Source organism: Dioscorea cayenensis, chromosome 20, assembly GCF_009730915.1.
Source record: "Dioscorea cayenensis subsp. rotundata cultivar TDr96_F1 chromosome 20, TDr96_F1_v2_PseudoChromosome.rev07_lg8_w22 25.fasta, whole genome shotgun sequence".
NCBI lineage: Eukaryota > Viridiplantae > Streptophyta > Magnoliopsida > Dioscoreales > Dioscoreaceae > Dioscorea > Dioscorea cayenensis.
In genome coordinates, this window is record NC_052490.1 from 8,936,107 (window position 1) to 9,080,285 (window position 144,179).

A 144,179-nucleotide genomic window follows, 5' to 3' on the forward strand; every position below is an offset into this window, starting at 1 on the left:
ATGTCGTGCCAATGCTTTTTGCTCTTGTTTTCCTTAGTTATGGTTGGTGAACAAAAGGGGTGGTCTCTTCAATGTGAGGATCATCCAATGACTCCTCGAAAGGCTCCTTGTGCAAGATTTCCTAAACACATTCATCAACAATCGAATATGTCTTATCGAGAAAATAACAATTATCATCAAAAGTACAAGGATGTTTTATTACATCGGATAAAACAAACATGACTTCCTCATCCCTAACCTTAAGTGTCATTCTACCATTTCTAACATCAATGAAGGTTTGGGAGGTAGCTAGGAATGGCCTACCAACAATGAGCAGCACTTCAACATCCTCATCTACATCCAGAATCACAAAGTCTATTGGTAAAATAAATTTGTCAACCTTAACCAAAACATCTTCTATGATTCCCCTAAAATGTCTAATGGAGCGGTCTACTAATTACAATATCATCCTAGTTGGTTTAATGTCACAAAGTCCAAGCCTCTTAAACATGGTGTAAGACATCACATTAATACTAGCACCTAGATACGCTAGGGGCTTTTTCATTAACCAATTCACCAATGTTACAGGGAATAGTAAAACTCTCTAGATCTTTATGTTTCCTAGGTAGACTATTCTGAAGCAATGCCAAGCTCCCTTTACTCAATGTGACCATTGATACCTCTTCAAACTTTTGCTTATTTGTTAGTAGATCCTTGAGAAACTTTGCATACTTTGGCATTTGAGACAAGGCTTCAATAAATGGTACATTGATTTGGAAATGCTTCAACAAGTTCAAAAATCTCTTGAATTGTTCGTCCATAAGATCATTCCTCAATCTTCATGGGTAAGGAAGGCGGGGGATGTACTCCTTCACCGGTGGTGGTGTTCTCTTCTCAACATTTGGAGTAGTCTTTCTTTCCCTTGCCGAACTTTCATTAACCTCAATTTCTGGGGTCCTTTTCCTTCTCCATTACATTTTCACTACCCATCCCCACTTCTTTAGCATTTTAAAAAGTAATTGCCTTGAAATGCTCCAGGGGATTGGCTTCAGTGTTACTCAAAAAACTTTCTTCAAGTCGTTCAGACAATAATTTGGCAATTTTCCCCACCTGGTTCTCCAAATTCTAAAGAGAAGCCTGCATGTTTCTCATCAATGCTTCTATGCTTTGGAACAAGTTGTTTGACTATTGAAACTTAGTATTTATACTCTAAATAAACTGAGTGAGAACTTCCTCCAATGCGAGTCTCTTGTCATTCTATAGGTGAGGAGGGGATCCTGGCAGGGGCTTATGCGGCTACCCTTGATTTTCCTAAGAGAAATTGGGGTGATTCTACCATCCTAGGTTATATGTGCCATTGCAGGGGTTCTCTTGTTGTCGGAAGGCACTACCAACAAAATCTACTTATTTAGTGAGCAGGTGTGCCACTCTGACAATGGAACAATTTATCAAGACTTGTCCATCCCCACACGTGTCATACGCCATAACGGTAGCTGACTTCTAAGTAGATAAATGATCAAGCTTTTGGCTCAAAGCTTCCACCTGGGCTACTAGTGCTGTAACTTCACTAACTTCAATCATCCCAGCTAGCTTTACTATTGATTTACCTATCAAATTCCATTGATAATTGTTTATGGCTATTTCTTCAATCAACTGTTTGGCTATCTCTGAGGTCTTATTGCCAAGTGATCCTCATGCCACCGAATCAATAAGCTGTTTGGTACTCTGATTGAGACCTTGATGGAAAATCTAAACTTCCATCTATTCAGGAGATTCTGATATGGACATTTCCTTAAAAAGTCTTTAAATCTCTCCCACGCCTCAAATAATGATTCAGTGTCCAACTGTGCATAAGTTGTTATCTCCTGATGCAACTTGGTCATTCTTCTTGGAGGGAAATAATGGGCCTGAATCCAAGTCATGATAGATGCTCTAGGAAGAGCCTGAAGACACTACTTAGCTCTTCCTTTTAGTGAAAATAAGAATAAGCGGAGTCTGATGGCATCATTAGAAATGTTGTTAACCTTAAGCATACCACATACTTCGAGGAATCCCCCAATATGACTGTTCAGATCCTTGTCCGATAATCCATAGAATTGTACTGAATTCTGAACCATCTGTATAAACACAGGCTTAAGCTCAAAGTTGATTGCGATAACTAGTGAGCGCACTATACTTGACTAAGAACCATCAAGAGTGAGATGGGCGTAATCTGAAAGGGTTCTATGCCAGTTCTCTTGATCTGCCATGGTATCCAACTACTCTCCCTCAACTTTCACTGGCAAAGACCCTATTTCATTCAGTAAAGCTATTCTCAATCTGGTTCCAATCACTCTTTCTACACTGCTCTAACTTTATGCCAGTCTTGTTGATTTTCCCTTTGGTGGCATACATTGAAATCAAGCAAAAGAGAAGGGTAATCAAAAAACAATAAAGAAAAACAAAGAAGAAAGAAAAGAAATGGCTAAAGTAACAGACAATCAAGTGTTCCTAATATCACTATCCATCCCCGCAATGGTGCCAAAAACTTGATAGGGACGCAAGTGTACATACCAATCACGTAATAAAGTGTGAATAAGTGCAGAGTGTCGGCCCACAGGGAAGGATGTGAATACTAGTAATGACTCTAAACCCAAAAAATAGCCTATACGATCAAGAGATGCATGTGTGAATAAATGCAAATGAACATAAGAAAATACGGGAAATAATAGGAAAGAATTTAAGGATGAAATCAATATCCGGGTATAGCATCCATTTAGGATTATGAGATACAAGACAATGGTTATCTAAACATGCAATCCTATTTGAAAAGAAAGGTTTCTAGAAATATACAAAACCCTGATTTCTTAGGCGAAGTGTAACTGAATAGGTGCAAAGCTGATACAAACATCCACACAATCGCATTAACACTCTATGAAACCTTACTTTGTACTAATGATATTCTCTTAAGTAGATAACCTCTCCCCAAAGAGAGAGATTACCCCTAATCTGAATACAAAGTAGAAATGCGATTTCTCCTAAAATCTGCTCCACATGATTGCAAAGAGCATGGAAATTATCATCAATTCAATCAGAAGGATTGTGGGAGACAAAGTATCATAGATACCCTAACCAGAGGTATACCCACTATCCTCTCGAATTGAGGTAAGTCTATGCTAGGTGGGAATTTGTTCTCGCCACATAGCAATACCAAGTATGATTGTTAAGGCTTTCGCCTCATTAGCAATCAAGCATTCAATCACACAATTAGACTCAAATAGATATGATTGCAAATAAGAAATCAATTAAGCATCATCGATAAATTTGCAAGCATTTAAGATATAATAATGGAGGAAAACATGAAAGCTATGAAAACCCCTTTTTTCAATCCCTAGGATGAAGAATTGCTGGAGAAGTTTCCACGCACGCCGCCAAGATGAGCTTGATGGCTACAATTAGGGGTGGCAAAAATTCGGGTCCGGACAAAACCGGGTCCAGACAACGACTAATATAAATAGAAAAACTTGTGTCCGGACCCGGCCCGGTTTTAAATCCGGACAAACTTGGTATGTCCAAACCCGGTTTATTTTAAAACCGGGTTGTCCGGATGTCCAAATTTTTCCGAATTCTATAAGTTATTTTTAAGTTCGCTCAAATATTAAATTATACAAAAATAATTTAATTCACATTAAATGTAAAAAAAACATTAATAATCCAAAACTCAACTCAAATTATAGAAAAATCTAGGTCTTAATAGAAAAAACAATAGATGTTTAAAGTTTTTAGAAGAATGGGCTTAAAACAAATGGGCCTAAGGTTGTGGGTTTTTAAAGTTTTAGGGCTTAAAAGGGCCCGGTTGTCCAAATTTCTATGTCCGGACCCGGCCAGGATTTAAATCCAGACAACCAAGCCATGTCCGGACCCGGCCCGCATTTGCAAATCTTATGTCCAAACCCTTTTTATTCCGGGCCGGACAAAACCGGGCCGGCGGGTCCGGACAGATTATTGCCACCCCTAGCTACAATCTTCAATCCCCTTGAATGTAGATATGAATCCCTCTCCAAATTTCTCCTTAGGTGCTGGAGATTTGAGTTTTTACTTCCTCAAACTCACCTCCAAGAATCACCCCCAAAGAATAAAAGGATAGAATTGAGAATACCATAAAAATTCTCATAAGTTCTATTTATCCTGGGCTACTTACTTGCGTAAGGGCTAGGATGTAAGGGAGCTACAGAAGATGGTCGCAAGCCTTACGGTAACACTTACGGCTATATGTCGCATTTGTAAGGTCATCTGTATGTGTTGCGGTCTAACTTATAGGAATAAGCTGCTGGACCGCAAGCTTTTATTGTTCTTCTTCTTACGACCGCCCTTATAGGCGTATGCTGTGATCATAAGATCCTCTGGATGGTCCTTATGATCATCCTTACGGCCGTAAGCCTTGCCCATAAGGTCCTCTAAATTGGGTCTAAATTCCAATATGGTCATAAGCATGCCCGCAAGGTCTTCTGGAATTGACTTACGGCCGTATGGTCGACCCTACGCTGCTAGTAAGCCATCCAGTTTACATTATCCCTATTCTAATGATGATGAGAGAGCTCCAACTTCATCGTTTAAAGTCTAGAATTCTTCTTATGGCTCACTCTCATCTTTAAGCACTGCCCTAAGCCTGTTAGTGCACAACAGACTATATTTAGCATCGAATCCATAATATGGCTCTAATACATGCCAATTGAGTGCATAAATTGATATGAAATATGTAAACATTGTATACTCATCATGGAGAATACACCTACTCCCACAAGGTAGCCAATGAAGATTGGGTGAACAATACTAATACAGGATTTCTACAATATGTTTACATAGTACTGCTCAACATGTTTCAGTGATTTTTTATTTTACGATAAATTTTTTTATAAATTTTGGTAGATAATAAAAGACACAAGTGTAAAACTTGATCCGCATCAATCTAACCTCAAATTAAATCTGCGTGAATAATGTTACACACATTATAGTAATATAGTGATCCTTCTTTCACCTATTTGTAAAAAAAATAAAAAAAAATATATAATCCTTCTTTATTCTTAAGCAATTAAAAAAGTTAAACAACGACATGCATATTTATCTAAAACCCTACACTAAGAAGAAGCATTCAATGAAAGTTAAGACTAGGTCCATGCAACTTTTATTTTTTTATTTGGGAAAAGTGGATAAACCACATATATTAAAACAGAATAACGGAGAACAAGTCTTGTTGTCGAACCACTACAAAAAGAGAACAACCGAAAGAAGAAAAAGTCCATCAGTAGTGGGAAAACAAGAAAAGGTAAAAGACCTTAGGAGGAGAGAGAAGACCCTCCAAGGCATTAGCATCTGCTGCCCTGGTGGTGAGGAACTCCAGGCTTCTTCTAACTTTCTCTTCAGGCTCCTTAAGTCTTGCCTTCTTGGAATCCGTGACTGCATTTAGCCATGAAAGAATCATATGATCAATCTTTAGGATGATAGAAGCAGGCGAGAGTAAGATATAGGAAAACATGCGTGCATTTCTCTCTAGCCAAATATTCCAAGTAATTGCTTTCATAACTAAAATCCAGAATAATCTCATGGATTTTCTTAGACTAGCTAACCATGGGGCCCATAATTCTTTGAGGGAAGCAGGAAAGCCTTTTTTGCCCGAAAAAGTTCCCAAAATAACTCTAGATATGGGCAGCCCATGGACAGGTTAGCAGCAAATGATCAGACGTTTCAATGGCAGTGTAACACATGATACAGGTGGAATTTTGTAAAAAGATTACAAGATTTTTCGCAAGATTTTCAAGAGAATGGATTTTATCTTCCCACGCTAACCAATTAAAAAGATTGATTTTTTTTTTGGGCAAGGCCCTCCGAGAATAATTGGGGTCAGCTGACATCGGAGCCCCCTGTCGATTAGGAAGATATAAAAAGATTTGACTATGAAAACACCATTAGTAGTTAATTTCCATCTATTAAAGCCTTGGATGGAAGAGGTGTGGTTGACGAATACATTCAGCATCTCTCTTATTCCAGGAAGGTTCCCCAATGGGTATTGCTGGCAACACCCACCAGATCTTTAGTTGTGGCCCCAGGAAGTGGCGATGAGAGAAACAACTATGGCCAAATATCAGCCAGGGAACAACCCTCAATCAATTACTTGGATGCACTTTCTAAATGCTTGCACATTGTACAAGATTCCACTCCAGAAGAAAGCTTTCTTTCTGATTGACCTTTGGAAGAGGTTACAAGGTGACTCTCCTTGATAGTAGATGAAGTTGAAAACCTTTTCACCACACCAAGGTTTCCTTGACATAATCTTCCACCACCATTTACCTAATAGAGCATTATTTAAGGAGTTTATGTCTAGGATGCCCCACCCTCCTTGAGCCTTTGGTCTGTAATGTCTTTTCCACTTAACTATTCTAGATCGGGGATGATTCACATCAGCACCAGGCCACAAGAAATATCTTCTAACTCTGTCAATACTTTTAATGACCCATTTAGGTAGTTTAAAAATTGACATCCAGTACGCTGCGTTTGCCGTAAGGACGGAATTTAGCAAAGTAAGTCTACCACCCAGAGACAGGAAATTTGCTTTCCAAGAAGGCAGCTTTTTCCGGATCTTGTTTATCAGAATTTCCCAATCCTGGTTCCTAGGTCTCTTTCCCAAAATCGAAATACCCAAGTAAGTCAAAGGCAAGGAACCAGCAGAGCAATGGACCATTTCTGTCAGGGAGTGGTGCAGTTGATGTCCTACCCGCGAAAAGAACAGACATGTTTTTTGATAATTCACTGTTAGCTCAAATAAGCCCTCAAAAAGATAGAGCAAGATCTTTGATGATCCTTAAATCTTCCTTTTGTCCAGAGGTGAGGATTAGCAGGTCGTCCAAAAATTATAGATGACACATTTTTTCTGCGTGTCGTATGGGTATCCCGTAAAGAATTCCTGACTTTAACGCATTACCGAACATCATGTTGAGAATGTTAGTGACTAAAATGAATAACAATGGGGAGAGTGGGTCCCCCTGTCTGAGGCCACGCCGATAACGTATATAGCCCATTTATAAGGATGTTTGCTTTAGAAGAGAAAAGGATGGCCTTGATCCACCCCACCCATCTATCTCCGAACCCCGTGCTTTCAGCAACTCCAGTAGAAAATCCCAATCCACCATATCAATAGCCTTACAGAAGTCCACTTTTAGGATAAGGCCAGGAGTGCTCTGTTTTTGCATATGAAAGATCAGTTCCTGTGCAGTGACGATATTATTAATGATGCATCTCCCTTTGATGTAAGCGGACTGAGTAGAGTCAACCAGGGCATCAATTTTCTTGCTTAGGTGGTTGGCCAGGAATTTAGAGATGATTTTTAAAGAAGATTTGATTAGACTAATAGGGTGGAAATGTGTTGAATTTTCAGGTGAATGGATTTTAGGTATAAGAGCAATATTTGCCCAATTAATCCTCCCCAAATTAGCTCTCCCCTAATAAAAATCTTCCCACAAGTTGAAAATGTCCTCTTCAACAATTTCCCAAATCTTTTGAAAGAAGAGCAAAGGGAAACTATCTGGCCCAGGGGCTTTGTCGGACCCTAGCTCGAAGATAGCCATTTTAACCTCTTGTTTGGTAAAGGGAGTCTCTAAAACAGAAAGATCATGATGGAACTTTGGTCCTAGGAGACTAGGCCACATGACTTCAAATCGAGACTCCCTCGCAGTACCAAACAGGTTTTTATAAAAAATCTTGAAGCACAGACCTCTCTGCCTTATCAGTGTTTAGCTGTCAATTCTGATACATCAAGCAAGGGATGTAATTTCTATTTTTGCGATCCATGCTTATACAGGTATGCAACTTCTCCTCGTCATATTCATGCTCATACAGTCATAAGGTTCAATCAATTTGTTAGCCTATTTTTTTTCTGAAATTATTGCAGTTATCTGGGTATACATACAACATGATTTAATATATATACACACACACACATTTTACATTTTTCTAGGGTTAGAATGCAAATGACACAAATTAAAATATCTGAGATGTAAAAAGTCACAATAAAAAAAAGTATGTGCTTCATAATTGGTTTTGATAAATTACAAAGTCAAACCAAGTTGGCTTATTGTTGAATTATTATTATATAAAAGTCATTTATTTTCTCATTTTCTCATCATAGAAGTCTTCTATTTCTATCAAGTTTTTAAAATTTAATTTATAACACAAAACAACTTTTTAAACAAGAAAACCTACACCAAAAAAACATTTGTTGTTTTTTTGACTTTTTGCAAAAATTAAAAATATAATCAATTTTTATAATGTAATGTATGATTTCCTAAATTTGCAAAAATTTACTAAACCATTAAGGGTGTTAACTCAGATAAGAAAACTCGTCATTTTATTTAAAAACTGACTAATATAAAAAAATCATCATATATTAATTTTATTAATCTCTCCAATATTCCATTAAAAAAAACTTAAATATAAAAAATCAAACAAAATCATGTTGCAAAAGCATAATTTTTATTCCATGTGACAGTTTTTTTACATAAATAGACGATTTTGCCTCTTCCAAAGAAGAAAAAAAATTAACACCTTGACAGTTTATCCCTTTTTTGCAAATCTAGTTAACCACATATCATGGAATCAGGAAAAAAAAAACCTTTGTTTGTTTTGTTTTTGTTTGCAAAAGTAAAAACCCACAAAGGATTATTTTGTACTTCTTCAAAAAAATATATATATTACAAAACATAAATAATAAAATGAGCTTCCCAAATAATATCCTATAAAACAATCATTCATTATGATTCAATATTGCATCGCTCTGTTAACCATTGGATAGCTCAATAGTATGACACAATAATGTTAAGGGGGAGAGCAAGGGTTCGGACCCTTCCCCCAATAGTTCTATTCATGTACAGTACACTTGTATCCAACACTGTTTATTACTACTATTCACAGGCCTATGTGTGGGCCCCCTATAGGAGAAACAGTTGGTTTACTTCTCCAAGATTGTAGGACAAGGGGATTTTCCTAGGAGATTCGTAAGTTACCTTAACTAGTGCATCTCTGTACTGTCTGTCCCTTTAAAAATCCTTTAAATAAGAGGCATTGTCACCTATTGATAAATATATATTTATATATATATATATATTGCATTGCTCTCCTTCCCATCATCCTTTGCATTTACAATTACATGGCAAGGGAATATATTCAACAACCTTTCCATAGACATTCTATTTCCATTATGTGTGATGCTTCCTGGATTAACAGTTTCTCTCCGTGTGGACTAGGTTTTATAATCATTGCTAATAATAACTACATTATTCTGGTTGGAGCCCTGCCATCAACAGAGGAAAGCAGTCTTCACGCTGAGCTTGCGCCACTAGAGGAAGCTTTGCACCATTGTAGGGATAGGAGTTTGAACCCCAACCACATCTTCTGTGATTGCCAAGAATTGCTGGAGTTTTTTTTTTTTTGTTGTCATGATTCCAACCTAATCTGGAGATTTCATGGAGTTCACAGAGTCAAAAACTTGCTCGGATGTAATTTGGATACAGACTTGGAGTATATCCCCCGCGATCTTAACAGTGTTGCTGATGCGCTTGCCAACTTTGGGAGGATGAACCCGGCAAGGACCCTCTTTCATAAGGGCTTAGACTTGCCTAGGTGGCTTATGGAGCTTGTTGCGGATGCTGGCCTTTCCTTTTAGTTTTTGTTTCTCGTTTCTTGTTTTGCTACTGTGTAGCTCTCCTTGTCAAAGAAAAAAAAAGAAAAAAAAATATTGCACTTGAGTATTATTTATTTATTTATTTTATCAACTTCATTTATATGTCAACCATTGGGTAGCCCAATGGTATGACACCAAAGTGTAAGGGGGAGGTCATGGGTTCAAATCTCTCCCCCAACAGTACTGTTTCCTGTACTGTTTATACACTGTTCACCCGGGATTTTTATACTATTCTCATACTGTACATATATTGTCACTACACCAAAAAAGTGCTTTTGAGGCGGTTTTAACCGCCTCTATAGCTGTAGTGTTTGTTTTTTTCACCCGCCTCTAAACCGCCTCCTATCAAGCCGGCTCTACAATATAGAACCGGTTTATACCAACCGTTGGGGTAAGTTTTATTTATAGAAGTGGTTTTTAATAGCACGTATAGAGGTGGTTTTAACCGCCTCTAAAAATTATAAATGGTAGAGGCGGTTATAACCACTTCCATAGTTAATAGGTTTTCATCCCTCTTAAATAGTTTTAGAGGCGGTTATAATCGCCTCTATAGCTAATATTTTCTTAACTCTTCCAAAAATTTTAGAGGCGGTTATAACCGCCTCTATAACTAATAATTTTTTATTTCTTAACCTTCCCAATAGTTTTAAAAGCGGTTATAACTGTCTCTATAGCTAATATTTTTTTTTCTCTCCTTTATACTTTTACAGGTGGTTATAACCATCTCTATAACTAATAATTTATTATTTCTTAACCCTTCCCAATAGTTTTTAGAAGCGATTATAACGCCTCTATAGCTAATATTTTTCTCCTTAATACTTTTTTTAGAGGTGGTTTTTAACCGCCTCTATAGCTAATAATTTACTACATGTTCAACTTTTTAAAAAGTGGTTATAACCACTTCTAATTTATTCATTAATTGAATTAAATTTTTAATTTATTTTTTACTAATAATAAATAAATCAGTATAACATGTAAATCAAAAAAACATAAATCGACTTATATAGACAAGTAATGAATTCAAGTGCAATGTATTTTTGATTAATAACAAAAATGTAAAGAGTTTTTACACTATTTTTTTACTTTAATTACAAAATATTCTTTGGCTTAATTACACGAAGTGAAAAGCTTCATGTGTCCTCTTCATCTTCAACCCCCTTTATCTTTATCCATGAATTCTCCTGCATAAGTAAACAAATATTATCAAATAAAGAGCTAATGCGTAATTGCAATGGTAAACATTCCAACATGAGTTGATAATTAAGCATAGGCAATGAGCATGGGAGGGCTTCAATATGTTTTTATGAATGAAAACTACTAGCATTTATGTAAACTAGAACTGTTAAAAAAAGAAATTAGAATGTTACCACCATATCTTTGACAGTAGCATCATTTGCTAGAATTGCTGCTTCATCTTGAGGAGTCATATCTAATGAATCGCCATTTGACAATTTGCCGGCCTGTGAGGAAAAGGAAATTTACCATATGCAAAAGTATAATTTAATTTGTATGCAACAAAAGCAAGGTTCAATTCATTACCATTAACTTCAATTATTTAGTTATGATATATGGAGATACTGAAACATTTTGGAATACAAAACTACTAGTCACATGTGATAGTTACCTTCAAGTTGAGTTATTTAATCAGGTTTGGAGTAAAGCAAGTTCGTCTTGTCCAATTCCATATGTATCAAAAACCTGCATTGGCAAAGGTAGAAGGTTTAACCAACGGTGGACTTTCAACTTGGACAATAATCATTCTGCCTAACAATGTAGAAATGTGGATAGATGCGTAATTAAGTTGATGGCATTATTATCAGTTCACAACATGCCTAACAATGTAGCTAAGAGGCATAAAGCCACCCTCTTTTCTTTAATCAACTTGATCTATTTTAAAATGGGTCCAATTAATATAAAGCCCACATCACCCACAACTAGCAGCAAGTCTAAACTACACCCTACTGTGTATGCTACCATAACTATAGTCCCAATGAAGAAAGACTTACAGGTATTAGTATTCTTCCATCATGAAAAGCAACATCAGATGCCAAGTAGATGTCTCCAATACATGCTCCTTTTTCCTATATTATCCATGAATATATTTGTTTGTCCTGTTACAAAAGATGGCTAAAGGGAAAAGATAATCCACAGACAAGAAAGAAGATGCATTATAAGAAAAACCAGGGTCAATATATTCAGGTTGATGGGATATCCTTGTAATTGGACAAAAAATTTAAACATATACTAAAACCACCAACAGTTCTAGCATTAATGATAAGGTCAGGCTTCAAAGCTTAAATAGAAGCATATGTATGTTATAAGAGATGTTGAAACGGTCCCTACACTGTCAACCCCTGAAAGATGGCAGAATTATTTAAAGAGAATGCAAATGGCAATATAGGGAAAACGAATTACATTAATCAAATAGAACTCTACCATAAGATTGATCATGTAATATGAAAATGCCATAAAAAATATATATTATATCATGGGCTAAGAATTTCTTGAAATAAAATTTTGGTCATAACCCTTCCTTACTCTTATTCATTAGAATTTACCAGCTCAAATATATACCCAAGTCATTTCAACACCAGCATAATACACACTCACATGTGATTGGAAGAAATTTAATTTTTGGCATCATGAAATGCATCCATTTTGTATTTGGAGATTTATCTTCAAAACAATCCCCTCTACCAACAAACAAGCCTTAGTTACGACATAGAATAGCTTATTTAGTTCTGATTACTAAAGTATCAAAGCCAATTCACGTTTGGAATGAAATTTATTAGTGAGAGCATTATTATGAACTCAGCGTTTTGAAAGCTAGCTTAAGTTTCGACAAATGAAACACTTACCAATGGCAAGATCCTTCCCTGACCAAATTAGATTTATATGCAAATTTTTATATGTGCCATGAAATCTAATCCATGGGACCCCTTTAGGGAACCTAGAAAAAAAGAAGAAAGATTATACGGGAGAAGCTTTAAGGGAAAATTTCTCAATAACTTATGTTGTGAGACATACACATTCACTCCACTTAGTCATATCGGGCATAAGCGCTATAGAAAGTATCGAAGACTTTTTACATGCATCTAAAAATACAGCATCTTCACAGATTTTAGAAGCTAAAAACTGCAGTTGTGACCTTAAGAAAATGTAGGATTTCCACTAGCTGATATTTCTCAACAACTCTTAAGTTTACTATTCTATCTTTGTTGTCAATTGCTTCCATATATGAATTCCACTCTTTCCATGTGAATTGTTTTTAAAATTGGTTTTTTTGTAGAAGTTAGCAAACAAACAGGTGTTTCTTGGGGAAAAAAACCCTTCCAATAAAGAAAGTTTTTTGAGGGGCCATTATTTTCAACAAAAAGAAGTAATTAAATATAACCTTTTTCATTTTTTTGTTTCCTCTTTATTAAATCTCATCTATTCTTAAAATATAAAATATGTAATTATAAAATATTTGCATTATTTTTAAAGCATTTTTTGAAAAGAAAACACTAAAATCATGGCCTAAGAAAAACAATTTTCCAAAACCTATCTAAATTAGATCTTGGTCAAGATTTAGCAACTAAAGTTGGTGCCATTTGATTGGGTTTCAGTGAATGATAGTCTTTACCCTATTAGTTCATTTATTTCATGTTTTTTCAATTTAATTATTTTTCTTCCTTTATCCTATTAGATCATCTATATTCAATGCTTTCATCCTTTGCCATCTTATGTCATCTTCAATCTATGGACTCTAAAATTATATTCATGTCATTAAATTCTAAGACTATAATATCATCTATTAATTCTTAAAAAGATGTTAAATTCCAACAATAGATAATAGATGTTTTGGATTTAACATTGTGATTCAGCACGACCTGTGACATTGTGGAACTTTAAAGAGCTACTATTTCCATTGCCTTCCAAGCTATTTTATTGAAGGCATGAACTAAAGGCATAGTAAAACTTGAAAGAAAAGAGAGAAAATCACAGCTTACCTTCATTAACTAGTGCAGAAAGAAATGGCTCCTTTGCTTCATGGCTGAGAGATCCTGCACAACTACCACAAAAGTATAACAAAACTACACAACAAGACAAAGCTTAAATGATCATGGAACATGGTATTTATATTCACTATGCATCATTTAACACAAAACATAAGCAACTAAGTCAAAGAAGAGTTAAAGAATCATGTTAATAGCATGTACAACAAAAGCAATGCCAATTGTGAAACAATAATCAGGATTTACAAATTTCTATAACTTGTCTAGTCCCCATCTAAAGCATTAGCTGTTTAATAAGACAAAGATGAACCTTTACATGAAATAGTCAATGATAAAATATAGAATAACATACGAGCAGAACTTACTCTCAATCATTGGATTAGAGAATAGAGGAAAGTCTTCTTCTAATCCTAATACAAAAACCTTTTGATATCTGCAATAATCAAGAATTAGTTCATTCCACAACTGCACTTACTTCTCACGAGTTTCCCTCACTGGCTGCAGAAAAGAATAACATGACCCATACTAAATTAGATTGTGTGTCAAAAACATTTAAGGTAAAGCTAAAACATTATCAATATAAGACAGTACAGAGAATTAGTAAATACTAAGCACAGATCCAAGATGTTACTCCACTGATCTAGCAAGCATTTAGGGAAAAAGGATTGGTTTGGAATTATCTTATAGCTTAACATATGAAAACTAAATAATAGAATTCCAACTGTTTTTGTGAACTGAACAGCACTTTAAAAACTATAGTCCTCTAAACCCACACAGGCAATTCAAGCAAAAAACTAAATTCTATAGCATAATTCATGCGAAGTATCTCTACAATCTCTACCTACACATTGCAATAATATCAACTGATCAATTGAATTTTGTGAACAAAATATAATACTGTAAATATTAAAAAATAAAATAAAATTGCTGATATTCTACATTGCGATTCTTCAATTTTTGAGAATCTAACATTTATACAATCCACTTGTGTTATTAATTAACATATAAAATTATGCAAACATCTTTCAATTAAACAGAAAATACCTTAACATTTCACCACATAAAAAAAGCATTAATTTGTTAACAAGGATTTAACAAACATAATGCTACAAACATCATTGGTGGCCCATTCCATAAAAGCACACATAAAAAACATTACTTGCAAGCATGGTTCAACTGAGACACTTGGAGTAAATATTTAAGTGATTCTTTCAAGTTGTTGCTAGTCACACTTCATGAAAGGCAAATCATGAAAGTCAATATGGTGAAGATAAAAAACCGATCAATATATCAAGAATAATTACAAAGCACCATGGCAATGTATAATATGATCACAAGGGAACTAAGAGCATTATCCCAACTTAAGGGAACAATCTGTCCTTTTGATGATTAAGTATGAAACATCTACCATTCCTTAATAGAATTGAAAGGTTATTCCCAAACTCAATATGAGAGAAAAAAAGCTGGCCCACATCTGGAAAATGACAACCATAGCAGAATTGAAGCCCAAGGAAACAAGATTTAAAAAAAAAAGAATCACTAACATAAACACACATACACAACACACAATTTCTACCAACTCTTGTGTTCAGACAAAATACATCCAGACTATGGTTAAGACTAAGTGGGAGTTGCACATGTAAAGGAAGGATTCCTATTGACCCAACCATGCGCTATTAACCGGTAAGATCAAAGAACAATCAGTATTTCACACACAAAGAAAAGTCACACAATACATAGGAATCCATGCATTTTGGAGCAACAAAAATCTAAGAGCTTCTTATCTGTGAATATTATATATAATTACTAAGAAACATCGCGTGATTCTCAACCAAAAGGGGAAAAAACAGAGGACAAAACAAAGAGAAGCTTATCCGGGTCCTTACTTCTTTCCGCAACACTAGAGAGATTACCAGAAAATAGGCCAATTCCAACGCGCTTCATTCCATCCAAGCAGAGACCATTGATCAGCAACTGCATTTAAAAATCAATACACAAGAAATTTTCATATAGAGCTCAAAAATAGAGGAATAAAAACCTAACAAACCCTAGATTGATAAGAAGAGAAGAAAACTGGCTCTATAGAACAAGAAATCATAAATTAAATACCTCGATTCGGGGAAGCGGATTAGGGCACCGAATGAGGGATCGAATCATTAATATTAGGTTTGAAAGGTTAAAGAAAACCAATTTGAATAGAACTTTCTACACCAATTTGATTGGGGCGAAGATTAGCCACTGGAGAACGACCGGAGGATCTCCGGTGGCGGTGCGGCGAAGATCAGCAACCCACGGCTGGTAGGCGATCGGAGAGGAGATTCAACACTCTAGATTCCAACTGCCGAGAGGCAATCGAAGAGGCGACCGAGAGGTGATCGGAGGGTTTGAGAGAGAGAGAGAGAGATTTTAAGAGAGTGTGAGTGAGGGCTGGAGAAAGAGTGCACGTGAGAGAGTGATTTTTTTTTTTAAAACTGAAGCGTAGAAGGGTTTCGTTAAACCGGCTGTATAGATTATTATAAAAAAAAAATTCACGGTTAACGAGGCGGTTTTTAAAAAACCCCTCAATAAATCCACTGATAAAACTTAAAAATGGTGCAGTGTGTATATCCGGGTTCTAGTGCTGTTTGATACTGTTTATATTCATAAAAAAGGGCGCTTGTCTTCTATTATTCAAAAACTTCATTCATTTTATAATGAATGACTTTTGTCAGTTAAATTATCTCAAATTATCACAAGCATATTATTATTTCAAATACATATAAACATTAAACATTATTAGTTCAAGAAAATTTTATAAGTGTGAGATGTAATTATAATGGAGTTAGATGTCTTATTTAGTTAATGCAATTACATAATTACCTAAAATAATGCTGATAATATATGTGAAAATTAGGTTTATGTTTGCATATATATTCTTGTTCCAATAAATCGTAGAGAAATACATACACATGTAGACTACGGTTATCTTCTGATGAGTCTTTTCTTCCTAATTAGTGGTAAGTGGCTTCTCCGTATATGACAATTTATTTTTTCTAGGTTGTGTGCTGGATATTATTTGTTTTTAAACTTGTTGCAACCCATACAAATGTGTGCTAATTAAAGATACTAATCAATCAGCTTGTATTTTTGTTAGTTCATAAATATTTGGTTTTTATGGACATTGATATGATCAACAGGAGAAGCTATCAGACATGACATGTGATGGCCACAGGCCACCGTTGTTATGCCCATGTCCTGATGAACCATAAATAGTTAGGTGTTAAAACAATATCATGTATACATTTTTATGTATATATCCAAGCAGCACTGGCACAACACTGCATCAAAATAGAATTACATAATCAATCACTAACGAAGTTACAGAATATACAAGAGTAAATATTAAATTTAAACATAACAAACAAGCTTCGAGAGATCCATTCAATTTCATCACATAAGAAAGCAAACACACATATGATGAAAATAAAACCCTAGTCTTGAGATGATGTTTTTATGGAACCACACTGCTAAACTCAAAACTAAGACCAGATCCGTGCAGCTTCTACTTAGTAATAGCATCCAACTCCTCAGCCATCTCCATGCTCAAATAATTAACCCAATCCCCCACTTTTCCCTTCCTGAAAAAAGAAGATGCACGCTGGTGGTTTCTTCTCCTCAAAACTGCCCTTATTATCCTTGTTTACTTCAACCTCTCTTAAATTGTCAAAGCTACAAAGCTTCACAATGTCCTCTACTACTCCATCTCTTTCTTCCTCCATGGAAAAAGGACATCCCATGAATTGAGCCAGTCTTCTCAAATGGCTAACTGGATCCTCCATCATCTCCTCATACCTAAAGAAGAACACCATCTCAGGTGATCTCAAGCTTTCCTTCCAATATCCCAGCACGTGGTCCCAGAAAGGTCCAAAAGCAGATGTTCCTTGGGAGAACATCTGGAATGCCTTACTGAGGTCCAATCCTTGAGTAGTATTCGAGTGTTCAGCAGAGCTACCTATCCACCTGTCAAGGAAGTGGCACATTGGTACAAATGTGTCCATGGGATCACGCCAGAGAAAAACAATTCGGCAGCTGAGAGCACTCTGCGGTAGTAAAGAAAAAGGTATAAATGAGTAGCAAAGATAGTGGGAGATGATAAGACGTTGAAAATAGGGATGGTGCGGTGAGAGAAGAAATGTTCAAGGAAAGGGACACATTGATGGGGAGTGTTGGTGAGAAGAGGGTGGTTGGAGAGGGAGAAACAACAACGGTGTAAGGTGGCAAAGGAGAGAGCTTTTAACCATGTCATGCCTGATTTAGGGCTGGTAATAAGAAGGATGTCAGAGGAACGAGGGTTGAAGTGCGATTGAATAGCCATGCAAGCAGGAACTAACCTGGCAGGCATCCAAAAGGATTGGAAGAGTTGGAGTTTAAATGGAGACCAGTCATGGCTGATGGGAAGTTGGGAGGTGATCTTTTCATAGGAGCTGTAGATTTGTTCATCTCTTTCAATCTCTTGTTGGGTTCTTCGTGAAAGAAAGCACTGTGAGAAAGATTGTGCACAATCTGGTTGGCTTGCCATGAGTGGTACTAACAGCAAGAGAAGGACAGAGAGACACAGAAATGAGATAACTAGAGATGACTAGAGGTGAGGCAATTATAAAAGATGTGTTTAAATGTCTATTTTATATAAGATTCTTAGTATCTCCCTCTTCCCAGTAGTTAGATAAAAAGACAAAAAAAAAATTTAAATAAATATTTCAATATTTAAATGATTTATTTTTTATTAATGATGAGTTTTATTTATAACTTGCAACTTCTGCAAGTCCTACATAGCTTTCATGTCTCTTTCAGTGTCTTTACTTTTTTTTTTCCCATAACCTGCAAGTCCTATATATGGTATTTTTTATAATAATTGTTGGTACTTCTTCATCACACAATAGCACGGTAGCAAATATAATTTAGTTGATGTACTGTCAAACCACTACTATCACGGCATTAACTTGAATTAAATGAAAAATAATCCAAGCAGCCACAGACAAAGTAAAAATAATTAATTCCTCATAAATTAAATTAAACACAATGATATAGACATGCATTAATTTGGTCGGATCTGACTGGGGATCTATGATAATTATTGAACCTCAATATTGGGGATTTTTTAATTTCACCACAGAAAAGTAAAGCAAGCAAAACCCATAGGCTAATTTTTTGGAGTTTAATAATAATGATAATAATAATTACTCCTACTGATATGTATATCAAACCCATCTCTGTTACCAATGGTGGAATCTGAAGGAAATTAAAGGGGATGCGACTCAATGGACTATATACATGTTTTAGACTTCAGCTTAAAAAAAAATTCAGGTTAGTTGAACGACCATCCAATTTTAAAAATAAATAAATAAAAATAGAGCTATACAGATAGTAAAAAAATCAGGGGATCAAATAATAATGTTTTACAAAACTTACGCTAAAAATATAATTCATTTTATACTATATAAACTAATTTGTAAAAAAAAAGAGCTATTTTATTTTAAAATAAATACACTATATAAATTAATTTATAAAATATCAACAAATCAAATAATAAAATTTTCAAATTTTTTTTTTAAAAATATTATTCTTTTAGACCATACATATTAATTTGTTAAAAAACATAAAAAGATAAAAATAAAAACCCATAGAAATGAGGTTCTCCTAGGGGTGGCTGAGTCCCCCTTTGGGTGCACTCTTTATTTAGCCAATAAGACTAGCTGTCTTTGTTGACAACCAGATAATTCAACTTCACTAGATACAAAAACTCACAACTAATTAAAGATATATTAAAATTTGTTAAAAACAACAACTAGTTTTTCATATAGAGGTATCATCTTCTGAGGACGTCCCTAGAATTGAACTCTAGGGATGTCCTCATATCAACCATAAGATTGAGATCTAACGGAGGATGTGTTATTTTGGGAAAAAAAATCTAACTACTAATGTGTAAGGGGAAAAAAGCAAAGGGGATCTAGAATCACTCCCGGTCTACGCCCGATCTCCATCGCCTCCGTCCTTCGCAACAACGCCGGCTACGCCCATGGCCATATCACTTTCCTGTGGCTCCCTCTACGTGGGTGTTCGTTGGGTTTGGAAAAGATGAGCTTCAGTGATACAATTAGGGTTTTCGCCGATGAATCCAAGAAGCAGTGTCAATCGCCATGACCTTTCTCTTCACCTGCGATATCAACTCCTCTGTCCAAATCTTCATATGAGATCATCTCAACGCTCCCCTACTATCCGCCATCTCCACCGCCCTCACTTTTGGCTCCAACTTGACTTCTGCCTTCCTGGTTATGGTTCATAGATCTCACTCATCTCCTTTGTTCCCATTTTGTTCCTTGATTCTCATCGTGATCATTTAGGGTTTGAAATTATTTTTTTAATTAGTTAGGATTTGGTTCTAATTTTGAAGGAATTTATCAGTATAAATTTCTAGGGATTTGGAAAGATTTCACCTGTGGATTTTTTTAGGGATTAATTATCTAATAAATATTATAGGTTGAATTGTGTGTTTATTTGGTTTGTTAGGATTGGAAAGAGAAGAAATGAAATTGACGGAATGAAAAGAAAATGACAAAATATAAACTTTATGAATTAGTTATCCATTTCATTTTCTTGTTTCAAGAAATTATGAGAGAAGAGGCACACATATTCAATTCTTTTCCTGTCTTTAATTTTCTCTTAAAATTGTGGTGGATTTTATGTAAATCCATTGAAAAGCTTGTATTTAATGTATTCTGTGGCATATTTCTTTGGAATGCTTCTTGATAATGAAAGTTCTAACTTGCAGCGGACGAAATGCTCTATGATCAATTTTTGCAATTATAAACCTCTATGGTTTCAAGAAATGCTTATGGTTCTGTGTAGACTCTTTTTTATCTGCAAGCTGAAAGATGGACAGAAGCCCTAAAAAGAATTGCCAAGATGAATTATATTGTATCTGAAACCAATAATGGATGAAGTTTCTATGAGTGGAGATTCACCTGAATGAGTGTTTTGTATGATTAATCCAAAAGAATAAATGTTGTACATATTTCTCAGTAATAACATTATAAGGGTGAATTGCTTGATTAGCAATGAAATTTTAATGTAAGCAAATTTTAAAACCACAATAGCAAGGATGTCGGATGAACCTATTTATTTGTATGAAAAAACATGCTAAGAGGTTGAATATTTCATTGATATAGAACAAAATAATGGAAATAATAATTCTAAAAACGTTAAACAATATATTAGTATATCTACCTAAAGGCCAAATATTGAACATGATAGCTTTTAGCTCTACACTGGAAGAAGTGTAAATTTTAAGTCAAAGAGAGAAAGATTCAGGCTTCTATTGCACTTAACACAAACTATGTAGCCGATGCTAAAAATATTTCACCAAGATTTTGGGGGACGATAATTCAAAAACTTTTAATGAGAAACCTCCTAGTCATGTAAAAATACTAACCAACCCTCTAAGAATATTTTGTCCCAGCTTTAGGCGTTACAAGATAATTAAAAATTATCATGATTAGAAATTTACATACCAACACTATGAACTTTTGAATGGTCAATAAAAGTTTGTATTGTGACAATTCATGACATCAAGGATGAAGAAAATTGGAACAATTCAATTTAGTAATAAGAGGTAACATCTATTCAAAAATAGTTTGAAAGTTGAATCATCTTGAAGAACTTTCATTTGATTAGAATACGGGTAAATAAGATATATTGGTTAGAGTTTATCTACTGTCATCATTCTTAATGCAGCAAAGGCTTGTCAAATAAATCTACACATGACATAACAGAAACTCAAACAAGTCTTCAATCCATATTTAAAAGAAATAGACCTTACGCAATTAAGAGTGGAGAATAATTACATAGAATTAGCATGTACACATCAAGAAATTTACCACCTTAGTACATGTTTAATGGTGTTTACTCAAACAAGAGCCTCAAGCACCTCATGAACATTATGCTTGCCCATAATAGATAAATTAGATAATAGCACAATCTACTCAAACAATACAATCTTCCTGTGTTGTGGAAGAGGAAAAAAAAACAAGACATGAGAAATTAGATATAGAACAAGGGCAATATTGAAGGAGCACGGGATGTGCCTTTGTATTAGACTCATATAGCTTAAATGCGATACATGTACCAATACACCGAGGGATTTGGGTATTTGGTACTGACAACTCCCCTTGCGTACACTCGCAAGTGTACGGGTTTGTCGAAGTAATAAATCCTAGGTGAGTGGGTTATCGTATCCACAAGGAATATTGAATAGAAACACAACGATTGCTACTTAACTAAGTGAAGATGAAACAATAATAGTGTGGATAAAAGTAATGTGAACAAGACTAAAGAAAATAAGAAAGAGAGGCACGATAAAATGAGTGGAAAGACAATCGATAGAAAGTGGGGCACTCGGACATTGCTTCCCCTAGGACTATTGCTTCAAGTGCAAGACCAATTATTATGTCTCCTAACTGATGCTTAACGAGTCGTGCAGATCCTAAAATACACTGTCCCAAACCTAAGGTCAACAGTGACTAACTCTACACTATGCCCCGGAGGAGAAATCGCTTGGTCTCAACACCTTACACTGTGTACAGTTGTAAGAAGCTCTAGGGATTCCAAGTAATAGACCCTATTCCTATATATAGATCTAACCCATTAGTACAGGTGAAAGATCCTTAGTCACAATTAAGCCCCAGATACTAAGGATTACTTCAACGCTTCATTCTGTTGCTCGCGCAACTAAGCCCCAGCGGAGTTCCTCTCTTAGTACTTCACTCTATTATGACCACAAAGAACTCTAGGAACATGGAGATAGGATAAATCACACCGGAGAGGAAAGGGGACGCTCCGCTACCTCTCGACTCATCCTCTCAACTCTCTCTAATCTAGCATTGTCTAACCCTCATGGTGTGTCACTCATCCACAAAGGCTACCAAGATGGACTCTCAACCCTAGTGTCACTCTAAGGGAGAAATCATTCAACAAGAATTCAAGATTGGAACTCAATTAAAGACATTAATTAAGAAAAGCATAATAAAAGGTCAATTAAACAATAACATCCTAGGGTTTAGCTCTCCATAGAGCAAGATACAATCAATAATGAAATCAAAAGTAAAAACATCTAATCCATAAAGAAAACCCCCTCAGTATTCATGCCAATAGTCTTATAGAGTAGCTTCGTCCTCTTCAAAGGTCCCCTTATCAAGGCTAGGCACTCCTCGCCGAATCGGTGTCGACGAAAGCTCCCCCAATAACTATCTTCCAAGAAAAACGTAGTGTCGAAGCCGTAGAACCACTCCAAAAGCCTTGCCAAAGCCCCTCTAAATCCTAGCCGCATGCCTCTCAAAAGTTGGAGAAAAGATGGGGAGAAGGATGAAAGATGGATCCCTAAATCGGTACAAGTCACGACTTTCTAAAGGGCTGGAATCTGGGATCCACACGGGCGTGGGTAATTTCCAGCCATCAATGTGGATTTCTAAAAATTTGATTTTCTACGGGCTGTGAACAGTAACTTCTACAGTAAATCGCTATAGCACTTGCTACAGTGCTTCGCCAGAATACTCCCGAATCTACATTTTTCATCGAGGCAACATAAACAGGCACACGTCTATGCCGTAGATCGCATCGCTTCTTCAATAAAATGCCATATTGGTGAAGATCTTGCTAACATTGCACAAGTCGGAATATGCAAATGTGACTGCCTTTGTGCCCCTCCAAACCATGTAATTGCTTGAGTGCATGGAGATTAGCACACATTCACGTATCTTCAATCACAACTTGTGTCTTCACATTTTTTCACCCCAAGACTTCATCAACAAAGTACAATCGCAATCTACTTTGGCCTCTTTCTTTAATTATTTGGCTCCACAACCCTTCATGCACGAAAGTTCACAATTACACATGTATTAGCACTACAATCTGATAAAAGTAATGCTCATCATAAGAAAAAAGAATACTTCGTATTACTAATATGCAAGCACTAATCGGGTATCCGTCCAACCATTAGGATTAGACCTTTGTATTGAGTATTGATCCTAATTAGAGATTTCTCAACACTCAATGTAATCATAGAAAGATTTGGTCGGAAGAGATTCCGACCTAATACTTGTATGGGATTAGGAGTAATCACTGAGGGATTCGGGATTAACTACTTTAGGAATCTCTTGGTCCGAACTACCATCACAACATATCATCCTAAGTTCAGGACTTAATGATAACCCTAGGGGGATTCATTGTTCAAATCACACCTTCTTGTGTTTGGTTCTTCCTTGAATGCCAATTATGTGTAGTAGTAGTGCGGATTTCATTTTAGTTATTTCTTTCTCTTTTTGTAATTACTATTCATCATTTGAAGTGTTAGGCTAGGAAATAGATGAAAGGGGAGTAATAGTAGCTCCTTGGCCCCTTAGAATATGACCCCCATGTTACGCATAGGGTATTACTTGACGACCCCGTACACTTGCAGGTGTTCATATCAAGTTTTTGGCGCTGTTGCCGAAACACAAGGGATACTAGGAAAACTTGTAGTCTATTGCTCTAGCCATTTTTATTTTATTTTATTTTCTTTCTCTTGTTTTGATTTATTTGACTTTGTTCTTTGTGTTGGTTAAGGTTAACAAATTTATTTTTCCTCTATACTTTGTGATTCTAGATGTAGATGAAGATGCTGAAGTGTCCCTCATTCTTGGTCGGTCATTCCTAGCTACCTCCCAAGCCCTCATTGATGTTAGGAATGGTAGAATAACACTTAGGGTTGGGGATGAGGAAGTCATGTTTTCTTTGTCCGACGCAATGAAGCATCCATCTACTTTTGATGATACATGTTTCTTGATAAAACTAACTCAATTGTTAATGAATGTGTGTAGGAAATTTTACATGAAGAACCTTTTGAGGAGTCATTGGATGACCCTCACATTGAATCAACCACCTCTTTGCTTGCACCAATATCGATTGAGGAAAGCAAGCGAAAGAAGCATTGGTGAGAGGTCACTTCCACCAAGAAAGGTAAGAGCAAACCTTCACCAAAGGAGGTAACCCCCGATATAGTCAACTACATTGGTAAGTTTCCTATTTTCTCTGACCTTGCACTTGGGCATTATTTCAGAGACATTAATTTTGGTCATGAGGAGTGTTTTTACTTTGAGCCTCGATGACATGCACAATTCAAGTATGTAAAGCTTATAACATTAAACAAGCGCTTATTGGGAGGTAATATAAGAAAAAAAATTTCGTATTTTGTTGAGTTTGAGTCTTTAATTGTAGTTTCATAGATTTGTTTGAGTTTGTAATAAATTGCTCGGCTTGTCATGAATTTTCATGTGTTGGTTAGATGATTGTTTTGTTAGACACTCATTTTGTGCCTCCCCGAGTCATCTATATATTTGAGCATAATTGTAGGGAACAGGGGAAGCTTTGCTCAATTTGCAGGACACTTACGGGCTGCTTACAATTGTAAGAAAGGTCATAATCCTCAAACAGAGAGCTTTACAGGCATCTTACGCTCATAAGCCAGCTTGACACATTAATTTGAGTCTGTGTTAAGTAAGTATATGGGTGTCGAAGTAATAAAATACCCAGTGAGTCGGGTAGTCAAATACACAGGGAACAAAAGTATTAGTACTAACCACTTCTCAGTTATCTAGTCGAAATCAAGATTGTGATGAAATGAACTCAATCGCAAGAATATGAATATCGCAAAGCAGCAAAGGAAAAGTAAAATATGGGAAGTCTCAATCAATAAAGATGAGGTACCCACCAAATGCCCCAGGATCTAACATGAAGCGCAATATTTACTAAATGTTTCTAAACCGAGTTAGATGAGTTGAGGTAATCTAAAAACAATCGGTCCCTACTCCTAGGCCACCGATGCTAGTCCGCTATGAGGTCCCGGTGGAGAAATCGCTCAATCTCAATACCTCACATCACTTATGACCACAATAAACTCTAGAGATACCTAAGAGTACAACCGATTCCTAAAGATAGATCTAACCCTACTTCTGTGTGAAAGATCCCTAACCCCCTACAAGGTCCCGGAGGAGAAATCTCTCAATCTCACACCTCACACCAAATATGGTTGCATAAAGCCTACGGAATACGGAGATAGGAAGAACTCATCGGAGGAAAAAGGGGACACTCCACTATCTCATGACTCACCCTCTCAACCCTCTTCAATCTTGGAGTTTTAACCCTAATGGAGACCTCTTTCTCACCAAGGCAACAAATCATGCAATATAAATCAATCACAAGGATCAATATGACATACAAGTAATGAGAAAACAAGATTAAAACTCAAATAAACTCGGATTTAATAGAAAACATAAAGTAAATCAATACAAAGATATGATCCTAGGGTTCATATGCCCAAATACCTACTAGGGTTTAGCCCTCCATGGGGCAAATTACAAAGAAAAAAGTAATGCAATGAAAAGAAATGAAAACCATGGAATAAAACCCCCTTGAATTCGTGATGATGACCTTGATGGGTCGCTCAACGTCTTGAAGGATCCCTCTTCGAAGCTAGGTTGCCGAAGTCTCCCTTGATGCTATGATGGAGAAAGATCTATTAAAGTTGCTGAAGAATGCCCTCCCAAATTTGCCAAAGACCTTCTCTTCAAACCCTTGCCACTTCACCCTTCAAACTCCAGTAATAGGTCTCCAAAGAATAGGGTAAAAGGGTTATTTATAGGAAAAAATCGCATCTGTCACGTGCCTTCACGCGACCATATGAGATTTCACGCACCTGCATAAGTTGCAGAAATTCCCACAGGACCGTGTGGAAATCCACGCGGTCATGTGAACAATGTTTTTGCTACATTATTGCTACAATGATTTGCTACAGTGTTTTGCTATGGTACTCTTCATAAACAAGGCTCACATACTCTTCGTTTGAGGCCACATGGTCAGGCACACATCCACATGGTATGTTATGAGACTTTTCATCATCGAATCATCATCGGGAAGCTCTTGCATTTTTCACACAAATAGGGACATGGGAGTGTGACTACCTTTGTGCCCTTCCAACTCACAAATTGGCTTGAATTATGTTAGAAATTGGCACACACCCCCATGTACATAAGCTCCTCTTATGTCTTGATCCTTATGTTGTACAAAAACTCCCAAAATGTGCCTTTATAACCTATCTTTGCTTCTTTTTCTTCCTTCAAGGCATTCACAACTTATTTACGCAAAGGAACACCAAATAAACTTTATGAGACATAAACTATGGTAAAAATGATGCTTAATGCATGTTAAACATATAGAGAAATGTGTCTACTCAAGCACTTATCACACCCCATGAGGGGAGTCCAGAGAGTCTTACGAGTGCACTTACAGCTCGTAAGTTCTGGTGAGTATAATTTAGAGGTTCCTTACGGGTGTCTTACGCTCGTAAGTGAGACCGTAAGGGTTATCCAAAGAACTTTATAGATATAACTTAAACCCTTATGGCCTGTAACCTCCTTGGGATACAACCTAGGTCCCTTATAGGAGCCTTACACCCATTAGATGGACCGTAAGAGTGAAATAGGGAAACTTACAAACTATAGTATTAAGTCCCTTATGGATGAAACCTAGGTTGTAAAGGACATGTACAATTATAGGGTAGGCCTTACGGTTATAAGCGCTTAGTAATTGTTTATCCAGAGAGGCTTATGCTTGTAAGCTAGCCATAAGCACCTAGGCTTTTATTGACGTTGGTGACCTTTGATCTTCATTCCAATTTTTTTTCACTGGATTGAGGTCACTGGTGCTTTCTTCTCCTCCCATTCTCTTTTCCTCATCTTCCTCTTTGAACAGGTTTGGACAACTTTGAAAGCTCCTCACCAGTTGTTCCTTTTATTCTCATCTTTGTCAGAAAGGTAACCCTCATTTTTCATGATTTTTAAGTCAATCGCCTGAATTGTTACATGAAAATAAATGTATGTTATTTAGCAATGCTTGAATGATAGTTTAGAGTTGATATTTGTAAATTTTGGAGCTCCATTATATGGAGGTCCTTACAACCTGAGCCCATGTGTAAATTATGCAAATATATATACATGCAAGTATGCACTTAACACAATAATTGGTCTCTAATACCGCAAGTGTACCTGTCATCAAGTAATACCTCATGGGTGAGCACGAGTATCGTATTTTCCAAGGAATGATGAGAGACTCCTATTACTTCCTTTTCACTTAATCAATAATCTAATTATTTACGCTCTTTCTTTAGGTTACTTGTACAATACTATTGAACAATACAATTTGAGACATCGTTAAGCACACTTGAAAAGAGTTGGGAGTATGTACTATAGTTATCTTGATTATTAATTATGATAGGCGTTAAGTATCAATCATGTTCTACGATCAAACCGAGGGAATTCAAAGGCCTACTAGCCCCAAATCCCTTAGCGACTAAGTCTAAATCACTAGGAACTTAAGATGCAATCTCTTCCACCCAGCCTTCTATGTTTGCCTTAAGTGTGGGAATCCCACAAGAAGAGACCAATCAAATCCTAAGCCTAAAGGGCAATCAATCCCTAATCCAGAAACCTAACTATGTGTAACCTCTTAGAACATCCATAGATCTATCATGGCATGAGTGTCATCAACATTGGGGCATAACCTCCTCGTCCATATCAATAGTAATAATCAATTAAGAGCATGCAATGTTGACAAAAACTAGGACAATATATATTAATCAATCAAGATTCACAAATAATAATCAAGTGACCTAGACATATAACTCCCCTTGAATTAGGTTCTTATTAATCATAAAAAACAAAACATCAAAGCACAAGAGAGCCACAAGACCAAATAAAGAATAAATAAGTGTTCAATATATTCCTAGACTAACTCCCTCCAATAGTTCTCTGAAGGTTGGGAATTAGAGGATCCCAAGGTTACCCCGATGACGTGTGTCACTCGCACCCCTTTGATGATGGTCCTTGAAGATGCCTATTCGCACGATCTTCTTTGATGATGATAGTTGATGTACTCTTGAGAAATCTACCTAGATTTGTTAGAATATGGAAGAAACCCTGTCTCCCGCAACTTAGATCTCTAGAATTCCAATCGCCCTACCTTATTCAGTAAAAGAGTTTCTCCAATTTCAGAGAAACCTAAGGTTTTTATAGAGTCAGGTTCTGCCACAGCCTCGCCACAAGTGTTGTGATACCCGTGGTGAGTAAGTTATTTTTTTGACTCCAAGTTGCATCCAGCACGATCATCCAAGCGTTATGTCTTAATAACAACTGTGATGCTATTCACAACAGCTATTGTGAGGCCATTATGGCTTCTATGTTGCTATCGATGGGTTTATGCTGCCACAGCTTGATCATGGCACTTGTAAGTGTAGACAACAGCCTTGGTAACTCGTCAACAAGCCTATTAAGAGCCGTGGTAAAGCCTTGATTCGGTAATTTGGTTTATTTTGTTTTAAAACACCGTTTATTTTGCTTCTTTTCCCCTAAAATAGAAATAAAGGCAGTGGTGAACAAAAAATGAAATTTTGTTTTATTTTGTTTCTATATATGTAAAACTCCATGCTAAATGCATTGTAACTGATATAGAAAATATGATTAGTTTAGCACTTATCAAATATCCCCACACTTAAGCATTTTCTTGTCCTTAAGCAAATAAGTTAGATAAAAATAGAATACATGATAAGTGCTTGATCTTAGGCAGCTAAGTATGGATTTTAAGTAGTACAGGGGAACAATCAAACGCCAGGTAGCATGGTTATTCCTCTATAAAGAGTAGTCTACTCTAGGCGAAAGTACTAAGGGCCGGTCCCCTGGTCCACTATTTTATAGTCTAGATCGTGTAAAGAAACTATTTGGGGGTTTTATTCAACCTTACTCTTACAATTTTCATAATTTTTATACATTATTACCCATTTTGTTTTTTCCCATTTTCTCTTATTTTTTCTCTCTTTCTTCTCACAGTCAATAGCTTTCATACTTCCCAAGAGGCATCCCACTCTCTGACACACCCCTTGCGTGTGTGTCCTGCAAGTGCACGGGTTGTCGAAGTAATAAAGTACCTAATGGGTGTGTAGTCGTATCCACATGTAATAATGATCAAAAACACAAGAATTGCTTTTAACTATGATGAAGACGATTCAAAAATGGTGTGAATAATATCAGTGTAAACAGAAATAAAATAAAATAAGAAGGAGATGCAAGAGAATAATAGGAGAGGCAATCGATAAAAAATGGGGCACCCGGACATTGCTCTCCCTAGGACTATTGTTTCAAGTGCAAGACCAATCATTATGTCTCCTAACTGATGCTTAATGAGTGGTAGAAATCCTATAACACACGATCCTAAACCTAAGGTCAAGTGTGACTAACCTTAGACTATGCCCCGGTGGAAAGGAGTACTCTTGACGCCTCACACTGTGTGGGGTTACAAGAAGCTCTAGGGTCTCCAAGTGATAAACCCTATTTCCTAAAATACATCTAACCCTTTGGTCCAGACGAAAGACCCCTAGTCACAATTAAGCCCCAACACTAAGGATTACTACAACAATTCACTCTATTGCTTGTGTAACTAAGCCCCAGCGGAGTTCCTCTCTTAGCACTTCATTCTCTTGTAACTCCAAATAATTCTTGAAACACAGAGATAGGATAAATCACACCGTAATGGAAAGGGGATGTTCCGCTACCTCTCGATTCACCCTCTTAACCTTCTCCAATCTAGCTTTGTTTAACCCTCATGGTGTATCACTCATCCACAAAAATTACCAAGACAGATTCTCAACCCAAGTGTCACTCTAAGAGAAAATCAACTCAATAAGCATTCAAGGTTGGAACTCAATTAAAAATATTAATTAAAAAAACATAATAAAAGGTCAATGAAACAAAATCATGCAAAGGTTTACAAGTCCAAGCACCCACTAGGGGTTTAGCTCTCCATGGAGCAAGATACAATCAATAATGAGATCGAATGTAGATGTATGCAATCCATACGTAAAACCCCCTTGTAGTCTGTATCAAAGGTCTTGTGGAGTAGCCTCGTCTTCTCCAAAGGTTCCCTCGTCAAACCTAGGGCACACCTCGCTGAATCGATGCCGACAAAAGCTCCCCCAATAACTATCTTCCAAAGGAACGCGGTGTTAAAGGCCGTAGAGCCACTCCAAGAACCTTGCCAAAGCCTCTCCAAATGCTTGCCGCGAGTGCCTCCAAAATTGGGGAAAAGATGGAAAAAAGGATTCTTTAAAACGTCTCAAGTCACGGCTTAAATAGGGCTAGAATCGGGCATCCACACGGGCGTGTACAATTTCCACACGCCCATTTGAATCTCCAGAAATTGAATTTCTGCGAGCTATGAATAGTAACTACTACAGTAATTTTGCTGCAGTGATTTGCTACTGTAAACTATTACAGTACCTCGCCAAAATACTTCCGAATCCACACTTATCATCGAGGCCACATGAACGGGCACACATCCATGCAGTAGTTCGGGTTGCATCTTCAATAAAATCACATTGATGAAGATCTTGCTAGCATCACACAAGTCAGGACACATGAGTGTGACTGCCTTTGTGCCCCTCCAATTTATGTATTCGCTTAAGCCCAATGGATGTTGACACACACTCACATGTCTTTGAACACAACTTGTGTCTTTATGGTTGTTCACTCCAAGATTTCATCAACAAAATGCATCCACAATCTACTTTTGGTTCCTTTCTTCTATACTTGTCTCCACAACCCTAAATGCACAAAAGAACACAAATACACATGCATGAGTGATAAAATCTGAGAAAAGTAATGCTCAATATAAGAAAAGAATACTTCTTATTGCTAATATACAAGCACTTATCACTCTCCCACTAGAGCATACACTCTGTATCAAACTTGTTGGGAGTGACTATGCACCGCAAAGAAGGTAGCTCTTTTTGCTATGATGTATTTCAAATTTTAGATACCCCTGTTATAACACATCACTCACTAAATAGACATAAGGTGCAAGGTGTACTCAAGAGGGACACAAGCTAGAGGAAAGATTCACAGAGCAGTCAAACTCTCATGAGGGAATGAAAGAATTGCTAGTCTAACATATCATGTCCCTAGACCAAAGAATTTCCAACAAGCAAGTGCAATGCCTTCAAATATTATTACTAGCATGTATATAAGGTACAAGAACCCAAAAAAAATTCACAAGATATTATAATATAGTATAGTATAGTACAGAATTCTCAGTATAGTGCAAAGAAAAGCAAACATACACTCCCTCCCCGCACTTAAAGATGTACATTTTCCCCAATGTACACATGCATGCACAGGTGTAGTGATATATAATAAGAAAATAAAATAAAAGAGTGCATGGTCACTAGTATTCCCCTGATTTCTTAGTTTGACTGACCAGGGCGATAAAGTGACCCTTGTCCAAGCAATAAATTGTGCGGGCCAAAACAACACCTGATAACCTCTAAACCTGATGAGATACAAATGGAGTAATTAAATATAATGATAAAAAATCAAATAAAACTATGTAAAATGCTATAAAATAAAATCCACTCGGATTAAGAAGTACAGAAGCAGCAGGGCAAGAATCTCTTGCTGTAATAAAATGTACAATGTACTGAAATATAAAAGTACAGAAGTGGTATATGAAAAAAAATAAAAAATGTGGAAGTCGGTAGGAGAAATCTGGCTCCGAATATGATCATTGAAGTACTTGTGGTGTCGGTGAAGCGGGAGGAGATTCCGGAACCAATGGAGCTGTAACAGTGAGTGAAGTAGGCGCCAAAGTGGTCGAGGGGTCTTAACACTGTAGATATGCCAAGATTTGTGGGAGTAGACCCTCGATCCTCACCTGACCCTTCTTGAGATGGGCCAAGTACTCCTCAAGAGGTAGTGGAGCAGATAAAGTCAGTTCGGCAATCGGAGAAGGAGGAGCAGCAGCTTCAATAACAATTAGAGCTGTATCCTAGATTAGGGGAACTATAATAGTAGCGATCTTTGGGAGAGACTCCTCATCATCCGAAGACTCAGAGTCAGACCCGTGGACCACCTAGTACTACACCCCGTGAGGTGTGTCCTGCCGCTCAATCATGCCCATAGCCCGGAGTGTGTGTCTTGCCTGCATAGTGATCGATCAGTCCAAGCCCCCGTGCAAGCCTAGTAATATAAGGACCAAGAAACATGGTCGCCAGGCATGGGTCCTGAGACTAATATATCAACTGCCATGCTAGCGCATAACCGATTCGAATCGACTCCCTAGCTACCATACTCTATAGAAAGTAAAGTTCTCGAAGGTTCACGACCCCATGCGATAGTATGGCATGCAAGTAGTGAAATGCAGGGTGTCCTAGGGCAGACGCCTTCGAGGTCCCACATAAATAGGTCTCATGGCCCCGAAGTGTTTAGGTTCATACTTGATCTGCGCTTAAGTGGACCGGTAGGTTGATATGGAGCTCTGAGTACGATGTTGTGCCGGTGTACTCCTAGGCTAGGCTGATCATCTCCTGATGGCCTAGGCTGATGATGGTTTGGTCAAGCTCAAAAGAGCTCATTACCTCCATCGTGAGGTCCAATAAGCCGGCTCATCGATGCCAAAGAACTAATCCCAGCCCTGTATAGAGATGAGATCCCATACCTCGTCGGTGAGACTTATGTGCTCGAGCATCGGCCAATCTATCTGACGCCCATCAATGACCTCTGATCTACAAGCCTCTTATAGAGGGCTGTTTACACGAGATCCTTGAACCACAAAACTGCTGGCAGAGATGACTCTCCAGTCTTCTTCTTCTTGGCCTCTACCTGTGCATTATCGGAAATTCTCTTTTAACTAATATCTTGCAATTTAGAAAGAATATAAAAAATCAAACAGTAGTATGCGGGAAATATAATGCAAGGGTGGACAACTTGTGCACAACAGGTACATCATAGCTCTTATATAACCATAATGGTCTCCCAACACCCATTACTAAGGCCGTGATAACTCTTTGGACGATTACAACATGTACACAATAGCCTACTGTAGGATTCAGCGGCTCTGCTGTGCACTGTGCAAAGGAAATCATGGGTGCACAACATTCATAGAACATCCATTGTGTATTAGAATTGGGCAATGGCCAGCTAACAACGGGCCACCTTGTTACAAGGTGTTGCCAACATAATATGGGCTGGAAAAATCTCACTGTTGCCTTATAATGGGCGGACAATGCCCATTGTGGCTCACCCCCTTGGTTCAGTATTTAAACACAACATTCATCACAACGGTCATTATTCAAAAAGGAACGGCCATTATGATGCCCAACCATGGTGAAAAACTTTTATACAATGGCTTTTTTTAATTGAAATTCATTTAATACATTTACCAAGTATCATTGAACTATTTTGTACCATTTAAACATCATAAAATCATGACTTAAAAGGTTTGGAAGGGTTCTTACAGAATCAACCAAAAAGAGAAGATTGTTTCGCAGTGAAAATCAACTAGATGTGGTGCTAAATCAAGCATGAACAAGGCCAAAGCTTCTCGAAATCACTAAACGAATATTTGGAAAGGTTCTTCGGTGAAGTGGCAGAGATGAAATTAGGTTTTGAGGGATAAAGGCCAAGAGTCGGCTATCAGCAACCCTATATTACCTTCTAACGGGGTTAACAACTACCAAGAAACAGCCGTTGTTCATCGTTTCAATGACAAGCCCATTATGGGGCCGCTGTCAACGCAGCTAGGGCTCAAAAGTTTCTAAGTGTTGGCAATGGCCATTCTAAGTCTAATTGTCCTCACCATGGCCATATAATAGGCGTGGTGAGGCCCTTCCAAACCTTTAGAAAACCCATAGACTTAGCACGCTTTGTGGAACAACCATGATAGATTACCATGGTCGTGATCATGGGCATTATGTGTGACACTTCCATATATGCATGTAAACCACAAGTGCATGGGTGTCGAAGTAATAATCCCAGATGAGTAGGTATCGTATTCACAGAGAGTAGAGAATAAACACACATAAGTTCTTTCTTAACTAATGTGGAAGATGAATAGTGATAAGTGTAACAAAATATGAAATAACAAAAATAAAAGCAACAAGATAGAGAGCACAAGTAAAGGAGAAGGTAAGGTAATCGATAAAGATGGGGTACCCGGATATTGATCCGCCTAGGACAATCATTTCCAGTGTAAGAACCCTCTATTATACTTCCTAATCGATGCAATAATGAGTCGTGGAAATCCTTAATTACATGATCCCAAATCTAAGGTCAACCATGCCTAACTCTATATATGTATCGGAGGAGAGATTGAATAACCTCTCAACCTCGCACTCGCATAGAATTGGAATGAGCTCTGGGATTCCAAGTGATAAACCCTATTCCTATGTATAGACCTAACCCTTTGGTCCAGGTGGAAGATCCCTAGCCACAATTAATCCCTAGGTGCTAAAATCACTTCAGCGCTTCACTCCGTTACACTCGCAACTAAGCCCCAGCGGAAGGTCATCCCTTAGCCCATTCACTCTACTATGGCCTCAAAGAACTCTTGGAATGTGGAGGTAGAATAGATAACACCGGAGGGGAAAGGGGATGCTCCGCTACCTCTCGACTCACCCTCTCAATCCTCTCTAATCTAGCTTTGTCTAACTCTCATGGTGTGTCACTCACTCACAAGAGTTACCAATAAGAACTCTCAACCCTAGTGTCACTCTAGGGGAGTATTCATACAATCAAGCCTCCAAGATTGGAACTCATAATGAACATCAATTAATTGAAAGCATAATAAAGAGATTCAATGAAACGAATATATCCTAGGGTTCACAAATACCCAAGTACCCACTAGGGGTTTATCTCTCCATGGAGCTAGATACAATCAATGAAATCGAATGTAAAAACAAAGCATCCATAGAAAACCCCCTCGATAGTCGTGGTAATGGTCTTGTGGAGAGTCCTCTACTTGTCGCAAGTGTCCCTTTGTTCGGCCTAGGATACACCTCGTCGGATCGGTGCCTACGAAAGCTCTCCCACTAACCTTCTTCCAAACGGCGCACAATGTCGGAGTCATAGAACCTCTCCAAAGCCCTAGCTAATACCTCTCAAAACCCTAGCCGCCCTCTCTCAAGTTGGGGAAAAGATGGAGAAAAGAATGCTAAAATCGGGGCTGAAATAAGCTTTTAAAGGGCTGAAATCGGTAATCCACTCGCCGATGTGGGCGACACTGTGGATTTTTCACACGGGTTTGTGGAATTTCCACACGCCCCTGTGGATTCTTTATTTTGCTGTTTTCTTGGCCGGCTATAAACAGTGCTACTGCAGTATTTTTGCTACAGTGTTTTCTACAATACCTGCTACAGTACCGGCCTGGAATACTCCTGAATCCATACTTTCATAGAGGTAACACAAACTGGCACATATTTACGCCGTGGATCGTCTTGCTTCTTTAATAACGGACATGTTGGTGGAGATCTTGTTCTATATGCACAAGCCAGAATGCTTGAATGTGACTGCCCTTGTGCCCCTCCAAATAGTTGTGCTAACTCGAGTACGAGGAGGTTGGCACACAGTCCTTCATCTGGAACCCGACCTATGTCTTCGCGTTTGAACCTTAGCAAGATTTCCTCCAAATTAGTGCATTAAGACCCACATTGGCTTCTTTCTCTCAAAATCGGCTTCACAACCCTACCTGCATGAAAGTAATATAAATGCACCCATATTAGCATTAAAACCCGAGAAAAGTAATGCTCAATACAAGGAAAGAACACTTCGCATTCTTATCGCACAGCACTTATCAAACTACCCCACACTTAAGCTTTTGCTTGTCCTCAAGCAAAGATTAAAATATTATCTGCATAGATGAAGGAAACATTAGAAGTTCTTGGCCTTAGGTTCATCAAAGCATACAAAGAGTGCATTCTACAAGTAAGGGAAAATTCAACACTAAATACAAAAAATCAATGCTCTAGCTAAAAACTTGAATAAAAAAGGACAACAAACCCGAAATCATGTAAGTGTGTGCACTCACTCCAAACAACCCAAAGTATATACTCCTCAATGCTCTAAGTGCAAGGAACTTATTTATCTACAAAAAGTAACAAAATATTTCAAAGGTGGTAGTAGCTTCACACATCCTCTAAGGTAGCCCTTTCCAAAGCGGTCGCTAAGGTGGCTTTCACACTTTCGAGGTGGTAGCTCTTTCTACCGGAGTGGTAGCTTTCACTCATCCTATGAGATAGCTCTTTCTCTCATTAGGGCATAACTAGTATCCGACTTATGAGAGTACCTTCATACTTCATAGGTGGTAGCTCTTTCCACCCAACAAACACAAATAAACAATAAAACTATTTTGTTCCTTCTTTTCATTTTTTTAGAATTAACACAAGAAACAACTATAAATAGTCCCTTATACATCAAACATGAGTTTCCAAAAGAGTTCAAACAGTGAGTAGTGCAACGAGTGTCAATCGGGCAAAAATTCCTAGAAATTCAAGCAAAAACTAGAGCATGAAAAACATTCAATGTTAAAAAAAATCTCCTAAACTCAAGAATACAATCAATGCAACTAAGGTGAACCGCCATTGGCTATGTGAGCATGTATATCAATCAAAGCTACTATAAAAGAGATGCGTGCACTATGAAACTCCCCCCCACACTTAAGTTGTACATTGTCCCTAATGTATACATGCAAGCTCATTCATAATGTAAATTAATTAAATTCAGATGTGGGAGAAGCAATCAAAGCAATACTCCCCTGACTCCTAGTGTTGCATTTGATGGAGCTAAGTCCTTGGGAGTGTTGCTTCAACGGGTTGTGAAGCTCACACGGCCAAGTGCCGAAACACCTTCTAAGTATATAAAAGATGAAGCAATGAATACAACTCGAGACAGCAAAATAAAAGATAAACTCAGAAGGGGAGTCATTTCTGAGTGTACAAGTCCAAAATAAAATGCGAAAGTAAAATAAATAAAAAGTAAAGTAAAATATAAAGTCAAGTGTCGATGTTGTGCTCTGGATCTGCTGCTGATGCTGGATAATCAAAAGGTGCCGGCGGGAGTGGTGATGATGATGGTGGTGCCGGAGGAGCCGAGGGGGCCTGAGGAGTCCTCAGTTGCAGGACAAATGATGAGCCGACTTCTCGCTCTAAGGTCTGCTATAATGTGTCAAAACGTGCCATGAACTCCGTATACTGTGCGGCCTGCGCATCCCTAATATCGGCAATCTCTGCTCAGGCCTCTGCTACCTCTGTCCGTATCACCCCCACAGTGCTCTCGAGCCTCTCAAAGTGATCCTGGGCTCGATATAGTGAAAACACGTGCACAGGGGGTGGGTCCTCTGTCACCGGAGGTGCCTCGATCTCCATAGGTGCTGATTGAGGCTCGGGGGCAGGCTGGGAAGCCTTGGCATCATCATCCTCCTCCTCAGTTATCTCTGGGGCTGGTTGAACCAGAGCATAAACCCCCGTCCAAACCCTATGGACCATGCCCATCAATCTCATCGTCTTTAGGCTCAGGGGCGTAGGTATACTCATCTTCTCGGCCTAGCGAATCGTGCCCAAGAGACCCATACCCAGAGCTAATCTCGTAATGTATGGACCTGAGAAGATCGTTCCCAATCTGGCATACTGGCCCTGATGTCAAATGTACTCAGCAACGATGTGCCCTAGATGGATCGGTATGCGCTGCATCATCGAATACAAGTACAGAAGCTACTATCGGCTCAGAACGCCAGTGCTATCACCACGGCCATTCACTGACTTGCTCATGATGGCATGTAGATATCAATATGTAGGTCGGGAAAGACACGTGGCCTTGGACACCCCCGGCTCATACTAGCCTTACCACATAATGCTCTGCAAGCTCTCTGCGGGGTTAAGGCTCTAGGATCATCTATCGGTAACTGAGAATACTCCTCAGTGTCTGTAAATGCCTCCTCATACAAGCCGAGCCGAACTGAAAATTGAGTGATCCTCAGACTATAGTGATGTCCGAGTGCTCTGAACTGAACTACATCGAGGTTGTCGAATCTCGCATGGGACTTGTCCAACTCGAATGATGACAGAACCTCTAGTATAAGCTCCCGGATGGCTGCCTCTCTAATCGACAATAACTGCCTCCAACCACCCACTGAAATGAGATCCTCGACCTCATCAGTGAACTCATCCCCCTGCTACAAATCTCTCAATATACTCGTGTCCAAGAACCGAGTCTGTCCGAACCGAAGTCTCGACAGACGCTCAAAATGAGCCTGATGCTCGGGGATAGTAAATCTCATGCTCTTGGGCTCAGGAGACTACTCTTGCAGTCGCTTATCAGCTTGCTTCTTTGACCTGGGTGCCATAATCTGCAAAATTAAAAAGAAAATCGATCAAACAAGTTAATTAAGCATAGATGCAGAAATCCGCACGGTCATGAAGAATTTCCGCACGCCCGTGTGGATCCACGGGCCATGAACAAACGCTTGGCCACGCCTCAAACTCCACAAATGCACCATTACAACGCTTCTCATTTGTTCTAAATATAAATAACCATTCTAATTGAAGAAGCGAAGCATTATTAACTAGATTCATTGATGAAAATCATGAATTTGCGAAGGAAATCAAAGATAGGGCTTACCGTCGAGTTGAGATGAGAAAGCTTTGAAAACAGCCGGAAAACCAAGCAAAATCCTTCCAAATTTGCGATACGAGGTCGAGAAACAATATAGGAGTGCTCTCAGAAAAATGGAGGATATGAGGGTGAAGTGAAACGATAATCCTTTTAAAAAGGACTCTCGCCTCTTAGCATTCTGTACTTCACATGGGCGTGCGGAAATTACCCACACCCGTGCGTCTCCACAGGAAAGCCTCACAGGGGTAGATGCACGCCCCTATGTGCTCTCGGAAAAACAGTCACTGCCTCTGAATGCAAATGCACAGGGGTGTGGGAAATACCCACGCCCATGTGCCTGACCTTTAGGGGTAGCCACACGCCATTGTGGCATCTCTGGACATCCAAGAAAATTTGCTAAGTGTTCCGCACGCCCGTACGGAATTTCCGCACGAGAGTAGACATTCACAGGCCCAACTCATAGGGGCAAGCGCACACCCATGTGTCTTCTCGGGATGGAGTGAGCTCCTTTGCAGAGATTTGCACGGGCGTGCAGAACTTACCCACGCCCGTGTGATTTTCACAAGGTCACCCATAAGGGCGACTCCACGCCGCTGTGTGCTCTCAGGAAAATCTGTCACTCTCTGCAGGAATTCACACGCCCGTGCAGAAATTACCCACGGGCATGCGAGAATCACATGGTCATTCACAGGGGCGAGTCCACGCCCCTGTGCCTTCTCTGGACGAATGATGCCATCAAGTTGAGAGCCTTCCCATTTTTCTTGAAAGGAAGAGCGAAGCAGTGGCTACACTCATTACCTAGAGCATCAATTACCACATGGGAGGAGATGGTAGAAGCTTTTCTTGGCCTTTATTTCCCTCCCGAAAAATCTACAAAGCAACACGGAATGAGATCTCCTCCTTTTTACAATTAGAATTGGATTCTCTATTTGAGGTGTGGGAAAAGTTCAAGGAGCTGTTGAGAAAGTGCCCGCAACACTGATTCCGGAAGTGGATTATTGTTTAGACCTTTTATAACGGTCTGAATCCGAGTACAAGGCAACTCTTGGATGCGGCAGCAAGAGGTACCTTAGGTAGCAAGAACCCCCGGTGAAGCTTGTCAATTAATTAAAGAAATGGGGTTAAACAGCTACCAATGGAATACTAGGGAAAAGAAAAAGGTGGCCGGTCTACATGAGATAGATGCAGTAACCTCATTGGCAGCTCAAGTAAAATCATTGAGTAAGAAGTTAGATCTCCTAACTTCGAATAGAGTGGTGGCCGTGACTACTTGCACCGGGTGTGGTGGAGGACATGCTCCCTCCGATTGCCTGATCTCTATTGGTGATGCATCTTCGGTTGAGAATGTCGATTTTGTAGGTAATGTTATGAGGAATCAAGGAAACCCATACAGCAACACCTACAATCCGGGTTGGAAGAGTCATCCCAATTTCTCGTGGAGCAACCAAGGTCAACAAAAGGCCATGGGGCCACCAGGTTTCCAACAACAACAGCAAGCCCCAAACATGGAAAACATAGTTTCAGGTTTGGAGACCCGAATGAACGATTTGGAGAAGGCCTTAACTAGGTTTGTGCAATAATCTGATACAAGGTTCCAATCAGTTGAGGCTATACTTCGCAACTACACCGTCTCTTTGCATAATCTTGAAAATTAAGTATGGCAGATTGTGAAGTCCTTATCGAAAAGGCCACAAGGAAACTTGTTGAGTAACACTGAGACCAACCCTAGAGAGCATGTGAAGGCGATCACTTTGAGAAGTGGTCGTAAGGCTGAGGGTAAGCTTCCGAGTGAGAATCCGAATGAACATGCACCTGAGATTATGGAGGTTGAGAAGGGAGCAAACAAAGAGAAGGAGGTGGCGCCCCCACCTTTGAAGCCAAGAATCCCTTATCCCTCTAGATTGAAGAATGACCAAGGGAATGAACAATAAAAGAAATTCCTGAGTTTGTTCAAATAACTCCACATCAATATTTTTTTGTTGAGGCATTGGCCCAAATGCCTAAGTATGCAAAATTCTTGAAATACTTGTTGACCAACAAGACGAAGTTAGAGGAGAGTGCTTCAGTGATTTTAGATGCATCTTGCTCGGTAGTTTTGCAAAAGAACATGCCGAACAAGAAGAAAGACCCAGGAAGCTACATCATTCCGTGTAATATTGGCAATCTATGTGAAGAAATGGCATTGGCGGACTCAGGGGCCAGTATCAACGTCATGCCATACACCTTCTTTCAAAAGTTAGGCTTGGGCGAGCCTAGACCTTCTCGGATGAGTTTGTAATTGGCAGACAGAACGGTGAGACATCCGAGGGGTATCATCGAAGATGTGCTTGTCAAGGTGGACAAATATATATTTCCTGTAGACTTTGTGGTGCTAGACGTCGATGAGGATGCGGATGTACCCTTGATACTTGGGAGGCCATTCTTGTGGACTTCCAAGGCATTGATTGACATGGACGGCGGAGAACTAACTTTGAGAGTTTGAGATGACAAGCTCACATACCGCCTTGCTGAAGCCATGCGGTATTCTCTTGATTTCGATGATACTTTGTATTTTCTAGACACTACTGATGAGATTGTTGATGAATACATGCAGGAAATGTTCAGTCCAGACCCGTATGAGGGTCTATTCGACTAAGAGGAGGATAATGAAGAAGTAATGATGCTTGGTTCGACGGAAGAAGTACCATCTACCCCGGGCATCTTGAAGAAATTGCTCTGAAAGATGAAGAGGGCTAGGAGACGCCAACAGAAACGTTCCAAGGCTGTTAGAGATGTGCGTGAACCGAAGGAGTTAGATGAACCATTGTTAGGTGGTCCCAAGACCGATAATTCATCCTCTACCCTAAAGAGATTTTGCTCGTCGTGCTTCCAAGCCATGGGTAAGAGGGAAATTTTAATCTATGAACCCCCGTGAGATAAGACAAGGTACATAAACCTAAGTGACATTAAACAAGAGCTTCTTGGGAGGCAACCCAAGTGTTTACTGTTTTCATAGTTTAGTAGTTTAGTGTGTGCATGAATAAAGTGTTGAGTGTTGGTGTCTTGATTTTTATATACTTGTGTTGCGATTTTATTATGGGTTTTGAATTGTCATCGTGTGTTTTCACATGGATTTGGCGAAGTTGGGTCGTTTGAGCTATTTCTCATGTTTTTCACTGGTAAAATTTGCATATGAGGGCAGGCTGTAAGTGTGTGCTAACTCGAGTATGAGGAGTTTGGAACACATTCCTGCATTTGGAACCTGACCTATGTCTTCGCGTTTGAACCTTAGCAAGATTTCCTCCAAATTAGTGCATTACGACCCACATTGGCTTCTTTCTCTCATAATCGGCCTCACAACCCTAACTGCATGAAAGTAACATAAATACACCCATATTAGCATTAAAACCCAAGAAAAGTAATGCTCAACACAAGGAAAGAACGCTTCACATTCTTATCGCACAAGCACTTATCAATGTGCCAGTGACAAACTCACTCAAATCCCTTAGAAGAGCATAGCTCTCTACCTGTGCATCACAACGGGTATAATGGGTTAATTACGCCCATTGTGATGCTCGCAATGAATAACAAAGGGTTTTCCCTGTGTAAAATGGCATGAAAACAATTCCATCTGGCAATACTAGATTCCCCAATAATGTTTTGCTCATAAAATCCAAAGGAGATGAGCCAACTTCGCATTGCTAAATTAATTACCACTATTGTTGTTTTTCTAAATAACTAATGAATAAGATCTAAAACTAATACTAAACAAACTAGTGCATAAAATACTACTTGGATTGCCTCCTAAGAAGCACTTGTTTTACATCATAAGGCTAACGTATTTGTTCTTACCTTAAGATGGTTCTGAAATAATCAAAGCAAGAAGAGAAACCTTTTCTTCATTACCTGTTTTCAAAGTAGTAGAGTTTGTTATGTCAATAATGTGTTCCTCTTTTGGTTCTACCTTCCACCATACCTTTTTTGTTGTTGTGGCTCTCACATTACTCCTACTATTATTCTTGTGAAGTCATGGCCTTGTGAGTTATGTCTATCCTTCCATAAGCTGCTCCTCCACATATTTGTGAGGAGGATTTATCATAAACACATCCTGCATAAAATCATACATTGAAAGATTAGGCTCATGTGCAAAATAACATTCATCATCTTGGTCTAGCAAGTGCTTCATGGCACTTGGGAGTTGGTACACCACTTCTTCATCTCCCACTTATAGTGTCATCTTTCCATCTCTCCAATTAATGAGGGCCCCGGATGTATTTAGGAAGGGTCTTCCAAGAATAAGTGGCATCTCTACATCCACATTTATGTCAAGAATCACAAAGTCCACGGGAAAGAAAAGTTTTTTGATGGTCACAAGAATATCCTCCATAATTCCCCATGGTCTTACTGATCTGTCAGCCAACTACAAGGTCATTCTTGTCAGCCTTAACAATCCCAATCTGAGCTTCATATAAATAGTGTATGGCATTACGTTTATGCTAGCTTTGGAAACGGCAAGTGCTTTTTCTTCCACGCCATTATCCAACAAACATGGGATCACTAAACATTCAGGATCTTTCAGCTTTATCGATGTCTTTTTATCTAAAATGGCGAAACAATTCCCATTGAGAGCCACTATGTCAACCTCTTCCAACTTCCTTTTGTTAGTAAGCAAGTCCTTCAAGAATTTGGCAAATTTTGGCATTTGGGACAATGCTTCAACTATGGGGATGTTTATATGGAGTTGCTTGCAGATAGTCATGAATTTCTTAAACTGTGCATCCTCCTTCTTGGCTTTCAGTCTAGAAGGGTAAGGAACTTGGGCTTTATATTCTTGAACTATGGGTCGATCTAGTAATGACTCTTTTGGTTCTTCCTAAACTGCCTCTTCTTCCTTCTCCATGGATTCCTATTAAGTACTAGGGCCTTCTGTGCGGCTCTCCTCTCTATGTCAATAGTTAGACCCTGAGCATTCATGCCTTGATGGTCTTGCCACTACGGAGTGAGATGGCTTTATGTTGCTCTCTTGGGTTTGATTCACTATTGCTTGGGAAGCTTTCTTGTGGTCTTTCTATACTAGCTCTTACCAACTGTCCAACTTGATTCTCCAAGCTCTTTATTGATGCTTGAATGTTTAATAATATTATACCAAACTCGTCCATTCTCACATTGTTACTAGTAATATACTTGCCCAAAACATCTTCTACGGTGATCTTTCTTTTAGACTATGGCTGCTGGGACTGGTATTGGTAGTTTTGTTGCTGAGGGGAACTTTACGACTGATCTTAACTCTAGGAGAAATTTGGAAGGTTCTTCTGACACACCAATTTGTGTGCGTGTGTACCACAAGTACATGGGTGTTGAAGTAATAAAATACCTAGTAAGTTGGGTAGTCGAATCCGCAGGAACGGAAGTATTAGTAGTAACCACTTCTTAATTATCTAGTCAGAATCAAGATTGTGATGAAACGAATTCAATTGCAAGAATATAAATATTGCAAGTAAGTAAAGGAAAAATAAAATAAGGGAAGTCTCAATCAATAAAGATGACGTACCCGGGCAATGCTCTTCGTAGGATCTAACATGAAGCGCAAGATGGGTCGCTTAAAGTCTTGAAGTATCCCTCTCCGAAGCTAGGTTGCCAAAGGCTCCCTTGATGCTATAACGGAGAAAAGATCTATCAAAGTTAGTGAAGAACCACCCCCTCCCCCCTCCTCTCCTCCCCGTCCCCGCCCCCTAAAAAAAAATTCCAAAGACCTCCTCTTCAAACCCTAGCCGCTTCGCCCTTCAAACACTAGCAAAAAGTCTCCAAAGAATAGGGCAAAATGGCTATTTATAGTCATAAACCATGTCTGTCATGTGTCTCCACGTGACCGTATGAGATTTCATAAGCCTGTATGAGCTGCAGAAACATGTCCATGTCAGGTACACACTCTTCTCTTGAGTAAGCCACAACTTGGCAAGTAATAAAGTTAACAATGAAACTTAACCCCCACACAAACACACTTAAATCATACATTTTCTTCAATGTGTGCACAAGAGAAAGTTACAAGGGAATGCAATTAATATTAGGAAGGTTGTGGAATACAATTACTTCCCTGGTTCACAATCATGAAATCATTAAAGCTTGAACTAGACTAGTGTGTCCTTTGTAGTACAATAGCATTTTGGGGATCACTCAAGGCTAAGAATGACCGAGTGAGCACCCCCTTAATAATTGATGATGGTGGGTGTTGCAAATAAATCCTATGAGGTGTAAAGGAAGAACATTAAAGCTCAACAAAGTAAAAAATAACAAAGCAAAAAATGCCATCCACTAAAAGTCTCAACATAAGTACAAAATAGGCAGGGCCAACCCTTACCAATAACGAATATAAAGTCTAAAATGAAAATACAAAAAATAAAAATAAAAATCACCACTCAGCTGTGTCTGAAAGAGCAGAATCAGTTGGAGGCTACAGTGAAGGAAGAGGAATCGGCTTATGGGAGGGGATCTGGAGGAGGGACCAGCCCCAAAAGAATGTCCAAGGTACGGCCAATATCTGCCTCTAGCAATTCCTGGGTCACCATAATGGTCCTCCGGTCCTCCTGCAGCTGTAGAACAGCGGTCCGCAGCTCCTGCATATCTAATCGGCGTCGGGGAGGAGCTGCTCTGCTGGGAAGACCCGCTAGCTTAGTAGCCGATGGAAGGGATGAGTCATTGCCGGGCTCATCGTCCGACTCCTCATCCTCTGCCTCACCCCCCCTCAGGTGGTTGCTCGGTGGGGGTAAGGGTGAGGATCCATCTGGAGCTGTAGTACACTATCATCCCCATAAAACTAAAGGTATCCATCCCCTGGGAAGTAGAGCCACCGACAATCTCTTGACCCTAGAGTCGATCTGCTAGCCCCATCTCTCTGATCAATCGTATGGTGTAGGGCCCAGTGAAGATCGCACCCAAGCGTACATACTGGCCCTAGTGTGCAATAAAGTCTGCCAGCATGTAGTCCAGGTGGATGGGATGACACTAAGTCATACTGAAAAGGAATAACAACTCCTGCAGTCCTACCACTCTAGTGTTGTTTGCTCGACCTGCAAATAAACAAGCAATGACATCATGTATATACCTGTGAGTCGGCTGTGTTAAAAATGAGATCTTGGTAAGGCCTAGATCATAACTCCTCCCTCTGCTCAAGTGCTGCCAGACTCCTTTGGCCGTGATACTAAGAGGGAAGTCAGTGAGCAGCTGCTCATACTATAGAGTACTAGTGAAGTCTGTGTCATAAATCCCATATATTAGAGCAAACTTGGTGTACGAGAGGCTTTGTTGCTCCCTAAAAAGTTGAAATCTGATGGAGCCTCCCCGATAGAAATCAACTAATGTCCGATCCAGCTCAAAGGTGATCAGAACCTCTAATGTAGTGTCTCGGTACACCAACTCCTTGTATGTGAATGCTCGGTGCCAATCACCAATCGGTAGCATCCCCTTACCTCCTCCTCAAGCCCCAGTTGGGCCAAAATGAGCTAATCTACTGTGCGAGATTGGCCAAACCACTTCATCCTCAAGTACCCAAACTACTTTCAGAAATGAGTCTCTGCAAAAGTGGGGACTGAGGGAATCGGGGAAGTCGATGTCTCCTCTATGATGGCTGTAACCAAGGTCGACACATCAGATCTCTTCCTCTTGCCATGCCCTGAAGCTGCTCTGTTTGCCCTAACCATGTGGCACAAGAAAATACAAAGTTTAAAATGCAAGAATACAAAATTTGAGCACAGCAAGAGAACTTACGGCTTGATTACAAGCAGACTTATAGCCCTAAACCTCGAGGAAAGTCACATTTACGGTAACCTTACGACCGTAAGCCATTTGCTCCGGCCGTAAGAACCCTTCATATAAATGGAGCTTAAAAATTTATAAAATTTAATTCTAAACCTATATTTGAGCAACGCTAAAAAATAAACATTCATTCTCATGCATAAAGATCAAACAATCTGCTTAAAAATCATGAAAAATGAAGGTTACCTTTAAGATAAAAAGAAAACAAGAAAACCAGCAGGTAAGAATTTCAAATATTTGTTCAATACCGCTTCAAAACACTCAAAAATAATAAAAAAAAACACCAAGGAAGAGAATGGGAGGAGAGACTAGCTCTGGTGACCGAGAATCCTGTGAAAATCAATTAAGAATGAAGATAAATGTCATTAATGGTGCTTAAACCCTAGGTGCTTATGAGCAGCTTACGAGCGTAAGCCGTAACCGTAAGTCTCACTGAATGAACAGTTACAAGGGCTTACAGCCATGAGGCCTACCCCGCAAGGGTACATCTCCTTTACAACCTAGGTTAAGACCGTAAGAGGCTTAGCACTGTAGTCTATAAGGTTCTCAATCTTGCTCTTATGATCAGACTTTCAGAAACTTAGGCTGAACTCCCCAGAAGGTTAAGGGCCATAAGGGTTTAAGATGTAGCCATAAGGTGCTCTTGATGACCCTTATGACCTCACTTACGGGTGTAAGCAACCTGTAAGGAACCTTTGAACTATGTTCTCCAAGACTTACCCACCATAATTACACTCATAAGGCTTTCTGAAACCCCCCTGTAGGGTGGCTGCTTACAGGTGTAAGACGCCCATAAAGCTTTTTGTATGTGGTTTACAGCTATACTTACGGGCTTAAGTAGCCCAACACATAAAAAATCATGACAAGCCGAGCAATATATTATAAGAACCAAAGAAAATAACAAACTATACTAAAGACTAAAACTCAAACAAAATACAAGAAACCTTCCTTGGGTTGCCTGCGAAGAATCGCTTGTTTAACATCGCGAGCTTGATGCACCTGAAACATACACGTCATGGAGGTTCAAAGTAAAAACACTCCTCATGACCCCAGTCAACATCTCCGTAATAATGCCCAAGTGCAAAATTGGAGAAAATAGGGAACTTACCAATGTAGTGGACTGACTAACTCGGGGGTTACCTCCTTGGGTGAAGGTTTTCTCTTGCCTTTCTTGGGGAAAGTGACCTTGCGTCATTGCTTCTTTCGCGTGCTCTCCTCAATAAAGATAGGTGTAAGAAGCAAGGGGGTCTCTTCAATGTGAGGGACATACAATGACTCCTCGAAAGACTCTTTATCGAATGTCTCCTGCACGCATTCATCCACAAGTGAGTCAGTTCCATCAACGTAATAGCAGGTATCATCAAAAGTAGAGGGATATTTTATTGCATAGAATAAAGCAAAAACCACTTCCTCATCCCCAGTCCTAAGTGTCATTTTACCATTACTAACATCAATCAGATCTTGGGTGGTGGCTAGAAATGGCCTGCCAAGTATGAGGCGCACTTCAACATCTTCTACATCTAGAATTACAAAATCTACTGAGAAAATGAACTTGTCAAACTTAATTAAAACTCTTCTATAATTCCCCTAGGATGTCTAATGGAGCAGTCCGCTAGTTGCAATGTCATCCTATTCGGTTTAAAGTCAAATAGTCCCAATTTCATAAACATGGTGTATGGCATTATATTAATGCTAGCTCCTAAATGTGCTAGGGTTTTTTCATCAACCAAATCACTAATGTTGCAAGAAATAGTAAAACTTCCTAGATCTTTTTGCTTCCTCAGTAGCCGATTTTGAAGCTATACTGAACTCTCTTTGCTTAATATCACCGTCGATGCCTCCTCAAATTTCCGCTTGTTTGTTAATAAATCCTTGAGAAAGTTAGTGTACTTTGGCATTTGTACAAGGCTTCCACAAATGGTACATTGATGTGTAATTGCTTCAATAAGTCCAGAAATCTCTTGAATTGTTCATCCATATGATCATTCCTCATCCTTGATGGATTGGGGAGGTGGGGAACGTACTCTTTCACAGGTGGTTGCATTCTCTTCTCAACACTCAGAGTAAGTATGCTTTCTCATGCCGGATTCTCAATGAACTCAATTTATTGTTCTTTTTCTTCTCCATCATCATCTCACTACCCATCCCCACCTTTTTACCACTCCGAAGAGTGATTTCCTTGAGACGCTCATGGGGATTAGCTTCGGTGTTACTTGGTAGACTTACTTGAGGTTGTTCAGACAATAATTAGCAATTTGACCCACTTAGTTCTCTAAATTCTGAAGAGAAGCCTGTTGGTTTGTCAAGGATGGCTCTATGCCTTGGAACCTATTATCTAACTATTGGAACTTGTTGTCCGTACTCTGAATGAATCAAGTAATCACTTCCTCTAATGAAACTTGATATCCGTACTCTGAATGTCCGTACTATGAATGAATCAAGGAAACACTGGTAAAGGTTTTTGCTTTTGTCCTTGACCTCCCTAAGAGAAATTAGGGTGGTTCCATCATCCAGGGTTATACGTTCTACTGTAGGAATTCCGTTGTTGTCTAGGGCACCACTGACAAAATACACTTGTTCGATGGGTCCATGCACCGCCCTTACAATGGAACAGTTTGAGGGAGCGTGTCCTCCCCCACAAGTATCGAAAACCATGGCCACAACTGATTTTTGAGTAGACAAACTATCAATCATCCTGCTCAATACTTCCAACTAGGCTGCTAATGTTGTAACCTCATTGACTTCAATCATCCCAGTTAGCTTAGCAACTAATTTGCCTCTCGAATTTCAATGATAATTATTCATGGCTATTTCTTAAATTAACTATTTGGCCACTTCTAGGGTGTTACTGCCAAGCAATCCTCCTACTGTAAAATCAATGAGGTATCGGGTACTATGCTTGAGAATATGATGGAAGATTTGAATTTCCATCCATTCAGGGAGGTTATGATGTGGGCATTTCCTCAACAAATCTTTAAACCTGTGCCATGCCTCAAATAATGATTTAGTGTCCAACTCTGCATAGGTTGTAATCTCTTGACGCAACTTGGTCGTTCTTCCTGGAGATAAATAATGGGTCAAGAATACTCTGACAAGCTATTCCTAAGTCATGATAGATGCTCAAGAAAAAGCCTGAAATCATTGTTTAGCTCTTCCTTTTAGTGAAAATGGGAATAAGCGGAGTCTGATGGTGCCATTAGAAATGTTGTTTAATCTTGAGGATGTCATACACTTCAAGGAATCCCCCAATATGACTGTTGGGATCCTCATCCGGTAATCCATGGAACTATGCTACACTTTGTACCATTTGGATAAATGCGGGGTTAAGCTCAAAATTATTTGCTACAACTAGTGGGCGCACTATACTTTATAGAGAACCGTCAAGAGTGCGGTGAGCATAGTCTGAAAGGGTCCTGTGTCTGTTCCCCTGGTCTACTATAGTGTTCAACTGCTCTTCCTCAACACTTACTATCAAAGATCCTGTCTCATTCAATAGAGCAATCCTTAATCTAGTTCTGATCACACTTTCTGCACTACTCTCCCCTTCTACCAGTCTTGGAGATTTACCCTTTGGTGGCATGCAGTGAACTCAAACAAAATGAAAAAGAATCAGAAAACAATCAAATAGAAAAGAATATTAACAAGCTAGAAAATGAAAAGAAATGGCTAAAGTGATGGAAAACAAGAGTTCCTAATATCACTAAACTTTCCTGGACAACGGCATCAAAAACTTAATAGGGACATACATAAGTGTACATGCCGATTGCGTAATAAAGTGTGCTTGAAGTGTAGAGTGTCGATCCAGAAGGAAAAGGTGAATACTAGTAGTAACTCTTACTCCAAAAATTAGACTAATGAAGTATGTAATGTGTGTGAAAACAAAACCATAAGAATACTAAGAAATATGAAAAATCACATAAGAGAATTCAAGGAAGAGAGTGATGTCCGGGCATAACATACTTCTACGGTTATGAAGTACAAGACAATGGTTGTCTAAGCATGCAATCCTATTTGAACCGAAAGATTTCCAAAAGCATACAAAACCTCGATTTCTCAGGCGAATTGTAACTAAATCAGTGTAGAGCTAATACAAGCACCCATACAATCGCATTAACACTCACTCTATCAAACCTTATTGTGGGCTAATGACAATCTCTTAAGTAGACAATCTCCCCCCTAAAGAGAGATCGTCCCTAATCCGAATACAGAGTAGAATTATAATTTCTTCTAAAATCTACTCTACATGATTACAAAGAGAACAGAGATTATCATCAGACCCCTCTGAAGGAGTGTGGGAGACAAAGTCTCCTAAATACCCTAACCAGAGGGTATTCACTATTCTCTCGAATTGCAGTAAGCCTATGCTAAGTGAGAATTTCTTCTCGTCAGTAGTAATACAAGATATAAGAGCTAGGGCTTTCACCTCATTAGCCATCAAGCATCCATTCACAAAATTAGACTCAAATAGATATGATTGCAAAGGATAAATCAACTAAAGCATAAAAGATCCAACATTGAAAGTCACAAAATATAAACCCTAGAGTTTGACTATGCCCAAACATCTACAAATTAGCCCTCTATTAATGGATGGCAAGCATTCAAGATACAAGGGATAAAGATAAACATAGAATCCATGAAAACCCCCCTTATCAATCCCAAGGTGAGCTTGAAGGCTATGATCTCCAATCCTCTTAAATATCGGGCCAAATCCCTCTCCAAATCTTGCATAAGGTGCTAGAAATTCGGCCCTATTTCTTCCTCAATCTCCCGTCCAAGAATTGCAACCAAAGAATAGAGATATAGAATAGATGATGCCCTAAAAATCCTCTTAAGTTCAATTTATACCCGACTGCATACGAGCTGCTTATGGGCATAAGGGAGTTGGGGAAAATAGTTGCAAGCCTTACGGGAAATCTTACGATCATAAGCCTCATCCCTAAGGTCTTCTGAATACCGTCAAACTTACGTTGTAAACACTGGACCGTAAGCTTCTCTGTCTGCTTCTTGTAACTGCCTTTATAGGCATGCACTATGGTTGTAGCTCCTCGGGATGGTCCTTACAGGCATCTTTATGGGCATAAGCTTTGCCTGTAAGGTCCTCTGCATTGACTTTGAACCTTCCTTACAGGTATAAGCATACTTGTAAGGTCTTCTGGACAATACTTATGGCCGTAAGGCGGACTGTAAGCCGTTCGTAAGCTACCTAGTTTGCCTTGTCCTTGTTCTAATGATGCCGAGAGCTCCAGCTTCATCGGTTTTGGTCTAAATTGCTTCTTTTGGATTATCTACCTCACTTTTAAGCACTGCCCTAAGCCTGTTAATGCAAAACACACAATATTTAGCATCGAATTCCACATTATGGTTCTAATGCATGTCAAATGAGTGTACAAATAGTTATAAAATATATGAATAATGTACGCTCATCATGAAGAATGGCTATGATTAGGGTGATGTCCCTTTAGGGTCACTACTCAAACAAACGAAGAATGTCAGAGAACATCCTGAATGAAATCTAACTTTTTCATGCGGTTGTTTTAAACCGGCTCTACAACTAAGATGATTTTATTTTAAATTCACTTATGGAGCTGGTTTTTAAAAACCCCTCTACGAATGTGCCTCTAAAAATAAAAATCGGTGTAGTGTATGTAAACTAATTTGCAAAAAAACAAGAACTATTAAAAAAAAGATTTTCACACTATATCAATTAATTTATAAAATATCAACAAATTAAATAATAAATTTTTTAATATTTTTTTGAAAAAAATATTATTCCTTTAGACTATACATATTGATTTGTATAAAAAATATTTAAAAAATAAAAATAAAACCCGCAGAAGGGTTGTTTAGCCAACAAGACTAGCTGCCTTTGTTGACAACTAGACAACTAAACTTAACTAGATAAAAAACTGACAACTATTAAAATTATATAGAAATTTGTTAAAAATAGTGATTGGCTTCTCATAATGAACAACTACATGTTTATATATATATATATATGTGTGTGTGTGCATGTATAATAAATGCACTATATTCGTAGTTACAAATGCTAGAAAAACAAACTAAAATTAAAATAAATAAAAGAATATTGTATTTCAACATCAGCTACTCTTTAACTCTGCCTACACCCTTATTGGTTGACTACTAAGTCTCTTGCTATAGCTAAGTCAATTTCAGTTGATTGGTAGAAATTAATTTTAAAAATAATTAAGTAATAATAAAAATATAAGAGATAAAACTTGAAACTTGAAGCCACTTGATAATACTGATAAGTGCTTGTGTGTTAAGAATGCGAAGTATTCTTTCCTTACGATGAGAATGACTTTTATCAGGTTTAAGTGCTAATACATGTGTATTTGTGTTCTTTTGCGTATGTAGGGTTGTGAAGCTAAGTATTAAGAAAAAAAACCAAAAGTAGATCGTGAACGCATTATTTGGTGGAATCTTGGAAGCAACAAACGCGAAGACACAAGTGGGGCTCTAAGATATGTGAATGTGTGCCAACCTCCATGTATTGAAACCATTACAATGAGTTGGAGGGTTATGAAGGCAGTCACATTTGGGTATCTCAATTTGTGCAATGATAGCAAGATCTTCACCAATGAATCTGTTTATTGAAGAAGCGATGCGATCTATGGCTGATAAGTGCTTGTGCGATAGGAATGCGAAGCGTTCTTTCCTTATGTTGGGCATTATTTTTCTCGGGTTTTCATGCTAATATGGGTGTATTTATGTTACTTTAATGCAGCTAGGGTTCTGAGACCGATTATGAGAGAAAGAAGCCAATGTGGGTCGTAATGCACTAATTTGGAAAAAATCTAGCTGAGGTTCAAACGCAAAGACATAGGTCGGGTTTCAGATGCAGGAATGTGTGCCAACCTCCTCGTACTCGAGTTAGCATAACTATTTGGAGGGGCACAAGGGCAGTCACATTCAAGCATTCCAACTTATGCATATAAAACAAGATCTCCACCAACATATTCGTTATTAAAGAAGCAAGGCGATCCACGATGTAAATGTGTGCCCGTTTGCGTTACCTCGATAAAAGTATGGATTCAGGAGTATTTCAGGATGGTACTGTAGCAGGGTATTGTAGAAAACACTGTAACAAAAATACTGCAATAGCACTGTTTACCGTCGGCCGAGAAAACAAGAAAATAGAGAATCCACACGAGCGTGTGGAAATTCGACATGCCTGTGTGAAAAATCCATAGGGGCACCCACATGGGCCTGTGGATTCGCGATTCCAGCCCTTTGAAAGCCGATTTTAGCCCCGATTTCAGCATTCTTTCATCCATCTTTTCCCCAACTTGTGAGAGGGTGGCGAATAGGGTTTTGAGAGATATTGGCTAGGGCTTTGGAGAGGTTCTACGGCTCTGACATCGCGCACCATTTGGAAGAAGGTTAGTGGGAGAGCTTTCATTGGTACCGATCCGGCGAGGTGTATCCTAGGCCAAACAAAGGGACCCTTGCGACGAGTAGAGGACTCTCCACAAGACCATCGCCATGACTATCGAGCGGTTTTCTATGGATGTTTTGTTTTTACATTCGATTTCATTGATTGTATCTAGATCCATGGAGAGCTAAACCCCTAGTGGGTACTTGGGTATTTGTAAACCCTAGGATGTATTCGATTCATTGAACCTCTTTATTATGCTTTCAATTAATTAATGTTTATTATGAGGTCCAATCTTGGAGACTTAATTGTATGAATACTCACCTAGAGTGACACTAGGGTTGAGAGTTCTTCTTAGTAACTCTTGTGAGTGAGTGACACACCATGAGAGTTAGACAAAGCTAGATTGGAGAGGGTTAAGAGGGTGAGTCGAGAGGTAACGGAGAGTCCCCTTTCCCCTCTGGTGTGATCTATCCTACCTCCACGTTCCAAGAGTTCTTTGCGCCCATAGTAGAGTGAATGGGCTTAGGGATGACCTTCCACTGGGGCTTAGTTGCAAGTGCAATGGAGTGAAGAGTTGAAGTGATTTTAGCAACTAGGGCTTAATTGTGGCTAGGAATCTACCGCCTGGACCAAAGGGTTAGGTCTATATATAGGAATAGGGTTTCTCACTTGGAATCCTAGAGCTCATTGCAATTCTATGCGAGTGCGAGGTTAAGAGGTTATTCAATCTCTCCTCCGGGACATGTATAGAGTTAGCCATGGTTGACCTTAGATTTAGGATGATGTAATTAGGATTTCCACAACTCATTGTTGCATCAATTAGGAAGTATAATAGAGAGTTCTTGCACTTGAAACGATTGTCCTAGGCGGATCAATATCCGGGTACCCCATCTTTATCGATTGCCTTACCATCTCCTTTACTTGTGCCCTCTATCTTGTTGTTTTTATTTTCGTTATTTCATATTTGTCACACTTATCACTATTCATCTTCCACATTAGTTAAGAAACAACTTAAGTGTCTTTATTCCCTACTCTCTGTGGATATGATATCCACTCATCTGGGATTATTACTTCGACACCCGTGCACTAACGGTTTACACGTATATACGGACGTGTAAAGTTTTTGGCGTCGTTGCCGGGGAATAGGCGTTTAGAGATACTTTGCTCTTTGTTTTCTTAGCTATTCATTCATTCTATTTCATATCTTCTTTTCTATCATCGTTCTGATTTTGTTTTCTCTCTTTTGGTGCAGCACCAAGTTATGACCCGAGGGAAACCTTCGATATTGATTGAAGGAGATCCTGAGCTCAAACTTACACATAGAATAAAAGGGGAGGAACCTGTGCAAGAACAGTCTAATCTAGTTGATTTGGAAGTAGAAGAATATGAAAACATGGCATAACAGAATGAGCAGCAGCGAACATTATCCGATTATGCCAGACCTTCAGTATTGGGGACACAATCGAGCATTGTGCATCCCCAGATTACAGCTCAAAACTTCGAGCTGAAGTCGACATTCATCCACATGTTGCAGCAATCCACACAGTTCAATAGTTTGCCCGATGAGGATCCAGATAGTCATATAGAGAACTTTCTCGAGGTGTGTGATATGCTGAAGATAAACGGGGTGACGGATGATGCCATCAAGCTGAGAGCCTTCCCATTTTCCTTAAAGGGGATAGCGAAGCAGTGGCTACACTCATTACCTAGAGCATCAATTACCACATGGGAGGAGATGGTAGATGCTTTTCTTGGCCATTATTTCCCTCCCGAAAAATCTACAAAGCTTAGGAATGAGATCTCATCCTTTGTACAATTGGATTGGAGTCTCTATTTGAGACATGGGAAAGGTTCAAGGAGCTTCTGAGAAAGTGCCCGCAACACGGATTCCGGGAGTGGATGATTGTTCAGACCTTTTACAACGGTTTGAATCCGAGTACAAGGCAACTCTTGGATGACATGCTCCCTCCGATTGCCCGATCTCTATTGGTGATGCCAGGAAGAAATGGGGTTAAACAGCTACCAATGGAATGCCAGGAAGAAGAAAATGGTGGCCGGCCTCCATGAGATAGATGCAGTAACCTTATTGGCAGCTCAAGTGGAATCATTGAGTAAAAAGTTAGATTTCTTAACTTCGAATAGAGTGGCGGCCGTGACTATTTGCACCGGGTATGGTGGAGGACATGCTCCCTCCGATTGCCCGATCTCTATTGGTGATGCATCTTCGGTTGAAAATATCGATTTTGTGGGTAATGGCATGAGGAATCAGGGAAACCCATTCAGCAACACCTGCAATTCGGGAAGCTTCATCATTCCGTGTAATATTGGCAATCTAGGTGAAGAAATGGCATTGGCGGACTCAGGGGCCAGTATCAACGTCATGCCATACACCTTCTTTCAAAAGCTAGGGTTGGGCGAGCCTAGGCCTACTCGGATGACATCCGAGGGGTGTCATCGAAGATTTGCTGGTCAAGGTGGACAAGTATATATTTCCTGTAGATTTTGTGGTGCTGGACGTCGATGAGGATGCGGATGTACCCTTGATACTTGGAACACGGTTTTTGCGATCTTCCAAAGCCTTGATTGACATGGACGGCGGAGAGCTAACATTGAGAGTCGGAGATGACAAGCTCACATACCGCCTTGTTGAAGCCATGCGGCATTCTCTTGATTTCAATGATACTTTGTATTTTCTAAACTTTACTGATGAGATTGTTGATGAATACATGCAAGAAATGTTCAATCCGGATCCATACGAAGGCTTGTTCGACCAAGAGGGGGACAATAAAGAAGTAATTATGCTTGGTTCGACGGAAGAACTACCATCTACACCGGGGAACTTGAAGAAGGTGCTCCAGAAATTGAAGAGGGCTAGGAGACACCACCAGAAATGCTCCAAGGCTGTTGGGGATGTGCGTGCACTGACCAAACTGGGTGAATCATTGTTAGGCGGTCCCAAGCCTGATAATTCAACCTCTACCTTCAAGAGATTTTGCTCGTCGTGCTTCCAAGCCATGGGCAAGAGGTCAACTTTCATCTATGAACCCCCGTGAGGTAAGACAAGGTACGTCAAGCTAAGTGATGTTAAAAAAAGCTTCTTGGGAGGCAACCCAAGCGTTTACTGTTTTCGTAGTTTAGTAGTTTGGTGTGTGCATGAATAAAGTGTTGAGTGTTGGTGTCTTAACTTTTATATACTTGTGCTGTGATGTTATTGTGGGTTTTGAATTATCATCATGTGTTTTCACGTGGATTTGGCGAAGTTGGGTCGTTTGAGCTATTTCTCATGTTTTTCACTAGTATAATTTGCATATTAGGGCAGGATCCGAGTGTGTAAACATGTTCAGAAATTTTTTGCAGAGCCTGCAGAATTTTCTAAGGCATCCAGAGAAAACGCATGGGCGTGTGGAATTTCCGCATACCCGTGAATTTGCATTGCGAGCTCATCCAGAGAAGGCACAGGGGTGTGGACTCGCCCATGTGAATGACCATGCGATTCTCGCACTCCCGTGGGTAATTTCCGCACGGGTGTGTGAATTCCAGCAGAGATTGGCTGATTATCCCGAAAGTACACAGGGGCGTGGACTCGCCCCTGTGTGCGACCTTATGAAAATCGCACGGGCGTTGGTAAGTTCCGCACGCCCGTGCGAATCTCTGCAGAGAAGCTATCTCCATCCCGAGAATTTATAGGGGCGTGCGCTTCCCCCTGTGAGTTGGGCCTGTGATTGTCCACGCCCGTGCGGAATTTCCACACTAGTGTACAGAACACATAGCAGCTTTTCTCGGATCTCCAGAGCAGCCACAAGGGTGTGCGGCTGCCCCTGTAGGTCGGGCGCACGGGCGTGGGTATTTCTCACATGCCCGTGTATTTATATCCAGAGGCAGTGAGTGTTTTCCCGAGAGCACAGAAGGGCATGCACCTGCCCCTGTGAAGCTTTCCTGCGGAGGTGCACGGGTGTAGGTAATTTCCAAGAGACGCGAGTTTTTTCTTTAAAATCTTTGTGGATTCTCTTCTTCTACATATCCAATCATCCGAAAACCACTCTTGATCAACTTCACGACCCTTCATCGTTGTTTTGGAGGATTTTTCTTCATATTTCATGCTGATTTTTGAAGTATTATCATCTATTTCATCGGTAACCCTTTTTATCCTCTTTTCTTCGCAAATCCTGGGTTTTTATTAGATTGAAGATCTTGAGTTGTGCCAATTTTCATGATATAATGTCTTATGCATGTTTAGGAAGCCCTTAGCGGCGGTTTTAAGTTGAATTTTTGGAGAATTGATGCACAACCGTGTAGTTTTCACACCCCACAGATCCACACGGGCGTGGGTAATTTCCACAGGCTCGTGTGGAATTCTTCAGTATTTTGTTTCTGAGTTTATTTGATCATTTCTTCCTCATTTATCGCAGGAATGGCACCGCACTATAGGAGGCAAGAAGGGAAGCGCCCTAGAGAACCTTCACCCGAGTTGGCACATATTGAGTTCTCGAATCCTGAGCATCGTTCTCGTTTCGAACGGTTATCGAGACTTAGGTTTGGCCAATTCCGGTTCATAGACTTGAGCGTGCAGCCTAGGTCCAGCGGGGTGATGAGTTAGTCAGGGAACTTGACACGCTAACGGCCGTGGGAAGCTAGCAAAGATTATTGTCTATACGGGAGCCAGTTTTCCGACCATTGACACTGGAGGTAATGGCATATTTTGAGTTTGCAGCAGTATGGTAGTTTTGACATCACTGATGGCATACAGTTTAGAGTGTTCTGACGTCAATTTGCCATGAGTGTCACAGAATTTTCGGTCTGTATGGGCTTGTACGATGAGACATACACAGAAATCGAGGAGTATAGTCATTTGCCAACAGATTACCTTGGCACCTTGAGCCCACAACAAGCTTACCAGGCCTTGTGCGAACAACGGCAGCATGAACCGGGAGTATCCAAGGCCACATGTTTGTCTCGGGTGAGCTACAGATATTTATTCACCGTCATTAGCAGATCTGTGGATGGCCGAGGTGATAACATTAGTTCTCTAAGCCGATAGAGTTTAGTTTATCTGTATTCCATAGCTAGGTCCATGCCTATTCATCTAGGGCACGCTGTGGCAGATTACATGCGATACCAGGGAAAGAACTGGAGAGTGGGAGTATTATTTATTGGTCCCTACATTACTAGACTTATTCTGGGGATGGGTCTCGGTGATGATCTTTGGGATACCGATTAGACAGTTATTGCCTCTCCGCTTGGACTCGATACTCTTAGGATGATGGGAGAGGTGCGCAAATATGGGCCTGGAGCTTACATTTTAGCCACTTCCACCACTGAGAGTGCCGAGGGTGGCAGGGATGCAGCGGAGGGTTCCGTACCGATGGTGACCGAGACCGCAGAGCGCGCAATTACCCATTTCCGAGCCCATGAGCATATTGAGAGGCTCGAGAGCACTGTGAGTGCCTTGTGGTCTGAGATCATCGAGATTCGGGCGATACAGACAGCACAGTATACAGATATGATTGGCCATTTTGACTTCCTATGGTAGTTATTAGTGAGCAGATCTCTAATCCCTCCAGCACCACCATCCCTTATTCCGGCACCAGTTGACCCACCATGTACTTCATCACCAGCAGTAGCAGTAGAGCCAGAGGAAGACATCGACACTTGATTTTATTTTCCTCGTCTTTTACTTCCGCATTTTATTTTGGACTTGTATACTCAGAAAGGACTTTCCTTATGAGTTTATTTTCATTTTTTATCTCGAGTTATATTCATTGTCTTATCTTTTATATACTCGAGTTATGTTTGTTTTTATTGAGCTTCACTGAACCCCCTCGTGTATGTGTGTAGATGGTTTTGTCATCATGGGAATTGAGACTTTGTCATGGGCACGACCAAGGTATTTCGGCACTTGGCCGTGTGAGCTTCACAACCCATGGGAACAACACTCCCAAGGACTTAGCTCCATCAAATGCAACACTAGGAGTCAAGGGAGTATTGTTTTGATTGCTTCTCCCACAACTGAATTTAATTTATTTACATTATGAATGAGCTTGCATGTGTACATTGGGGACAATGTACAACTTAAGTGTGTGTGTGTGTGGGGGGGGGAGTTTCATAGTGCACGCATCTCTTTTATAGTAGTTTTGATTGATATACATGCTCACATAGCCAATGGCGGTTCACCTTAGTTGCATTGATTGTATTCTTGAGTTTAGGAGATTTATTTTAACATTGAATGTTTTTCATGCTGTAGTTTTTTGCTTGAATTTCTAGGAATTTTTGCCCAATTGACACTCGTTGCACTATTCACTCTTTGAAATCTTTTGGAAACTCATGTTTGTTGTATAAGGGACTAGTTATAGTTGTTTCTTGTGTTAATTATGAAAAAAAAGGAAAAAAATGAAAAGAAGGAACAAAATAGTTTTATTGTTTATTTGTGCTTGTTGGGTGGAAAGAGCTACCACCTATGAAGTATGAAGCTACTCTCATAAGTCGGATACTAGTTATGCCCTAATGAGAGAAAGAGCTATCTCATAGAATGAGTGAAAGCTACAACTCCGGTAGAAAGAGCTACCACTTCGAAAGTGTGAAAGCCACCTTAGCGGCCGCTTTGGAAAGGGCTACCTTAGAGGATGTGTGAAGCTACTACCATTTTCTGAATTTTTTGTTACTTTTTATAGATAAATAAGTCCCTTGTACTTAGAATAGTGAGGAGTATACTTTGGGTTGTTTTGAGTGAGTTCACACACTTACACGATTTCGGGTTTGTTGTCATTTTGATTCAAGTTTTTAGCTAGAGCATTGATTTTTCGTATTTAGTGTGAAAATTTCCCTTACTTGTAGAATGCCCTCTTTGTATGCTTTGGTGAACCAAAGGCTAAGCACTTCCAATATTTAATTCATCCATACACATAATGTTTTAATTTTTGCTTGAGGACAAGCAAAAGCTTAAGTGTGGGGGAGTTTGATAAGTGCTTGTGCGATAGGAATGCGAAGCATTCTTTCCTTATGTTGAGCATTACTTTTCTCGGGTTTTAACGCTAATATGGTTGTATTTATGTTACTTTTATGCAGGTAGGGTGGTGAGGCTGATTATGAGAGAAAGAAGCCAATGTGGGTCGTAATGCACTAATTTGGAGAAAATCTTACTAACGTTCAAACGCGAAGACATAGGTCTGGTTTCAGATGCAGGAATGTGTGCCAACCTCCTCGTACTCGAGTTAGCACAACTATTTGGAGGGCACAAGGGCAGTCACATTCAACCATTCTGACTTGTGCATATAAAACAAGATCTCCACCAACATATTCGTTATTAAAGAAGCAAGGCGATCCACGACGTAAATGTGTGCCCATTTATGTTACCTCGATGAAAGTATGGATTTGGGAGTATTTCAAGCAGGTACTGTAACAGGGTATTGTAGAAAATACTGTAGCAAAAACCGGTGGGCTATCGCCGAGACTATCGAGGGGTTTTTCTATGGATGCTTTGTTTTTACATTCAATTTCATTGATTGTATCTAGCTCCATGGAGAGCTAAACCCCTAGTGGGTACTTGGGTATTTGTGAACCCTAGGATGTATTCGTTTCATTGAACCTCTTTATTATGCATTCAATTAATTGATATTTATTGTGAGTTCCAATCTTAGAGACTTGATTGTATGAATACTCCCCTAGAGTGACACTAGGGTTGAGAGTTATTTTTGGTAACTCTTGTGAGTGAATAACACACCATGAGAGTTAGACAAAACTAGAATGGAGAGGGTTGAGAAGGTGAGTCGAGAGATAGCGGAGAGTCCCCTTTCCCCTCCGGTGTGATCTATCCTACCTCCACGTTCCAAGAGTTCTTTGCGGCCATAGTAGAGTGAATGGGCTAAGGGATGACCTTCCGCTGGGGCTTAGTTGCGAGTGCAACGGAGTGAAGAGTTGAAGTGATTTTAGCACCTAGGGCTTAATTGTGGCTAGGGATCTCCCGCATGGACCAAAGGGTTAGGTCTATACATAGGAATAGGGTCTCTCACTTTGAATCCTAGAGCTCATTGCAATTCTATGCGAGTGCGAGGTTGAGAGGTTATTCAATCTCCCCTCCGGAACATGTATAGAGTTAGCCATGATTGACCTTAGATTTAGGATCATGTAATTAAGGATTTCCACAACTCATTGTTGCATCAATTAGGAAGTATAATAGAGGGTTCTTGCACTTGAAATGATTGTCCTAGGCGGATTAATATCCGGGTACCCCATCTTTATCGATTGCCTTACCATCTCCTTTACTTGTGCCCTCTATCTTGTTGTTTTTATTTTCATTATTTCATATTTGTCACACTTATCACTATTCATCTTCCACATTAGTTAAGAAAGAACTTAAGTGTCTTTATTCCCTACTCTCTGTGGATATGATATCCACTCATCTGGGATTATTACTTCGACACCCGTGCACTTACGGTTTACACGCATATACGGACGTGTAAAGTTTTTGGCGTCGTTGCCGAGGAATAGGCATTTAGAGATACTTTGCACTTTGTTTTCTTAGCTATTCATTCATTCTATTTCATATCTTCTTTTCTATCATCGTTCTGATTTTGTTTTCTTTCTTTTGAGGCAGCTCCATGTTATGACCCGAGGGAACCCTTCGATATTGATTGAAGGAGATCCCGAGCTCGAACGTACACTTAGAAGAAAAGGGAAGGAACCTGTGCAAGAACAGTCTAATCTAGTTGATTTGGAAGTGGAAGAATCTGAAAAAATGGCAGAACAGAATGAGCAGCAGCGAACATTATCCGATTATGCCAGACCTTCAGTATTGGGGACACAATCGAGCATTTTGCATCTCCAGATTACAGTTCAAAACTTCGAGCTGAAGCTGACATTCATCCACATGTTGCAGCAATGCGCACAATTCAATAGTTTGGCCGATGAGGATCCAGATAGTCATATAGAGAACTTTCTCGAGGTGTGTGATATGCTGAAGATAAACGGGGTGACGGATGATGCCATCAAGCTGAGAGCCTTCCCATTTTCCTTAAAGGGGAGAGCGAAGCAGTGGCTACACTCATTACCTAGAGCATCAATTACCACATGGGAGGAGATGGTAGATGCTTTTCTTGGCCATTATTTCCCTCCCGAAAAATCTGCAAAGCTTAGGAATGAGATCTCATCCTTTGTACAATTGGATTGGAGTCTCTATTTGAGACATGGGAAAGGTTCAAGGAGCTTCTGAGAAAGTGCCCGCAACACGGATTCCGGGAGTGGATGATTGTTCAGACCTTTTACAACGGTTTGAATCCGAGTACAAGGAAACTCTTGGATGAGGCAGTAGGAGGTACCTTAGGTAGCAAGACCCCCGGTGAGCCTCGTCAATTAATTGAAGAAATGGGGTTAAACAGCTACCAATGGAATGCCAGGAAGAAGAAAATGGTGGCCGGCCTCCATGAGATAGATGCAGTAACCTCATTGGCAGCTCAAAGTGGAATCATTGAGTAAAAAGTTAGATCTCTTAACTTTGAATAGAGTGGCGGCTGTGACTATTTGCACCTGGTGTGGTGAAGGACATGCTCCATCCGATTGCCCGATCTCTATTGGTGATGCATCTTCGGTTGAGAATGTCGATTTATGGGTAATGGCATGAGGAATCAGGGAAACCCATACAGCAATACCTACAATCCAGGTTGGAAGAGTCATCCTAATTTCTCGTGGAGCAACCAAGGTCCACAAAAGGCCATGGGGCCACCGGGTTTCCAACAACAACAGCAAGCCCCAAACATAGAAAACAGAGTTTTAGGTTTGGAGACCCGAATGAACGATTTAGAGAAAGTCTTAACTAGGTTTGTGCAATCATCTGATACAAGGTATGACCTAGGCTAGACAAGGGAACCTTTGGAGAAGACTCAACTACTCCACAAAACCATCGACACGAACATCGAGGGGGTTTTTCTATGGATTACTTGTTCTTACATTCGATTTCATTGTTGATTGTAACTAGCTCCATGGAGAGCTAAACCCCCTAGTGGGTACTTGGATTTGTGAACCCTAGGATGCTATTGTTTCTTTAAACCTTTTATTATGCTTTCCTTAATTGATGTTTTAATTGAGTTCCAATCTTGAATGCTTGTTGAATGATTTCTCCCTTAGAGTGACACTAGGGTTGAGAGTATATATTGGTAACCCTTGTGGATGGGTGACACGCCATGAGAGTTAGACAAAGCTAGATTGGAGAGGGTTAAAAGGGTGAGTCGAGAGGTAGCGAAGCGTCCCCTTTCCCCTTCGATTTGATTTACTCTACCTCCACGTTCCAAGAGTTCTTTGGGGTCATAGTAGAGTGAACGGGCTAAGGGATGACCTTCCGCTATGGCTTAGTTGCAAAGGCAACGGAGTGAAGCGTTGAAGTGATTTTAGCACCTACGGCTTAATTGTGACTAGGAACCTTCTGCCTGGACCAAAGGGTTAGGTCTACACATAGGAAAGGGTTTATCGCTTGGAATCCCTAGAGTGTCTTGCAACTGTACACAGTGCGAGGTGTTGAGATTGATCAATTTCTCCACCGGGACTTGGTGTAGAGTTAGTCATGGTTGACCTTAGATTTGGGACCATGTATCTTAGGATCTCCACGACTCATTAATGTATTAGTTAGGAAGCATAATAGTTGGTTTTGCACTTGAAACGATTATCTTAGGCGGAACAGTATCCAAGTACCCCACTTCTATCGATTGCCTTATCTCTCACCTACTTGTGCTTCTTTTTCTTGTTTCTTTTACTCTTGTTTACACCACACCTTATCAACACAATCATTGTTCATCTTCACTTGGTTAAGTAGCAATTTAAGTATTTTTATTCTCTACTCCCTGTGGATACGATACCCCACTCACTTGGGAATTTATTACTCGACAAACCCATGCACTTATGGGTAACACGCAAGTGGCATTGTCAAATACCAATTAGGTCAATGTTGACTTTAAGTTCTCTGGCCCCCAAGCCATTGTCTCCCTTGCTTCCTTCTTTTTATCTATATAGCAACTCAGTGGGCGCTCATTATTGGTGCAACAAAGATCAATTAAGTAGCCATCGGATGTTGTTGTGAGAGCTGGGAATGTGGTGCCAAGGGAGAGTGTTTTTTAACCAACTCATGGGCAACACAAGTGGTTAGAAAAGTCAAAGATTAATTACACCAATCAAGCAACCAATGGGGAAGTGAAAATGTTCCATGTGTTTGGTTGAAAGCGGAAGTGTTAAATCATTAACCATGTCAATGAAAGTGAAAATTTAAAAAATAATGAAAATGAGGTTCTACTCACCACTTAATCATGGGATGAGATTACCTCTTTGTCCTTGTTGGGTTGAACTTATAATTATTTAACATTATAATTTAAAAAAAATTGTTATAAACAATAAAAATAATTAAATAATTAAAAAACAATAAAAGATAACAAATTAAAACAATAAAAGATAAAAAAATAATAAAATAAAAGATAAAAAAAATGATAAAAACGAGAAAAGATAAAAAATTGATAAAAACAATAAAAGATTAAAAATAAATAAATAATAAATAATAAATAATAAACCATATAAAAACAATAAAATATAAATAAATAAATAAAATGGGTGATTTTATCACCCACAGGAAACCACTTGGCGAAAGTGAAACACCGAAGTTCCACTTCGGCCAAAATTTTCCTAAAGTCAAAAAGTGAAGTGGAAGGTTTTGGAAGTGGCCACTTCTGCAGTTTGACCTCCACTTCAGTGAATCAAACAAATGGAAGTGTCACATCAACTCTCACTTCCGTCACTTCGGTCTCCACCCCGGCGAACCAAACATGCTCTAAGGGGGTGTTTGGATGCCAAGAGTGGATTGGGGGAAGAGTGGATTAGGAGTGACATGAGGGATAATGGAGGAGTGAGAATGAAGAATGTGTTTGGTTGGTAAGGTTTGAAGAGTGTAATTTATTGGGAATTAGAAAATAAAGAAAGTGAATATGATAAAATAACAATTATGGCCCTCATCCATATAAATGATATTGTATATATAATAATAAGTTATTTTTAATTATATATATTTTAAAATTATGAGAAATAAATATTTAATTTTAGTATACTATAACTTCAATCTAATTTTTGGGATGACATGTTAATATCATTAATTAGATATTAATTAATGGTGTTAAATATAATGAGTTATTTTTAATTATAATTTTTAAAACATTGAAAAATTTTAACTAATTAATTATAAAAAATAACTATTTAATTTGATAATACTATAATTTTGTTATAAGTATTATATTTAAATATTAATATTATTAATTAGCTAGTTATAAATGGTATTAACTATAATGAGTTATTTTTAATTATAATTGTGTAACACATTAAAAAAATTTAACTAATTAATTATAAAAAATAACTATTTAATTTGATAATACTATAATTTTGTTATAAGTATTATATTTAAATATTAATATTATTAATTAGCTAGTAATTAATTTTATTAACTATAATGAGATATTTTTAATTATATTTGTGTAACACATTCAAAAAAATTTAACTAATTAATTATCAAAATAAATATTTGTAATAACATTGAAAATAATAATATGATAACTTTTTCTTGACATCTCTTTCTTTTCTCTTGCCATATATGGCAATGGAAAAACCATGTTACTGTCAACAAGATACATAAACACACACAATATAACCATGTTTTTTATCATCATGTTAATAACAAGAACATTGTATTGTATATATACCTAACAACATAAGCTTTGATTCTTGCCATATATATATATATATATATGACAACATAAGGTTTGATTTCTTGCCATATATACCTAACAACATAAGTTTTGTTTTCTCATTGCTACATTCAATGATCAACAAACTTTAAAACAAACACATTGTTCTTGCAATACAATTCATAAAAACAAACTTTAAAATAAACACATTGTCCTTGCAATACAATCCATAAAAACAAACTTCAAAACAAACACATTGTCCTTGCAATACAATCCATAAAACAAAATTTAAAACAAACATATTGTTCTTGCAATACAATCCATAAAAACTCCTTAATAGAAGACACTAAATTTTAAAACGAACATTACCCAACCAAAGTAAAACCAATGCATGAGGTCACATATTAGGTGATGTAAATGACAATCTTGACAACAATATATGACAAAAACGAAGCTTCTTGTTGTCTGGTAACCCGAAGAAAATTTTCATTTGGTCATCGTCTTTGGGAAAAACCTACAAGAATGAATATTAAATCTTTAATTTTAAAGAGTTTAAGACAAATCATGGAATAAAAATTGAATTGTTGTTATAAAAAACCTGTAAGATAAACAGCGCCTCATCCTCAGAAAGATCATCAATCTCAAAAAGTACTTGTGGCAACATGTTTTTCATTTTCAGAATTTCAGCAAGAGCATCCTCACGTGCTTTCTCATGGGCTTCACGGGCCTCATCACGAGCTACTTCACGTGCAGCAGCATCGGCTAGTGTCTTAAATCCTGGACCAATAACTTCAACAAAATGGTGCAAATTTTCTGAAATTTTCTCAGATGATTGGTCCAAAACACTTTTCCTCTTCCGACATGCTATTGAGGTACTTGTTTCTAATCCTATGGGTGATGGAGTCGGAATGGGTCCCTATGTATCCATACAAACATCATCACTTCCAAACTAAAAGAAGCCCGTGTCATCATCCAATGTGACATTCTCATGTAAATACTGCTCGGCATCATCACCAATATTGCCTCAAGCGCTTCCTTATTCTCTATCTCTTGCAAAGACTTCAACAAGATCATTGAAGAAAGGAAAAGCTTTTCCATAAAGACCGACTGCCTCCTTATGATTCTACATAGTATGAGCAAATAAAGTTAATAATACAAATACCATATAGCGTAAGATGTTCTAACCAAATAAAATTATTCATACCTTCACATATTCATCATATGCACTTTTTTCACATTCAATAGTGCATATCTCGAAGTTCCAAACAAACCCACTTATTTGCAATATATCGGCTATTGCAATGGTTTTGCTTCTAAATAATTTAATCCGAAACTCTATGTTAGCATAGCCTTTAATCTGCTAGTTGGAATCTTTTCTTTTACCATTCTTTCTAATTGTGCAAGGTACCCATTTCTGAACCCATTTTCCACTTGCCACATTGGATGTGTAGATAGCTCAACTAAAGCATCAGTCAGGGCTTTATCTTCCTTTACAGTCTAATAGTGTTTGCTCTGACTCCTACCCCTGGATTTTGAATCTCCATCCATACTAAACAACAAAGGGAAAAAATAGAAAAAGAAGACAAAATTCTATAAGTGGTTAGTGCATTACAAATCATAGACAAATATCAAAATCATAGACAAATATCAAAATAATTAACAAAGTACTTATTATGTCCATCATGTCATACAATACAATAGCATTACAAATTGTTGGTTCTTCATGTCATACAAAACACTACAACAAAGTAATTAAAAATTTTATTATGCTCAAGTTGAGTGCAAAGCATTAAACATATCCAAGGCCATGTTAAGTCAAAATTGTGTCCATTAATCTGTTCGTTCAACAGTCATAATGCTTTCCATATCATCTAGTGTGCTTTCATCTAGGGTTGTATCACCAACATCATCTTCTGCAGGATCTTCTATCATTTCTTGTCTGATGAAGTTATGTAGCAAATAGCAAGCATTAATGATACGTCGCTGAGTGCCTATATTATAAAAACTTGGGCCAGATAAGATTTTCCAATGACTTTTTAGAAGGCCGAATGTCCTTTCAATTACATTTCTTGCACTAGCATGTTTCATATTGTAATATTCTTGAGGTGTAAGTAGTTGATGCCCATCGGCCCAAGAACTTAAATGGTAGTGTTGCCTCGAAAAGGCGCAAGGAAACGAGGGCAATTTGCATAACCAGCATCTACCAAATAGTAAAAACCTAGAAGATAGAAAAAATTATCTTATTAGCTAATGGTTCACAAGCCATTTAGTAGTAAGTCACGAGATTGTGCAATTATTATTTTTTTTTACCGTCAGGAACCTTATCCATTAGTCTTTGTCACTGCATCCCTAAGAACCCTCCCATCATGTGCCGAACCCTCCCATCCGGACAACACATATATAAATTTCATGTCTTGACTACAGACAGCGAGGACATTTGTAGTAATTTCAGATTTTCTTGATCTATATCATGCTTGATCAATTTTGGGTACATTCACACATATATGTGTCCCATCAAGTGCTCCAAGGAAATTCTACATTAAATAAAAAAATAGCAATCATAGCAATCATCTCTTGGACAATAACATTTTAAGTGCCTCGCAGCCCACTGGATGTAGTTAACAATTGACACAAATTATGAAAACAATGTCGATCCATACGTAACATGTCGATGCATTTAATATCACTTTCAAAAACTAAACGGTGGATGCACTCATGTTGTTTGCGGCGTCTAGTAGATGATGATGAAATCTCATGTTCAATCATTCTTCGTCTATTATTTCGTTGATTTGTTGCACATGTAGTGAGGATGACACTTAGTACATAGAAGTAGCATACGATCATCGCGCAGTATACCCGAAGTTGTTTAATTCTCGCCATATTATGATGCTACTGGTTATGAAAGAAAAAAAGTTATTAATCACTATGGTTATTTAACTAATTAACTAACTAAGTTTAATGTGGACCTAGAGGTTGGTAGCACAAAGAATTAATGAAGTATAAGAACTTAAATTCAAGGACATATATTTATTTTTATAACAAGTGGTATACTGTTGTTGACAGAGATCAATCATTATAAACTTGCTAATAGAGTAAGATGATTAAAAATGGTAAATTATTATATATACATAATATGATGCATCAATGACCAAATGGTAATATATTAGGTATACATAATAGGCAAAAATTAGTGAAAGAAAGCCAAGAAAGAAATATATATATATATATATATATATATAGATATATAATTTGTTAGGCTGTCATATGCCAATATTTCCATTATTTTGGAAGAACTTATAATTCCTGCAATATATAACCATTATGAGAAAGTAATAAATATTGAATTCTTAAATACAACACCATTTTCTAAAGAAGTTGACCATATTAAAATTTTTCCTAAACTCTCAACATGCACTCCTCATTCTATCAATCAATACTAATACCCTCAAACTGTGATGCCATTCATGCCAAACTTCCCAAAAAACAAGTTTTTACAGGAACAATCCAGATACATTCTCAAACAACACTCACTACTCCTTTTGTCTTACACACAAATAAACTCTTATATATAAATATATATAGTGTTTATTATATATGTATATATGTATGTATGTATGCATATCCTTAATTTTAAGGAAGAATAATACAAATATGAGAACATTAGACTCACAAACTTTAATGTAAATAGTATTCTCTTCTACATACACAAGAGCAAGAGAGGTATAAGTTTGAATGATAGAGTTTATTTTATATATATGATATAAAATGGCACTATACCATATACTATACTATTCCATCTGTTTAATTTCCCATTAATAAGGTCTTGCTTATCCTTGTACTCTATTTTGAGAGAGAGAGAGAGAGAGAGAGAGAGAGAGAGAGAGAGAGAGAGGAGGAAAATTAAAGTGGTGGTGGGGGGTGGTGAGATTCTTTAGGAGTGTGTGGTGGCTAATAATAATGTGGAATGAGGCATTGATTTCCATTGATAATTCATGCAGTAATAGACTCACCACCAACTCTTTTTCATCTTTCTTTTCACATCAAAACACTCACATCCAGTAATCCATTTCACTACACTAATCATGAACTAATTCCGTTATACCAAACCCCCCATAAGTATATATATAGAATCAAAACAAACATAATAAAAAATTGTTGTAAAATTTCTCATATGAAAGAACCAAATTAGGCAAGAATCTAATCAAAACCATAGAAAATTAATCCTGCAGCTATGTTTACATATCAAAATCAAATATCATTAGAATCATCTTCAAATCAAGAGCTCAAACAAAAACCAACATATTCCTAAAACAATAGCAAAGTAAATCATGGTAGAGAAGAACATACTTGAAGTAAGAGGTATCAATAAAAATAATTGAAGTCCAAGGTCCCTCAAAACCAGACTGATCTTGATGACACCCCTTCCCTGCAAGATTAAATTCCATAATGAACAATATCCAAGAAAATGAAGCAGATAATAGTGAATGAAAACAAGATGTTGGATCAAAGCTTACAAGTGTATGATGAAGCAGAAGAGGCCGTTGACCTTTCCATTCTCCTCCTCCGATCGAAATTGTGTGGTTTTCAGTGAATGAGAGAAATCGAAGATGGGAGTTCGGCGATGTTTGGAAGTTTGGAGAAGTTCAGGAGTTGGGGAAATTCAAAATCAATTATTTTAACCTAGGGGCATATAGGTCTTTTCCATATCCAGGAGTGGGCAGTCCGCCTAATTGCATGGTGATTGAGACTTACTCACACGGGTGAGTCTCACTCCCTCCACAATCCCCACTCACTCCCATTGATATATACCTAAACAAGGGATTGCATCTAATCCCCCCTCACTCCCACTCCACTCTTAGCATCCAAACACCCCCCTTAGTGGATGAAGCATGAGGCCTGGGCTTGGTCTTCTCCGATGACTATCTTACTATTTTCGCTCTATTTTCGCTCTATTTTCTCTAGATCTACTATGTTCTCAACTCTGTTTACTCAATTGAAGCTTAATACTTTGATTTTGTGAACTCTTTTAATTGATTACTCAATCGAGTTGGAGTAATTAGTGTGGATTGAACCACTGACTAACTGTGAACTGTCCTTTTGGAGTCTTAATTGAAAATTTCATAATATTCTGATAACAGATTTGTAGGATTAGGGCATCCAATTTGAGAATTTTGTTATTTTTTTATATATACTTTTTATTTGATTAGATTAAAACATGAATATCATAGACTTCTCACAGCTATGTGGGGAAGGTTGGAGAGCTTGCATGCTCAGCCACTCACCTCATCACACATGTTTTTCCCCAGTTACAATTACATCCCACCCCCTCACCCAAAATAATTTTCCAAAAAACGGCAAACATAAAATTACTTACTGAAAAGGCTTTTCATACTTTATAAATAACAATTAAAAGTCCGGATCATTACAAAAAGGGTCTCATATTTAATTGTAACAAATATTATAAAAATATACAACTATATTTTTTAATATATTTTTATAACAAAAATATATTTATAATTGAAAACATTATAAAGTATTTAATAAAGTAATTGTTTTTAAATTTTAATTATAAAAAAAAATTAAGCCATAAAATTAAAGAAATATCAAATATTTTAAATTTAATAAATAGTTTATTAAATTAATTAATCATTTTTACCTAAATTAATTTTTATAAGTAATATTAAAATACTTAATATCAATGATAGAAAATAAGGTAATTTCATCACTCCACATACATGGTGATTATATTCCTCTACTTACAGCAAACCAAATAATAAAAAGTAAATACAACATTTTTAATTTCAACGTACAAAACAATATTAATGTTAATTTGAAATATATCATGTTCATTTGCAATGTTATTTCACTTATATTGTAATTTCACTCATCGATAATTAAGCAATCCTTAATAATATTAACCACTTCGTAGTAATATTTTAAAATAATTGTCTAATTAAAATTCAAACTTTTTGGATCTATAACCACGGTTGACCAAAACCTAGTACAACTGAATCTTTAATAGAATTGGAATTAATTTGGATAAGTTAACGACCTCTTGGTCTATTGATATTAGATTCCTTACATAAGGTGTTTATTTGAAACGAGCTCAAAATCAAACCCCAAAAGCCACACAAAGTGAGGACACATGTGTGTTGAGCTATTAATTCCACATTTATGTATCCCTAATTTCCCTTAGATGGGGAGGCGCTTGTATCACATTTGTTAAAAAAATATTATTCGATCTTGATAAAAACTCTCAATTAACCAAGTCTTAACAATTTAATTAACTAAATCTTTATGATTTTTCTGTTGGCCGTACAAATATCTGATAGAATTTTAATGTTTTTAATTTGTTAAAGTTTGATGGGAAGAAAATGAATATTTCGTAAATCACTGAAAGATTGGGTCTTCATTTAATAAATCACGCTCACCAAGAAAAAAAAATTTATTTTTGGTCTACAATTAATTATAAATATATAGAAAAAGAGTAAGTTAACTAACAAAGTATTTTGCCAAAGTAATTATGGTAAATGCAGCATGTGGTATGCATATATTATATACATATAAAAGTTAGATTCTTACAAACAGAATCCAAAATAGTGGAGAGAGGAAACAAGTGATTACGTGCTCATTACTTATTAGATAGAGTCTTAAATAAAACAGGAGGGACATTATATGAGCAAGCCTGCTAGAGGTCTGGCAAGATTAGGATGACAAGTAGTGTTGAGATTAGACCCATATTTGGTAAGGTTATCGTGATTATCTTATTGCTTTCATTCAATAACTTCACTTACACTGCATTGACTTAAATAAAATAAATAATATAATGCAACCAACGACAAAGTTACAATAATTAATACACGAGTAATTAAATTAAACACAATGATAAGCACATGCATTTGATATTTTGATTGAATCTCACTTATGACAATAATATTTGAACATCAACTTGAGCCTTAAGAGGCTCACTTGAGCATTTTCTTATTTCATCCAAGAAAAGAAAAGAAAAGCAAGCCAACTTGAGAAGAAGTTGCTATGGAAGCACAGTGCTAGACTCAAAGCTAAGACCAGATCCGTGCAGCTTCTCCTTGGTAATAGCATCCAACGACTCAGCCATCTCCATGCTCAAATAATTCACCCAATCCCCCACCTTCCCCTTCCTGAAAAAAGAAGATGGTGGTGGTCTCTTATCCTCTAAACTGGCCTTATTATCCTTGTTTACCTTAAGCTCTCTTAAGTTGTCAAAGCTACAAAGCTTCACAATGTCCTCAACTACTCCATTTTTTTCTTCCTCTGTGGAAAAAGGACATCCCATGAACTCAGCCAGTTTTTTCAAATGGCAAACTGGATCCTCCATCATCTCCTCATATCTCAAGAAGAGCACCTTCCCAGGTCTTCTCAAGCTCTCCTTCCAGTAACCCAGCACACGGTCCCAGAAAGGGCCACCAGGAGCCATCCCTTGGGAGAACAGTTGGAATGCCTTGTTGAGATCCAATCCTTCACTCTTGTCTTCAGTACTCAAGCTAATCCTCGACTTCTCAAGGAAGTGCCACAGTGATACAAACGTGTCTTTGGGATCACGGCAGAGATAAACAATGCGGCAGCTGAGAGCACTCCGAGGCAGTAAAGGGAAAGGTAAATGAGCAGCAAAGATGGTGGGAGATGGTAAGACGTTAAGATCAGGGATGGTGCGGTGAGAGAAGAGATATTCCAGAAAAGGGACACATTGATGGGGAGTGTTGCTGAGAAGAGGGTGGTCGGAGAGGGAGAAGGAGTGGCGGTGTAAGGTGGCGAAGGAGAGAGCTTTTAACCATGTGGTGCCTGATTTAGGGCTGGTAACAAGAAGGATATCGGAGGGACGAGGGTTGAAGTGGGATTGGATGGCCATGCATGCAGGAATGAACATGGCAGTTATCCAAAAGGATTGGTAGTGTTGGAGACTATATGGTGGCCATTCATTGAAGATGGGGAGTTGGGAGGTAAGCTTTTCATAGGAGCTGTAGATTTGTTCATCTCTTTCAATGTCTTGTTGACTCCTTGGTGAAAGGAAGCACTGGGAGAAAGGTGGTGCATAATTTGGTGAGCATGCCATGAAGAGATTGAGTTATAGAAGTGGGAGAATGCAGAGTAGAGTAGATAGATAGCGAGAGAAACAAAAGGATTGAGAGTTATAGTGTAGATGGATCTATCATCTATTATGCGATAGTGAACAAGAGGTGGGGAGTTGAGAGAGAGAGAGATACATGATTCACTGATCACCACCCGGTATTGTGGACAATTTATGGGACACCGGATACACGGCAGCACAGCCAAGCCTGTTCTGCATGAACCGTGTGTTGGGGGTAGACTTTGCACTTCTAGAAGGGCAAATATTTTATTTTTAATAAGATCAGTTTTTAAAATGAACGCCAGCACTAATTAGATGGAGGTACAAGTGGTTAACCATTATTGATGAGTACTTATATTGATAAACTACTATTTATCATCTTAACGTTTATGGGAGTGGCTTGCCATTATGCTATATTATTATAAAAATAATGTTTATGAGAGTGACTTGCCATTATGATATATTGTTTGCCATATTATTTATACAAATTTCTATCCTAATTCTTCACGAAATGTTTTAAAAATCCCATCATATTGTTATATCATTGTGTGACCATTTTATACAAATTTTTAGTTAATCAAATTTCAGATTAACAAATTATTTTTTTTTCCGTCTGTCTATAAATACTCTAATTAATAATCCATCTCTTAGATTAAAAAAACAGTTGGTTAATTTCCAAAATCTCATAAAAATTTTATTTTATTTTGTAAAATTACTTTTAATCTTTCGATTAATATCTCTCATTTTCTTTAATCAAATGCACATATTTTCTCCAAAAAAAAAACTTTTCTTTCTTTTTATTTATTTTCCAAATGCATTTACATTTCTTATAATCCCAACTCAAAAGAAATGAAAGTGGAAAAAAAAGGAAATTTTAAATATATATATATATATATATAGTAAATTCTAAAAGGAATATTGGAGTTGGATATTTATATAAGGACAGAAAGAGCATATTGCAAATATAAAAGTATAAGCAAACAAAAAGTATGGTTCGTTCTTAATTTTGACGTTTGGGAATGTGAAAGCAAGAATTATTCTAATGAGTATATTACATTTGCTTATTAGGTTCACATTATGGCATTGATTTAGTATGCTACACTAATTATTTTATTTTATTTTTAAATGGCCTAAAATTTGGAATTATATATATATAATAATAAAACAAACAACTTATTAATTAATTTTGTAAAACTCCATTTTCTAGAATAGCTAATATTTTTTGTGGTCAATGATGATATCACATCCTCATATATTTTAGTAAACTAAAACAAACTAAAAAGGTATACAAGAGAATTTTTATCATTTTAAAACTTGATGGACATTTCTAGTTATTTTAAGAAGATCAATGTATTTTAGTCATTTTGATTATTTAGAAAAATAAAGACATCTTGATCATTTTGGTCTGTTCAAAATGATAAATGTACTTATATCTTTTTTTTCTAAATAAAACTTAAAATTGGAGTATAATAATATTGACAATAATAATAACAATAACAATAATAATAATATTTATTAATATTACTATTATAAAAGAAATATATCCTTTTATTCTTGACTCTCTGGTGTCCCAGTTGGCGGCAAGCTAACTCAAAGCTCCAGAGGCTATCATAACTAGGGGTGTAAATGATACACCTCAACTCGCAAGCTACTCGAGCTCGACTCGGTGAAAACTCGAATTTGGCTTGGTCACAGTCGAGCCGAGCTCGAGTAGTCGAGCGAGCCGAGTTCGAGTATTGTGATACTTGGCTCCAGTGCTCGAGAGCCTAATCGAGCATGTATGTATATATATAATATTAGATTTATTTGATAAAAATCAAGGGGAAAAACTTTCGAGCTCGAGCATAATGTTTATGGTTATTTTCAGTTTTTTTTAGCTTAATCGAGCGAGCTCGAGTAGCTCGATTTGTGTACCGAGTCAAGTTCGAGCTATAAAATAAATACTTGATCGAACTCGAGCCGAGTATCGAGTACCGAATTTTCAGTCGAGCTCTAGCTCGCTATTGCTCGGCTCGAACTTGATCGATTACACCCCTAATCATAACTCCTTCCTGATTTTGCTTAAGAAAGTGGTTTAAAAATAAATATAAAAATAAAAGTCCTCCCTTACGCGCCTCTTTAACTCCATAACACAAACACCTTCAAAACTTCATCTATTTTTCAGCCAAAAAGGCAAACGAAAACATTGAAAGTGTATATATATATATTCCTAAAGATACCCTTCATATCCATGCATATATATTTCTCACCATTCTCAATCTCCATGGCAAGCATACCCACCAGCTTTCTCTCAATGCTTACCTTCACCAAAGACTCAAAAAGACAGTGAAAGAGATGAAGAAATCTACAAGTCTTATGAAAACCTCACCTCCTAACTCCCCATCCTCCACCACTGACCGCCATTTTCCCTTCTCCATTACCAATCCTGTTGGATTCCTAACGTCCTCCTGCCCTTCACTATGGCCATCCCTAAATCAGGCACCACATGGTTAAAAGCTCTGGTCTTTGCCACCTTCCATCGCCACACCTACTCCCTCTCCGATCATTTGAGAAGACTGGTTGCATTCATGGGTTGTCCTTTTTCCACTGAGGAAGAGAGAGATGGAGTGATGGAGGACCTTTTGGGGCTATGTAGCTTTGACAAGTTAAGCAACCTTGAGGTCAATAAAGGTGCTGCGAATATTGATGGGGAAACAAGGCACCAGTGGCTCCTGATTATTATTTCAGGAAGGGCAAGGTTGGTGATTGGGTGAACCACTTGAGCATAGAAATGGCTGAGAAGTTGGATGTTATTACTAAGGAGAAACTCCACGCATCTGGTCTTAGTTTTGACACTAGTAGTGCAGCTTCCATCTGTGCTTCTTCTCAAGTTTAGGGTTTTATCATCAGGTGTGTTACTTTCTTATTGGATGAAATAGCTAAAGATAAGTGGATCTATTGCCTATTGAATTTTTTTATTTTTTATTTTATTTTACGAAAAATTATTTATTAGTTCTTACAACTTTTCAAATATCCTTTCCAGTCTCTTTGACATTTCATTTTCCCAAACAGTCCCTCATTTTTCAATTTATTTATTTTTCAGTCTCTACAACTCATGTAGTCAATTTATTTTATTTAAAAATCTAATTTTTCCACGCTTACAAAATTTACTTTCCGTTTATTAAATATATTTTTTATTTAACATTGTGTGTTTACGTGTAACTAGATAAGTTTTCATTTAATATGTAACATTTTTTGTTTAATATTTGTTTTTTATGTTTAATATCTAGAGTGTAAATTTTTTGGGAGGTAACCAAACTTTGGCGTTGTTTTTTATCGGTATCCTAACTTTGATTTAGATCAAAACGGTTACACATCTATGATTCTCTTTTACCGGTAGGCCACCCAAACAATTTCGGCCCATATGTGCTGACGTGGAGGCCAGTTTTTACACACTCAACCTTTGAAATCCAAGTGTGTTTGCCACGTCTGAATAAATTTCTACGTCAGAACACTGTATTTCCACATCAGCCATAGAGTCAGTCACGTCTCCAACAATGCTTGCCAAGTGTCAATAAAGCCCCTTTCATCTTGAGAAAGAAAGAAGGAGACCGTGCTCATTGTTTGGTTCAAAAACGAGAAAATGGATGAAGAAGAGGTGACGGTGTTGGGCTTTGTCGTAAGAGAGAAAGAGAAGCTTGTGGTCGCCAGCAAGTGGTCACCGGTTGAATGGAAGAAAGCTCGCTAGTGAAGATGGCTGTTAACTGGGAGGTATGGTCCAAAGGAGAAGAAGCCCCAGCTTACCGTAAGTGCCCTTCTTTGAAATCTAAGTCATTCTGCAACTGTTTGGCTGTGTGAAGTTTGAAATGGAAGATGAACTTGAAGGTAGGGTTTGTAGGGTTTGTAGGGTTTTGTAAGGTTTGCATGGTTTTAGTCTTTACTTATCTATTGCATGGATGAGGTTAGAAATCTAGTAGATATTGTATTTTTAATAATTAGTTATAACTTGTATAGATGCAATTGTAGCAGCTTTATTATGAGTAGTGTTTGCAGGGCTTGTACTTTTTTTTCACATGAGTAGTGTTTGCCTATGGGTCTCCATTTAATTTTTAAGTTAATGTGCCATTGATTTCTCTCATCATTCTTATTAAATTAGTAGATATTGCTTAATACCAATCTCCCAATAATGCTACATGACTTAACTAAGTTAAGTGGTTAATTTGGTTGATTTGTAATGTTATTGTGTACTATTTAACTGATTTGAATGATTTGTATAGAGTGTTCTTCGTCATGGAGGACTATATTAAAATATTTAACCTGTTTGAATGCACTTGGTCTTTCTTAAAATATTTTGATTCTGTTTTTTTTACTCATGTGTAGTGTCTGACTCATATGGTCCCCCATTTAATTTGTGAGTTCAAGTGAAACTGATAGCTCCTATCATTCTTATTAAATTAGTGGATGCTTGATTTGCAATGTTATCTGAGATAACTCAGTTAATCAGTTAACTTGCTTGATATGTAATTTTGTTGTGTACTCATTAACTGATTTGGATGGTTTTATTTATTTATTTATTTTATATCATGCCATCCATGTTAATTGGATAACCAAAGTTCAGTAGTAACTTGTTTGTTTGGTTTAAATATTTGCTTCAACAAAACCTGCTACAGTACATCTGTACCTTGCTTGATATTTTGAACCAAGGTTTATAATTGAAATAAGAGTCACTGTTCGACTTGCTATTGAGATAGAGGCCTGGCCTGATTCAGTAACTTTTTCTCTTTAGTACAGAGAACACTACATTTGACTCTTGAGAACACGAGCCAAAGTTTAGTATGACAAAACCCCTTGAGTACTTAGATCTAGAGTTAAAATATGTGCAAAATAAGATTCTGATTACAAAGCTTCAACCTCTGTTAATTAATCATGTATGGAGTGTTCTTTCTCCTGTAGGACTTTGTTTCCCATGTGTTTTTAATTATTGTTATCTATTTTTAATTGATTGAAGTAAATTGTATCACTAATAGACTTTTATACATCTGTTTGGATGCAGTTGTAGTTGTATTGAATAGCCTCTTGCTATGTGATCTCTTTATGGTTTCCATTATCAATTAACAACCTGAATGTGGAAGAAAGAACTAGTTAAACAGGCTATTTAGAGACTCCATATTGAAAGGTTTAAATCCAAGTTGATTGAATGACTTTATTTATATATAGAACTTGATTCAGTTGAACTTGATTTATAATGTCATGATTAATTTGCCAGTAATATAGATTGAATGACTTTATTTATTTATATATATGTCCTGCCACCAACGTTAATTTGCCAGTTTTTAATTCTTATGGATGGCCAAGTTAATTTATATTGATGTTCTTACCCATTGCTTTGTTTTTTCTATGAAGCAGGCACTCACATGTGATTTTAATTATACATGTATAGATCTCTGCATCACCAGTATAGGTTGTAAAAACATTTGACTTTTGCACATCTGTTTATAGTGCCAGATGCTGAGCTATTAAGTATAAGGTTGCATTACAAGTTGGATGTAATAGAGGGCCTCGCTAGATACATAGACTATTGTTGTTCTGACAAAATTTTCAAACTAGAGCTAATAAGTATGGCCAAGGAATTTTGTTTAGATATTGAAGGGTCTACATTTTGGTGGTTAGATACAAGGAGTGGTGAGAAAGGGTATAAGGGGGTGAAAATTGATTTAGATGCCCTAACAATGTCAATGTCAAGAGGTGTATGTTTGCATTAATCTTCCCAGTCGTGGTAGGCCATCAGGTGTGGGATTAGGTGAAAGTATTGGGCCTGCACTATTAAAATATGTAGTAGAGGAAGAAGAGGAGGCTGTAGATGATGCAGACTTGGAGGAAATTGTAGTCATGGGTAATGATAAGGGGGAAAAAGGTTGATGAGGATGGTGATTTCCATGATTCAGACTATAGTTTTAGTGAGGAATCAGAAGATGAAGTCATAGGCAATCCTAGTAAATCTATTGCAGATGGTGATTTAGATGGTAAAGCTGCACATGATGGAAATGATGATGATGCATAATCTGACTATGTTGGTTCAGAGGAGTTACAATCCTATTCTTCCACAGATGAAGAGGCATATCTCCCACCTAGACCTAGGTATTCTGAATTTAATGATGAAGTTGACATGAAGAACCCACACTTCAAAATTGGAATGAAATTTAAAGATTTCGAACAACTTAACGAGGTTATAAAAACCTATGGAATTAAAAATAGGTATGTGATGAACTTTAGGCCTAACACCAAGAAGAAATGCAAGGCTTTTTGCAAGAAAGGGTGTCCTTTTTATTTATGGGCCTCACCAATGGTGACAGACCAAAGCACTATACAAATAAAGTTTGGAGTGCTAGAGCATGACTGCACTAGAGATCATAATAATAGACATGTTAGTGCAAAGTGGATAGCAAAGAATTACCTTAAAAATTTTAGGGCAGACCCCAGTTGGAGGTTGCTGGCATTGTGCAAGCTGTGAAAACTAATCAGGAAGTAGACATCAGTCGATTGAAAGCCTACAGAGTCAAGTGTATTGCTCGAAGATGATCTAAATCTTGTTTATAGCAATTTTTTTTTAATATTTCTCCACACAACTTGTGGGATCTAAATCTAAACTTCTCCCATGTTTTCTAATATGATGTAAAGGATCATAGATGGTGATGAGGAATCACAAATGGCTAGGTTGTATGATTATATGCTGGAATTAGTGAGGACACACCCAGGCTCAATAGTAATAATTAACTGCAATGAAGAGGTCTTCGAAAGTATGTATGTTTGCCTAGCTCGATTGAGAGCAAGTTTCTTAGTAGGTTGCAGGAAATTGGTGTCATTGGATGGATGCTTCCTAAAAGGATTGTATAGAGGGCAGCTATTGTGTGCAGTTGGGATAGATGCAAATGGTTGCATCTATTTCATTTCATGGGCTATTGTCAGTAAGGAGAACAAGGAAAATTGGACATGGTTTCTACAAATACTTGCTCAAGACCTCATGATCAATGACAGCCACCAATGGGCCTTCATGACTGATAGGCAGAAGATAAACAATTCCATTTTTCTCCAACTTATAATTTTTAATGCATTGTCCATTTTTTTCCTAATTTTTGTTATGAACTATATGATGTCTTACATTCCATATATATATATATATAGAAAATTGGATGCTTTGTCCTTGTTAGTGTCCTGGCTTTTAATGTGCATATTTAACTGGTTATGTATGTGTGCTTCTGAATCTTTTTTTCCATATGAACTGGTTATGTATGTGTACTGGCTTTTAGAGTGCATATGTATGTGTCCTAGTTTTGTTTTCCATATGTATATATCCTGGCTGTTAACAGTGCATATGAACTGGTTATGTATGTGTCCTAGCTTTTAAAATTCATATGAAATGGTTATGTACTTGTAATGTTTAGAGTGTACTTGTTAGTGTCCTGGCTTTTAAAGTGCATATTGAACTGTTTATGTATATGAGGGACTTTTAATGGATGCTTTGTCTTGTCTTACATTCCATAATTTGATTAGTTTCATAGATGTTTTGATGTCCATTTCTTACATTAAAAAAATTTCCCATTGTTATGTCTTATCATACATTCTAGATTTTTTTTGTTATGGATGCTTTATCCTTATCAGTATCCTGGCATTTAAGTGCATATTTAACTTGTTATGTGTGCTTGAATCTTCTGATTTTTTTTCACTACAACTACATGATTTTTTATATGTGCTAAATTCTTATCAGCGTCCTGGCTTTTAGTGCATATTTAACTTGTTATGTATGTGTGTTTGCATCTTCTGATTTTTTATTTTTATTTTTATTTTTGTATCTCAAAAACTCTCCATCTTGTTGTTATGTCTGTGGGTGATGATGTGACCTTACATCGCTTATCTTGGCCAAACAATAGGGGTTGATGCCTGCAATAGCTGAATTATTTCCTTACAGTGAGCATAGATATTGTGTTAGGCACATCCACACCAATTTTAAGAAGACATTTAAGGGCAAAGCACTTAAGGACCAGCTTTGGTCATGTGCTAGGGCAACTTACACCTCTACATTTGACAGAGCACTAGAGGGTCTAAAGGGAATGAATTTGGGAGTATTTGAGTACATGAAAAAAATTGAACCAAAGCATTGGAATAAATCACATTTTCAGACTAGGTTCAAATGTGATATTCTGTTAAACAACTGTGTGAAGTTTTTAATAGTTACATCTTAGAAGCTAGGACCAAGGGAATTATAACAATGAAAGAGGCAATGAGGACACAATTGATGAAGAGGATTTAGAAAATGAGAGATGCAATACAAAAAGTTACAACCCTACACTGCCCTAGAATTGTAAAGAAACTTAAAAAAATCGAAAGAATTAAGCTAGCTTGTTCTACAGCACTACATGGTCAGGTGGAGATAAATACCAAGTGGTAGGCCCAGATGGCCAATTTGTTGTGAATAAGTCTGAATGCACATGCTCTTGCTGGAAATGGCAGCTTAATGGTATCCCTTGTAGCCATTCAGTGTCAGCCATGTACTATAATAAGGAAAAACCCAAAAATTACCTTGACTCATGTTATTTGGTAAGCACTTTCATGGAAACATATAGGCACATCCTGAGTCCCACACATGATAGAGATTCATGGCCTAAGAGTGGCCAAGGTCAAATCAGAGTGGCCAAGGTCTAATCATTCCACCATAGGCAGTAAACAAGAGGAAGGGCAAGAAAACCATGATGAGGAGGAAAGAGCTAGTTGAAAATAGTGGGTTTAATAATGCAAATGTAAGCAAAAAAGGAGTGAAGATGAGATGTGGCATATGCGATGCAGTGGGGCACAACAAAAGATTCCATTGAGTGCAGAAGGTATGCACATTTAGTTTTTGGTGTTAGCTATATATGTATGGGAATAGTTCATGGTGAATTTAATTTAATTATATGCGCATGCCTACTAGGGAAACAAAGGAAGCCCAACACTCTACCCACATGTTGAAGGGACTGCAACAAACAAATAACCATGACATCATCAAGTGCCACAAATATTTACTTCACACATTCTGATTTTGGTTTAGGTTGTCCATGTCAATAACTTATTCTGAATTCTTCCCTACCAAAATATATAGACCATTCCTGGACAAAGTGAATCCTTTCCTAATAGTGATATGAATTTTTCTCAGCCAAATGACTTAAGAATGTCAACTCAGCAGGTGAGAATTGATACTAATAAATTTTTGGTGACTGCATCATTCCCTTTTGTTAAGGATGATGACTGCATCATTCCCTTTTTCATTGTAGTTTTTTCCAATCCCTGTAACCATAACACATGTGACAACTTCAAAATGAGTGGGAAATCAAAGATGGATTGTAGCAAGTGATGAACAAGTAAACCAGGTTTTGCAACCCAGGTTAGTGCCTGAAGTTATTCATATGATTTTATTAAATATACAAGAGTTACTTTAAGGCCTTCATTGTTGCTAGAGAAGCATAACAAAATTCTGAATTTAATTGTGTACTATGAGGTCTTCATTGGTAATGACTAACCAAAATGAAATTATGGATTTACTTTAAGGTGTTCAATTCTGTTGGATAATAATAACACATTACTAACTTCACTTATGTAGTTAAAGGTCTTTAGTTATGTTAGATAAGCAAAACAAAATTACTGAATTTACTTGTATTTTAGGCTTTCAGTGCTATTAGAAATCCTACCAGATCATCACCCAATGGACCAGGCAATGTTCCTATGGGAAAGTCTCAAGTGAAATGCAAGGATGGCAAAAGACCAGGCAATGCTGACAAAAAGAGAAAAGTCTGGGTGCCCCCAAGAGTTGGAACCCCTACTGGTGCATCAGATGTTTACAAAAAAAAAATCCTTGAGTAACACTAATGCTTGCAGCTCCTTTTATTTATTTATTTATTTTTGTGAAGTATAACTTCAAGATGAAATTTTAGTGGGATCATTTTTTATAAAGCATTGTCATGCAGTGCCTATGTATATACAACACTGTCTTTCCTGAATTGACTTGCAGGAATTTTTGTAAAGCACTGTCCTACAGTGCCTATTTTTGTAAAGCATTGTCCATCAATGTATTAACTTACAGAAATTCTAGTAAAGCAGTGACCTATAGTGTCCATTTTTACAAAGCTGTTTCTATGTAGCAATACTTTCATTAATAGTTTATATGTCAATTTTTACGAAGCTGTTTATCTATAGCAATACACTCTTCTCAGATTATATAAACTTCATTTTTGAAAATTTTTACACAGGTTATGTGAAGCATCCCTTTTCACTAAGTTTGCAGTTTCACTAAGTTTCATTACCTTTGCAGCATCCTTTTCACTAAGTTATGTGAAGCATCCTTCCACAAAATTTGACTCTTCCATTGCTTTTTTTCAAGCATCTTTTCACTAAGTTTGCATATCCAGAGAACATTCATTATATGTATTAATTTAAATCCAATCCTTTTAGTATAGTCAGATGCAGCTTCCAAAATTTAAGTTTGCATATATCCCACCTATGATTGCATTGTTGTTAGCATAGAAACTCCAATTTGAGTGCTTCAATTTAATCAAAGTAGAACTGTAGATGTTTCACAAACTCTAAACATCAAGATATGTATAAACAATATAGGCACAACCAGAATTACTAATACAACTGTAAAAGAAAAAAAACTTATTGAAAATAATAGACAATACAGGCACACCTACTTGAAATAACAATCACATCTACAACATGAACAAATGAAAAAATAACCCTAGATGCGCATCCCCGCAAACACATCATCAAAATTACACAAAAGAATACAAAATAAAATCCCTCAAGCTACCAAAAAACATAATGAAAAAATAACAAGGCCACCAACTAATCCTTTTGTCTTCCTTGCCAGCAATCCCTCATCCGTGACTTTAAGGACAAATCCTCTCTTTCCATTGTCGTGGTTGTGCACCACCTCTGGCCACTCTTCTCACCTTATCTCTGTGACAGTAACAAAGGAGAAAAGAGAAAAGTATTTAGATGACTAGTGTGCTGAGCTGGAAAACATTTTGGGTGATGCAGTCCACTGTTAATGTGGTAGATACACTTGGCAAACACACTTTAATTTCAAAGGCTGAGTGTGTAAAAACCGGCCTCCACGTCAACACATATGGATAGGAATTGTTTGGGTGGCCTGCTGGTGAAAGAGAATCATAGCTAGGTAACCGTTTTGATCTAAATCAAAGTTGGGATACCCAAAAAAAAAAAAAACAACGTCAAAGTTTTGTTGCCTCCGAAAAATTTACTAAATATCTAGAGGTTGTTTGGCATCGTTTTTGTTTTTTCTGTTTTGTTTCTTTTTATGTTTCATTTTTTTGTTTTGTTTTTTTGTGTTGTTGTCAATTTTTTAAAAAACAAAAAAACATGTTTGGACACAAAAGTTTTATGTTTCGGAAAGCAAAAAACACAAAAGAAAAAAAAAGTATCGTAAAATTTTGAATTATTTTCTTAATTTATATTTTTATTATTATTATAATTTGTTTATATTAGTACACAAAATTAACTTGCATTAGTAAACAAAGTTTTTTTTATATATTTTTATAAAAAATATAAAAATAATGAGATGTCAAATTTAAAAATAATGAGATGTCAAATTTTTATAAAATTGTATTAATGATAAAAAAAAGAAACACATGATATATAGATCTTTTGTGATGATTAGCAAAGATTTAAAAAGAAAAAAATTAAGGAGACTTCACAAGAAAAATCTCAAATTTCAAAAAAGAGAAGGGAGTAAATAAATTTTGAGATTGGAAAAAATCAAGAAAAAAATATGACAATAAAACGAGGGTGCACCTCTCGGAAAATTAGCTGGTATATTTTTCTAAACCATTAATGCCTATGAGGAAAAGATAGTAATTAATGAGTTTAATGAGTTAGGTTAATATTTTGGAAACTGGTGAGATCCCGCAAGCATACGGATGGTTAAGTAATACCTCTCGTGCAAGCATGAGAGGGTCGTATTCCCAAGGGCCAGAGAATCTACCCTTAAGTTTAACCTACAAGTCTGAATGATAGAGAGAATGCAAGGAAACTAAACAAATGCAAGTAGAATGCCGGTAACGAAGGCAAAATACGAGGAGTAATTAGGGCAAGGAAGTGGTCACGTATGAGGATCCCCTTAGGGGCTACTAAAGTGTGTACAATGCTAGAACTAACATACAAGTGGCTAGTTGGACCGAGAAAAGCCTAGTTTAGACCAACCCGATGGTCATGCCAATTGATCCCTAATCCGTTATGAGTATTGGATACCGAATCTCTTCCACCCAAATTCTCCTACAATTGCAATGGGAATAGTGGTTTTCTCAAGGTAGGGTTGAAACACAAGCTAGTACTCAACCCTAGAAATGGAGGGGTACAAATACCCGAAGGTCACGGTGTATTTATACATCTATCATTTCCAAGCTTAGTGAGTCTAACACTAGGACAATGGTCATGAAATCTAGTATTACGTAAGAATTGATACACAGAGTTCTCATGCATACCAAGGCATTCAAATACGCCAAACGTGGATCACAAATAAGCCAAAATGCAATAAATAGAACAAATCATCCAAACAACACAAGTTCACCACCATGGTTCACCTACATTTGGTGACCTTGGTGGTTTAGTTGCTCATAGTCAAAAGATACACTAAGAGAGTCATGCAAATAACCAAACAAAACATAAGAAAAACTCCCTCAAAGGATGGAGGCCGAAGAATCTTCCAAAGACACCACTCAAAGGGATGGCTTCCCGTCGTCTTCAACTTCCTCAAATCAAGCTTTAGGAGTAGATCTTGCTCCAAATCGTGCTCTCCTTGCCAAATCTACCTTGGAAATGCCCTTAAAGCCCTTCTTCAACTTTGGATCAACAATGGTGATGATGAGCTCTAAGAATGGTTGGCTCCCTCTTCAAGAAATGCCCTAATGCTCCTTATAAAGAATGGCTTTGGGGTGGCTTACAGTGGCTTCACAGTCAATATACGGGCCGAAAATTTCATTAAGTTGCTACATTACTGCTACAGTAAAACTGCTATAAGGATTTCCAGACTTAGAACTTTTCCAAAATTTTTGTGCTTCAGACTACAATAGTGCTGCTATAGTGTCAGGCCCTGAAATGCCTTTTTCAGTGTTAGTTTCTTCTCAAATCCGGTCGTTGAGCTCACCTAGGCTTCCTTTGTGCCTGAAACATGAAATTCACCAATTAAACCATAAAAGGGCATTGGCCCATCAATAAAATACAATAATCATGCTTACATATATGTACAAAATACATACATTTAGACATTTATCAGAAATGTTTTCAAAATAGTTGAAACATAAAAATTGTATTTCCACTTTTTTTGAAAACATAGATGTTGTTTTCAACATTTTTGGAAACAAAAATAACTTGCCAAATGTGTTTATCTTGTTTTGTTTCAAAAATTTGGAATTGGTTACAAAAACAAAAATTTGGCAACAATGCCAAACAACCCTTTAGTTTCTTGTTTACTATATTGTGTTCCTGTTTAAAAATGGTAAGGGGCATTTTAGTCAAAAGTACTTAAAAGTAAACTGTTTGAGGATGTTAGAAAAGGGAAGAACTTTTTTGAAAAATGAAATAGTCCAAGGATTTTTTTTATCAAATGAGAAAATTCGAGGGATGATATGAACAACTTCTCTTTATTTTATTGACTAAGTGGACAATCCACTGTGAGCCAGTGGTATGTGCGCACGGGTGTGTGTTGAAAGTAACATGCACCCTCACCCTGTGCATGGGAGACCTACTGTGTCTATGTCCGCCATAAGAGACCTTATTCACCATGCTTTTGGCTGGTATTTGCACACGCATCTTTAACATGAAAATAAATGTGTCTTATCACTAAGCTATACTAGTATTGGTACTATCAAAACTTTCTTTGAGCGCTCTTTCTCTCTCTCTCTCTCTCTCTCTATATATATATATATATATATATATATATATATATATATATATATAATGGCAAAAATGGAAAAAAAAGGTCAAAATATCAAAATAGTCCCTCTATTCAAATTCCGCCCTCTTAGACCCTCTAATATAAAGTCTGCCTTTTAATCCCTTTATTTTTATATTTAGAAATTTTCAATCCAATCATTAACATCTGTTATCCTATACGTCTATTGTTTGGTTATGTGGCCTACTTAATATTAAAAAATTATTAAAAAAATGAGATAAAGTTAAAATTAATATTAAAATAATACTAAATTTTCGGATCCCTTAATTCTTTGGATCCGAATCCAATCCCTATGAAGTGAAGAACTCTCACCAATCTCCACCCTCCCGTCTCCGAGGACTTGTTCACATAGCCTCTGATGAAATAATCAATGATCAAACCTCCATTATACAAGACAATGACAAGGATCAAACCTCCGTTATAGAAGAAAATAACAAGGACTGGTTCGCACGGACTTTAATGAAATACAAATAGCCATTTTGGTTGAATAGATTTCTTGCATATGATTTCAAAAATAAAATAGCCAAGAACACAACACACAAGTTTAGAAAAAAACCATAAGCAACCACAAGCAACAAACAACACTTTCTTACAAAATACCACCTTGTGTACTTGTTACATAGTGTCCAAAGAATAACAAAAGCAACATCCAATATCCAAATTTAGAGCAGAATTGAATTTTTCCTTTTTTGTGTTTTTAACCTGAAAGGATAACTCATATAGTATCTTGGAACCAACCAAAGAGACTATAAACATTGCACTTATGCTAACAATCATGCAAAAGGATCAAACCTCCATGGGAGCAGACAATGAAAGAGAGAACTAGTTGGCACAAAATCAGATCACATCAAGACCCATCTCAGTTGGATTAGTGTAGATAGCAGAACGTCTCTTTTCCCTTCTGATGTGATTTATCCTACCTCCGCGTTCCAAGAGTTCTTTGCGGTAACAATAGAGTGAAGTGCTAAGAGAGAAACTCCACAGGGGCTTAATCCTTAGTGCTGGGGCTCAATTGTAACTAGGGTCTTTCGCCTGAACTAAAGGGTTAGATCTATATTAGGGAGTAGGGTTTATCACTTAAAGTCCCCAGAGCTTCTTGCAACCCCACACAGTGTGAGGCGTCGAGAGTACTCCTTTCCGCCGGGCATAGTATAGGGTTAGTCACAATTGACCTTAGATTTGGGACCGTGTGTTATAGGATTTCCATGACTCATTAAACATCATTTAAGAGACATAATGATTGGTCATGCACTTGAAACAATAGTCCTAGAGAGAGCAATGTCCGGGTGCCCCACTTTCTATCGATTGTCTCTTTTATTATTCTCTTGCGTCTCTTTCTTATTTTCTTTTATTTCTGTTTACATTGATATTGTTCACACCACTCTTGAATCATCTTCATCATAGTTAAATAGCAATCCTTGTGTTTTTGATCACTATTCCCTGTGGATACGACTACTCACTCACTACGGTACTTTATTACTTCGATAACCCGCACACTTGCGGTACGCAATCGCAAGGGGTGTGTTAGGTTTTTGGCATCGTTGCCAAACCCGTAGTTCTTGGCACGCAGTCTAGTATTGTGCGGCCACCGATTATGGCTCAGAATTTTGAGCTTAAACCGGGCTTCATCCAGATGTTACAGCAGTCAACATAGTTTAATGGTTTGGCCGATGAGAATCCAAACAATCACATTGAGAACTTCTTGGAAGTGTGAGATATGCTTTAGATTAATGGTGTTACGGATGATGCCATCAAGTTGAGGGCCTTCCCATTTTCCTTGAAAGGAAGAGCGAAGCAATGGCTGCATTCATTACCTAGAGCATCAATCACCACATGGGAGGAGATGGTAGAAGCTTTTTTTGCCTGATATTTCCCTCCTGGAAAATATGCAAAGCTTAGGAATGAATTATCCTCTTTTGTGCAAACGAAATTGGAGTCTCTTTTTGAGATATGGGATAGGTTCAAGGAGCTCCTGCAGAAATATCCTCAACATGGGTTCCCCGAGTAGATGATTATTCAACTTTCTATAGTAGGTTGAACCTAAGCATGAAGCAGTTACTTGATGCTGCAGCAGGAGGTACCTTAGGAAGCAAGACCGTCAAAGAAGCCCGACATCTCATCGAAGATATGGCTATGAACAGTCATCAGTGGAACACACGGGATAGAAAGAAGATAGCCAGACTTCATGAGATTGATGCAGTCACATCATTGTCGCCCCAAGTCGAGTCATTGAGCAAGAAGTTAGACACTCTAACTTCTCCTAGAGTGGCGGCCGTGATGAGTTACACCATGTGTGGGGGAGGACATGCGCCATCTGATTGTCCGATTTCTATTGGTGGTACATCCTCAGTAGAATAGGTGGATTTTGTAGGCAATGCAATGAGAATAAGAAAATCCATATAGTAATACCTACAATCTGGGGTGGAGGAGCCACCCAAACCTTTCTTGGAGTAATCAAGGGCAACAGAAGACTATGGCACCACCGGGCTTCTAACAACAACAACAACAAGCCCCGAACATGGAGAATAGAGTTTCGGGATTGGAAAACTGATGACCGATTTAGAGAATGCTTTGACTAAGTTCATTTCATTATCAGATACAAGATTTCAATCGGTTAAAGCCACACTTCGCAGCCACACCACTTCATTGCACAACTTGGAAAATCAAGTGGGCCAAATTGCGAAGTCACTGTCTAAAATACCTCAAGGGAGTTTACCTAGAAACATGGAAACCAACCTAAGAAAACATGTGAACGCAATCACTTTGAGAAGTGGTCGTAAAGCTGAGGGTAGGATAACGAGTGAGAAGACCAATGTTGAGTCACCCGAGGTCGTGGAGGTTGAACAAATCGCAAAAAAGAAGGAGGTGGCACCCTCACCTTACAAGCCAAGAATCCCTTACCTTTCAAGGTTGAAGAACGACCAAAATGATGAGTAATACAAGAAACAAGAAGTTCTTGGGTCTATTCAAGCAGTTGCACATCAATATTCCATTTGTAGAGGCATTGTCTCAAATGCCTCATTATGCAAAGTTTTTGAATGACCTCTTGACCAACAAGAGGAAGTTGGAGGAGAGTACATCTGTGATTCTAGATGCTTCATATTCAGTGATGTTACAAAAGAATATGCCAAACAAGAAGAAGGACCCTGGAAGCTTTATCATTCCATGCAATATTGGTAATTTGGGTACAGATAAGGCATTGGCAAATTCAGGGGCTAGCATCAACGTCATGCCTTATACTTTCTTTCAAAAACTAGGCTTGGGAAAGCCTAGGCCCACTTGGATGGCACTTTAATTGGCAGATAGAACAGTTAAGCATCCGAAGGGCATCATTGAAGACGTATTTGCGAAAGTTGACAAGTACATATTTCGTGTAGACTTTGTAGTGTTGGATGTTGATGAGGATGTCGATGTTCCACTGATACTAGGAGGTCGTTCTTGCACACTTCCAAGGCTCTTATTAACATGGATGGTGGGGAGTTGACTTTACGAGTTGGTGATGACAAGTTGGCATACCGCCTCGCCAAAGCCATACGATATTCTCTTGATTTTGATGATACTCTTTACTTTCTTAACACTACTGATGAGTTAATTGATAAATACGTGCAGGAAATGATGTGTCCAGATCCATATGAAGGGGCGCTAGAGCAAGAAGTAGAGAACAAAGAAGTCTTATCATTTGGTCTAGAGGACAAGATGCAACCTACCCCGGGGATCATGAAGAGGATGATACAAAAAATGAAGCAAGAAAAGAGAAGCCACAAGAAGCGCCCCAAGGCTAATGGGGATATGCAAGCACGGAGTAAGGGTGATGAACCCTTGTGTAATAACAAGCTCGATAACTCCCCCTCTACTTTGAAAAGATTATGTTCATCATGCTTTCAGGTTGTCAGTAAAAGGGAAACCTTCATTTATGAGCCCCTGTGAGGTATGAAGAGGTACGTCAAGCTTAGTGACATTAAACAAGCGTTTCTTGGGAGGCAACCCAAGTCTATATAGTTTTTCTAGGTTTTAGTTTAGTACTTGCATGGATAAGAATTTTGGTATCGGTGTCTTAATCTTTTACATGCTTTTGTTGTGTTTTTCTCTTGGATTATTAGTGTTTTCATGTGCTTAACTGTGATTGGCAAAGTTTCTTGGTCACTTGAGCGTGTTATCCATGATTCTCTGGCTAGTTATTCATAGTATATACATGCTTTATATGCGTATAAGTGTGTAGAAATTTTCTGCAGAGTCTGTGATTTTTCTAAGTCATCCAGAGAAGACACATGGCCGTGTGGAATTTCCACACGGGCGTGTGTCTCCATTCAAAGCTCATCCCGAGAGGACACAGGGGCGTGTGTCTACCCTGTGAACGGCCTTGTGACGGACACACGCTCGTGGATAATTTCCATATGGCGTGTGTTTCTCTGCAGAGTTCTCAGACTCCATCCTGAGAAGACACAGGGGCGTGTGAATGCCCCTGTGGATAACCCTGTGAATGGCATACGAGCATGGGTAATTACCACACACCCGTGTGAATCTCTGCAGAGAGTTCTCCTCTATCCTGAGAGCACACAGGGGCGTGTGAGTGCCACTATGAGTAACCCTATAAGCATCCACACGCCTGTGTGAAATTTCCACAGGTGTGTGGGAACACTTAGCCAAATTTTTCGGGTGGACAGAGAAGCCATAGGGGCTTGTGGGTGCCCCTGTGGGTCGGGCACACGGGCATGGAGAATTTTCACACGCCCGTGTGGATGCGTTAGAGACAGCCAGAGGCTATCCCGAGAGCATACAGGGGCGTGTGCCTGCCCCTGTGAGCGGTCCTGTGGGAGTCACACGGGCATGGGTAATTTTCACATGCATGTGTGGATGCACAGAACGCCAAGAGGAGGGATTTTTCTTTAAGATATACTTATGCCTCTTCGTTCTTTAACTCCCAAACACTCAAATGACGCCTCCCCTCACTTTCTTGACCCCTCACCATCTATTTAAAAGTTCTAGGGTTGTTTTCTGACCGCATTCGAAGCTTTTCATCTCCATTTCGTCGGTAAGCCCTCATTCTCTTTTTCTTTCACCAATCTTGATTTATTTGGATTAAACTGGTGAATGTCGATTCGTTTCCATGTTTAAATGGTTGGTGTATGTTTTAGAGTAAATTTAGAACAAATTTTAGATGTATTTTTAGGGTTTTTACTTAGTAGCCATGTGGCTTTCACGCCCCGTGGATCCACACGGGCATGTGGAATTTCCACACGGCCATGTGGATTTCTGCAGAATTAGATTTTCAAGTAATTTGATTGATTCTCTTTCAATTCTTGCAGATATGGCTCCCAAAACAACGAAAGCGGCCTGTAAATGTCCCAGAGAGCAATCTCCTGAGCACCATGCTCGTTTTGAGTGCTTGTCCAAATTGAAGTTTGGACAGTATCATTTCCCAGTTGTGGGCACTTTGAGGTAGGTTCAGTTAGTGGACGACATGGCAGACGAGGTAGAGGAGCTTCTCTCTGTGGGTAGCTAGAGGAGGTTGTTGTCAATTCATGAGCCAGCTATCCGTATGTTAACGCTGGAGGTATTAGCGTCATTCGAGTTCGACCGATCATATTCTAGATTTCACAATATTAACGCCATATGGTTCTAAACGTTTGGACACCACTACAGTATGAGCGTCACATAGTTTTTGGTTCAGCTTGGATTGTACGACGAGGCTTTCATTGACACTAAGGAGTATGATCGATTACCGACTAACTATCCTGATAGTTTGACTCCTCAGAGAGCATACAGGACCTTATGTGGCTATGGTCAGCATGCGCCAGGAGTGTCGAAGGCTACATGCCTCTCCTGACTGAGCTACGGATATATTTACACATCCTGAGCAGATCGGTGAGCGGCCGTGGTGATAGTACCTAAGTTTTGAGCATACAAGACTTACTTTACTTACACTCCATGGTACAGAGTGAGCCGCTACATCTAGGGTACATCGTAGCAGGGTATCTGAGATATCAGGGCCACCGGGGTATAGTGTAGGGTTAGTCACGGTTAACCTTAGGTTTGGGACCATATGTTATAGGATTTCCACGACTCATTTAACATCAGTTAAGAGACATAATGATTGGTCTGCACTTGAAACAATAGTCCTAGGGAGAGCAATGTCTGGGTGCCCCACTTTTTATTGATTGCCTCTCCTATTATTCTCTTGCGTCTCTTTCTTATTTTCTTTTATTTCTGTTTGCATTGATATTGTTCACACCACTCTTGAATCATCTTCATCATAGTTAAACAGTAATCCTTGTGTTTTTTTATCACTATTCCCTGTGGATACGACTACCCACTCACTAAGGTATTTTATTACTTCAACAACCTGTATACTTGCATTATTCACTCGCAAGGAGTGTGTTAGGCTTGGAGGCTCAAACCATCTAAGGGCCCACCTATGCTTAGCTTGAACAATTCCAGGCCCAAATTGTTTCCATAGAGACCTAAAGTAAAATTGTTCATGCCTTCAACAAAAGTGCATCCCAAGCCAAATAAAATTGTGTTCATCGGAAGTAGCTATACAAGTTATATTCTGGATGAATACATCCTCTTCAAGCCTCCATAAGATAAGGAAGAGGTATGTCAAGCTAATAATGCAAAATAAGTGCTTCTTGGGAGGCAACCCAAATGTTTGTCTAATCTTTTACTTCTTAGTTAGTTTTGTTCATTATAGTTTTAGTATAGGTTCATTTGAATAACTTGATGATCATCTTGTGTCTACCATTTTTATTCCTCTATGATTTGATAGACTTGTCGCATGTTTAGCTTCTAATATTGAGCCCAAATGGTGTATATATCATTAGAATGTTGGAAGGGAAGTGTGTTCTATATATTTACAAGAAAATTAGAGTCTATAGGCACGCTTACTATAATAAAGGCCTTAACAAGGAGATAGAAGGGCTTAGGGGTGTCCTTACAGCCATAAGAGAGATGATAATACATCACAGAACAACTTGCGGTTATTCTTACGGCTCATAACCTCAAAAGTAAGGAAATTCCTGGTCTTACGAGTAGGCTTATGCCCGTAAGTTGGTTGTAAGAGTTGTAGCACAATATTGTAACAACGTATTATTCTAGAAGCACTGTAGTAAGTACTATAGCACTCGGCCAACACTACAAGAAATGTGCGTATTATCTACGTTATTTTATGCTACGACATTATTTTCGTAGTTAAAAACATGTTATTGTCTATATTTTGTTGATTTCGTAGAAGAAACTAAGTACTCCTAGGCATCAAGCAATTTCTACTTTCTAACAAACAATGCCCTACGAATAATTTTTCTTAACTACGATTGATTTCATACCTAAAACTGAAACTTTACGTCTACGAAAATATATCGTAGATAAAAGAGGATTAAACTTTAGAGTACGAATAATAAAACGTAGTAGAATATAAATATTTTTTTAGCGCAAAAAATTTATTGGCGACAAAACCATGGGTTACTGAAAAATTTTTTTGATAGCTACAATTTATTTTTGTAATAAAATGAGTTATTTTTATCTACTGAAAACAGATCGTAGTGAAAAATATTTAAGCACTAATTTAATATGTAAAAAAATTATATGTAAACATTATATATATATATTAAAAATATTTGAATGAAATTCTAAATAGTAAAATCAACCAACACATTATTTTTGATAAATTAATTTGTAAAAATATTTTTTTATGAGATTATATAGTTTAGAATAAATAATTATTAAACAAAAAAATTTGTAGAAATTAACTTTCACTAGTAAACCTACTTAAGAAATAAATATTTGATTTTTATTGTTGGTGGATAATTATTTGATTGTAATTATTTTTTTAAGAATATTTAAAAATGTTGTATTACAATATATTTGATATAATATATTTGATATTTCTATATTAGATAAAAAAATATTATTAAAAAGATAATATTATTATATAAATTAATGAAATTATAAGAAACTCATATAACATAGAAAAATTAATTGGCAGGTGAGAATTAACTAATAACTAATTATTTTTATATAAATCAATTTTTTTAGATGATTATATAATTTATGATAAATAATTATTATGATGATTTTTAAAAAAATTAACATTCACAAATAATAATGACTTCAAAAATAATATCATTAATAAAAAGGGGCCTATTTAAAATTTAGATTTTTCATTTGTTTTTCAATCAAATATATTCTTTTTTTCCATAGCCTCTCACCCCTTTCTTTTCCTCACCCTCCCCCTTCTTTTCATCCGCACCAAACCCTAGCACTTTTGTCACAAAACTTATTCATTCTAAGAGCATAGCCTCCTCCGCCCAAGGGAGGAGCTGAAATCTTAGCCCATGGATGCTCCATTCTCAGGTTGGCGTTTTCTTATCTTTCTTTTTGATGTTATTTGTTTGATGTTTTGATGAAAAGTTTGGGTTTTGATGAGTGGGGAATCTTGATCTGGGGTTTTAATTTGTTTTTGTTTGGAAAAATAGATTTTTTTTTTTTTTGAGTTAGAGATTGGAGATTTTTTTCTTGAGGTTTTTGATGGTTTTCATGTGTGTTTTTCATGGATTTCTTTTTGTGATGGATTGAGCGTTGTAAGTTTTGGTGCAATTTAGGGTTTTATTTGTGTTTTTAATTTTTTATTTTCGTTGAAAGTTTAGGTTTTTGATCTGTTTGCTTATGCTTCTTCTTGAACGAACTAAGGTTCCTTTTTTTCCATAAAGTTTTTTTTAATTCGTTTTCTTGAATTTGATCTTATGTGAGAATTTTATTTCATTTTATTGTATTTAAGGTAGATTTAAATATTTAAATATATTTCTTGATCAGGGATAAGATTTTAATTTTAGTATTGGATTATCTTTAGAAAAATGCATGTTGTTCCTCTTGTTGAAATTGAAAAAATCACCTGGTTGGCTTCTTTTTCTTTCATGCTTTCTTTTGTTTGGTTGGTTCATTATTTATGATGTTCAATATGTCTTAAATTAAGGATAACACTATTTATCTGATACAATGTGTTTGCGTGCAAAAGACCATAACCATTCCATAAAGTTGAAATTTTGTCACCATAACTTGAATTAAACACAAATAGGCTACTGTATCTTTTTTGTTTAAAAAAGAATGAACTTATGGTTTATGTAGATAATATATTCCATTTTTGACAATTGATTTGTGTTGTATTATCACCTTCTGTTTGATCTTATTTCTGAGAGGTTGTCTTTCTCTCAAGGTTTCTCGAGTGCTCTTGTTTTAAGAGGTTGAGTTCCCTGTCCTTGAATCTGAAGCATTGTTCATTAGAAAAGTAGGGGAGGAGATCACTCAGCAGGTGCGTGCTCTTGTGGCCTTGAGAATTGTTGCAAATGGAGTAGCTTGATGTGTTCTCTGACCATTTTTTGTTGTATGTTTAGTTGTGCAATTTTGAGGATAAGGGTGGTCATCATGTTGTATTGAGGTCTGAAATCACTCCTTCCTTGGCTAGGCTTGTAAGCAAGCAAGGGTATCAATACAAAAAGTTAAAAAGAAACCTATGTTGTTAAAAAGAAGAAAGTTCTCTCATCCCTTTTTTTCTCTATATACTGTTGATATACATATATGATACATCTATTGAAAAATTGAAGTGAGATAATTTTTCAAGTACATGTTTCCATCCAATCAAATTGTAGCATGTGCTAATGCTATGTTCATAGGCTTTTTGTGATTTTTTTATTGGAATTAAGTTTCCTTGAGGATAAATACATGCCAATGTTTGTTTTGTATATTATGTTATTTTTTTCTTTGGAAAAAACACAAATTGCGAGTAGCAAATAAAATAAATGTAGTTTTAACTCTATCTTGTTGTTTGTGGAATGATCTCGCTTCCTGTTGATGTAAGTCACCACTAAAATTAGTCAAATATTTTCAGTTTTATTATTTTTTGGGTTTGCTTATATTTGTGCATGTGTTTGTTTTGTTGATTATGGCTGATTTTTTATGTGCATGGTTGCTCACACAAACATGCTACTTTTTTGTTTGAAACATGGACTAGAGTACCAAGGACAATGAATGAGATAGTGCTTGAGGAGACTTCAACCACAAAGAACTTTCATCAGCGTAAAAAAAGGCATTCGCAAAGGATTCAGAGTAGTAGAACATTGTATTCAAATGACGAGAGCATGATAGATACTAATAAGTTTAAATTTTATTTTGAGTAAGTTATATTGTTTTGAGCTATTTATTCTAATATAGCTATAAATGGTTTTAATTGTTATTTGGTAATATGTCCTTTTTTTAATTAATGTAGGCATCTATGGAAAAATTTATCTGAAGAAAATAGGAGGTCTTCTATATGTCTTGACTCTTTATGGTTCTCAATGTACAAGAGCAAGGTGACAAAGGACAAGGTGCTCAAGTGGATCAAAATGAAGAAGATACTTAAAAAAAAAAATATGTGTTTATTCCCATTGTTTGTTGGTGAACTCTATTCCATATAAAAATTCTTTTTTTTTCCACTTGGTGTGCCTTAATTCATTTAATGTGTTTTTTTTAATGAAAGGGGACACTGGAGCCTTCTTATCCTTTGCAACTTTTGTGAAAATAGGCAACCAAACATTGAGAAGCCTTTCATGTTACTATTAGATTCACTTCATCAAGCAAATCCAAAGAGGTTGGAGCCAGATATAAGAAGGTATGCACTTGTTTTCCACCTTTCTTTTCCTTTAGATAAATTTCCAGTTTTTTTTTTCTTTTTTTTGTGACGAGTATCTTGAGGGCTTACTATTATCCTTAAAACTTAAATAATGAATTAATATTGTTTAGTTTGTTTATAGACACAAGCCAAATTTATTGAATAAACTTAAATTATGTTTTTATACGTCATTGCTTTATTTCATTATTCAACTAAGTTTATTTGTCAATTTACACATATTTATATATTTTTTGTATCAGATTTGTATTGGACATTTGTCGAACTGAGGCAAGAGATGAGAATAAAGCGGCTATATCCAAGATTCCTCTTCTTATTCCCAATGTGACCATTTTTTGCCACATATCTTTATATATAGCATTGCATTATTTAATATAATGACACAACTTTTAACAATGTTACTATGATAGGTTCCGCAACAAAGAAATGGTGTGGATTGTGGCATCTTTGTTCTCTACTACATATATTTATTTGTCCAAAATGTCCCTACAAATTTTGCTTTAGATGGCTACCCATATTTTGTAAGTTAGCCTTTAATAATGAATTGTGTATTTATACATTATAGCATTTAAAAACTTATTCACATTGCTAACATTGAGTTATTTTTTATTTATTGTTTTCTTCAGCTTAAGCGAGATTGGTTTTGTCAAGATGACATAGAAAACTTTCGGACAGAAATTCAATTTTTTGGATGTAAGTTGGAAATTATTTACTTACCTTTGTTTATTTTGTGGATGCTTTTAATATTAGCTAAATAAACATAGTTAAAATGTATACTTTGTATTTATTATAGTCATCTTTACTACATTGGATGTTTATACTATATAAGTTTTTTTTTTGTTTTATATTTTGCATACATGTATTTTGTTAATCATTATTAGTAATGTGTTTTTATATTACTTGATTTCAACAATCTGTTGAACTTTTCTTTTACAGGAAAGGGCTAAAAAAAGCAAAAGTAAGCAGATCGTACATGAAAACACCCCATAATCAAGGATCCAAATCCTTTGTTGTTGTTCGTCATGAACTTGTAAGATCTAAACTTAACTTTCAATCTTATAAATAGAGTTTATATATAGTCACTTTTGTTTTTTCCCATGACATAGATGAAGAAGGATGATGAAAGTGTAATAGATGAACAACATGAGTGTAATAGGATTGAATTGTATAAAAGCACTCACTATAAGAAAGGAAAAGGATGGACATCTTTAGAAGCAAAAACAAACTACGTGAGTTAATTATGATATCTATATAGATTTTTATTTATATTATTGAAAGTTTATGTATACTTTTTTTTTGTGAATTTAGTGTGCAATGCAACAAAAGTTTAAGAAAGCTATAGATGAGAATTAGGATGTTGACGTTGACAAAATTTGTGATGAGGTTCTTGGCACTCGATCTGGGTATATTAAAGGATTAGGTTATGGTCCAAAGCCAAATGCTTCAAGATGTGGACATGCTAAGATCATCAAAGATCTTGAAGAAGAAAAAAATATGTGGAAAAAGAAATATGAAGTTGAGGTTCTTGAAAATAAAACCAATCGAGCTCAATTGACAAAGCATGAAAAAATGTTAAGGCAGATATTAGGAGCAAAATATGATGAGCATGAAGAAAATAGTAAAAGGTATTATATGATTATGTTTACCACATTATGATGCAACTTAATAAAAGTTTTTATTTGATATTTTTCATTTATTGTGCAGTGGAGATAAAAAAGGTGATCACCAAGTTTAATCACTATATGGTTGTTGTAATTTTCTCAGGTTTGATATCTTTGGTATTTACTTCTTTTTGCTTGGATAACAAACTTATTCTAAGAGTAACTTTTAAATAAAAATTTAAGTTTTTTTTTTTATGAAATATTATATGTGATATATATATATAGTAATTTTATTTTATAATTTATTGCAGGAAAAGTATTGACAAAGGAGTGGGACACAAATTTGCATGGATTTCTTTTATGATACAATTGGTAGAGACAAGTTAGCATTGATACTTTGGTCTTTTGATGCTTTTGTATTTGGATGGTAACTTAGTTTTTGGAATGATTGTAGACCAAATGGTTCTATTGAACATGTTACTTTTGGATACCTTTGAATTCAATATTTATATTAACAATGAATTATTAGCACTATTTTTATATTAATATTGCAGTGAAAATTTAAACCATTGCCTACAATTTGTTAAACATTGATTGCAAAAATAATTGTAGCTAACAAGATAAAATCACTACGAAAATGAAAATTGTAGACAAATCCCACAATTCTCTACGAAAAATTATGGTAGAGAAAGCATAATGGAACAAGACAAATCCACTATTCTCAATGAAATTTTTTGTAACTAAATTTCGTAGAGAATTACGGAAACCATTGCCTACAATTTTATTCGTAGCAAATAATCTTTTATCTCCACGATTTTTTAAATTTAGCCACAAATTTCATTTACATTTCTCTACGAAAATAACGTAGAGAAAGGTTCCAAGTTTGGGCTACGAAAACTGGAAATCGTAGCTAAATACTATTACCTACGGGGCATTCTCTACGTTTGGATCTACGATTTCTTTTCGTAGATGATAATTTTTACCTACGATTTTAATATATTTCCCTACAAATGTTTACCGTAGACATTAGTCAAGTTTCTTGTAGTGCAAAAATTACAAAGACATCATTGCAGGAATGTTCAAAAGCTATGAAGGTGGCAAATCTAACTCCGAAGAAAACAAAGCCACCAACGGACTTTGAATGAGGACATTGTAGCTTGAAGAGCAATCAATCATCATCGTAGGTTTCCTTTAGCCATTTCTTTGCTTTTCTTTTTAATTTTTGTAGTTTGTTTTTATTTTTATGGAGCTATAATGACAACTCTTATCTTGTAGGATTTTAATGAAAGATTATTGCTAAAGTTCTTTTAATTTGGCGGCCGGTCTAAAATATTGAAGCTAGACCTATACTTCACAGAGTGGGTGAATAAGAGTTATCCATGCCCAGGCTTGAGGTTCAATTATTCAAAGCATCGTCAATAAACCGGGGAAGTACTAGTTTCACTCCTCCTTTGAATTTCATTTCATATCTTTCTTTATTTATGTTTTATTGCATGCATTGGGGATAGTGTATGATTTAAGTGGTTAGGGGAGAGGGGTTTAGGATTCATTGCTAACTCTTTTACATGCCAAGTATGACTTATGACAACGCCCCTTGCATATGTCCCGCAAGTGCACGGGTTTGTCGAAGTAATAAAATCCCAGATGAGTGGGGTATCATATCCACAGGGAGTAGGGAATAAAAACACTTAAATTGTTTCTTAACTAAGTGAAAGATGAATAGTGATATGTGTGACAAGATGTGAAATAACAAAAGTAAAAGAACAAGAAAGAGAGCACAAGTAAAGGAGAAGGTAAAGCAATCGATATAAATGGGGTACCGGGATATTGTTCCGCCGAGGACAATCGTTTCAAGTACAAGAACCCTCTATTATACTTTCTAACTGATGCAATGATGAGTCGTGGAGATCCTTGAATACATGGTCCCAAATCTAAGGTCAACCATGCCTAACTCTATACATGTCCCAGAGGAGAAATTGAATAATCTCTCAACCTCGCACTCGAATAGAATTGCAATGAGCTCTAGGGATTCCAAGTGATAAATCCTCTTCTTAGATGTAGACCTAACCCTTTGGTCCAGGTGGAAGGTCCCTAACCACAATTAAGCCCTAGGTGCTAAAATCACTTCAACGCTTCACTCCGTTACGCCCGCAACTAAGCCCCAGCGGAAGGTCATCTTTTAGCCCATTCACTCTACTATGACCGCAAAGAACTTGAGGAAATGGAGGTAGAATAAATCACACCAGAGGGGAAAAGGGACGCTCCACTACCTCTTGACTCACCTTCTCAACCCTCTCCAATCTATCTTTGTCTAACTCTCGTGGTGTGTCACTCACTCACAAGGGTTACCAACAAGAACTCTCAACCCTAGTGTCACTCTAAGGGAGTATTCATACAATCAAGCATTTAAGATTGGAACTGAAATAAAACATCAATTAATTGAAATCATAATAAAGAGGTTCAATAAAACAAATATATCCTAGGGTTCACAAATACCCAAGTACCAATTAAGGGGTTTAGCTCTCCATGGAGCTAATTACAATCAATGAAATCAAATGTAAAAGCAAAGAATCCATAGAAAACCCTCTCGATAGTCGTGGCGATGGTCTTGTGGAGAGTCCTCTACTCGTCCAAGGGTCCTTTTGTCCTGCCTAGGATACACCTCGCCGGATCAGTGCCGATAAAAGCTCTCCCACTAACCTTCTTCCAAACGGAGTGCCATGTTAGAGCCGTAGAATCTCTCCAAATCCCTATCTAATACCTCTCCAAACCCTAGCCGCCGCCCTCTCTCAAGTCATGGAAAAGATGGAGAAAAAAATCCTGAAATCGGGGATGAAATCGGCCTTAAATAGAGCTGGAATCGGGAATCCACACGCCCATGTGAGCGCCCCTGTGGATTTTTTGCACGGGCATGTGGAATTTCCACACGCCCGTGTGGATTATCTGTTTTCATCCTTCTTCGGCCGGCTGTGAACAGTACCTGCTACAGTGTTTTGCTACATTGCCCTGCTGCAGTACCGACCCAAAACACTCCCGAATCCATGCTTTCATCGAGTTAACATAAACGGGCACACGTTTACGTCGTAGATCGCTTTTTTTCTTCAATAACGGACATGATGGTGGAGATCTTGCTATACATGCACAAGCCAGAATGCTTGAATGTGACTGCCGTTGTGCCCCTCCAAATCGTTGTGCTAACTTGAATACGAGGAGGTTGGCACACATTCCCGCATTTTGAACCCGACTTATGTCTTCACGTTTGAACCTTCTCAAGATTTCCTCCAAATGGTGCATTTACGATCCACATTAGCTTCTTTCTCTAATACTCGGCCTCACAATCCTATCTGCATGAAAGTAATATAAATACACACATATTAGCGTTAAAACCTGATAAAAGTAATGCTCATCATAAGGAAAGAACACTTCGTATTCTTATCACACAAGCACTTATCAACTTATGATGGTGCATTTGTAATGTAGTAGGAGTTTCATAGTATTAAAGTGGACACATGCGAGTTTGTTCTATTTTGAGTTCTATTTTTTTTAGTGTGCACTCTATTCTTGGCTATTGTGCGTGAAAGCTACTGTATTCTAGTAAAAGATGTGGTAAGAGCTACCTCTCTTAAGCGTAAAAGCCGCTCAACGAGCGCTCGTGGGAAAAGGCTACTTTAGGAGTTGTGTGAAGCTACCACCTTCCAAATAAGAAGTTCTTTGTGGAATGTTTGCTAGTAAAGTCCTCTAGGTCAAAAAGTGAAGTAGAGAGTTGTAACACGCACAATGATAACCTTGAATAGAGTGCTCACTATTTTTGTTTATAATTGTTTCTTTTTGCTTAAGGACAAGAAAAAGCTTAAGTGTGGGGGAATTTGACAAGTGTTTGAATGAATGTATTTTATTATTATTATTATTATTATTATTATTATTACTATTACTATTACTATTACTATTATTATTCATAGCACTTTGCATGTAATTATTGAATATATGATTAAATTGTTACTTAATTCACTTCTATTTCATATTCAAGATAGAATGACATATTGATAAAGAGGAACAAGTTTGAGATGATTTGAGCTAATTTTGGAAGAAGATATAGTTTTTAGAGTGACTTATGGGCGAGCTTACGGATGCTATTACAGGCGGTACTATAGCAGTGCATTGTTTGTGATACTGTAGCTCATCACTGTTTATGGCACTGTTACGGCCGTAAGCCCCAACCCAAGAACCTTACAGGCACTGTTAGGACATAAGCCTTGGGCTGTATAAGTTACTATAGTAGTATACTGTTCATGGTTATTGTAGTAAATCACAATTCACATGCTGGTTACGACCGTAAGCTCCATCTCGAGGACCTTACGGGTAACTTTTATGGCCGTAAGGGTTACTATAGTGGCTGTAAGAACCCCTAATTCCTAAGTTATAAAAGCCAGAAATTAGGGTTTTTTCGGGGGATCTTCTTTTCTACTCTTTGGCCACCATTTAGGTGCCGATTTTGCAGTTTTTCCATTGATTATCTTGCCAAAGAAGGGAAAAAATAAGAAGGAGAGATTAGGAGAAGGTTCAAAGATTCAAGGAAGCCGTTCGTGGAGAGATCTCAGGGTTATTTTTGGGAATCTTTGAAGAGCTTCATCCATCCAAAGAGATTGCGAGCTTTGAGGGAGCCTTTTTTATTCCTTTTATTTATTTTAATTCATTTGGATTGGGTTATTATTATCCAATGATGGAGAACTAATTTATAGATGTTTGTAACTCTAGGGTTTATACTTTTGATATTAGTTGTTGGATCTTTGATGCTTTAATTATTTTCTTGATTGCAATCAAATCTATTTGAATCTAATTGCGTGTTTAAATATTTTGTCGCTAGCGAGGTGAAAGTCTAATGAGAAGAAATTCCCACCTGACATAAACATACTGCAATTTGAGAGGATAGTGAGTATACCTTTAGTTATGGTACTTTGGAGACTTCGTCTCCTGCAATCTTTCTATGTGGATTAGTGATAATCTCCGTACTCTTTGTAATCATGTGGAGTAGATTTTAGGAGAAGTCACATCTTTACTCTATATTCAGATCAGGGATAATCTCTCTCTATAAGGTAGATTATCTACTTAAGAAATTGTCATTAGCTCACAGTGAGGTTTCATAGAGTGTTAATGCAATTGTGTGGATGTCTGTATTAGCTCTGCACCTATTCAGTTGCTTTTCGCCTGAGAAATTAGGGTTTAGTATAATTCTGGAAACCTCTCAGTTCAAATAAGATTGCATACTTAAACAACCTTTGTCCTATGCTTTATAACTCTAGAGGGATGCTGTGCCCACACATCATTTCTTCTCTTGATTTCTCTCCTGTTTATTCCCTTATTTCTTTCTTTTATTCTCTTTTGTTTGCACACAGATCATTCGATCATTTAGGCTATTTTTTAGAATTACTATAATTACTAGCATTCACTTTCTTCCTTGTGGGCTGACACTTTGCATTCATGCACACTTTATTACGCCACCGACACGTACAATTGCATCCCTATCGACTTACATCAAGAATCTGCAGATTCTCATTCTCTTGTTTGACCAGAAGTTTCTTATTGAACTACTAGATGAAGTCGACCTTCTTGTTGCAGTATAACAAGTGATTGAAAGACTTCAACACTGTTCCATCTTTAATTGAGAGTATTTTAAATAGAACATTACCAGAATTCTATGGAATATAAGCAACATGATTCCTGGCTCTTAACACAAAAATTAAAGGAAAACTGGTATTTGACTGGTATTTGACTGGCAACTCTTAAATTTGTTCACCTGAGAATTACATAGAAATGAAAAGAGTAGCAATACACACACACCTCAATGGATGATTATCATATAAAGTAACTTCTTACTTCAATGAAAACTAACAACATTATAAAGTACACATATACTTCAGATCATGTATATCAACAAAAGTGTTTCAAGGACACTCAATACAAGGCTAACATTCCTCACCATCTCTTATACGGTTTACAACCTTAACATCATCAAGACACTAGCCTTTAGTTACTCCAAAAAATGATAAATTATCTTTTGTGTGCATGCTGTTGTAGATATGCAATATGGTCCAGAAATTGTGACCATATCCCATGACAGCACACAAACTTATCACAGTCTTTAGTCAAAGTCTTTAGTCAACACCAACAAATTCCTCCCTTGACTAAAGATTACAAAAATCTATCAGCTTTCTCAACACAACATGCTGCTTAATTCCTAAACCCTTAGTGAGTATATCAGCTTGTTGTTTCTCTGTGCTGCAATGCTTCACAACAATTGTTTCTTTATCAATCAGACTACGAATGAAGTGAAATTTAACGTCTATGTGCTTTGTCTTTCGATGGTGTTAGGGATTCTTTGCAATAGCAATTGTGGACTTGTTATCAACAAAGATGATAGCATCACTACTTGCATCAAATTTATAGTCTTTCATGAGCTTTCTCAGCCACAAACACTGACACGCAGCAGAAGAGATAGCTATGCATACAGTCTCAGTCATTAAGAGTGCTATTACCTCTTATTTTTTTGGCATCCACGTGATCACACCCAAACCTATACTGAAAAAAGCCCATGTGGTACTCTTCCGATCATCCATTATACCTCCCCAATCACTATCAGAGAAGCCCACCAACCTACACTCACTTGCGTGTATATAGTTCAATTCATATTCCACAGTACCTATGAGGTATCTAAGGACTCACTTGGTTGCTCCTCCATGAAACCGGGATGGCCTATTCACATACCTTGAGATTACTCCCACATCGTATGAGATATCCTGGTGAGTATATGTTAAGTAAATTAATCTACCAATTAAGCTTCTGTATCTTCCACCCTCTACTTCTCCAGAACCATCATCACATTGAAACTTCTCATTTGTGCACATAAGACTTGAAGAAGCTTTGCAATTATGCATATTGAATCTCCTTAAAAGATCCAAAGTCTACTTCCTCAATGTAATAAACATTCCCTTCTCATCAGTCATATCAAATTTCTTCCTTATCTCTAACTTGAACTCATTGATCAAGTCAATTGATGAACTAAAACACACCATATCATCCACATATATGCATACTAAAAGAACATCACTACTCTCTACAACCTTCTTATAGAGTGTGTGTTCATTATCACTCCTCTTGAAGCCCTGTAACACAAAGCATCTATCAATTTTGCTATACTAGGCCCTTGGGGCTTGTTTTAGCCCATACAGGGCCCGTTTGGATTGCGGAATGGGAATGGGAAGGGGGGAATGAGAAGAAGGGAGGAATGTGAATAAGAATATGGGGAAAGAGGAGAATAATGATGAAGGCATTTGGTTTGAGGAAATAAGGGTTAGTACTAGGAAAAAGTAAGAGAGAGATAGGATTAAAATTACATTTATACCCTTTTGTATAAATAAAATCATTTGTATAAAATAATGAATTATGTTTAATAATAAATATTTACCATTATTTATTATTAAATATTTAGAATATAATTATTTATTTTAATTTAATATGGTCAAATAATTAAAATTAATATAATTAATTCACATATTTATTTAATATATTTAATTATAAAAATTAATAATAATAATAATAGTTAAAAAATAATGATGTTTAAATTAATTTATTATGTTAATCAATATATATTATAACAATTAAAATTTTCAATTTAAATTACTATAATTAATTATTTAAAGTAATAAATTTTTATTAACATATAATTAATTAATAAAAATAAAAAAATCACTTATAAAAAATAATCTAAATATGATTATTTTTAATAATTATTTATTTAAATTGTAATAATTAAATTTATTAATTAATTATATTAATTAATTATATTAATTTTAAATATTAATTAAATATAAATAGAGGGGTAATATAGACATTTTCATGCTAAGGAGAGCCAAACCCCCTATTTTTTCAAGGAGTGCCACTCATCCACATGCATTAGTCCTATTTCCATGAAAAGACACTATTTATGCCTTTCCTGGTTACCAAACATGGGTTAAGGATTCATGGGTGCATGTGATTCCCACTCCCAAGGGGACAATCCATGATCCAAACGGGTCCACAACAATGCTTTGTGGATTTTGTACACCATTTGTTCCTTCCTTTTTATCACAAACCCCAATGGTTGTTCTATAAAAACCTCTTCAGCAATCTCACCATTCAGGAATGATGATTTGATGTCAAGATGATATAAATACCAACCACTTTGAGCTGCCAGTGCAAACATGAAACACACCATCTCTATACATTCCACAGGTGTGAAGACATCTTCAGCATCAACTCCCAACTATTGTGCATACCCTTTAGCTATAATTATTGCCTTGAACTTTTGAATTTCTCCATTGGCCTTGAACTTGGTCTTGTAGACCCATTTAGCCCAATAATCTTCTTCTCAGTAGGACTTTCGACCAACTCCCATGTATCATTTTGCCGAATTGAACTCATTTCATCCGCCATACCAAGTTGCCATTCTTTTAACTTGATAGCCTCTTCATACGATATTGGATCAATTACACTCAAAGAAAATGAACAATTACTATAAATATTACTTAGCTAACGTGTCTTTCGTGGAGGTGTATCGTCATCTAATGTTCCTTCAAGATTATCATCTTTAGTTGATGTTGAAAGTTGGTTGGAGTGATCTTGTTCAGCCATTGAGTTTGTTGAATTCCCTTGACTCTCATCTTCAGTTTTAGCATCATCTTGATCAACAATGAAAGGATCTTCCCAAGCATATACAGTTGAGCTCTTAGAGACATAACTCCAATCCCAGTGCTTATCTTCTTTAAACATAGCATCACGACTTAAGATCGTTTTAGTTGTGATTGGATTAAACATCTTGTAGGCTTTTGTTTCCAAACAATAGCCTATAAAGAGACACTTTACAAACTTGTCTTCAAGCTTCAACCTCTTCTGTAAAGAAACGTGAACAAAAGCTATGCATTTGAATATTCTCATATGGCTCAAGTTCGGCTTCACACCTATCCAAACCTTATACGGTGTCTTGTTCGGCACAACATCAGTTGGTGAGATAATAATCAAGGATATTGCATTAGTAGCGGCCTCCGCCCAGAAGAAAAACAGCAAGCTACTACTCTTCAGCAAACAGTGAACCTTCTCGACCACAACTCAATTTTTCCACTCAATGGTTCCATTGTGCTGTGGTGTATATGGTGGAGTTAGTTCACGCTGAATTCTAGTCTTCACACAATGCTCATCAAACTCTTGTAACATGAACTCACCACCCCTGTCGGACCATATACTTTGATTTTGTTTCCGGTCTGCCTCTCCACTATGGTCTGAAATTTAACAAAGGCTTCAACGGCTTAACTTTTTGAATTGAGAAAGTAGCTCCAAGTCAAATGAGAGAAGTCATCCACCAATAACTGCATGTATTTGCTGCCGTCCAAGGACTCCACGTGCATTGGACCACAGAGATCCATGAGCACACACTGGCCCTCCTCGATCCTCTACTATAGAATGTAGGCCATGCATGCTTGCCTTGAATACACGTCTCGCATGAATCTCTCTACCCTATCTCCGGAAGCCCCGTCACCAAATCCCTCAACTTCGGCACCTTTAAACTCTAAAATTTTATATGGCCATAACCTGGTACCACATCATATTATTCCCCAGTTTTTTTTTTCAGCCATGCCGACTTTTACAGAGCTAGGAAATCTCAAAGAGAACATGTTGTTCTCTATTTGCTTGACCTTGAACATGAGCTCGCCGGAGGTTTTCTCAAATATAGAGCAAGTATCACCATTAAACACAACGGAGAAACCACTTGACAGTAACTGTCCCACACTCAATAGGTTGTGGGTAAGTCCAGGTACAAACTGTACATCATGAAGAAGCTTCACATATCCCCCAATTGGGTTGATGGCGACTGTCCGTCTTCCTTCAACTGCAAGTTCTTTATGATCTGTGTTTCATCAAGCTCCATGAAGTGACTCTTCTCTTTGGTCATGTGGTTGGAGCAACCACTATCAATGATCGACATCGAGTTCTTCAGAGTTCCTCCTTGGCCAATCAGCATAAATAGGTTACTCTCTTCTTTCTCCTTCTCTTCAGCTACATTCGAAACTCGATGCTCTGCTAGTTTGTTCCTGGACCAATGATGAGCTGTAATATGGCTATATCTTTTACAGTGATGACACTAGATGCTACTGCTAAACACCCTTTGCTTGCCTCCTTGATATTATTTTTGTTTTGTTCCCTTCCTCTCCCTCTCTCATCTGGATCCTCTAAACAAGCCTCTTCCTCGACCTCTAGATGAAGTCCTATCCACTTTCTTCAATGAAGATGGTTCATTTCTTACATTAAAGACCTTCTCATCCCCTTTGATCAGACTGGCTGATCAAGTGCGCTTTATGAGAAGATAATGACCCCGTGACTATGTCTAATATGAGCTTGGTGATAACCCTCGACTCCTCGATTGTAGTACCTACATGATTGTACTTAACTCCCATACTTCTTAAAACTTTTCCAGCCACCATAGGTTTAGAAACAGTATCACCAAGTACCTTCGTTTGGTTCACCAGCTCTTCGACATAGATCACATAATCCTAAACATCCTCATTACTCTTGATGCGAAGGTTCTCAAACCCCTACCGCAACGATTGAAGCTTCACTGCTATGATCTTGGGATCACCTTGATATTGCCTTTTCAACTTGTCCCAAGCTTCTTTTGAGGTTTCAACTACTACTATTCAGGAAAACAATGATCTATTCACAGCTTGTTAAATCAAGTAAAGAGCTTAAGAATCTCATTTTTTGTTCTTCTTCATCTTTGCTTCATCTTCTTTCTCCGGAATTCCTTTTTCTACTAGATCCCAGAGATCTTGAGAATGGAACAAAGTCCTCATCATAATACTCCATTGATGTATCCTTTGACACACCCTTTGTGTGTGTGTACAGTAAGTGCATGGGTTGTCGAAGTAATAAAGTACCCTTGTGAGTGAGTAGTCGTATCCACAGGGAATAGTCCTCAGAAGCACAAGAATTGCTATTTAACTATAGTGAAGATGATTTAAGATTGGTGTGAACAATATCAATGCAAATAGAAATAAAGTAAAGAAGAAAGAGACACAATAGAATAATAAGAGAGGCAATCGATTGAAAATGGGGTACCCGGACATTGCTCACCCTAGGACTATTGTTTCAAGTGCGAGACCAATCATTATGTCTCCTAACTGATGTTTAATGAGTCATGGAGATCCTAAGACACACGGTCCCAAACTTAAGGTCAACCGTGACTAAGCCTCATACTATGCCCTAGCAAAAAGGGATACTCTCGACGCCTCACACTATGTGGGATTGCATGAAGATTTGGGGACTTTAAGTGATAAACCCTATTCCCTAATATAGATCTAACCCTTTGGTCCAGGCAAAAGATCCCTAGTCACAATTAACCCAAACACTAAGGATTACTTCAACACTTCACTCTGTTGCTTGCGCTACTAAGTCCGAGTGGAGTTTGTCTCTTAACACTTCACTCTATTGTGACCGCAAAGAACTCTTGGAACTTGGAGGTAGGATAAATCACATCGGAAGGGAAAGGGGATGTTCTGCTATCTCTCGACTCACCCTCTCGACCCTCTCTAACCTAGCTTTGTCTAACCCTCATGGTGTGTCACTCATCCACAAGGATTACCAAGATAGATTCTCAACACTAGTATCACTCTAAGGGGAAATCAATTCAACAAGCATTCAAGATTGGAACTCAATTAAAAACATCAATTAAAGAAGCATAATGAAAGATTGATGAAACAAAATCATCCTAGGGTTTACAAGTCTAAGCACCTACTAAGGGTTTAGCTCTCCATGGAGCAAGATACAATCAATAATGAAATCGAATATAAAAGCATGTAATCCATAAGAGAAAACCCCCCCGTAGTCTGTATTAATGGCTTTATGGAGTTGCCTCGTCTTCTCCAAGGATCCCCTCATCAAGCCTAGGGCACACCTCACCAAATCAAAGCCGATGAAAGCTCCCCAATAACTATCTTTCAAAGGAACACGATGTCCAAGGCCGTAGAACCACTCCCAAGACCTAGCCAAAGCCTCTCCAAACCCTAGCCGCAAACACCTCCAAAGATATGAAAAAGATTGGAAAAAGGATCCCCAAAACTTCTGAAATTACGGTTTAAATAGGGCTGGAATCGGGCATCCACATGGGCGTGTGGATTTCCACACACTCGTGTGAATTTCCAGGATACTGATTTTCTGCAAGCTATGAACAGTAACTACTACATTAATTTACTACAATAGACTACTACAGTACTCCTGAATCCACATTAACGAAGATCTTGCTAATCTTGCACAAGTCGGAACACATGAGTGTGAATGCATTTGTGCCCCTCCAAATTGTATATTCACTCGAGCACAACGGAGGTTGGCACACACTCACATATCTTTGCTCACAAATTGTGTCTTCACGTTTGTTCACTCCAAGACTTCATCAACAAATGCATCCATGATCTCCTTTTGGTTTATTTCTTCCAGAATTGCCTTCACAACCCTTCATACACAAAAGAATACAAATACACACGAATAAGCGATAAAATCTAAGAAAAGTAATGCTCAATTTAAGAAAAGAATACTTCGTATTACTTATATACAAGCACATATCACCCTTCTCCATCAAATGCAGGCAAAGATGGTAGCCCATTTGTAGCCAAATTAAAACTTGTTTAGTGGAGAGTGATATAGAGGTGGAGATTTAGGAAGAGAGGAAACAGAGATAAAGCTCTGATACCATTATTCACCTGAGAATCACAAAGACGTGAAAAGAGTAGCAATACACACACTGCACTGGATGATTATCCCATGAAGTAACTTCTTCCTTGAAAGAAGACTAACAACATTATAAAGCAAGGATAACTTTATTGCTTCAAAGTTCAAACCAAAGAGTAAGTGGCAATGTGTGGATGGTTTAACAGAGGATTATAAGTCTACAATAAATAAGACTATGAGTGAATTGTCTAAGCAATAAAGTTATTCCAAAGAAGGTTGTGTCTAAGCAATAGTTTACAATAATTAAAAATAATATATCAAATATATTTATTTTTAATAATATGTATTCTTATATTTAATATAAATAACTTTCTTAATTTTAAAGATAGATAACTGAATATTTTTTTTTTAATCCATAGGGTTGACTCTCAAATCTCATTTCTAAATATCCCCATCCTATCTCAAATTTGTTTTGCATTGCCAAATCTCTCTATCTCCAACTCAATTCTATCTTATATCTAATGTGTAAATCTCTCAAGAAACCTTCAAAATAATTATTTTTTTTATTTTTGAAATAAAGTATTTTGATGTATGACATAATATTTCTATGAACAAAATTGTGATTTATATTTTATAATTATATATATACATATATATTTTTGTTAAAATACATAAAAAATTCTTTTTAACCATTTTTGAAAACTATAAAAAGTTATTTATGTTTTATTGAGCCAAAAGTTTTTTTTGAAGGGATTTTAAAAGCTACTATTTAGCAAATAACAATTAATTTTACTAATTCACTACTTCTAAAAACTATTTTAAATTTTGTTTTCCCGAAATTGATAGTTTTAAAAAGAACAATTCATAATAAGATGGATTTTCCAATATTATAACATAAATTACATATGTGCCTCTCTAGCCGGGCAAAAACCATTTTTAAAATAAATGTGGACAAATACTCATTTACAAAATGTATAAAAATAAAATATAGATTGCACAATCATGGGGTTTATTTTTTATTTTTTATTTAGATATTTATAATTTTATAATATATATATATATATATATATATGTAGATAATCGAGGTAATAAAGCATATAATATTGAATCTCAATCAAAACTCAATTAATAAAAGATCAATATTTAAAATTCAATACAAGTTACACCTTAAAGTTCATCTATGCCCAAATATCATAATAGATTAGTTCCTCATCTAGAGGAAAACAAACATAATCCATAGGAATATAACTAAATCAAAAGAAACATAAAAGGTTCCACCAAAGATGCTCCGATGTTGCCACTAGGATCTCTCCATGTACAGTTCTCTTGTCTTCTTGATAACTTATAATAGCCGGAACTCCTTCTCTGAAAGATGTCTTTCCCAAGCCAGGACTTAAAAAAAAACAACCCTTCTAACATGCCCCTTTTATAATAAATATGTTACGAGGAAACTTATGAGCTTGTACTAGGGTGTAAGAGCACAGATTCAAAGATTCCACAAGTCACATTGGTAGGAGTCACATTGTTGTACTCGATCCTAATTTGGACTTCGGGTCTCATTAAACATTTGTATATGAAATAGGGTAAAATAGTCATTTAACATTAGTGTCATTTTCGCATGTTCTCTAATGTGACACCCGCAAGTGCACAGGGTCATCAAGTAATACCTCTCACGCAAGCATGAGAGGGTTGTATTTTCCCAGGGCCCAAGAAGCTACCTTTACTTCCTCTTCGTGTGTTGTCTAACCTACAGATTCGAGTGATGTGTTCTAAACTACAAAAAAAAAATGGAAAGAACTCTAAGATGGATGTCTATAGTCGAGGTAAACTTGGGGGGTGAAAATCAAGGGATGAAGCTGGTCTCGGATGTGGATTTACCTGAGGCTACTAAAGTGAGAAAGATGCTAGATCTACCATGCAATTGGTGGTTTAGACCAAGAGATTCCTTAGATAGGTCAACCCGATGGTCATGGCAATTGGCCCCTAATCCAGTACGAGTATTGATACAGAATTTTTTTCGACCAAATCCTCCTATGATTACATTACAAGAGGGGAATTCTCTAATTAGGGCTGATACTCAAATTAGGTCCAATCCTAATGTTGAAGGGGCACAAAATACCCGATGGTCATGGCATATTTGTACATGGATCCCTTCTATACTAGGTGTGCCTAGTACATGGGCAATGGTCACGCAACCAAGTACAACCTAGAAATCAGCATACAGAGTTCTCATGCATATCAATACATCAAAGTACACCGAACATGAATCACAAACACACCAAATGCAATAGAATAGGTCAAAGCATCAAATTGCACAAGTTCACCCAAAGGTTCACCCACATCCGGTGACCTTGGGGTTTAGTTGTTCATACTAACAAGATACATGATGGAATCCACAAAAACAACCAAATAAAGCAACATAAAACTTCCTCAAATGATGAATGCGGAGAGACAAGTCGAGGAGAGCTTCCAATGACGCCACCAAAGGGGTGGCTTCCTTACCCTTTACAAGCTTGAATAATGGGAGATGAAGGGAGATCTTGCCGGATCTTGCTTCTTCCTTTGATTTCCATGCCTAAGAATATCTTCTTGAGTCTTCTTTACCCTTGATTTGGAAGATGGAGAGGGATGGTGGGAGGTAGGAGAAGAGAATGTAGCAGTTACTGTAGCATTCTAACCCTACGGTAGGAGGTCTTACGCCTAAAGACCTTCTTTGGCATAAATGAGGCCGTTAAGCCAACCTATAGCATTCAACACCCAACAATTTCCTCTCACTTGCTCTCTAGTATGGTAGGAGGTCTTACCCTAGTTTTTTCTTGTTTGAAATCCTAGGGTTAGAATTTCATAGATCTGTTGAGATTGCGAGTAATTTGGGCTCAAAATGAAGCCCTTGTTCTTGATAATGTATTTCCTTGAAAATCCTTTTAAAATGGTGATGTAAATTCTAATAAAAATCCCTTGTTTTGGCAAGATCTACTATAGTGAATTCGGTTGTTACTGTAGCACCGCAGTTTTACTCTCATTTCTTTTACCCCTTTTGGTCCAAAATAATGAAACCCTTCATACTTGAACTTCATTGGGATTATCTTTTTCTCAAATTAAGGCCTTGCAGGTCCAAAATGGTATCATTTTTCCCTATAACCTTAGTGTTAGCATGTAGAGCATATAAACCTCACACTTTCATGCATTTAGCCTCGCTGAAGTGTAAGCACACGTCAAGAAGAGGCAACCTATTTTGTCAGTGGTTGATTTGTGTTTGCATAGCCTTAATAAAAGCAAGGTTGTCAGACCCCCCCCCCCTCCCCCCACCCCCGGGGCATTGACTCGACTAAGTCCAGGGGTTAGGGGTCAATGGGTTCGACTTGGTCAAACCGGGGTTGAACCGGGGTCAATAATAAAATATAAAAAAAATATTATAATAATTAATAATGAGAAAATATAATATTAAAATAATAATTATAATATAAAAAACTACTAAAATTTGATATTTAAATTGATAAATGACCTTATATACACTAGTGTTTCTAATTATGTCATTTATTTTTATATTTTTAAATATTTACAAATTTAATATATTAATATATAATTATCGAACTTCTCTCAGTGTTTTTATTTATTTATTTGTTTATTGGTTGATTTTGTTGGATAAAAATTTAACTCACTAATTCTTATCTTTTTATATGGAGATACATTTTATCAATAAATTATATAACTTACCCGATCTCAATTGAGTTTTTATTTTTATTTTTTTCTTATATTTTTTATTTAATTAGAATATTTTATTTTTATATTTTATAATAAAATTACACTCATTTATTATATTATTTCCTTGAATAAAGTAAATTTTTAGAAAGTATTTACCATAACAGATTAATTGATTTTATTTTAAATGTTAAGTTTTGTAGTTATGTTTATGATATATATATATTGTAAATCTACTATTGATTATAAATTGAAAATTTATATTAATAAATATATATATATTTATATATATATATATATATATATATATATATATATATATGTGTGTGTGTGTGTGTGTGTGTGTGTGTGTGTGTGATTTTGTGGTTTTTAATGAGAAAATAATAATAAAGTATTAAATATTGTAAAAAGCAATCCTCACATTGTGACCCTATTGAACCGGCCGGGTCAACCGGTTCCTGGTTGAACCGTCTGGGTCACTAGGTAAACATGGGGTTTTTTCATGTCCGGTTCAATGGGGAATACCCGGATCGGCCACATGGCCAGTTCCTTGTTTTTCCGGTTGAACCGGCTGGCCGGTCCAAGTCTGACTACCTTGAATAAAAGTAGGATAGTATTTCTTTACATATTCTACACTCAATTTCTCATACCAAATCATATTTTTACCGAAGATGGATTTATTAGAATGGTTTGAACATATTTTGAGCACTAGAAAACTATGGATGCTTCTTATTAAAACCTTAAATATCTATTCTTGTTTATATTGAACGAGATATGTCTATATGCATATATATTTATACTCAAACGTGAAAGTGGTTTAATGTCTCCATGTTTTGCCATTATATGGTGATTTATAGTATTGATCTTGGGAATATTCTCTTTGAGTAAAAAAAAAGTTGAATGATGTCTTCTTGAGATATAAATCAGAAATGAGATGCTTATGCATGTGTTTGACTTTTATGGTGACTGCGGGCCACGACCCAACCTCAGACTTCTATCTAACACTGCAGTGGCGGTACCCATTGTCCAACTTAATCGAAGGCTATGTGGATGACCCTATGTTTACCCTTGGTTAAGAGGTGCATAGAGTCATTGACAAGGATTAGCAATGGTGATACTTTTATTCATGTCAAAGACCCAGGGTCACCACAAGGAGAACTCATTGGCAAACGCCAAGGGAGACATCATTCTGAATGTTAAAAATTTAAAACACCTTGGTGGTCCCATGTCTAGTTGTGGCCATGATTAGGTTAGGAATGATTTGAGGCTAGCCTATGACTTGGTTGATTTCGATTAGTGTGTCAAAAATCTTATTTGTTTGTTTCACTGATAACTCATGTTTAAACAATCAATTTGTTATGCTTTTGGATATTATTATCATTAAAAGTGCTATTTTCAAAGCAATATTTATAAATCATTTAACTTTATTAAAAGGGTTATTTGTATCTTTAACCGCATTTGAGGAATATGTTATTATTTTGGAATACTTTAATACTATATTAAGTCTATGTTGTCACCACTCATTGGGTTACACCTGTTACTCACCGCTCTCTCTCCCCTCTGTCACAAGTTGTGACGTTGGAGTTAGTTGTGTTGGGCAGTTCATAGTGTATTTGTTTTCGCCTCCCATGTTTAGGTCGATTTATCTTTTGCCATGTAGTATATATATGGATCTACTAGACCTTATTCTCATTTTTTTTCATTGTATTTGTACTCCCTTTATTTTCAGTAGATGGTAGCTATAACTTTGTACTTTGATGATTTTTTTATATTTTATATCTCTAGTGTGTAGGAACCTAAACCTATCTTTATTGTTGAGTCTATAATCATCTTAATGAGTTCGTAAAATTATGATTATTAAGCCTTGCAGCGACTCCAGGTGTGGGGTAAAATATGACCCTCCCTTAATTATTGCAGTTATTGCCACGTGTCTGGCTACAATGGGGACATAACACATGGCCATAAGAGTGTCAATGTGTCTCTCAAGTTGGGCCTTACGATGGTAAGACTTGGGCATAAGCAGTCCCCCCTCCCTTTCTGTGGTTGTTGATGAGCTCATTTCTTCTATTCACCCCCTCCCCCCTCCCTCCCTGTGGTTGCTGATGAGCTCCTTTCTTCTATTCTATTTTCAAGAGTTCTCATCTTCAAGCTTATGACTGTGTGGCAACCCATATGGCTCTCTAGAAAACTCTAAACTTGGTCAATTGGCTTCAAAAATATCTCAAATTGGTCCCTAGATCTCCCTATGTCCTCTTAATACCTTGAGTGAGAACAAATAACAAACTAAATACCATATGGGTCATAATTTCATCAAATATATACGCAGAGTGATTGAAATAATAATAGTAAAAAATATGCATTGTTAAAAGCTTATCAAATGATGACCTCCAAAGACACCAAGGACTAAATGGTGCCATTGGAGCAGATATCCCAATAGTTATATTGGAAAGATATTGGAAGATTGAAGTGATTAAAGGATGGAAATCAAGTGCGTGTGTCTTCATCGAATCACAGAAGATGGCAAAGTGAGAGGGAGTTTTAATGCCTCCCCCCTCTTCTCTCTTCTTTTCTTGAAGGTGGTATAGGAGGACGCACCCCTCCCATTTTCCTCCCTCTCTCTCTCTTTCTTTCTCCCTTATGGTTTTTATTTTTATTTTTATTTTTTAAAAATATAAAATTTTTCACAAATTTATAGATATAATTTAAAAAAATAAATTTATAAAAATTTATTATTTTTCCTATTTATAAAACTTTATTGCTTGACCAATTGATTTTTATAAACTAGGATATAACATATATTTTTTAGAAAAATATTTGTAAAACCTATTATTTTCTCCTTTTTTTTTTACTTGGTCTATCCCAAAAAATTTATGGTTGTGCCCTTGTAGCCCTCTTTTTTTTTTCAAAATCGGATGGGTCGAACAACATCGGTATATCATTCAACGAATCTGAATATATATATATATATATATATATATATATAATTCTTTTAGGTCAAACCTTGAAAATCTGTTAGCACCCCTTTCATCTTCTTTCTGGTTTCCGCCACTGACTATGGCTATATGACCATTGATAAGTATCTAGATGTACATATTTTTCATGTATCTTTTTTATACACTACACATGTATTTTCATTGGATCAATGCTCGTTTTATGCGTTATTGGTTTTTGTCTACTTCACAGGCATTAAAAAGAGATCAAGAGCTCAAGGACGTATTTTGGACCAAAGTAGGGGCAAGAATGAGACAAATTCGGAGATATAGTATTGTAGCAGTACTGTAAATAGTAAACACTGAACCATCTATAAAGCCATACGACCTTCATGAGCCCCACAGAGGCTGCATGAACCCTCACTTTGCCAAAAGACTATTTTCATAACCCATGTGGCCTCTATGTAGGCGCATAAGTGCCTTCACGCCTGGGGAAGTATATAAGGGCGAAGTTAGGGCCTTGGAAAGAGACTAGGCCGTCATTCAACTTTGCACATCCTAATTTCAAAATCTCTTTAGGAGGAGACTCTTTTGGGGCTCAAATTGAAGGAAGAGGAAAGCAGATCTCAAGGGATTCAATGTTGGAGCTTCGATGGAGAGAAATTAAAGCAACACCGCATTTTGGGGACTTTGAGAGGATGGCGTCATTAAGATCCTAGAAGCTTCTCCACCTTCATCACTAATCGACCGATAGGGAGTTTCATCATAAGTTCTACTTGTATTATCTTGATTTTGTGATTACCTCTCCATTTATGTCAAACTAAACTCCCAAGGCCACCAGGCATTGGTGAATCTTGAGAGGAAGACTTTATATGGATGATTAAACTTTTTATTAATGTATGTTGGCTTGTTATTTGAATCTAATCTTTGATGCTTCATATTTAATCTATAATGGATGGATTCCATACAGTAATTCTGAATTGTATGCGTAGAATGGAATGTTTGCATATACTAAGTCATACTTAGATTAATGAGGTTTGATAAGTGTATAAATGTAGATGTTTTCATGTATATATCATATTCACTTTGCATGTATTTATGAGGTTTAATGCCCGTTTTGTGCTTAATCATCTACTAGTTACTTTGTAGAACATAAGGAAGCCATGGAGAACAAGAAGATATCATTTGGGCAAAAAGAGAAGAAAACAGGAATTTCATACTACCCCCATACTACCCAGTATAGGGGCCGTATGTACTGTAGTAGTGGATTGATTTGGAGTGTCTGCCCAGATTTCCATACTACCCAGTATACGGGGTTGTATGGAGGCCCTATGCACCCTGTATGGATCGTGAATCTAGGGTTTTTGAGTGCTATACATACGACCCCCATATGACCCGTATGCCTCGGGGGGTATAAATACCAATTTTTAGGGCAGAACAAGGGACTTTTTGGCTAGACTTTTTCTTGGCCGATTTTGGGGAGATCACTTGGGAGATTTTGGGCAACCTTGGGGAGGAGAAGAAGGGCAAGGAAGCTAGAAGATCATTCAAGCCCAAGGTCCAAAACTCTCAAGGCAAGCAGGCAACATAATTCAAGGGGAGATCTACCACGATTTGAAGGAAGGAGACCCACGGCCAGAGGAAGCGTCATTTGGCACTCCTTTGGCGGGGAAAGCGTCATTCGGCACATTCTTCACCTCCTCCTCCACCATTTCATCTAGGGAGTGTCATTTATGCTTTTGTTTCATGTTTTGCTTGTTTGTATTGCTTGTTGTGGGATGATGACACACTAGACCCCCAAGGCCACCGGGTGTTGGTGAACCTTGGGGGGTTTTATCATGTATGTTGGATGATAACTTGTTAATTCCATGCTTGGGTAATTTTGAGATTTAATCCATTGTTTTCATGCTAAGTGCTACACTAAGGAGAAATCCGTAGCTCTTTTATGAATGATGCATGTAGATGTAACTTGCTCGCATGTATTAGGTCATGAATGGATTAAAAGGGGATGCTTGTATCATCACGCCGAGAAATCGGGTGTTTGGTAGCCCTCCATGTAGGTTTAATCCGAAGAAGAGTAGGTTTAATCCTAAGTGAGATTTCCTTGTACTCAATGCAATCGTAGGAATGTGGATTTGGAAGAAATTCCTATCTATGTTCGTATGGGATTAGGGTTCAATCGCCAAGAAATTTGGGGTTGTTCTAATCTTGGAATCTCATGGTCCATTTTACCCTTGCATCTTTAGATCATCATCCATGTTGCATGATAACCCCTCAAGGGGATCCTCATCCATAGGCCTTTGCATCTCATTGATTTTCTTGCTTGCTTATTGCTTGTTCTCTCTAATTTTGTCATAATCTCGTTTTAGCTTTAATTACATTTAGTAGAGTAAAAATCCATCACTTGAGATCTTAGGCTAGATAATAGCTCGAGAAGGAGTAATAGGAGATCCTTAGCCCCGTGGAATACTATCCTCGTGTCTTCACACGAGGTATTACTTGGCGATCCCGTACACTTGCGGGGAAGCAATCAAGGTTTCATTGTATGCACACACTAGAGGTTTTGGGTGCTGATATCCTTCTGCATTAGGGTTTTACCCAAGGTTAGAGATTCCTTGTACCCATTGCAATTATAGAGGTGTCTGAGAGAGGGAACTCATATGGGATTAGTGTTATTCACCCAAGGTTTTTGAGGTAGGAAACATTATAATCTTGCGGTTCAACTTATCAATAGCTACTTTACATTTCATGTCATCTATGCATCATTACTACTCCCAAGGGGATCCTTGCCCAAGGTCTACTTTATTCATAGACTACTCCCCTCCATTGAGTTGATTGGTAGCATTCTTTACTTGTTTATTTTAATTTCAATGAAGATAACACTCTTTCATTTAGTAGACTAAATAGTGACATGAAGAGGAAGTAATAGTACTTCTTAGGGCCCTAGGGATACGTCTCTCTCGCGCTCATGCGTGGGGGCAATTTATTACTTGACAATTCATGCACTTGCAGGAGAGTAGGTGACATCGCTCACCCACACCATCAGTCGTTTACCGTACTTCCGATTCGCTTGGTTGGATATGAAGAGTGATAAGTGTGATCACCTTAAAAGGCTAGAAAGAGTGCAAGATCTACTAATTAGATACTCAATAAGCGAGTGGTGTCTCTAAAGATAAACTCCATGAGCTAAACTCAAAATACTAGTTCTTATTAATAAAACATCAAAGAGAAATTTGACTGAACACTTTGATTAGAACATGGCACTTTGAAAGGTAAACCCTATGAGCTAACAATCTAGCCATCAGTCCCTACACAATTAACTTTTTTGTAGCTTTTTTTTATTTATATTTTTCACATAACCCACTGTTCTTTTGTAAATTGCATTAAAAACTAATTAAGGTTTGTATATTATGGCAAGTTGTAGGTTGTATATGAGGTAATGAAAATGATATGCAAATAATGGAATATTGATATTGGGAAGAAGCACCAATATTTAGGTAAAGCCAGATCTCTAAACCTAAAGAAAACATGTTTTGAATCTTTAGGTAAAATTTCAGTAAGATAAAGGAGGACTTTGTTGTTCAATCTTACACTTGATGACGGCTGGTCATACTAGGAAAAGATGTTAAACTGTACCTTCAAGACAACTATTTTTATTTGAAATTTTTTTAGGGAATTTACTATAAGTGAAACATGATCTCTACTTTCTTAATTGAAGAACAATAAGTGATAAATCTTCAAATGAAATTTCATCAAATTAGAGAACATAGCTTTAAGATATCTTCTATTTCCAAATTTCCTAAGGAGTCTTTGAAGCTTGAAAAATGATCAATGACTAATCAATATTTAGATGAAATTTGAGCAACATTGAAGAAAATTTAATGGTATGATCATCCACTTATGGAGACTATTCACAATCTCTAATGTGAAGTAAATTTGAGCAACTTTTGAATAACATTTTTGGTAGCATGCATAATTTGAAGTTAATTTAAGTTGCTATTTATTAAATATAAAATATTTAATAGTTTTTAAAAAATATATTTTACCATTAAATTTAAATAAAAAATAGTATTTTTATACCACAAAATTAAATTGCAAATTACCATGGCTCGGATAACATTATTTTGAGATAAGAACCTTACTACATTGCAAGAAAGCACACACATAAAAAAATTAAAAAAATCTAAATCTTTTTCAATTGTGATAGTGGGAAAGAAGCCCTTATAACCACGACATCCAGGTTACTGACCCCAATGGTGTGGTATGTAAATGTAGAAACCATGAACCATTTCTCTATCTTTTACTTGTCATAAAAATTAATTCAACTAAAATAATTAATTAAGTTAATAAAGTATTTTATTAAACTTAAAAATATTTTATATTTAATTTTTTTTTAAAACATTTTACACAATCAAATTTAAATAACAAATATCAATTTTTATACCATAAAAATTATTTTATAAAATAATTAATACAAACATTAAAATTTATCCCAAGTATAACATCCAACATTAAATATTAAAAGGCCATCTCCTTACACATCCAACAATAAGAACAAGAAAATAACCTGAAACCCTAATTCTTAAATAAAAATGAAGAACTCTAGTCTTGTAGCTTTGGTCTTGCAAGAACATATGCAAATCTCTTTTCAAAAACCCAAGTAAAAAAAATGGTAATGGAAATGATTTTGTTGTTGAAGCAGAAAGAACCTTAGAGCCATTCGATTGTTGGCGACGCACATCGGAAGAGCATTGGAGAGCACAGTGGCAAAGCAAGGAGTAACGGTGAAGCCAGGCCTAGCGTTGAAGTGAGGCTTAGTGGCGACACGAGGCCTAACGCCGTGATGGTGGAGAGAAAGGCAAAGAGAACTGTGGTGAAGATCGTCGCGCGGCAAATCGGTGGAGATGATATGTTCTTTGTGAAAATATAGAGGAGATGTGCTATTATAACCCATTTGTTTTTTATGTTGTTACTATAGCATTTCCAACCCAACACTGTACGTTTCATTTGGTACTGTAGCAATCGGTACTGTAGTAGCCCGAAATTTTTTTAAAAACCTTCAGTCCTTCTCTTCCATTTCCCTTTCATGCCTACCTGCAAACCCTAGCTCCCTCTTTGTTCATCCTCTTCCCCTTGATGATTGTAGGTAAGAAACATTGTGTTAGTTAAATTTCAAGGTTTATTGATTGATCTTAACCCTAGGGAACTTTGGATCTTTCATCTCCTTGTTTTCTCTCTTGTTTTCATTAGGTCAATAGGAGTAAGGAGGAGGAGAAGAGTAGATTCCAATGTAAGTGGGCTAACTGAATCATTCTTGATTTATTTTTTATTCTTGTATATTATATTTGCATGTTTTGGTGTTGATTTGGCATGATGTTGATTGGAAACTTGGCTTACAATATCATACTTGATGCTAATTTGGTTCATGAAAATTTAAGACTTTGGGAGTTAGATTTATTGTGAATTATGCAAGTGAAGAATAATGTGTAAAATAATCATATTCATGAGTTATGTTAGAGTTCATGAGATGGAATTTGGGTTGATGCACACAAGATGTTTGATAAATTGCCTCTAAGTGTTGAACACAAGTATTTGGGAATATAATTGTGAGAATTGTTCGATTTAAATTCACTGTTAATGGCTTCAATGGTATTGATGGGCCTAGTTGTTAGTTTGTATGAGCACTCATACGTATGAAGGAATGTGATAAGTGCTTATGTATTAGTAATACGAAGTATTCTTTTCTATGATGAGCATTACTTTTATTAGGTTTTAGCGCTAATACATGTGTATTTGTGTTCTTTTGCGCATGTAGGGTTATGAAGCTATGTTTTGAGAGAAGAAGCCAAAAGTAGATCGTAAATGCACTATTTGGGGGAATCTTGGAAGGAAAAAACGCGAAGACACAAGTGGGGCTCTAAGATATGTGAATGTGTGCCAACCTCCATGTATTCAAGTCATTACAATGAGTTAGAGGGGCACGAAGACAGTCACATTTGGATATTCCGACTTATGCATTGATAGCAAGATCTTCACCAATGAGGCTTTTGATTGAAGAAGAGTTACAATCTATGGCATAAACCTGTGCCCATTTATGTTGCCTTGATGAAAAGTGTGGAATTGGGAGTGTTTCGGCGGAGTACTAAAGTAGGTACTTTAGCAAATCACTGTAGCAAGACACTTAGTAGTTATTGTTCACAGCCGTCCGAAAAATCAGATTTCCAAAGAATCCACATGGGTGTGTGGAAATTCTCCACGCCTGTGTGAAAATTCCACAGGCCCGTGTGGCAGATCCACAAGGGTGTGTGGGTGCCCGATTCCAGCCTTATTTAAGCCGCGATTCAGCCCAATTTTAGAGACCTACTTTCCAACTTCTCTCTAACTTTTCTCCATCTTTTGAGCGGTCATCAGCCAGGGTTTTGAGAGGCTTTTGGCACGTCTTTGGAGTGGTTCTCCAGATTCGACACCGTGCTTCACTTGGAAGAAGGTTATTGGGGGAGCTTTCGTCGGCACAGATCCGGCGAGGGGTGCCCTAGGCCTGAAAAGGGGACCTTTGGAGAAGACGAGACTACTCCACAAGACCATTAACACGAATACCGAGGGGTTTTCCTATGTATTTCTTATCTTTACTTTCAATTTCATTATTGATTGTATTGTGCTCCATGGAGAGCTAAACCCCCTAGTGAGTACTTGGATTTTGTAAACCCTAGGATGTTATTGTTTCTTTAACCTCCATTATGCTTTCCTTAATTAATATTTTTAATTGAGTTCCAATCTTGAATGCTTGTTAAATGATTTCTCACCTAGAGTGACACTAGGGTTGAGGGTCAATATTGGTAATCTTTGTGGATGGGTGACACGCCATGAGGGTTAGACAAAGCTAGATTGGAGAGGGTTGAGAGGGTGAGTCGAGAGGTAGCGGAGCGTCCCCATTCCCCTTCGGTGTGATTTATCCTACCTCCATTTCCTAGAGCTCTTTGCAGTTATAATAGAGTGAAGTACTAAGGGATGAACTCCGCTAGGGCTTAGTTGCCCAAGCAACAGAGTGAAGCGTTGAAATAACTTTAGTATCTGGGGCTTAATTGTAACTAGAGGTCTTTCACCTGGACCAAAGGGTTAGATCTACATATAGAAATAGGGTTTATCACTTGGAATCCCTAGAACTCCATGCAACCTTGTGTAGTGTAAGGTGTTTTGACTGAGCAATTTCTCTACCGGGACATAGTATAGGGTTAGTCACGGTTGACCTTAGATTTGGGACCGTGCGCGTTAGGATTTCCATGACTCATTAAGCATTAATTAGGAAGTATAATGGTAAGTCTTGCACTTGAAGCATAAGTCCTAGGGGAAGTATTGTCCAAGTACCCCACTTCTATCGATTGCCTTAACTCTCACTTACCTGTGCTTCTCATTCTTGTTTCTTTTATTTCTGTTTACATCACATCTTATCAACACAATCATTATCCATGTTCACTTGGTTAAGTAGCAATTTAGGTATTTTTATTCTCTACTCTCTGTGGATACGATACCCCACTAACTTGGGATTTATTACTTCTACAAACCCATACACTTGTGGGTCACACACAGGGACGTTGTAAGAATGATAAGTGTGGATTTCTTGCTTATTACTAAATATGAGTTGAAATTTGTAAATGTGCTTGATTAATCTCATGTGTGGGCGATCATATGCATATCTTGTGGAATTGGCTTGAAATCAAGAGGTAAGGAAATGTGTTTATATACATGTCATGGATTGAGTTAAATTACTAAAATGTAAGAATTATGAGAAGATGATGTTTTACATTATAGATGTTGTATGTGTGCATAGAAGTGGGTATACTAATCTAGAGGTTTGTTTGATGCCTGTAAAGTGCTCGATGAAATGCCATGGTGGTTTTACTGCAAGTGTTTGATAGAACACTTGTAGGGATTGAAGTTAGTGATGCTGGAGATTTTCTTTTAAATGTCAATGATGATGCTAATCATCATATGTGAAGAGTATGTGCATGTTTATTTATGGATGTAAATTACAAGTGTTTGAGCATGTTGGCAAATGAAATTTGATCGTGTGAGAGACTTATGCTTATGTAATTACTTGGTTTGAATATGGGAGTGGTTGTTTATGTTTTTATGATATGTTGGGATTATGTGAAGGAGATAAAGAGGAGGAGAGACGTATGCTCACATTAAAATGTAAGGAATTGATGGAAACCTATGTAAAAAGGAAGTGTAAAAGCATGAATGTTGAAGAATGAAAATGGTAATATGAGTTGCAATTGAATCTAGAGGAATTGAGCGGTATGAATCTAGAGTTGAAGAAATTTTAAGGGTGAGGTGACATGACAATTATGCCTGATAAAGAATTGAAAAGGTGGTGATTTTGCCTTAGTGTTATTGGAACTTTGATATTGGAGGTGTTCTTTAACTAATGTTAAATCATAATTGGGTTAAATGCTTTATATAGTTTACTATGGTTGACGTTGCATGGTGTTTCAAGGGTTAGTTTAATAATGGAAGGGAAAACTAGGTTTATGTCTTTGAATTGATAACTTGTTTTAAATTGACAATTATGATAAGATACATGGTTGATAAAATTGAAATGATGGAAAAACCATGGGTGTGGATTGGATATGTAATTATAGCCATTGCCAATGTAATACTCTCAATATGGAATTGTTGAGCATGCTTGTGTATGGAAATAAAAGAGAGACATGATTAATGATATATATATATATATATATATATATATATATATATATATATATATGCATGTGAGGAATTAAGGGCAAATGTTACTGTAGTTATCATTGTAGCACATTCGGCCGATTTACTTGTGTGTTGGTGCTTATGGCCTTGGCATTGAGGTTAATTATGAGCTACTTATCGTGATTGAAGTTTGATGGTAGGACTTTGATGTTCTAGCCAAGGTTGTCACAGACGCGCTTGAGGTGCGGGGGAGGCTCTAGGCGCACAAGGCTCACTGCTGTGCACCTTTATCCACATCAGGCAGGCAATGTCAAAGAGGCATGCGCCTTTGAGCCAAGGCGCCATGCGCTTGGCGAGGGCCTAGGAGCACCTCCATGGTATTCAAGTATGTTTTCTTCATTTACTTCTACTTTTAACCATGGCCACACATTTTGATTTTAAGTTTCATCCACAGATCGTGCATCTTGATGATTTAAATTGAAGAAAACCCTCAGCCAATCTGATCCACATAGCTTGCATCTTCAATTGAAATTGGAGAAAGTCTCCAAATCAGGACACAACCCTCATCGGTCACTCCTCTCCTCTCCTTTGCATTAGGCCTGGTCTGCTGGTCAGCACCGCATCTAGCCTGGTCCCCTCTTCTTTGCATCTGGCCTAGTTTGCTGGTCAGCACCGCATCCGGCCTAGTCTGCTGGTCAGCACCACCACCTCTCTGTGGTACGTCTCCGTTCTCTCGCTTGCTTCTCTCTCCCACCTCTCTCGATCATGGCACACTCATAACCCCGACGACGCTCATCTTCCACTCTCTTCAATGCTCAATGCTCACCCATCACCGATCCATTAAAAGTTGAAACCAACCAAATTTTTTGTTGCCCAACACCTGCTCGACAAAATGCCTTGAAGAGATTCAACGCATCTCAAGATTCTCAATGCTCTCCTCTCTTATCTCTATTTTTGTTTTCATGCCTATCTGAGACCTGTGTAATTTGTTGATTTTTTAAATTTAATTTTGTTAAAATTTGTGTATTAAATATTAATTAAAGAAACATATATAAATTGGTTGATGTTCCTTATTGCAAATTTGTTGGTTGCTTACTGCTGTTGATTGCTTCACAAATTGTGTATTTGCTTATATAATATATAGTTATAGTAATATACATTTGAATTATGTTGATGAATTCCCATATATTTGTGTGTGCTAAGTGCTTCACATTGTAGAAAATCATGAAGTTTATGTCAAATGATCACATAATGTTTATGATTTCCAATTCTGAAATTGTAAACTGAATTAGTTATATCTTCTTCTTTTTTAATTCAAGAAATAACTATTGTGGTAGTGATCGGTATCATATTGTCATTCTCAAAATTATGATTGCCTTGCTTGGTGAACCACATCTTTCTCTATCTAAATTTTCTATCCACTGAAGTTTTAGTTCTGCATATATAATTAAATGCTCAGCCATTTTATCTTTGATAGGTACATGTCTTCTTCAAATGAGAAAACTATTTCATCAAGTGGAAAAAGTGATCCATGTTGGAAATATGTTCAATGCATTGATCCAAGCAAACAAGAATGATTTGAAATGCAACTTTTGTGATAAAATTACAAAAGGTGCAATATTTAGAGCTAAACAACATATTATGGAAGGTTTTAGAAATACAACCATTTGTCAAAGATGCCCACCACCTGTGCGAGAAGAGATTCAGTCTTATATGACAAATAAGGCTAATGCAAGCAAGATGTTTGAAGGTAATTTTCCGGATAATATTATTGAAGTAGATGCTTTTGGTGGTGATGAAAAAGATGAAGATGAAAAAACCATTTTGATGAGCTCGCACCAAGTAGTAAAATTTTGAATGCAAAGAAACGACAATGACAAAAAGGGCCAATAGATTTATACTTCACACAAAGTATTAAAAAATCAAGTAAAAGAGAAGGAAATATGAAGCAAACAACAATCAATGATACTTGCAAGAAAGAGTTGCGGGAAAGAGCATGTAAAGAAATAGTTTGATGGTTGTATGATGCAATGATTCCATTAAATGCTGTTAAATATCCTCAATTTCAAGTAATGATCGATACAATTGGTCAATATGGTATAGGCATGAAAGCACCTAGCTACCATGAGGTCCGTGTCTCCTTGCTTACTAAAGAAATGGTAGATGGCAAAAAGATACTACAGTCATATGAAGAAGAATGGGCACATTATGGTTGCTCTATAATGGCTGATGGTTGGACAGACAAGAGGAATAGGACATTGATAAATTTTTTTGTGAATTCTCCAAAAGGAACTATGTTCTTAGAATTTATTGATGTTTCTAGTTATGCAAAAACTGGAGAAAAAATGTTTGAGTTGCTTGATCGCAGGGTCCAACACGTTGGAGAGAAAAATGTCATACAAGTAGTTACTAACAACGCATCCGTTAATGTCTTTGCAGGTATAAAATTAATCTATTCATTCATGTTATTTGATTACTTTATTAACTCAAAGTGTTCATTTATTTGATGATTTTTTTATTTTTTTTTTAGGTAAGCGCTTTGGAAGAAAAATATAAGAATTTGTTTTGGACTCCTTATGTCGCACATTGTTTGGATTTGATTTTGGAAGATATTTGGTAAGATGCCAAATGTGAAACGAACTATACAAAGAGCAATCAACTTAAACTCTTTCATTTATGTTCGACCGGGCATGGTTAATATGTTGAGGATTTTTACCGATCAAAGAGAACTTGTTAGGCCTGGTGTTACAAGGTTTGCCACGGCTTTTCTCACACTCCAACAAATCCATAAATTGAAGAATTGTTTGAGGAAAATGTTTACTTTTGAAGAATGGGAAAAGAGTAAGTGGTCAAAAAAAATTGCCGAGAAAAAAGCACAAGCTAGTATAATGATGACAAGATTTTGGACTAGCATTGTATATATTTTAAAGATTTTTGGTCCTCTAGTTGGTGTGCTTTGATTGGTTGATGGTGAGAAAAAACCAGCTATGGGTTACATTTATGAAGCCATGGATACGGGCAAGGAAGCTATAGCAAAGTCATTTGGAGAGAATGAAGAACAATACAAAGATGTGTTTGATATATATCATCGACAAACAATGGGAATGTCAACTTCATCGACCTCTGCATGCGGCTGGACACTATCTTAATTTGGAATTTTTTTATGCCAACCCGATGGAGATTATCAGGACTAGTGAGATAATGGATGAGGTGCTTGAAACTCTAGAAAGATTGTTTCCTAATGCTTCATGTCAAGACAAAATCAACAACCAAATGAGTATATATCAAAATGCGGGTGGCATGTTTGGAAGAGACTTGGCAATTAGGAATCGAAGTTTGAAATCACCAGGTACTTAAGTTTTGTCATAAATTGGTAAGATTTAAATTATACTATTGTGTAACTAACTTTGTTATTAATTAATTTAATTAATTTAATTAATAGCCAAATTGTGGAAATCTTATGGAGCCTCAACTCCAGAAATCAAAGTACTCAGTCTAACTTATATATAGCCAAATTAATCCGGTTGCGAGCGTAATTGGAGTATTTTTGAACATGTAAGAATTATACTTATATATAGTATATTGTTGTTTTTCTTTTAATATTGTAGATTAACCCCTAAGGCCGTAAGGCCCCTAACTATATACTAAATAAATTTATAATCTTGTCTTTGTTTTTGTAGGTTCATACTAAAAAAAGGAATAGACTTGATCAACAAAAGTTGAATGATTTGGTCTTCGTGAAATATAACCGAGCGCTAAAGCACCAATATGATGATTGTGATTGCATTGACCCCATTTGTTTACAAGATATTGATGATGCAAATGAGTGGTTGATGGGTACACTAGAACAAGAGCAAGGAGATGAAGAACTAATGTTCGGTGATAATGACCTTACTTGGGATGCGGTTGAAAGAGTGGCTGGGGTTAATGAAAGCGCATATACTACTCGAGGTCGAGGAGGAGGAAAGGGAATAAATGCTATTGCTTCAAGTTCAAGGCCATCAAATGGGAAAGAGAAGGCAATGAAGGCATCATTTGCTAGTTTGAGAACCCCCTTAATTTCTAGAGATGGCGATGATGAGGAAGAAAATCTTGAAGATGATTATTTTGATGAAGAGAATGATGAATTTGAAGACAAAATTGATGGAGTTGGTGATGATGATAATTATGAAGCACTTGATGGTTTTGAATATTTTGATGATGAAAGTGATTAGTGGCTAGATTTTTATTATATGAGTTAGGACTCAATGGGTGCATTAAATCATGTTATTGCATTTTGGTCTTGAACATTTGAACTTATTAAGTATGTCATTATGCATGTTGATGTCATCTATGATATTAAATTATTAATCTATAGCACATTCTAAAAACACTTTCATTTTTTTTTTCTAAGTGTGCCTAGGCTTCAGGTACCCCTTAAGCCTAGATCGTCTTGCGCTTGTGACAACCTTGGTTCTAGCCTTTATAGGCTTATTTTGTTATGGAATGATGGAATTACTCCCATTGGTCTTTTTGCTTGCTGAATGTGGCTATCATGTCCCTTGAAACTACTTTCATATTATCATTGATCATACACTCAGTATTTTATTTTATTTCTTATCCAGATTATTGCTATTGTTAATTATTTGTTATCTTAAAACTTTGTCTGGTTTTCTTCACTAAAGTGGGATTCTGAAATTTTGTATTTCTGTTCATGTGAGTATTTAAGAAAAATTTGTGAATACTCTGTATTTCGACTATAATGTTTTATTTGAATGATTTATTGTATCATTTGCTTACTTTTTATATAATTTATTCTGTTTATCTAGTAATTTGTCCCTAAAGTGAAATCTTGAAATTTATCAGTATTTCTAAGTATATGTAAACTTATGAAATTTAGAAATTTCTCAACTTGTACTCTACAAATATTTTGTATCTGATTGTTTTGGTCTCCAAATGAGCAATGTGCAACCCTGTCAGTGAGGGGTTAAATCCTGACCTTGTCGAGAAGAATTTCTGGAAAAATGAGACTGCAGTTTCGCATCGTGTTCATTCGGTGACATAATTAACGGGCTTCTGGCACCATGTCCATTCGGTGATATAATAAACGGCCATATGATATTTTGTCTCGTGTCACCGAGGGTAAATAAATGACTTTTGTGATTCTGGCTTTGGTCAACAAGAGTAAACAAATGACTTCTGTCATTTATAGTGAATTTGGAGACATATACTGAAATTTGTTACTTTCTACTTTGCCCTTTTGATTTTGATTATCTACAAAGATACAAACTTTTTGTCCTGTCTTCAAGTTGTATTTCTGAGATTGCATTTCTGGGTTTCAAATTTTGGTGAATGGCATATTTGAAACTATTCTTTTATTAGATTATTATACTCTGTATTTTGTTTAACTTTTGATTTTGGAGACTTGTATTATTCTAGAAATCCGGTATATTTTTTGAACCACACTTCAAAATTTCCTATTTTAGTATAATTGGAAAAATATTATGTTTTGGAAATGTTTAGATAACCATTTTCTGTATTTGCTGGTATTTATGTGAGTTTTCCACTTGTTTTCACCCCACTCACTGAGTAACAGAGTTACTCAGCCTCTCTTCTTCTATCTTTTCAGGTGCTGGACTCTAAGGTTGTTGTGCTTAAGACTATGATGTTCAGCCAGTGCTAGGATGGATCCATAGGGTTGTTATTTTCTTGAAATTTTTGAAAACATGTATTTGTACTTTGGATTCTTGTATTCGTAAGACTGTGTTATATTTCTGTACCATTTTTTTTTAATTTTTCCTCCTTGTTGGTTTGTCGTATTTTGTCTGCTCTGAATCAGGTTCTGAGACCTTGCACCCAGTGGGGCCCAGCCCTATTAGATGTGACCAATCTGTCAGCGAGTCCAGCTTTGGGGTTGGAGCGTGACATATGCTATGAAGAGATCACAAATCAAGAAGAAAGAAGAAGAAAAAAGAGAAGGCAGGAAAAGGGAACGAAAAACACAATCAAACATCAATGATCCTTATTCAATTTAACACCTTATTACAAACATCTAACAGCTACAACATCTCCTTTCCTTTTCCAGTCAATGCTAACTTATTCTAACTAACTAACATCCCAACCAACCACCTTCCACCTCAGCTCACACCTTTCTAGCTCAGCATAACTAACTAACTACCATCAGCTTCTTCTTTCCAACTATCAGCTTCTTCTTCTCTCTAGCTATCAGCTCCTTCTTCTCAACAGCTGAAACAACTCCATAGAAACTCCTTTGCCTCATTGGTCTTTCCACATCTCTACATTTCATAACAAGATGGTACTATGTTCTAATTTACGCCTAGGGGTGAGTGTAAACAAAAGCTTTTGCAGCATTTCTTTTGCTTGTGAATTTGAATACTACAAAATGGGGTTTAGATGTAACTTCATTTACATGTAAAAGGTACTTTACATCAAACCAAACACCAAAAAGCAAGTTTCACATGTAAAACTACTTACATCACACTTGCTTACATCAATCAAACAACCCCTTAAAGTATTAGTAAAAAAGAAGTAAGACTTCAAATTTTGGAAATTTATGGAGACGTATTGTAAAAAGAAACAAAAGATGTCTAAGCTTAAAGCATGGTTACTGGGCACATCTTATACAAAAGCTTGACCATAGTTTTTAAATTAAAATGGTTGTGATCCAACCGGTTCCAATTATTTTTATTTTTATTCACTTCTATTAAAAAGTTTTATTTAAAAATAACTTATCTGAAAAGTATAGATATGATTATTAAAGTTAGTTTTGATTATAAATTTTAGTTTTTTTTAATTAAGAGGATAAGTTATATTTTCTAAAAAATGAAATCATCAAATCACAATCTTTCATCTCCCTATTTTCTTCGAGGATCATGTGCTTATTTAAAGTTATTTATTGATAAGGGGAATAATCAAAAAGCTTCTTTTACTTATCAAGATTAGATGGGATATGTTCTTAGACCTTGTTAATAATCATAGCCAATTTAATAAGAGTAATGATAGATTTTCCGAATAGGTTTCCCGAATGACGTGGATGTCAAGTTGGCAATCCATGTCAGCATCCACGTTGTCTTTATCTCTTCTTTTTTTTTTTAAAAAAAAAAATTAATTTCTCTTTATTATCTAAATCCTAAATTTAAACATTTAATCGTAAAAATAACTCTGTAAATGATAAACCGAAAACTCTTGCTCTAAACCCTAAACTAGAATCACAAACCCCATGGTTTAAGGTTTAGGATTTATTATTTAGGGTTTAAGTTTTAAGATTTTTAGGGTATAGATTTTGTGGTATTTGGGTTTAAGATTTTAAATATAGTTTTATAATTTTTTTAAAATTTTAAAAATTTAAAGATTTTTAAGGTTTAAATTTTGAAATTTATATAAAAAAAATAATGACGTGGATGAGGATGTAGATGACATGTTGGGCATCCACGTTATTCGGAAAATCTGTTCGGTAAATCTATTTGCTAAAAATAGCATCACTCATTTAATAAAGAATAAATTTTTTTTTCTCAATTCAATGACTCAAAATGGAGATTATACCTTGGGCTAGATGTTGGTTGTATGTTAATTCTCACTATTTTCTATATTGATTATTTTAGTTTCAATTTCAAAGAACCCCATTTTTTAGTTTATTTGATTAATTTAATAAATAAATAAATATTTACTCATTCTTATGGATTTTTCCACCATTATACATAACTTTTTTGTGTTAATGATATGGAATTAATTTTGTTAGATTCGACACTCACCACTTTTCCGTTTTCCTTTTCTCCGTCTAGCATTTGCTTACTTTCCCTTCATAAAAATAGCTTTATCTAAGACTCATCTTCTTTGGACTAGCTTTTATAAGGTGAGAAAATTTATTTAAATTCTGACAAGATAATCTCACAATTTGTTTGAATTTCCTCTTATCGTTTACTTTTTATTTCGTTTTCTTTAAACAAATTTACTATTTATTTCAATTTCATAGAAAATATACTTTTTCTAAATATTTGTGATTTGGATATTCAAATTTAAACTTCACTATTACTTGCAGGTAACTTGGTTTGATTCCAATTGAATCCGGCTAGACTACAATTTCATTATATTAAACATAATCGATTGTTAATTCCAATTATATACAAATTCATATATAAGTACAATTTAATAATTTTTTTTGGTATAAACATGTAATTTCAGTTTTTTGATATATTTTATTATTTCTAATAAATCAATTCAACTATATATTTTATTAAATCATATTTTAAATAAAAATAATTTTGAAAAATTAATATAATTTTTTTATAAATATTAGATTATAAATTAATTTTAACTAATTTTCTGAATTAATTAAATAGAATAATTAAAAGCACGAGAAAATAATTACAAAATATATTTATTTAAACAATTATTTTTTTTTAAAAAAAAATTGTCATGTCTTATCCGGTTATTTATGCCCCCCCTACCATCTTGGTGTCCACATTATCCACATTTTTTTAACCAATTATGAATCCCACGTGTTACCAGAATGCCCACCCACGTGCCTTGCGTTGCTCTCAAGTTTCATACAGCCACGTGGCAATCTCTTTCTGCACGTTCAGTTGGTACGTGTGAAAAGCGATCGCCACTTCCCATCACCGACTCAATCCATTCCCGGTCGACTCGGGTAAAAAGCCTAAACTACCGAAAAGCCCTTGTACTTTTTTAATTTGACTCAATAATCCCTGAATTGTTCTAATATTTAATATCTTTTTTCAAAAATTATTTTAATAATTCAAATTAGGAGAAAAATCTTTGATCTTCTTCCTGGTAAACCATATTCACAGGAAAGAATGTTGTTTTTTTTTTCCTAAAAATAAGAGGGCAATCAGGCATCTTAAACTGGTTCCATTATTATAATGTTGCAACATAATAGTTTTTTTTTTAGTTAAAAGTTGTTTTCTAGTATTTAGTGCTTTTTTTAATAAAAATTTCATAGTATTTCGTATTTTTTTATGAAAATTTCATTGATAGTATTCTGTGATTTTACATAAAAGGGTAGAGATGAGCTTTCATTTAAAAAATAACATTTTTTATAAAAATAAATAAATCATAATTTTTAACTTTTACTGTGAGAGGGAGTTAGACCTTAACTCTGATTTAGGAGGAAAATAAGTTATCATTCTCTAATATGAATGTTAAAAAAAATTATTGATAAATAGTCAAATATCTTTTTAAATTTTTTATTATTAATTTTTTTAAAAAATGGATAAGTGACTTTTTATTAGAATCTAAAATAATAATTACAATGAGAAAACACATGTGAAATACACATGATAACAAGAGGGAACAAACTAAAATCTTCGACTAATTGTGGAGACAAACTCATGATAGAATTTTAATAAAATTAGGACTTATGAAGTCTATATAAACAGTTATGAAAAAAAGAACAAAATATTGATAAATGGTAAGATTTTTATTTTTTAATAATTTTTTTTATCATTAAGAAAAAAAAATCTAGGGATCTCTCTGTCATTAAAATGATTTGTGAAGGAGTTGATTGTCATTTAGTTTTAAATAAAATAATAAAAAAAAACCGACCTCTGATTTGACCTCTCGTTCGAAGCAGTGATGTTCCTGCCGTGTCCCTTTCCCTCCTTTTCCTATAAAACTCCGCAAAACAAGGTTCGTCTTTCTTCTTCTCCCTCGATCGATCGAGCGTTATCCATTCCGATCTCTCCGGCTTCGACCTCGGCGTCGCCTTCCGATTCGATTATGCTTCAGCGCTTCGTGGACCACCTGCTCGCCGTCACCAAAGAGTGGGGTTTTCTTCCTTTTATTCCGTTTTTGTTTCTTTTGATTTCTTCCCCCCCTTTTGTTTTGGTTTCTTTTGTCTTGGGTTGTCTTTTTCTTTTTAGTTTAATTTTGTCGTTCATTGATGTTGTCTGATGTTAGCTTGTTTTCAATATCGTGATTTGGCTTTTGCTTTGTGAGGATTTTTCTCGGTCACTGAATTTTGGTTTTGTGATTGCGTGAGGCGAACGTTTGTATGGGCGTGCGTGTTCTTTTTCTTTTTTAACATTTTTTTTACTGAGAAGTTTGATTAAGATTGGAAAATATCCTCTGGTGATAGTTTGGGATTTCAATACAAAGCTATATATGTAATGGCGCTGATATCAATCTTTAAGTATACGATTGCTTCTTCAATTTTTAGGTTTTGGCCTTAAGAAAGGTGTTGTTTTTATCAAATTAAAATCTAAAAAAAAAATGTTATTTTTGTGGTTAGACTGGGATTTTTATGTGATTTAGTAGAATATTCTTTATTTGGTTTTTGAGTTTCCATTGAAATGAAATGCAAGGCAGATAGGATGCCAATTTAAATGCAAAATTTTATGAATCTGCTGTAGCTGTCATACCTGAAAACCATGGTTCTTGTTTCTTGTAAAAAACGATTAAACTTTTTATAGTGATGAAATAATTTCAGGTTTGACTTTTATGGTTGTGCTAGTACTCATCTAGTATCGTCGTCAAACGGTATCTTTGTTGAACTTTTGATCTGTTAGGTTCTGTAACATATCTTATACATTTTACTTTTTTTCCGAATGGGACACAGTGTAGAAACTGGTGTGTACCTCCCCCAAAGATCAATATGGCTATTCAGAGATGCCTCTTGTAGATCTCCTATATAAATTATGTTTGCCTCCTTAAATGGGTGGAAAACCTTTTCAAATAGAAAGTATTCTGAATAATATTTTTCGATGACTTCTCATTAATGGGAAGAACAAGGACATTGTTGTTGAATTGGCAGTAAATCTATTAATGTTTAGCTGTCTAAAATGTCATTTGGTCTTAAAAAAATGTCATGCTATTGTAATGACAAATGGTTAAGCTTAATTCATAATTGTTTACATATTGAATGTCTGACAAATAGGGCCAGATTTTTAAGTAGGGTCCTAGGCAGTATCTGTAAGCATAGTTATACTCAATGTAATTTTATTAAAGGATAAGATATGGCTGTCTATTACTCCAGTTTGACGAAATAATGCTTCTAAATTGATTGCCCATGTCCAGTCTGAATTTTAGTCATTTCTTTTAGATCTTTTTAGCTGTTAACTGTATTATTGCCTGATTGAAAGTTAACTTCCGAATTTGTAGGGTTCATTCGTTTGTTTAATATTGCATGGTAAGATTGCTTCAGACTTCTGCAGGGACGTGTAAATTATCTTCAAAATGCAATCTGCTTGTTTCAAATTTTTAGAACATACAGTGCTTTTTCTGTCTTATTGTCATTTTTATTCAGTTTCAATCATTTATTAGTCAATTTTTAGTACATCGGGTGTTTGCTGCTGAATCTAATGACAAAATTCCCTTGAAACCATTAATCAATTTTGCAGGTCAGTGAAGACATTCACTAATGAATCTTTGAACAATATTGTGAGGTTCATAAATGGAGTGTCTGCTCTTGTGTTGGCTGTGCTTCCAGGAAAGGCTACAATTTTAGAGGGCATTCATGGATGGGAACTCAGACCAACCCTTCGAGGACCTCGTCTTCCTCGTTGGATGGAAAAGTAAGGTTTTCCCTGACTTCATAGTGACAAATTCTTTCACTAAGAGATGTCCTTTATTATTATTATTTTGTCAAGACATAGTGACTTGAACCAAATCGAGAGAAAGTCAAATATGGGGTTAGTCATGCTGAAGTCGAGCTGTAGATATGAACACTCATCTGGGTTCTCTTAGGCATTGGCCTTAGGTTCAACTAAGATGGCATGGCGTTGCAAATTTGAAATTTTACTTTGAACTTGTCCAGTATGATTTATTACTGCTTGTATGATGTAGATTTGAATGTTCATTTTTCCACAATCCCTGCAATAGGGTTCTGATGTGACTAGCTCACTATTAAGCTTTCTAGTGATTCTGGAATAGCTTCTGCAGCTATAATATCCATCTCCATTACCTTGTTCTAAAATAATAATGTCCTCTGTATGCTTTATATCATGCCATGTGCTAGTGAGAGTTTCTTCTTCTTTTTCATCATGTTTAAAATGTTTGGGTGCATGTGTGATGCTTATGATTCCTTATGATGGCAGTGGGGTTTCTTCTTTCAATAAATTGATTCACGAACTTTCAGTTGAATCTGATTCTTCGGCCATAGACTCTCCGTCTGGGGATGAAGATGATGCAGACATGTTTCCTGCATCTCCATCATCTCAGGTTTCTCATTTATCCCGTGCAAGCAGTTTTGCAAGATATGATAGACGTCTGATACACTTAATTTGGTACATGCTATCGTGGATATTATGGCCTGTGATAATTATTATGAGGATACCATTTATCATCCGCGGTAGATCTGTGCCAGACAGAGGTGGTGCAATCACCACAGACGGCACACGGCATCCTACCAGAAGAACAGTTTCCCTAAAAGACCATGTCGTGCACCGTACAACTGATAGGAGACGTGGAGTGATTGAGGTACTTGCATGTATTTAGTTTTATCATTTATGGTATAATTTTATTATACACCTTCAAAAACCGTTTTTTATAATTATGGTACCATATTTTATCATGCTTTAATGAAGTTGTGGACATACTATCATTCAGGATCTTCAGCTGGCTATTGAGATATTCATCGAAGCTGTGTTTGATATTTTTCACAAGGCAACGTCCTTGCTTCTTTCCCCTTCTGAAATTTGGCGAGTGCTATTTGGCTGGTTTTCTTCCCACGGTAGCGATGGTGGAGATGATCATACTTATGATTTGGATGTGCCTGTACAAACCGCGACTCTTGGTGATATTGATCCAGCTACCTCTACAAGGCAGGCTACTTTTCATCAGTCCATGAACACAGATGCTCGGACATGTCAAGACGTCATCACAGAGCTTGGGTACATGTTATATTATCTTTTCACTTCTTTATTTGGTTTCATAAAAAACACTTAAAAGGGAAGGATGTACAAATAGGCTACAGGTGATTTTGGTGCTTAGTTTTTTGGTACAATTTAACAGTTCTTTTCATTGATAGATTTAGTCAGTGAAAGAATTTATTCAAAAGGATTGCTTATAGTATAGTTTCTCTCCAAAGAAGAAAACTTATTTAGATGGGATCTGCTGTTTTATAGAGGATTGCTTGATGGAATAGAATAATGTCTCTCTTGCTTGCTTGTATTGATAGTGAAATGCAGCATCGGCAATATTGAATTGTTCTCTAGTTAGTGTGGCGGTGTGTAGCTCTTCCTCCATGTGGCTTTTAGTGGGATTGACAATCTATACTTGAATGTGGCTCAGTGGAAGTACCAGTTTTGGAGATTAATTGGGCTTAAACTCGGGTTTGATGTTGAGCTGGCTTGAAAGTGCCATTTATATGGCTGGATTAAACAACATCATGTGAAATTTGAGTCCAAGGCTAGGTTCAGTTGCGGTTATAGAATGGATTGGACTCAAATTAGGTCAGCTTTCATCTGAACAGTCTTATAACAGTATGTGTTTTTGGTTCTTATATAACTAGGATTTGATTGCAGTTTGATAAAGATGTTTGTCAAAATATGACTTTGAATTAAAAATTTACTTCTGTGGACTGCATCAAAATACACAGGTATGAAATGAATTGGCTAGTCTGGCTAAGGGTTACAAGTAAGTAGACCTATCTATGCATGGGATGCAAAATTAGCAAATATGCCTAGTGCAATATGTTGCATATTTTGGAATATCAAAATCTTTTATATTACAAGGTATAAAAATAAGAATTCGAACTCAGATGTTTTTTGTTAAACACATGATGGGAACAATATTATTTATTACAAAACTACTTAAGTAAATAGCTATACAATTATTTTCCATATTCTCCATTGTTAATAGCCTTACTTGGTCCTTTTAGCTGGTTTTTGTTAGATTGTGTATAAGATAGTTCTTTGAGCCCTATTAAAGGATTGGATATGTTTGGTTGATGTAATTATGTTGTTTGCTAATTGATCATTATAAAAGATTTGATTAGAGTTACGATGATTAATTTTTCTAAGAAGGATTTTTTGCTGCTAATTGCATCCAGAAGCTGCAAAGCTTGTTTACTCATTTCACTCGAATCTCATGTGAAAGGATGATATCTTCATCTAACCTATTTTGCTTTTAAAAATAGTTAAAAGGTAACTTGGAGGTGTTGTATTTAGTTGGTTTCAGAAAAGAGTGCTGTGTTATTAGGTCAATTTACACGGATGAAGATCTGATTATGTCAGCTATAGTCAATATTTGACAAATTTAAAACAATGATAGGCTTGTCTCAATATTTGGCAAATAGCCTCTTTTGTTTTGTGATGGTTAAACTTGTTGCATCCATTCAGCGTGTAATTTTTTTTATCTACATTGCCATTTAATGTGACTGGAAAGTAAATGCTAGATTAAAATTATGTGGATACCTAACTAAAACTGAAATTATGGATTGCGTAATGCTTATATTACAAAATACTTCAGAATTTTGCAAATATGACGGTGAACAAATATTCCTTCAGGTGGCTGTTATAGCCATTCTGGTCAATTATTTAAAAGAATGTTATAGTTGTGATCCATAAGATTAAGTTTGGATGGATAAAGAGTAGTAAGGCAACTGACTTTTAAACTGATCTAGTGGTCTTTTGAAGCCAAAGGATAAAACTATATAT

The 144,179-nt window shown here is 36.8% G+C and overlaps 3 protein-coding genes, 5 non-coding genes and 2 pseudogenes across 9 annotated transcripts in view; 3 read left to right on the forward strand and 7 right to left on the reverse strand.

The window, feature by feature from the left end:
• The first annotated feature begins 1,749 nt into the window (after window positions 1–1,749).
• LOC120252362 lies at window positions 1,750–1,856 on the forward strand. The gene has a single exon (XR_005533897.1). It is a non-coding gene; the product is annotated as a small nucleolar RNA R71 (small nucleolar RNA).
• An 8,925-nt stretch (window positions 1,857–10,781) lies between these two features.
• LOC120251784 lies at window positions 10,782–16,108 on the reverse strand (annotated as a pseudogene).
• A 1,071-nt stretch (window positions 16,109–17,179) lies between these two features.
• Window positions 17,180–18,266, reverse strand: LOC120251299 (annotated as a pseudogene).
• Window positions 18,267–40,122: 21,856 nt separating this feature from the next.
• Window positions 40,123–40,226, reverse strand: LOC120252412. The gene has a single exon (XR_005533943.1). It is a non-coding gene; the product is annotated as a small nucleolar RNA R71 (small nucleolar RNA).
• Window positions 40,227–56,212: 15,986 nt separating this feature from the next.
• LOC120252054 lies at window positions 56,213–56,318 on the reverse strand. The gene has a single exon (XR_005533606.1). It is a non-coding gene; the product is annotated as a small nucleolar RNA R71 (small nucleolar RNA).
• Window positions 56,319–63,550: 7,232 nt separating this feature from the next.
• On the reverse strand, window positions 63,551–63,656 carry LOC120252055. The gene has a single exon (XR_005533607.1). It is a non-coding gene; the product is annotated as a small nucleolar RNA R71 (small nucleolar RNA).
• Window positions 63,657–73,978: 10,322 nt separating this feature from the next.
• LOC120251835 (cytosolic sulfotransferase 14-like) lies at window positions 73,979–75,470 on the reverse strand. Its single transcript, XM_039260490.1, has one exon. The coding sequence runs from the start codon at window positions 75,223–75,225 to the stop codon at window positions 74,167–74,169; it is 1,059 nt and encodes a 352-aa protein (XP_039116424.1). The 5' UTR covers window positions 75,226–75,470; the 3' UTR covers window positions 73,979–74,166.
• A 15,639-nt stretch (window positions 75,471–91,109) lies between these two features.
• Window positions 91,110–91,216, reverse strand: LOC120252097. Its single transcript, XR_005533646.1, has one exon. It is a non-coding gene; the product is annotated as a small nucleolar RNA R71 (small nucleolar RNA).
• Window positions 91,217–99,585: 8,369 nt separating this feature from the next.
• LOC120251901 (ubiquitin-like-specific protease 1D) lies at window positions 99,586–101,529 on the forward strand. 2 transcript variants are annotated; one of them, XR_005533519.1, is made up of 6 exons: window positions 99,586–99,860; window positions 100,121–100,202; window positions 100,289–100,399; window positions 100,505–100,571; window positions 100,815–100,908; window positions 100,985–101,529. XR_005533519.1 is itself a non-coding variant. In XM_039260549.1 (5 exons), coding segments are annotated over exons 1-5 (324 nt in total). In that variant the 5' UTR covers window positions 99,586–99,798; the 3' UTR covers window positions 100,817–100,967. The 2 variants fall into 2 exon arrangements, 1 of the variants encoding a protein (XP_039116483.1); XM_039260549.1 differs by lacking the exon at window positions 100,985–101,529 and having other exon boundaries at window positions 100,815–100,967.
• Window positions 101,530–139,182: 37,653 nt separating this feature from the next.
• LOC120251612 overlaps window positions 139,183–144,179 on the forward strand; it is a 13,420-nt gene continuing 8,423 nt past the window's right edge. The window contains exons 1-4 of the mRNA XM_039260199.1: window positions 139,183–139,346; window positions 140,922–141,095; window positions 141,618–141,999; window positions 142,129–142,412. Coding sequence (XP_039116133.1) covers window positions 139,303–139,346; window positions 140,922–141,095; window positions 141,618–141,999; window positions 142,129–142,412 — 884 coding nt within the window. The 5' untranslated portion in view covers window positions 139,183–139,302. The remainder of the gene's footprint in view (window positions 139,347–140,921; window positions 141,096–141,617; window positions 142,000–142,128; window positions 142,413–144,179) is intronic.

Bases quoted from the DNA above. Each gene is read 5' to 3' on its own strand.
- LOC120251835 (XM_039260490.1), bottom strand. From the start codon at position 75,225: ATGGCATGCTCACCAAATTATGCACCACCTTTCTCCCAGTGCTTCCTT.
- LOC120251901 (XM_039260549.1), top strand. From the start codon at position 99,799: ATGTTACTATTAGATTCACTTCATCAAGCAAATCCAAAGAGGTTGGAG. The intron at 99,861-100,120 runs GTATGCACTTGT...TTTTTGTATCAG, and splicing joins TTGGAGCCAGATATAAGAAG to ATTTGTATTGGACATTTGTC. The intron at 100,203-100,288 runs GTGACCATTTTT...TTACTATGATAG, and splicing joins TTCCTCTTCTTATTCCCAAT to GTTCCGCAACAAAGAAATGG.